At 37.8% G+C, this 136259-nt stretch overlaps 9 protein-coding genes across 15 annotated transcripts; 7 read left to right on the top strand and 2 right to left on the bottom strand.

The window, feature by feature from the left end:
• The first annotated feature begins 3078 nt into the window (after positions 1-3078).
• cldn7a (claudin 7a) lies at positions 3079-13590 on the top strand. The gene is made up of 4 exons (XM_084404186.1): positions 3079-3628; positions 9836-10000; positions 10728-10812; positions 12747-13590. The coding sequence occupies exons 1-4, from the start codon at positions 3406-3408 to the stop codon at positions 12913-12915; spliced, it is 642 nt and encodes a 213-aa protein (XP_084260312.1). The 5' UTR covers positions 3079-3405; the 3' UTR covers positions 12916-13590.
• Positions 13591-14522: 932 nt separating this feature from the next.
• On the bottom strand, positions 14523-18883 carry LOC311287376 (uncharacterized protein). Its single transcript, XM_084404187.1, has 3 exons — positions 18746-18883; positions 18178-18487; positions 14523-15242 (listed from the first exon to the last, which is right to left on the bottom strand). The coding sequence occupies exons 2-3, from the start codon at positions 18386-18388 to the stop codon at positions 15157-15159; spliced, it is 297 nt and encodes a 98-aa protein (XP_084260313.1). The 5' UTR covers positions 18389-18487; positions 18746-18883; the 3' UTR covers positions 14523-15156.
• A 12097-nt stretch (positions 18884-30980) lies between these two features.
• ponzr5 (plac8 onzin related protein 5) lies at positions 30981-36126 on the top strand. The gene is made up of 4 exons (XM_084406143.1): positions 30981-31187; positions 32950-33061; positions 34978-35135; positions 35220-36126. The coding sequence occupies exons 2-4, from the start codon at positions 32968-32970 to the stop codon at positions 35340-35342; spliced, it is 375 nt and encodes a 124-aa protein (XP_084262269.1). The 5' UTR covers positions 30981-31187; positions 32950-32967; the 3' UTR covers positions 35343-36126.
• A 4492-nt stretch (positions 36127-40618) lies between these two features.
• On the bottom strand, positions 40619-42404 carry ponzr3 (plac8 onzin related protein 3; the record flags this gene model as incomplete). The annotated part of the gene is made up of 3 exons (XM_084404304.1): positions 40619-40738; positions 42052-42206; positions 42302-42404. 3 exons carry the CDS (start codon positions 42402-42404, stop codon positions 40619-40621), a joined length of 378 nt encoding a protein of 125 aa, XP_084260430.1.
• Positions 42405-44791: 2387 nt separating this feature from the next.
• Positions 44792-47384, top strand: ponzr4 (plac8 onzin related protein 4). Its single transcript, XM_084406144.1, has 4 exons — positions 44792-45062; positions 45258-45387; positions 45714-45868; positions 46683-47384. The coding sequence occupies exons 2-4, from the start codon at positions 45285-45287 to the stop codon at positions 46803-46805; spliced, it is 381 nt and encodes a 126-aa protein (XP_084262270.1). The 5' UTR covers positions 44792-45062; positions 45258-45284; the 3' UTR covers positions 46806-47384.
• Positions 47385-51228: 3844 nt separating this feature from the next.
• On the top strand, positions 51229-58110 carry ugt5g1 (UDP glucuronosyltransferase 5 family, polypeptide G1). 3 transcript variants are annotated; one of them, XR_014626816.1, is made up of 3 exons: positions 54517-54940; positions 55666-57719; positions 57896-58110. XR_014626816.1 is itself a non-coding variant. In XM_084404936.1 (2 exons), exon 2 carries the CDS (start codon positions 55677-55679, stop codon positions 57261-57263), a length of 1587 nt encoding a protein of 528 aa, XP_084261062.1. In that variant the 5' UTR covers positions 51229-51328; positions 55666-55676; the 3' UTR covers positions 57264-58110. The 3 variants fall into 3 exon arrangements, 2 of the variants coding, with proteins under 2 accessions (XP_084261062.1, XP_084261061.1); XM_084404936.1 differs by lacking the exon at positions 54517-54940 and adding an exon at positions 51229-51328 and having other exon boundaries at positions 55666-58110; XM_084404935.1 differs by having other exon boundaries at positions 55666-58110.
• Positions 58111-59203: 1093 nt separating this feature from the next.
• LOC311288628 (putative G-protein coupled receptor 132) lies at positions 59204-71029 on the top strand. Of its 2 annotated transcripts, none has more exons than XM_084406138.1 (4): positions 59204-59266; positions 59412-59543; positions 60710-61292; positions 68406-71029. In XM_084406138.1, exons 2-4 carry the CDS (start codon positions 59534-59536, stop codon positions 68800-68802), a joined length of 990 nt encoding a protein of 329 aa, XP_084262264.1. In that variant the 5' UTR covers positions 59204-59266; positions 59412-59533; the 3' UTR covers positions 68803-71029. The 2 variants fall into 2 exon arrangements, with proteins under 2 accessions (XP_084262264.1, XP_084262265.1); XM_084406139.1 differs by having other exon boundaries at positions 59431-59543; positions 68406-70922.
• Positions 71030-73604: 2575 nt separating this feature from the next.
• Positions 73605-104624, top strand: fxr2 (FMR1 autosomal homolog 2). Of its 3 annotated transcripts, none has more exons than XM_084405777.1 (17): positions 73605-74197; positions 78179-78231; positions 79793-79886; positions 82064-82135; positions 84147-84295; positions 85364-85457; positions 85545-85661; positions 86343-86513; positions 88425-88503; positions 88597-88754; positions 88975-89061; positions 90094-90313; positions 91673-91852; positions 92998-93201; positions 98808-98912; positions 101645-101739; positions 102938-104624. In XM_084405777.1, exons 1-17 carry the CDS (start codon positions 74147-74149, stop codon positions 103046-103048), a joined length of 2040 nt encoding a protein of 679 aa, XP_084261903.1. In that variant the 5' UTR covers positions 73605-74146; the 3' UTR covers positions 103049-104624. The 3 variants fall into 3 exon arrangements, with proteins under 3 accessions (XP_084261903.1, XP_084261902.1, XP_084261904.1); XM_084405776.1 differs by having other exon boundaries at positions 98805-98912; XM_084405778.1 differs by having other exon boundaries at positions 73626-74197; positions 88597-88706; positions 98805-98912.
• A 4426-nt stretch (positions 104625-109050) lies between these two features.
• On the top strand, positions 109051-119665 carry ponzr6 (plac8 onzin related protein 6). Of its 2 annotated transcripts, none has more exons than XM_084404946.1 (4): positions 109051-109191; positions 115215-115346; positions 115537-115697; positions 119216-119665. In XM_084404946.1, exons 2-4 carry the CDS (start codon positions 115232-115234, stop codon positions 119414-119416), a joined length of 477 nt encoding a protein of 158 aa, XP_084261072.1. In that variant the 5' UTR covers positions 109051-109191; positions 115215-115231; the 3' UTR covers positions 119417-119665. The 2 variants fall into 2 exon arrangements, with proteins under 2 accessions (XP_084261072.1, XP_084261073.1); XM_084404947.1 differs by lacking the exon at positions 109051-109191 and adding an exon at positions 114293-114396.
• The last annotated feature ends 16594 nt before the right edge of the window (positions 119666-136259 follow it).

The following is a 136259-nucleotide window of genomic DNA, read 5'->3' as shown; positions in this document are numbered from 1 at the left end:
ATATATATATATGTATATGTTTCCATAATGTTTCCAATACCATACATGTATTTAGGTCATTATATTTAATATACCTTTAAGACTAACTGTTTTTTATATATATATATATTATTATTATTATTATTCATGGCGTAGTCTGAAAAACCTATTTCCTTTTCTTCTTTTTTTCTTGATCCAGTGTTCATAAAACAGAGAGAGCATGTAAATTGTCTTTTTTAGTTCATTGGTTTTTGTCATTTATTTGTTTGTTCAAGAATCCTAAAAAATGCATTACATTAAGCAGCACAGCTGTTTTCAACTGATAATAATCAGAAATGTTTCTTGAGCATCTGCATTTTAAAATGATTTCTGAAGATCATGTGACAGTGAGTAATGAAAATTCAGCTTTGACCACAGGAATAAATGACATTTTAAAATATATTCACATATAGAAAACTGCTGTTTTAAATTGTATTAATATTTCACTATTTTTACTGTATTTTTGATCAAATAAATGCAGCCTTGGTGAGCATAACATACTTCTTTCAAAAACATTCAAAATGGGCATTATACCTGTTTTGAAGCAGAAAAGAAACATGATTTACTATTAATTCATGCATCAAGGGTTAATCAGCCTTTGTGAAAGTAGTTTGTTATTTTCAGTTGCATTTATTTAAACACCATTGAATTCCTAGATTACATCAGTTTGGACTCTACATTCATGTAAAGGCACCTAGTTGCATGAGAAGTAAAAGAAAGAGGTAAGAAATAATGAAATGAGGAAAGCTCATTAGTGGAGTCACTGCTTCTGAGGAGAAACCCGAGGCCTGTGTGTTTTATTGCTAACGGTTCATTGGGCGTCTAAGGCGGCTTACACCAGTTTAATCTCGGCTGTTTTCACTGTCTATAATCTTCACACACACACACACACAAAAAGCCCTGGAGCCAGTCAGAAGAGGAGCCATGAAGGGGTTTCTGTTCTTCTTCGGGCTGATTTAGCACTGTCTGCTCCCCCTTTACTGAGTGTTTTCTGTTTACTGGAACTAGAACTTAGGAAAAGCGTTAAAGTTTCTTTTGTGTGTCAAGGCTATTTGGCCCAGTGCTCACGAACTGGCCAATAGGGTGACAGATAAATCACGTTTCCAGGGGTGACCGGGGGAGTGTGTGCTAATTTCAAGATGTTACTGAAGCAAATCCGATCCTTCTCCTATCTTCCAACTCTTATTCCCCTTCTCCTACACATCAGAATTATAACAAATTTCTGACTGTGCAACGATTAATTGCATCCAAAATAAAAGTTTTTTTACACATATGTGTGTGTACTGTGTATAATTATTTTGTTTGTATATATATATATATATACACACACACACATATGCATATATATATTTAAGATTTTTTTGCATGTAGGCTATATTATGTATAATATAAGTTATATATAATTGTTTTATATATAAATCACACATTTTTCTTATATATATATATATATATATATATATATATATATATATATATACATGTATACAGTACATGTGTGTGTATTTATATATACTAATTATACACCGTACACACACACATATATATATATATATTATGGAAACACAAACTTTTGTTTTGGATGTGATTAATCGTTGCATAGCCCTACTTAAGTCTTATAGTTACCTTTAGAAACCTTCACACAACCATCAAACGCATGTCAGGGTGTTACACCGACATTTTCTGGAGTGAAACTCATTTCCTCTTCCAACAGCATTAATGCTTCAGCCCTATTTTCTCTCTGGTTAAAGGTATTTCCTCTTTACCTTGGTGAGAATACTGTAACATTGACGCCAACTTTGTCCTGCACACAATAGTTGACAGTGTTCCAGGCCTTTCACTGGAAGTGCAGAGGTCACCTGATGAAGTGTTTAGACGTGACAAACGTGCCTCATGAAAGGGACTTACAGATCTAAGTTGGGGGTTCAGAGACTGATTAGGCAATAGCAAGTGCATATTAAAGTCCTCCTGTGGTGAAAATCCAGCTTTTATGTGTTGTTTATATGTCTATGTGGTGTTTTTAATATGCTTTAAGACAAATCATGTGTAAATTCATAAGTCGACACCATTGCTGAGTGTTTTCTCTTTAAAACTGCAGTGAACCAAAGACAGTCTCAAAAACACTGCTGGAAATCGCTGGTGTTTCTGACGTCACAAACTACCTTGCAACCAATCAGATCAACGTGTGATCGTCAACGAGTGGATCTCTGAGCTGAGTGAGTGGAGGCGGGGCTCATTTGCATATTCATAGAACGCGCTATACTAAGAGGCAAGGGTGTAGAGTTACTTCAAGCTATTTTAATGCATGAAGAATTATTTTTCAAGGGGAAAAAAAAAGTTTAAATAGGCTACGTAATAAAATTATTGACTACAGGGGGACTTTAAATATTAGACCTACACGTGAAGTTTTTTTATAGGCACCAATAAGTAAAAAGAAAAAAAAGAGAAAGGTTTCTGGAATCTATCAATGTAATTTAAAACATTAATAATATTAATACATGTATATTTTAGCTAAAATATCTATTGCTATAATAATAATAATGTTGTTGTTGTTTCAATGTTGTTGTTGTTTAATGTTGTTAAATGTCATTAATTACTCACCCTCATGTTGTTCCAAACCCGTGTTCATCTTCGGAACACAAATTAATATATTTTTGATGAAGAAAGGTCAATTTCCCTAAAAACTTGTTTCGGTAAACTATAATTGACTTTTTATCCCAGACAGCATCGTAGTGTCTGCCCAGATCCGGCCCACATCTACACATTGAATGTACCAGATGTGGCCCGGATCCGACCGACAGTATGTTGCTGTGTGGGATGCCATAACTTGGACTTTTTATTTCACGATTTTGATGCATTTTCTCACAACTTTTGCTTTTTATGTCATATGTGACTTTTTTATGTCATAATTATGACTTTCCTTATGACGGAAACGCGCTTATTAGAGACACTTCTCTTGATTGGAGAATATGTTACAGGGAAAACAAACCCGCAATCTTGTGCAGAAGAGTAACAAAGGTTTAAACCTTCAGTGATGCGAGTGATTCTGTGTGACGTGACGTCACGACAGGCACGGGCATCGCGCGCGCGCCCGTCACCCCCTCATTCCCCCTCGAGATTACACTTCGTCATCAGTATTTTACGCAACACTTAGTTGACATCTCTCTGTCGAGGTATAAACAAACACCGCTGAGTGAGTGAGTGAGTGAGTGAGTTAGTGACTGCTAGTTTTCGTCTTGGAGAGTTGAGTAGCCTTGTTTTTCCTCATCAGTTTGAGTTCACTCGGAGAGGTTCCTCAGAGAGTTACAGGTGCGGGACAGGAGACAGGATTATCCGAGTCAGTCGAGTGTGTTACTAACTGTTGCTCAGCTTGCCATTGAAGTGAAAACTATGGCAAACTCGGGCGTTCAGTTGCTGGGGTTTGGTCTGTCTCTGGTGGGCATCATTGGGCTGATCGTGGGCACCGTCCTCCCGCAGTGGAAGATGTCCGCGTATGTGGGGGACAGTATCATCACGGCAGTCGCCACTTACCAGGGGCTGTGGATGTCCTGCGCGTTTCAGAGCACCGGACAGCTTCAGTGCAAAATATACGACTCCGTTCTACAATTAGACAGTGAGTTAAACCATGTTTTTCTAGTTTTTTATTTTTTATTTGCATCTATCTATCTTTCTGTCCGTCCGCCCGTGTGTCGCGTGTCTCTCACACGCACTGTAAAAAACAAAACAAAAAAACAATTCCATCTGTTTCAACTTAAAATTTTAAGTTCAGTGGCTGCCATACATTTTTTATTATGCTCCATTTGACAGTACAACTCATTTACACTTAAAAATCGAGTTGAACTTGCTTAAATTATTTTGATAATTTAATTATCAGATCATTTCGAAGTTAATGTAAATCATAAGTTGCAAAAAAAAAAAAAAAAAAAAAAATTTGTTCTAAACCTTTATGAATTTCTTTTAGAATTTCTTAAGAAGATATTTAGAAGAATGTCTGTAACTAGATATTTGATGGACCCCATTGACTTCCATAGTATTTTCCCCCCGTATTATGGAAGTCAATGGTACCATCAACTGTTTGGTTACCATTTTATTCAAAATATCTTCTTTTGTGTTCAGCAGAAGAAAGAAACTCATACATGTTTGGAACAACTTGAAGGTTACCTATTTATAGAATATCTGTTTTGTATGTTACTTATAATGGGCTGTAGATCTACATGTAAATCAGCCAGGTGATTGAAAGTGAATAAATATCAATATAAGTGTAGATATTTCCAGTGATCAAAATATATCACACATGGTATTCATTATAGCCTGTATATAATGGTCCTTGATTAATGGAAAGGCGCTATATAAATAAATCTTATTATTATTATTATATACTGATCAAGAGGCCTGTCCTTTTATTTACTGTAAATCTATACAGTAGGTGTTTATTGGAATTCTCTGGCATATCAAGCCAGTCTCCAACTCTTCACACACACACTCAAATAAACACTGGTGTCATTCCCAGCCAGCGCTTGATTAATGGATGCTGGCCTCGTCAGTGGGAATCTACAGTATTCCTGTAATGTAACCAGGCAGGACAGGTAGCCATGGTGAAAGCAGCACTCTATAAAACACTGGGTTAAAAACAACCCAATTTGGGTTGTTTTCAACCTAAGGGCTGGGTAAATAATATTAATACTAATATTAATAATTTTAATAATATAATATGAATATAAAATAATGTTGGGTTAATTTTACCCAGAAAATTGGGTTGTTTATTTAACCCAGCATTGTTAATTAATTTTTACTATAATACTAGCTTTTTTGTTGTTGCTTTTTTTTTTACTTCATACGTGAATTAATGTCTACAGATTAACTTAAATTTCATTTTTAATACATATTACCAACATTTAAGCTTGTTTAACAAATATTAGACATTTTTTATTATTTTTAAATGCAACATTTATAAGTAATTCAAGTGTAATCGGGAACTTTTAACTTCCGCCCGTCGACCCCCGTTTCACAAGTTGCCGAAATATGCAGCGACTTACTCCATAACCGGTCCATAAACAATGTACAGATCTGAGAACATATTTTAACATCATACGTATTTATATTCTGTATCTTTTTGAATAAAATCATAAAAGTTTATGCAAGGCATCAGGCGTTTCCATCAAGAGTAAAAAAAGCGACGCGACACTCGTTTAGGTGACTCGCATCGCGCGCCTGTATGTTGCTTTGCATAAGATTAAACGATATACAGCACAATAACGAATTTATGTAATAAAATGTACACAAACCTGTATTTTACCGAAGACATGCACCATTTTGACGGAGCTGCACTGCTCTCTCCTGAAGAGGTCGCTAAAAGCCCGCGATAAATAACTCAATCATGGGTTGTTATGTCTGACCCGAGATCTGGGTAACACGAGAAAACTACCCAAACACTGGGTTGTTACGTCTGACCCAGGAGCTGGGTAACACAAAAACTACCCGAATACTGAAAAAATAACCCCAAAAAAATAACCCCAAAAGGCTCAACCCAGGAAAAAAATAACCCAAAAATATTTTTTAGAGTGAGTCTGTAACCCATTGTTCCTATAGCTGCCAAAGTATTTTTCTATTTCCACACCGAACTAGCAGTAATGAATTATGAGTTTATTCATTCACTTGAGTGTTTCAGTTTATGGGCTGTTCCAGAAACATTCTCCATTCCCTGGCTGCATGCATTCCCTGAGGACTGGGATGGGGAAACCACAACCTCACGTTCCAGTGTGCAGAAACACTCTACGGATTAACGTTAAACTGTTCAAAAAATGTGATTTAGCTCTTACGATTCGCTCCTTGAGTTGATGTATTTACTGAAGGGCTCTGTGCAGAACCTCAGGGGTCATTTCTGAGAAAACTGCGGGACGTTTCCAGTCGAAACCAGCCCAAACTGCACCTGACAGCAGGTTGAGTTAGGATGGAGGGAGGAGCAAGAGAGAAAACAGGGGGATGAAGAGTGACCCTCTGAATTCCACAGCTCACTGTGTTCTGCGCCTGGCAGGAGACGCCTTATTGTGTTTTAATGAATAAAGGAGAGGAATAATTCTTCCGCTTCACTACAGCTTGCACCCCTGCCTCTCACACACCTCCTCTCTCTCGGTTGGTTGTGTGTGCACATGTACAGGAATGCACTGGCACAGACTGGTTCTTGTTCACTCTTTCAGCTGAATTGCCCAAGTCAGGGGTTTTCAGTCTTTTAGATGTCACTGCACGAACCCCAAATATGATCATCCCTGTGTGAAGGACAGGACACCCCACTGAAAACTGATGAGTCAAGTCAAGTCAAGTCAAGTATATTTGTATAGCGCTTTTCACAATACAGATTGTATCAAAGCAGCTTCACAGTATTAAATTAAAATAATACAACAAGGTTTGTTTCTAGTGGAATTTATTGATAAAATCAAATTAGATCAAATTAGATATCCAGAATATCCCCAACTGAGCAAGCCAAAGGCAACAGTGGCAAGGAACCGAAAAACTCCATCAAGTGACCTAATAGTGTCCTAAAACTCCATCAGGTGACCCAATGGAGAAAAAAAACCTTGGGAGAACCCAGGCTCAGTCGGGGGCCAGTTCTCCTCTGGCGTTTATTAACTAGAGGCCGGATTGTAATTTGGACTGTAAGATTAAAAATATTATATGAATGCCTGGCTGAAGAGATGCGACTTTAATCTAGTTTTAAACTGGGAGAGCGAGTCTGAGCAACGAACAGTATCAGGAAGGCTATTCCAGAGTTTTGGAGCTAAATGTGAAAATGCTCTCCCTCCTTTGGTGGTTCTGGATATCCTAGGTATGACCAAAAGCCTTGAATTTAGTGATCTTAAAGAGCACGATGGATTATAGGGCGATAGAAGATCCGTTAAATAGACTGGAGCTAAGCCGTTTAGGGCTTTATAAGTCAGTAGCAATACCTTGTAATTAATACGGAACTTTATAGGTAACCAATGCAGTGATGATAAAATCGGTGTTATATGATCATATTTTCTTGATCTAGTAAGAACTCTAGCGGCGGCATTTTGGACTAACTGTAGCTTGTTAATTGAGGATGCAGGACAACCGGCTAATAAAGCATTACAGTAATCTAGTCTCGAGGTCATGAATGCATGAACTAACTTTTCTGCATCAGAAACTGATAGCATATTACGTAGCTTAGCAATGTTTCTAAGGTGGAAAAAGGCGGTTTTTGTAACATATGAAATATGATTTTTGAAAGACAGGCTGCAATCGAGTATAACACCCAGGTCTTTTACTGTAGAGGATAAAGTAACAGGACATCCTACTATATTAAAGTTGTATTGCGAGAGGTTTTGTGGGCGGTTTTTTGAACCGATAAGTAGTACCTCTGTTTTGTCTGGATTTAATAAAAGAAAATTACGCGTCATCCAATCTTTTATATCTTTAACACACTCTGTCAATTTGGATAATTTATCGTTTTCATCTGGCCGTGATGAAATATATATTTGAGTGTCATCAGCATAACAATGGAAACTAATTCCATGTTTCCTTATAATATTTCCAAGTGGCATCATATATACTGAGAATAACAGAGGGCCTAACACAGATCCCTGCGGCACTCCATAGTTTACTGGAGTTATGATCGATTTTTCTCCATTTAAATAGACAAAATGGTAGCGGTCAGATAAGTATGATCTAAACCAGCTTAATGCTTGTCCTTGAACACCAGTATAATTTTGTAGTCGATCTAAGAGTATTGTGTGATCTATAGTATCGAACGCAGCACTAAGATCAAGTAAAACTAGTATTGAGATACAGCCTTGGTCAGAAGCTAAAAGTAAATCATTTGTGATTTTAACGAGCGCAGTTTCAGTGCTATGGTGCGGCCTGAAACCAGACTGAAACTTCTCATAGATATCATTTTCTTGCAAGAAAGAACACAATTGAGCGGACACCACTTTTTCTAATATTTTAGACATAAATGGAAGATTTGAAATGGGTCTATAATTTGCTAGGTTATTATGATCTAATTGTGGTTTCTTAATGAGAGGTTTTATAACTGCCAGTTTAAATGTTCTTGGAACATGACCTAAAGATAAAGACGAGTTAATAATATTAAGGAGAGGCTCTTCCACTACAGGTAACACTTCTTTCAGTAGTTTAGTTGGTATCGGATCTAATAAACATGTTGTTGTTTTAGAGGAAGTGATAAGTTTATTTAACTCTATTTGTTCTATAGTTGTAAAGCACTGTAATTGTTCTTGCGGGGTGATAATTAAGGCTGAATTATAAGGCGCAACTGAAGATTGAACGTTTACAATTGTGGTTCTGATGTTTTCTATTTTCTCAGTGAAGAACTTCATAAAATCATTACTACTAAACTGTAATGGGATATTTTGTTCGGGTGATGTCTGTTTATTTGTTGAGGCATCATGAGGCATCTGTCTTTTAGAAACCACCAATTTATACACATTAAAAAGTAATATTATACATCTAAAATTAGTTTCAGTTGTAGTAATGTATTATATGTATTCTTTATTTTTTGTTTATTTAATTTTAAGCTAATTTAAATGTATTTATATTAATACATTTTTATTTAATTTATTTAAATTTAATAGATTTGTAACTAATATTTTTTTATTTTAATCACATTTTTATACCTAATTTATTGCTACACTCGTTTGTTTTAATCTAATTATCATTATTTTACAATTTTTACAGTTTTTCTCTAGACTTTTCCACTGACCCTCTGTCACTTTAGCAACTGCCTAGCAAGAATTTTAATTAATTTTGTTTTAATATAATACTATAAATAATATTAACTTATTAATTACATATAATTATATATAATATTAAAATATAGAAAACTTACATCTATTTCCTGTTGGTTTGTTATATTTAATATTATAAATAATAATTTAATATTAAGGATTTTATAATTTATTGTATAATATTAAGTTATTGTTGTCATTATTATTATTATTATTATTAAACAGAATTATGTCAAAGCTATTTCCTGGTGCTTTGGCCAATTTTTGATATATTTAATACTATAAATAATAATAATTAATATTAAGTAATTTGACAATTTATTGTTTAATATTAAGTTATTATTGTCATTAATTTTTATAATATTTATCAAATAATAATATACTATAAACTAGCATTTATTTAAGCTATTATTGTCATTAATATTATTATTAAACTGAATTATTTAGCAACTTTGTTTTGGTGGTTTGGGCAATTTTAATTATAAATAACAATAATGTAATATTATAAGTATTAAAATATTATATATAAGTACTTTTTTATAATTTATTGTATTAAACTACTTTATTATGGTCATTTATTATTTATAATATTTATTAAGTAATCATTTAGTAAAGTAAAATTTATTTAAGCAATTATTATTTATAATAAACTAGCTCTTATAGTGGTTTGGTCAATTTTTGTTATTTAATTTTATAAATTATATTAATAATTTAAAATTAAGGATTTTTATCATTTATTGTATAACATTACATCATTGTCATTATTGTTGTTATTTATAAAAGTAAAATATAAATGATTATTGTCATTATTATTTATATATTTATTTATTATAATATTAAACTTATTTATTTAATATCAATTGGTTGAGGTATTGTGAAGATGATCTCACAATTTGTGTACAGTTTAATTTATTTTTTGTTATATTTAATATTAATAATAATAAGAATGTAATATTAAACAGATGTATTTGTCAGGTATTTGCTGGTGGTTTGTCCATTTGCATGTCTGACAGTTGTTAAGTCTGGAGTGTAGTGTGTCACCGTGTGTGTGTCTCCTGCAGGCGATCTGCAAGCGACCCGCGCGCTGATGATTGTGGGCATCATCGTGTCCATCAGCGGTCTCGGCGTCGCCTGCATGGGCATGAAGTGCACCACTTGTGGAGCGGATGATGAAGTTCGCAAGTCTCGAACGGCCGTAACGGGAGGCATCATACTGCTAGTGGGAGGTGAGTGTGTGTGTGTGTGTGTGTGTGTGTGTGTGTGTGTGTGTGTGTGTGTGTGTGTGTGTGTGTGTGTGTGTGATGGGTAGGTTTAGGGGTCGGGTTAGTGTGTGAGTGAGTGTGTGTGATGGGTAGGTTTAGAGGCCGGGTTAGTGTGTGTGTGATGGGTAGGTTTAGGGGTCGGGTTAGTGTGTGAGTGAGTGAGTGTGTGTGTGTGTGTGTGATGGGTAGGTTTAGGGGTAGGGTAGGGTTAGTGTTTGTGTGTGTGTGTGTTGGGTAGGTTTAGGGGTCGGGTTAGTGTGTGAGTGAGTGTGTGTGTGTGATGGGAAGGTTTAGGGGTAGGGTTAGTGTGTGTGTGTGTGTGTGTGTTGGGTAGGTTTAGGGGTCGGGTTAGTGTGTGAGTGAGTGTGTGTGTGTGATGGGTAGGTTTAGGGGTAGGGTTAGTGTGTGTGTGTGTGTGTGTGTGTGTGTGTGCGAGAGAGAGAGAGAGAGAGAGAGAGAGAGAGAGAGAGAGAGAGAGAGAGAGAGAGAGAGAGAGTGAAAATACTGGGACAGACTGTTCACGCTAACTGAAGCAAGTTTACAGTAAAACATCTCTTATATAACATCAGTCTCGGTCTGTGGGTCAGTGAACATCAAAGAAAACAGGGCAGCGAATGCTTTGATGATATATGAAAGAATGAAAGATCTTCTGTCTCTTCTTTGAAACACTTTGTGTGTTTTGTTCCTCCAGCCCTCTGCGCAGTGGTCGCCTGCTCGTGGTTCGCCCACAATGTGATCCGAGCTTTCTACAACCCCTTCACTCCAGTCAACACCAAGTGAGCGCAAGGAATTTTACTTTGCACAATTTGTGGAGCAGAGTGTCCCAACTCTGTTCCTGGAGGACACCCAAAAACACACATTCTGAAGGTCTCCCTTATCCGACACACCCATTTCAGCTCTCGGAGCTCTTCTGCTAGTGCTTATGAGATGAATTTGGTGTATTGGATTAAGGAAACATCACAAATGTGCAGTGTCTGTCGGGGAGAATCCAGGAACAGGGATGAGAATGTAAATATATATGAGGTTTCATTTGTGCCAAAAATTAGTTGACAGCTTTATACTATAAATTTGTGTCATTGCCAACTTGTGCAGATAAATTAGTACGTTGATATGAATGTACTCTGTTTATGTCGTATTGTTCTGTCGTCTTTTGTAGTCTTCTTCTGTCGTCTTTACTGTCGTCGTCTTCTTGTTCTCTTATAAAAAGAACGGTGAAAGACCCCTTGTATCTCTGAAGGGAATCGACTGTCTTTGCTGTTTCGATTACTTATTACCGCAGTATAATGCCCATAAAAGTGTAAAAGTAGTGTTTTTATAGTTTGCTAACCCATTATATTTCTGCTGTTCCATAAGCGCCACCTACTGTCAGATAGTGAATTTACATTTTCATTCTTACCGTATGCCGTTTTTGTTTTGAGTCTGACAAATGTGAAAATTTGACTAAAGGTTATTTAATGCTTTCTAAAGATAGATAGATAGATAGATAGATAGATAGATAGATAGATAGATAGATAGATAGATAGATAGATAGATAGATAGATAGATAGATAGATAGATAGATCATTCGGAAGAATAGATAGATAGATAGATAGATAGATAGATAGATAGATAGATAGATAGATAGATAGATAGATAGATAGATAGATAGATAGATAGATAGATAGATAGATAGATAGATAGATCATTCGGAAGAATAGATAGATAGATAGATAGATAGATAGATAGATAGATAGATAGATAGATAGATAGATAGATAGATAGATAGATAGATAGATAGATAGATAGATAGATAGATAGATAGATAGATAGAAAGAAAGTTCGGAAGAAGAATAGATAGATAGATAGATAGATAGATAGATAGATAGATAGATAGATAGATAGATAGATAGATAGATAGATAGATAGATAGATAGAATATGACATACAGAAGTAGAATAGAGAAATAGAGTAAATCATCTTTTGAAAAGTAACAGTTACATCGTTACACCAGTAGGTGGCGATAAGTGACTGTTAAAAAATGTATTTGTATTTGAATCATTCATTCTAGAGATTTGTTCAAAAACACTGATTGCTAAAGCAAGTGATGTCTTTACGGGCGAGACTTTGAATCATTCATTCATTCAAACCGATTAAAAAAAATACTTCAAATGAATTAAATGCTTTTATAATTAGACTGCAGCAATTAACATTGCTGTAATATACAAAACCTCTAGTATATTACATGTTATTTTGATTAGTTGTTTATTCGGAATCGCTGAAGAATCGTGATCTCTATTTAAAGGGGAGGTATAATGCTCTTTTCACAAGATGTAAAATAAGTCTCTGATGAGTGTATGTGAAGTTTTAGCTCAAAATACCCCACAGATATTTTTATATAGCATGTTAAAATTGTCACTTTTTGAGGGTGAGCAAAAATGCAGTTTTTGTGTCTGTCCCTTTAAATGCAAATGAGCTGCTGCTCCCGGCACAGGGGGCGGAGCTTCAACATGTTGTGACTTTGCAGATGTTGTTTATGCTCAAACAGCAACATTACACACTAACTAAAGTTAGAAAAGTGAATTCATAATCAACCACCCCTTTAAAACGAAAGAATCGTGATTCTCAGCTCATCCAGAACATTCACAAACTATCATCTAGATCAGTTCTCCACATTTCAAATCATTTATCATTGTCATAATGCTTGCCTTTTCTCTTTCTCTTTTAACGTTAGGTTTGAGTTTGGCGCAGCCATTTTCATCGCTTGGGGCGGGTCGTTTCTCGATGTTCTCGGTGGAGCCATGTTAGCGGCCTCCTGCAGTCGGAGCAAACAAGTGTCCAAGTATCCCAAAAGTAACTGTGCACGCACTGCCAGCAGCAGCAGCAACAAAGAGTACGTGTGAGCAACACTGAGACACTTCTACAGCTCAAACTGAGAAACAAAGGCGTTTACAATAATGTCCCGTAATAAAAAAAGGCAATCAGTTGTCCAAAAGTTCAAATAAAAAAAATAGATAATATATTTGCAATCTCTCTGGGAGTTTTTGAAATGGAGGATTGAAGAAATCTAGTGCCAGTAAAAATACTCACAGCCTGCTTTGATTCCTCAGTCTTTCAATCAAGTGAACAACTAGGTTGTTTTCTCTGTGTGAAAGAAGAGGAAATGTCTCGGATGGTGGATCATAAATGTTGGCGTTTCCCAAGTGTCCACTAGGGAGCGCTATAGCCCACACAGTGAGCAGGTGTGAGTCGGGACATTCTCAAGATTTGCTTGTTTTTTTGGAGTATTTATCCTATAGCAGCTGAAATGCTAACATTATTAATCCTCATATGAGGCACTCTTATGTAATCGCAGTGTTTCATATGGTCGAGCACGATCTTCAACATCGCTTTGATGTTATTTGCTTAACACATTAACTCATCACTTGTGTTAATGCCACATCGTGTTGATTTTAACCACCCGTGAGTCCTTCTGAATATCTGTTACTTATAAATGTTTCATGATAATGTCAGTGTTAGTTAGATTTTATGTATTTGTTTTACATGCTTATTTTCAATAAAGTTTGCTTTATCAAATTCCCAGTGTGAATCTACATTACACACATATTTTTTTGAATACAATGTAAACCTGGAAATAAAAGATTTCACTCTTTTTGCAAATTTTAATCAAGAAAAGATCATGCAAGCCTGCAAAGTTCTGACATTTAAAGTCCCCCTGTGGTGAAAATCCAGCTTTTAATGTTGCTTATATGCATCTATGTGGTGTTTTTAATATGATTTAAGACAAATCATGTGTAAATTCATAAGTCGACACCATTGCTGAGTATTTTCTCTTTAAAACTGCAGTGAACCAAAGACAGTCTCAAAAACACGGTTTGAAATCGCTGGTGTTTCTGACGTCACAAACAACCTTGTAATTGATGAGTTTTAAAGGTCCCATTGCATGGATTATTTTATTATTTTATAATGTAGTAAGTTTTTAGAAATAAAAGGCGTATTTCCTAGCCTGGTTTTAGCCTCTGATTTGAACGCTCTGTTTGAAGGGGCGTGTCTGCTGTGAGACTTCAGTGTAAACGCCCACTGCTGTGATTGGCTGACATGCTTGCATATGAAATATCTAGCATTACATGTGGAACTCTCTCGAATACTTTTATTATTACAGCTATTATACATTTTTACTATTACAGCTATCGAGATTAACGAATCGTGAGAATTTTTTTAAAGTATTTAGATCTATTCCCATCACATAAAAGGTTGCAGTGATGATTGAGCAGATGACAGCCTGTTGATCACGTGAATGAAGATCTTATCATTGCAACGCAGTTTCTGCACTCTCACTAATGATACGTATATTAAGGTTAAAAAACCTCATAAAGTGACATTTTCATGCAATGGGACCTTTAAGGGATAAAATGATTGACTACAGGGTGACTTTAAGTTCATATTTCAATTGAAAAAACAAACCTTTTTCCGACTAGCCCCTAATAAAAAAAAACATTAACAATGGCAATAAAGTTACTCATGCATACTTTATTTATAACTCCTATTCCACCGCATTCCCCCAAAACAATTTACAAAAATCCATTAATTCCCATGCAAACATCTAGAAGTCTAAAGACGTTTTGACTAACGTATGAGATTGTTTGTCGCAGTCAGTATGCATTTAAGATTGTACTTGATTCAATTAAAAAAAACAAAAAATGAACAGGCACATAGAAACAGTGACTAAACAAAAACTCCTTACTATTAACTGATGTCATTTAGAGAAATATATCGAGGTAAGACCCCGTTTACCAAATGACGCGTTACACGTTAACAGAGTTTCACTGGAAAACGTCCTCTTTGGGAGATGAGTAATCCAACCTGATGAGGTTAGCTTTCATATTCTGCTGTAAAGTGCAAATGTAATAAATATAGCCCTGTTGCATTAGAGATCATCAAGATCTTCACCTCATGAATGAAGACACCAGACATCGGTTAAGTGACGAGCAAGCGTAAAGTGAACAGGAAGCAAAGTCCACGGTTCTCTCGTTTGACCTCGAAGAGGCGAAAGCTGTAAAAGCTTGTACAGTGAAGGTGACGACGAGTGAGAACGTGTGTGTGAGAGAGAGATTTGAGTTGGCTTTGGCACAGTCAGTCACGCATCAGGCAACGGGTGATACTCTCTGAGACGCCGGGAAGCTTCTGTTGTTGTTGATGATATCATCCAAGTCCTCGTCATCAATAACCACTGTAAAGGCAAAGGAAGAAATGTTTCATTTGACAACAGAGTGAATATGACAAGTTCAAGGCCTCCTGGGAAGTTTGTATTTAAGTGATGAATAAAGAATGCGCATCGGGGGTGTGTGTGTGTGTGTGTGTGTTTTGCTTTGTTTTTATTCAGTTTATGAAGATGCTGCCAACTGAGTCGTTAGACACTACCAGTCAAAAGTTTTGGATCGGTGAGATTTGTAATGTTTTTAAAAGAAGTCTCTTCTGCTCACCAATGCTGCATTTATACAAATTGTGAAATATTATTACAATTTAAAACAGCTGTCTTCTATGTGAATATATAGTGAAGTGTAATTTATTCCTGTGATTACTCCAGTCTTCAGAGTCACATGATCCTTCAGAAATCAGTCTAATATGATGATTTGCTACTCAAGAAACATGATTATTATCAATGTTGAAAACATTTATTTACATTTTTATTTCAGGATTCTTTGATGAATAGAAAGTTCAAAAGAACAGCTGAAATGGAAAGCTTTTGTAACACTTAATAACACTACTGATGAAAGGTTTGTGGTCAGTAAGAATTATTATGTAATTTTTGGGGGAAAAGAAATAAAAGAAATCAATACTTTTATTCATCAAGGATGAATAAATTGATCAAAAGTTACAATAAAGACATGTCTAATGTTACAAAATATTATGTTTCAAATAAATGCAGTTCTTTTGAACTTTCTATTCATAAAAAAATAACTGTTTTCAACATTGATAATAATAATGAATGTTTTTTGAGCAGCAAATCATCATGTTAGAATGATTTCTGAAGGATCATGTGACTCTGAAGACTGGAGTAATGATGCTGAAAATACAGCTTTGATCACAGGAATAAATTACAGCTTAAAATATATTAAAAGAGAAAACAGTCATTTTAAATTGTCATAATATTTAACAATATTACTGTTGTTTTTGTATTTGTAATCAAATAAATGCAGCCTTGGTGAGCAGAAGAGACTTCTTTAAAAAAAACGGCAGTGTATATTGTATCGTAACTGTACAATATAATTGTTTTATTGTAGTCTAAATAAAAAAGAATAATAATTTATTTTATTTTAACAAATTTACAGACGCTGTATCCATTGCGCCCAATATGTTTTCTCACCGACACACTCATCTCAGAAACATCTCGTTTTTATCTCGTGATTACGACTTTGTGGTGACTATCATGTGCGTTCAACAAAGTTCCCCACAAAGTTATTTTTAATAACTAGAAAAGGGAACATGTGAATTGCGAATGATCTAAGGATTCTCATTAACAACCTGTTACTTCAGAAAGTATGTATACACAACATTTACTTGTGTTTTCTTTTTTGTAACTATTATTATCCATTTATGTCATATGATTGTGGTTTCATGACTAAGAGATGACATAATGTCTAACGCCACAGGACGATGTTGTGAAGCAGTCATTTTCCATTGCTTTTACTCTGGTATAATTACATATGTTGGATTTGTACTGGTCAGATGAGCATTGAAACATGTGCAAGTGCAACTAAGATTATTCAATAAACTCTGCTCATTTTTGTATCATTATTATCACCTGTTTCTGCTCTTTTTACATTACATTAACATTGTGAGCTCTTCTTCCCTGGCTTTCTCACTCAACTTCTTGGCAGTTAATACAGTTTTGGGTGGAAGACAAGACACTGGTTTTGGGAACCAGACAAGACTTGCTGTTTACAGGTTTTGGATTCCAGACTAAAGAAAAACTGATATCTTCTGGCAGCATCCGGCATCAGATCATCTGACATTTTTTGACATGCTGGCATGATCTAACATTTTGCCGTAGACTGCAGGATGTCGGCACGATCTAACATTTGTTTGGAATCTTAAAATAGATTAAAAAAAAAGTTTGTACCAAATTCTGTATCTGGAGAGCTTTAGGAGATAAATATAACTTATAAAACTTTTCCTGCCGCCTCCCCCCAGCGCTGCAGATTTAGGATTTTTCCCTTATTTTGAAAGACCCAGTTGAGGAGTTCATTCAGCTGAATTACATATGGGAAACATCCGAGATGTGCAGTGCTGAGGCGGCTCTGTGGGTCATTATAAAGGGTTAGTTCGCCCAAAAATGTCAATTCTGTCGTTAATTCGTTCCAATCCAAACCCGTAAGAGTTTCGTTCATCTTCAGAACACAAATAAAGATATTTTTGATGAAATCTGGGAGATTTCTGTCCCTCCATTGACAGCTACGCAACTGACACTTTGACGCTTCAAAAAGTTCATAAAGAGATCGTAAAACTAATCCATATGAATTGAGCGGTTTAGTCAAAACTTTCTGAAGAGACTCGATCGCTTTATATAATGAACAGATTAAATTTAGGCTTTAATTCACATCTAAACATTGATCAGCGAACATAAACAGAAGCTCAACCGAACCTGCTTGATGCGCGAGAACCTCATTGGTTCTTGCAGAAGCTCAAACGTCTAGAATGAACCTCATTGGTTCTCACACGTCAAGTGAACATGTTTGAGCTTCCATTTAGGTACCACAAATTATGTTTGAGTTGATGAATGTTTATATGTGAATAAAAGCCTAAATTCAATCTTTTCATCATAAAGCGTTCGAGTCTCTTCAGAAAATTTGAACTAAACCATTCAATTCATATGAATTAGTTTTACAATCTCTTTATGAACTTTTTGAAGCACAGAGGGACAGAAATCTCTCAGATTTCATAAAAAAAAAAAAATCTTAATTTGTGTTCTGAAGATGAAGGAAAGTCTTACAGGTTTGGAAAGACATGAGGGTGAGTAATAATGACAGCAGAATTTTCATTTTTGGGTGAACTATCCCTTTAAAAACAAAACTTAATTTCGATATTTAGGTCTCGGGGTCAAGGATTTTGAAAGACAAAAAAAAAAACATAAAACATAAAACACAGGCTAATATCACACACACCTCTCGTAGAGCGGCCGATCTGCCCGAGTTTAGGGGCTCGCTGCCCTCTTCGCGGGGCGGACAGGAGGTCTGGTCGGGTTCGCCCTGCCTGTCCGAGCTCGTACGGGATCACCGGACTGGGTTGTAAAGCACCTGTCGGTGGTATGAGATCGGGCATCTCTGCCATGCCGTACATGACCTCCTGCTGTTGTACTTCGGTGGGTGTATTCATAAAAAACGACCACAAGTCGCTGGTTTGGCTGTGCACTTCCGCGACGGCGACAAATGTTTCTCAATCCACCTAAACGGATCCAGTGTTGACAACACCTGGCTGGGGAGAGGGAAAACGAGAAAAATAAAGCGATTAACCTATATGCCCTAAATAATGAAATCTATAACATTAGTATCAAGCAATCGGATTACAAATACACCTTGTAAACACACAAGTGACGAAGAAAGTGTTCTCGTGCACCGGATGAGCTTGAGTATGTTCACGCTTGTCAACAACAAAGCTTTCGCCTACATTACATTATGTTGTAGCCGAAACACGTAATATATACACATTTAAAACAACGAAACGTATCCTTACCTTGGATGTGTCCGGAGTGTGGATGCAGTTGACACGTATTTGGTTTCTGTGTCGATTTGTACGCCGTGTTCAACGCGAGTCGGTAGTTGCCGATAGTCTGTCGTAACTCTCACTTGGGGATTTCCTTGATCGTTTCTGTATGCGTCACTGCGAGGGAGGGAGGGCCTGAAAGCTTCAATACACACACACACACTGTGAGCCGTGTGTAGGTGCTTAATGACGGTTCGCCCACCGTGTGTGGGCTCGCCAACTCTTAACCTATATACGCGAGAACCCACACTGGACGTTAGAGAATGGTTCACGGTTTGTCTTAAAATGATTCAGATTACTTTATTAGCATGACGCACTTGTAGGCTACTTATTGTCAACACATTACAGGAAAGGGGAGAAAAAGAAACAAAAAGACAGATCATGAGAAATTTGTCAATTTTAACCGTTTCCTAAGCGCTGGTAAATTTCTGGCTATAGCTATCTGTGAAATAGCCTATATTAAAACCATGAAGTAATTGTGATTACACCTGTTTATTTAAAAAAAATAAAGTCCAAGCAGAAAAAAAACCCGCATTGCAAGTTGCTTTGTGTATCTTCATATGAGACTTGTTGTGTCATTGTTATTTATTAGGGGTGTAACGATACGATACCCACGTCACGATTCGTTACATTTCACGATACTGAGCTCACGATGTGATAGCATACTCCCAAGACATATTATGGTAAAAAGTTAGCAAAAAATGTACTGTACTGGCAAATTTGTTATTGTAGGTATAAATGAATAGGCTTGGGCTTGGTGCTGGTAACCCAATGCACAGGACAATAGTGACACCAGAATAAAAATATAAATGATTCTGAAGCTGAAAATACAGAATTATTTTAGACGAATATGCTTGCACTCTTTCACTGATTTTAAAATAATGTGGACCGAATGGTAACATAAGACATTTTACTTTATCCGGACCTACAAATATTCCCCCTTTGCATTATTATACATTAAATTCAACATTATATATAGTAGGCTAGTTTAATGTAGGCTATAGCACTGACACTAAATCTCTGAAAACGTGAATTTTTTTCCCACACTGTAATTTTTATTTTGTGTGAACTATACACAATTGTCACTACCCACGACATGTTGCGTTTTTGTATTGCAATGTATTGTTACACCCCTATTATTTATATAATAATCCTTGAATTTGATTCCAAGAGTGTTGATATAACAGTCTAACATCAGTAGAACTTTTCACTGTTTTTACCACTCTTTTCTATGTTTGTTCCAGACTAACTGAGACTAACTGTAACTCTATGCATAAGTAATAATTATTGTTCAGTGAGTCTTTCTGCTGGTTGCGTCTTACACCAGTAGTTGACAACAAGGGATTGTTATTTATGACTGTGTTGTTAAATAGTTCAATTAACAGATTATTTTACAAGATTAATTAATTTAACAATGAAACATGAACGAAACTGACGCTGCATCCCAATTAGCATTCTATCCGTCCTAAAAGGTATTCAAATTAGAATTAGTGTGTCCCAAATCGTAGCATGTTTAAATGAGTATCCAAAAGGTACCCGGATGGTTTACTATTTCCGGTGAAAATTCGAAGTTTAGATCCATGCACACTATGCTAATATTGCCCAATAACCCATTGCATGTTGGACTACATACACGAATAAAAAGTGTTAAAAAACTATGTTTAATCTGCAACAACATAGTAAATGTTATGTAAATGTAAAAAGATCTTTGGTCATTAAATTTGAAAAGCATCATTATGCAAACACATGAGGAGAGTTCTCCGCGTGAAAGACCTGCTAGTGTCAGATCAACATGCTTCTTCATTTCTTTCCAATAGGGTAGAAAATTAGATGAAACTAAATGTGGACGATGTTAACTGTGACAAGATCATTAACATGCAGTTTAAACAATGACAGAATGCACATAACTAGCAACAGAGCAGTCAATATAGAGGCTATAACAGTCAATGTCCCAAAGCTTGCCTATTCTGCTAAGTATATACTTTTTCATCACAAAAAGAATAAAGCATATTATAAGTAGGAGCGAGCTGAATCATTAGCCCCTTTCACGCAACAATCCCTGTAAATTACCGTAAAATTGCCAAAATGACTACCGGTAAAAACACAAATATGCTGTTCACACAAGCAACGGCGTTCTGGCTTTTTACCGTTAAGAGACCATTCACACATCATCTCCAAAATACCTGTAAATTATGTGATGTCAGTCATCGGAAGTGATCTTTAAACACTGTGCCATTGTCTTCATTCGCCCGCATTGGGGAGAATCGCTTTAGTTTCGCTATCAATTTGACAAAATTTTTTTGATGCCTGAGTGAAAAAGGGGATGATTAAACAGAACGTGTTTTAGCTCTTAAACATGAGACACACATAATAACCAACTGCAGAGCTGTAAAATGAAATTCCAGGACTTTTCAAACACTACTTTTTTGGTTTTCAGGGACTACAATCAGAGATCTCACTTATCAAACAATATCTTTATTATCTTTCAAATTCTAAAAAAGGTAAACACACATAAACAAAAATAAACTAATGAAACAAAATGGTACAAGTAAAGTGTAGCACAAGCAATGACTGTGGTAACTTTAACCATTGAAAGGATACTATGAAAAAGATATAGCTTTGCTTATTCAAACTGATTTTTTCTCCCATGAATATATGATTGACCTGAAGAATGAAAGATGCGTCATAATACTTGGATATTTATAAGAGCAAATCAAGCTCATAGCCATGCAAAATGGCTCTATATCTATATCTATATCAGACAGGTTGCAGCGTTGGTTTTGTGTGAAAAGATTATTTTATCAATAAAATTAAACAGTTTCCCATATATTGTCTTTCAATAATTCAAGCACTTTTCAATACCTTTTCATAAATATGGCTATTTTCAAGGGTTTTCCAGGACTTATATTTCAAAAGGTTAAATGCATGTACTTTACCTTGTACGAACCCTGCAAAGATGATCATCTTGCGCATGTTTAAATAGAAAAACTATTTAAAAGCTTACTGTAAACAGGGCGGCGTAATTAAGTCACCTCCATAAGAACTTTATTACGTCAGCATGCTCTGATGTTGTACGTGATCATACCGGTAATCTTCATAGTATGTTACAACTTCCCTTACTGGTAAATTGCCGGAACCAGTTTACCCGTATTTTTTGAAAAAGTCTTGTTCAACCATGATCTGTGACCGGTAATTTACCAGTAAAAACTGTATGTGTGAAAGGGGCTACTTTCAATCTTACAATCAATAGATGCTGATGCAATCAATTCGTTAAAAGAAAAAATATTCAGGATCCGTTATGAGTCACTGAATCGTTTACTCAACTGAAAAAGACTTTGGGAAAAAAACACTGGATCATTTGGAAACCAAAAACCAGTGTGTTGGTCATAGATGCGTTGTGCTACGGTTCTACTGTAGCTTTGTTCGTTTTTTTTTTTTTTTGCAACATTGTATTGTTTTAGTAGCCTATAGTAGTTGGGAATCTGTATCTTCTACCCAAGGGTACAGTTCATACTGTGGATACAAAAAGTGAGATTGATCACCCAAAATCTTCTGTACCTGATTAAGAATGCATTTCTCGGGTAAATCTTCTAGGTTAACATGTTCCACTTGCCCTACAATTTTCAATGTTGTCAACACCAGGTGCACCAATTTAGATTTAAGCTTATGTTCACTCTCAGAAAAAAAGGTGCAAAAGCTGTCACTGTGGTGGTACCTTTTCAAAAGGTACACCTTTGTACCTAAACAGTGCATATTAGTCCCTCAAAGGTACATATTGGTACCAAAAGTGTACATATTCGTACCTAAATTGTACATATTAGAACCCTTTTGAATGGTACTGTCACTGGGACAGTACCCTTCAAAAGGGTTCTAATATGTACAATTTAGTATTGTTAGGTATAGTATTACAGTATGGTTTGGGAACACTCTCAGAAAAAAAGGTACAAAAGCTGTCACTGGGACAGCTTTTGTTCCTTTTTTTCTGAGAGTGTTCCCAAACCATACTGTAATACTATACCTAACAATACTTTCCAAAACAGCTTGGTAAAATAACAGCATGAGCTTGTTGTTAACCCCATAAAGACGTAATATGCGTAAGAAGTACAGTCTCTGGTGTAGACGAGTTCAGTGTGTGTCTTCAGGTTATTGTAAGTAAATATTTACTCATCACTGTTTTACGAAATAACTAATATAACATGTGGTTTGTTTAGTAAGAAACACAGTCGAAGGCAAGTTTGGCAACTTTACAAAAATAAAATAGGTGCTATACATGTAAGAACAACAGTAAATCTTCGTCCAAGTTTTACTTGGCTACACATACATTTGAGTAACAAAATCTCAATGATTTTGAGTGGGTTTGTGGAGTTACATCAAGACACTGTCTGCTCTGTTTGCTGCATACAAGGGAGAAACTGTAAAATATGAACAACATATTGGTTAGTGCAATGTTTCATGGCTGATAAGAAGTATGTATGCATCGAAAATGTTTGCAATTCGTCCCTTATGTATGGCCAAAAAAAATATTTAGAATTATGGTGATAATGTCACAGTCTATGCCATATAGACCAAATACTGCATTATACTTCTGATTCACACTAGATGCTCTGACCTCTGAAGCAACTCTAGTGTTGATATATTAGATATTCAATCCCACACGACAGGATCAACTTTATCAGATTTAACATGTTTTCTCTTGATTATTGTCAGATTACAAGCAAACAAACAATATCTCCTTTCTTATTCAGGTAAAATTGTGGTATGCACGATGGACATGTCGAGACTTATTTGTGCTGTTAAACTAAAACCCCATGAATAGTTGAGAGTATAAAGGGGGTGAAGTGGGAAGGGGAGATAATCATTACACGAGAGGATAAAAGGAGAAAGTCCTTCACCAAGCTGGAGCAGCGCAAGCGTGAAGATGTCCAAACCAATCTGTCTGGTGTTTGCCTTGCTGATTCTGACCACAATTTTGTGCAACAACTCAGGTATACATTGCTTACACCACTAGTTTTCACATGAATATTAATCCCAAGGGAATTTTTTTTTAACATTACCTTCGAGTGAACGAGTTACGTCTCTAATATTCTGTAATGTACACGGTAAAAAAAAAAAAAAAAGTTGCATTTACGGTAAAAAACTGGCAGCTGAGGTAGCCACTTAAATTTACAGTAAAATTGTTTATTTTATTATCTGATATAATGTTGATTTACCAAACTATTAAAGTACTAATATCTGTTTTGTACCATTGTAATACAATGACAACCGCTAATCACAGTGGTGTAAATTATACGATGACTTGTTCTTTTTCACTTCCAAAAACGGTAAATTTAACAGCATTCTACAGTAAAATTACATTAAATGTACAGTTAGATCTATCATAGTTATTCACCTGTATGTACAGTAGAACAGAAACTTTCTGCTAGCCTTTTAACAGTTTTTCGCCGTAACATTTTTTACAGTATTTTACCGTTAAAAGGAAAAAATTGTTTTACAGTGTAGTCACAAAGCATATGATCTTGTGGTTTTTTAAATCATGGTTGTTTATCCTTTCGATGTGAGACTAATGTCACCACATGTCTCCACACAGTCTGTTCACAGAGGGGATCCTGGAAACAATCTGCTGTTTGTGGCTGCAGAAGTAAGAAATAAGTATTTTTGCCAAAGCATTGTGTGCTAAAAGTATTAATATGGACCACGAAAGTATTTCATTTTTTTCATGTAATATTCAAATCTCTCTTCTTAGTTAATCATCATAATAGTCTGCAGTGTACAAAGAAACACAGTCCTAAAAGCATTGAGAAGTACCACGAAATGGTCGGGTGTATTTGCAGGAACCGGCAGAAATGTAAGTTAAACATAATATAGTATAACAATTGCAGTTATGGGAAATCTAAAAGTCTGTTTTCTCTTTTACACAGATTTAAATGAAGCCTCAAAGAAATGGTTTCTGAACATGTGCAACTCAAATTCTCAAACTCCTTTGTGATCTCAGCTTTATAAAGTTTCTCGGGAGGATTTGCTTCATATCTATACCCAACATGTCCATTTAAAGTCTCTGTGATGAAATCACTTCAGTATAATCACTATAAACAATGCTATAAGTGTGATCATTTTGAGTGAATCTTAAAACAACACAATAAAAGTATGTAAACTGTTGAAACATGTTTTTCTGTTATCACTGTGTGTTTGTTATGATCACAATGAGATTGCGTTCTGTATCTCCACTGGTCATCTTTGTTTACAGCAGCCTTTATACCAATACAGGTTTCTTTGGCCAGATTTAGACTTTATTTGAAGAATCATGCATGTTTTAACAAGGCACTCGCCCCTCTCAGGTTCAACTTGGACCAAAAAGCACATTTTTACTTCTGTATCTGTAAAGCAAATCTCTTGAGGCCTAAGATCTTTCTAAAGATCACACTTGTGAGGCTTAAATCTGCTGCATTTTCAATCATCAGCATCACAGAATCTGATAATCTGATATCTGTTTTCATGACTACGAAGATTTCTTGGAATTATACTTGATTCCATGGAACCAAAAATGGCCGCATGTTACACAGATCTCCCCTATATGAGTGTGCATTTTTATAGTTTATTTAATACTTCGGTCCAACAGTCTTGTTTTTATTTGTCATTTATATTAATAGGCCTATTACATTACTGTTTTCAAAAGTGTATTTTGCAAGGAAATACTGTTATTATTTATACATTATCATGTTTTAACCTGCTGCTGGGTTAGAACAATAATCATTGAAATAGACACATTTGATTATCTAATTGCATTTAATACTCATTGTCTGTGCTTTTGTATTTTGAGCACCTAAAATATAGTGATATATTAAAACTGATGAATGAAAACATTATAGCGTTCAGTAAATTATGTTTATGTACAGTTTTGTTTCAACTTTTGGTCAAATTCTTGAGAACCAGAGCATATTTAAACATACTAAGGGAGTAACTTGTCTCACAGTCAACAGCTGAAGTTAATAGTTTACTGCACAAAGTAGAAGAAAAAGAAAGCAAACTATAAGATTTAAATAATTAGTCAATACGTCATCAATCCTTCTTCTGAAATGTGTTTTTGTCTTACCCTGATTCTATAGTAAGCCTATTATAAGTGTTTATAGGCTTATAGGCGGAGATGATGGTGCCTTTATTACTCATCAGGGGAGTTTACTGTTTTATTGAACAGATAAATTACCGTATCTCCAAAAGAGTTAATTATAAAGCATTATCTATTGTGAAGGCTCATTTCATGATTGTTGTATCGCTGCGCTGGAATTTATTTTCAAGGAAGTGCCGTGTAACGGGTAAAGATACAGCAATATCTTCAGCTAGTCGGCTTGAGATCCTTTCCATCTAAACTGGTTATATCTCTTAAGCCTATAGTGAATGTTTTATGATCAGTAATCATATTCATCCGCACAGTCACGCAGAGCCGAAGCACAACCAAAACAAAGTTCTTCCGCAAAATACATTCAGTTTTTGTTTTTATAGTGTAGGCTACATTTAATAATTGATTTCTCTGACGAATTCGATGGACTGTGGTTTGTGTACATAAAATATCAACAGGTGATCATTTTTCATCCAGGCTGCTGGTACTAATTCATGCTGTATATACTCTTTTCAGTGTCACAGCTGCTGGAATAAGGCATTTAATATCATTCGGCGTCTTGAAAGACCGATTTTTCTCTGGAATGTAAGATTTCAGAGTAGTAAAAAGGATATTGTTCAGTGCGAACAATTTAATACAATACATTTTTGTAACGGTATTGCGTATCAACATTAAAATGGCACAGGTAGCCTATTGCTTTCACTATGGAGAGATCAGAATCCCCCTGCTCCTGAGAGTGGTACGTCCCAACCTGACCCAGGGAGACGCGATGGCAAGTGGAGCTCTGGACTTAGTGAAGGGGGGGGGGGGGGGGGGGGGCGGGGTAAGGATGATATTGAGTGTGTATTCACTGTACTAATGGCCAGCCTGCTTAAAATTGTTTGTGTTTGAGTTGTCGTTATGTGTTTGCAGGTGCTTTATGGTGCTTGTCTTTATTTGTTTTTAAGGGCAACAGGAGGATCCCCATGTCTACCCTTATTGAACTGTGTGTGTCGAATGTGGAACAGCAGAACGAGAACGTCACGGCATTGAGGTGAAATGAAATCACTCGTGCAATGACGTAAAATGATATTAAACTACTTCTCCAGGAGTTCATATACTGTGACATGAAATAAAAACAGAATTCAGATTGTTCTCGTAGGCTATAGGGGTGAGCGGGGCACAAACTAGCGCGGGGCTGGTTGTAACACAAAGTTTAAAACTTTACACTCGTGCCAGCATGAGTGAATTTCCTAGTTGCCATATCAACACTATATAGAAAAAACACTGCGTCAAAATTCAGAAATATTTGGAAGATATCACTTAACGTTTATTTGACCATTGGAGATGGTACCGAAGTTCATTTTTCATCTCTGTTTTTTGTGTTTATTTAAAATGAGACACATCTGATATTATTTTAATCTTATATCTGTTATTTAACATTTGAGATTCTTTGAATGAGAGTCAATGTTCAGAAATTATTAATTATTATGTTTTGAACTGTTTTCCGGTGTGTTCAAACTCAAAAATTAGTTTATATTTAAGAATTAAAAATGCCATTATTTTATATGAAAAAGTTAATAGTTGTATTTTATTTACAAAATATTATAGTTTGTTTTGTCTTGTTACAATGTGTCCCACCTATGGGGCATGTTGTCACATTCACTTCCAGGGAAAAATCAAGAAAAAAGTATACACTGTATGTATCAATGAAACAAAACCACATAATTGTACTATATAGGCATGTGTGAAATTAATGTGGTAAAAAAAAAATAATTCTCTGAACCCCAAGTGAATTAAAAAAAGTCTTAGGTTGTGCCCCACTCTCCCCTTTATTAGTATGGTAGTGGCACGATTATATTGCACCAAATTTCTGTTTGGAAGCCTCTGTTACTCTCTCAGCATTATTCGAATTCAACGTGGGATTTACAATGGTTATGCAAGCATCAAAACACTTACACAAACAGGCACCCACACATGCACACACACACAAACATCCACGCACATGACCTGATGCCCACACACACACACTTACATTCCACCCTTATGACCCTCTTCCAAAACCAAGTGCGATAAGCATATTTTCTCAACACCAAACCCAACTGAAAGTTCTTCTGGAAACTAACTCCCACGACACAAACCAGTGCGCCGTGACTCTGCGAACTGTACATTAGACTACATGAGAAATCTGCTTTTTGCAGAAAGAAAGAGCTCGATCATATCAGACTGGACTCATAAAGTCATGATCTGATTTTTATTATTATTTTTCTGACAAACTGCAAGTATTGGATGATTTCTTACACTTAAATTGGATTTATTATTGAAATAATCTGGATGGAATTAGGATCTTTTCTCAGATGATCCGACAAAAGTGAGAGTCTAAGTACAATAACAAAGCCCTTCATTTTTTCATCTTGATATTAAAGACTCGCATCTTTTTTGCTTTAGAAGTAAATTCAGAGGTGCTGTATGTAATGTTGACAGCTAGTGGCTGAAATGGGCACTGCAGTCCAAATTCAAAAACATAGGAGAGAGTTGTTTCTCCCGCCTCCTCCTCCTCCTCAGACTCACCAAGGTTTGCCAGTTTGAGGACATGCAACAGGAACAAGCGCAATCGACAATTGAAGGCGACGAGGCTGATGTGGGAAACTGAAAGAGCACTAGTTGTTGAAAGAAGAGCTTAGCTTGTAATTCTATTACAAGTCTGACCTGCTTTGTTCAATTAAAAGAAATCACGCAAAGCACATTCTCATAATTGCCCTTTAAACGTTTCACATTGTCAATACTTTTATGATTGTATCACCAGGAAAGATTAAATGAATAATCAGACTAATCTGATCTAAAAAATGTATGAACCTAAAGCTATTTCCACTAAATTATTTTATAGTCTCATGGTTAATTATTGGTTAATTATTGAATTATTATTTATTTTTTTCAAATTAATATATTAAGATCAAAACAATTATTATGAATTTTACATAAAACTATAATAATCTAAACAAAGAGTAATAATAATTTTGTAATGATCTATTTCTTCTATATTCTGTGAATTCCATTAGAGTTCAGCTTGATGTTGGTGGTATTTTTTTGTGTTATTTTTCATTTTTTTATTCATTTTATTTTATTTTATTTTTCTTGATGTGTCTGTGAATAGTGTGTTCTTATAAGATTTGAGGGGCCGTTTGCACGACACTGCTTTCAACTTAAAACAGCGTTTCGGGGGCCTAAAAAGACACGTTTTAAAACGGGTTTCAAAGTGCAAGTTTTTGAAAACAACGCTGTTATCATAAGATGAACAAACAAAGACGAGACAATACCAGAGTGACAGAAACATGACATTAAAGGAGTAGGTCACTTCAGAATGAAAATTTCCTGATAATTTACTCACCCCGACGTCATCCAAGATATTCACGTCTTTCAAGTTTTCAGAGGAAACATTCCAGGATTTTTCTCCATATAGTGGACTTCAATGGGGTCCAACGGTTTGAGGGTCCAAATGTCAGTTTCAGTGCAGCTTCAAAGGCTCGACACGAGGAATAAGGGTCGTATCTACACAAACCATCGCTCATTTTCCCCCCCCAAATTTTTTTTTTTTTTTTTTTTTTTTTTTTTACCATCACGCATGCGGCGTGACATAGGCGGAATTACCAACCTAGAGTGTTTCTAAATAAATAAAAGGTAATAATGTCGGACAATTTTGAAGTTGAAGGAGAAAACAGATGAAGTTTTTCACCCTACCGCGCGCGGTACTCACGCGTGACCTTTCAACGTGATTACCTAATGTGTGTCGCATCACAGAGCTAGTGCACGACGAGCATTTGTGGTTAAAAAGTATTATATGTATATTTTGTTTTTAGAAAATGACCTATCATTTCTCTAGATAAGAGACCCTTATTCCTCGGCTGGGATCGCGTCGAGCCTTTGAAGCTGCACGGAAACTGACATTTGGACTGTTGTGGCAAACATTTCTGGAACATCATCATCACTGCGTAAGAGACAGTCTGAATCAAATAGTCTTTTAAAAGGTATTTATTCTTGCAAGAATAGGCCCAGTCAACCACACAGAAGCTATGTGGAGTGAGTGAGACCCAGACAGGAAGACGGGAGCAGTCTTTATACAAATTTCAAGGCCTTCTGCAGGCTTCAGATAACATAACTAATATCTTTTATTGCTTAGTCATTCTTTTGCTGACGACAAAAGTCAACCCTAAGGTCAAAGGCCCTGCCCCATATTTCCTGAAGTTTCACACCCAACAAAAATGCATACATCTTGTTCACAAATATATATGTTTTTCCCATTCATGTATTATAATGAAACTCACACTACTTTATATATCTACTAAAGATCAATGAAAATCACATTTTCCCATTACAGGACCCTCAACCGTCGGACCCCATTGAAGTCCACTATATTGAGAAAAATCCTGGAATGTTTTCCACTGAAACCTTCATTTCTTTTCGACTGAAGAAAGAAAGACATTTTATTTGATAGCCAAGAGGTTTCTGGCAATTCCTGTTCTATAAAGTCAAATGATTTATTATCAACCATAATTTGCATACTTTAAGTTTGGGACCTGACCTCTAAGATGGCACTGCCCCATGTAGATAAAATGTAGATAAGACCACTCCGGATGCCTTGTTAGACTTGCACGGGCTGTTTCACGGAAACTTAAACCTATAGAAATGCACGTTTGAGCTATTTCAACTGAAAGTGATCAGTGCCATTGTTTTGTCCCGAGATGAACATCAGTAATGTTTTGTGACACGTTTATAAAAGCTAAGGCCTTATCCTGACTTAATCTAAGCCCTGTCTGTGAAACCAGGCCTAAAAGTTCAATTTCTTGAGTGAAATTACAATTACAAAGCACTGTATCATGCCTGACACGTTTTGATGAACAATAGTCAGGCAGTGTTCGTTCATACCCAAAAACAGTCAAGGTATTATCTCAGAACAAACAAAAAACAGTAACAAGGATTCATAAAGACTTAAACACACTGTAACACAGTTAAATATCATTAACTTGTTTGCAACATTGATGCAACCAGCAAACCAAAGACATTTACTCAGTCATACACATGCAAACAGATAAACAATAGAGTCTTCATTCTCAGGTGAAACTATGCCCACGGTAAAGCCACATGCTGATAGATTTTCAGGTGGAAGGTCACGGGTGTGACGCATAACTAACCTGACCAGTGACTTTGAGGAAGCGCTTAAATTGAGATGCACACCTGCTCGTAACAGTGGATCTCCATCATTTTGCCTCTTGGAGTGTGAATGAACACAAGTCTGTCCTTCGTCTCTAGTCTCGCGCTCAGGTAAGAGCCGGTTTTGAGATTGTTCAATTTTAGGTAGATTACTTGGTACAAAGTGCATGTTGAAAATTGTAGTAGTAGTATAATCTATTACATGGCACATTTTTGGTAATATAATCGGACTACTTTTTGATTTCTTTTAACGTTACTTTTAGCCTTCACTAGTTTCCCATGCACTGACTAATTAATGAGGTTGATTTGTCACTGTTTTCCAGCTGTATTTACACTGTTTCATCATTGCTTTTGTTGTTAGGATTAGTAACTTGCCATTTTGTGACATTTGGAGTTCATTTTCCACTCAAAATAACACATTCAAACACAAAAACGATCCATCAAATGTTACCGTCATTGTGTATTGTCTAAGTATTGAGGTCTCTGCATTCACGTGACGTGTGATTCCCATTACGTAGAATATCTATTGTATTAATTAATAGATGTTTCTAAGTAAAGCATGTACTTTAAAAGTGTGGTTTAATTCATTGTTTTATTTTTTGAATGAAATCAAATGTATTGCAAAGGAAACTTCAACTAAATAGATATTACTCAACCTTTTACAAGCCAAGTTAAAATGACTTATTTCCTTTGTTACTTTCATTAACTTAGTTAAGTAGAGTTTACTTAATTCCATATGTGAAGTTTACTTTAAAAATACTCGTGAAAAAACTTGCCAAAGAAAAATTTAGTAAATTTAACTCATTGCTTTTTTCAGTGTATTTGAATAGGATAATCTTCTACTATAGTGATGTACAAATACAAAAAGAAAAAAACAGCAAATTTCCAATGTAAAGTGCATTAAATGTTATATTACATCAGGGTTTCCCAAACGGGGGTTTGTGAAGGAACCGCAGGGAGTTTGTTGATGAAAAAATAAGAATTATTTAAACCATAAAAATGTACGATTTTCAAATAATAACAATCAAAATAAAAACACGAAAAATATTAAATATTTAATTTGTTATCCAGTGTGGCCTCTGACTTGTGTAATTCCACAAAACTGGAAGACAATACTGAGAGTCAGTCAATTGTGAATAATTTACTGCCATTTTGTGAACATTACGTAATTGTGTAATCACTAAAAATGTAACTACAATCTGATTATGAGTATTTTAAAACGTAATATAATAACAAGTATGTCATTTTTTGGAATCTGATTACGTAATCCATTACACACTGTGTGTCACTATGCACTTATTTAAATATCTAGCTTAGTTTTTCAAGAATAACTTGTCTTTAAAACAACACTGGGTGATAAATCACCATTTGACATGTTTTTCAATGAGCACTTTTGTGCCGATGCTAATGAAAAATAGATGGTTCTTAATCAAACAAATAAAGGTTCTGGTTCAGAAACTTAAACATCCATGAAATCTTTTCATTCCACAAAGTGTTCTTTAAAGTGGAAAAGATTATTTAAAATGTACTTCATACTGAGAGAAAAAAAGGTTATTTTAAGAAATGTTCCCTGAAAGGTTCTTTTGGGGAACCCAAAAAAAAAAAAAAAAAAGGTTTTTATGGCATTGTTAAAAAAATGAGTAGTTTAAACTTAAAGTAGAAAGTATGTTTTACCCTACTGGAAGATATTTTTCTAGTTTTAAGCAAAAAGTCTCTTAATGTTGATCTGTTTTTAAGAAAACAAGACTTATATCTATATGTAAGAATGTTTTGATATAGAAAAAGTAGGAAAATTATTATTATTATTATTTTTATTTTTATTTTTTTGCAGTGTATGCACTCATATGTCTTTGTGTTCTTGTGTCTGTTGAAGGATTTGGTAATAAGCAGGATGACTTCGCAACAGCCAAAGGCCTTTGTCATGTCACACACTTCCAACCAGTGGAGCTCTGGAATCTGTGACTTCTGTCAGGATGTACCAGAGTGTGAGTCTCTCTCTCTCTCTCTCTCTCTCTCTCTCTCTCTCTCTCTCTCTCTCTCTCTCTCCCCCTCTCTCTCGGTTTTGTTGATTTTGGTGTGTCTAGAATGTCATTTTGTAACTATACAATAGTATTGCTAAATCTAGCTGGCACATCATCATTGTACATCATCACTGAAATATGTGTATAAAAGGTTCTCCGGAGGTGTGCCAAAATAAGGGATAATGTGTAATCAGTTTTTTTCTGTAATTACTGGTTGACTGTACATTAAGCCTGTCATTCTTTATAAACTGAGCAGGAAACTGACAAGTCTTCTTCCCCATGCATATCCGAGTGAAACTGCTTCTCAAACTAGAAAAACCGTAGGGCAGGACCTGATTGGATTGTTGGATCATTATCGTTTGCTATTTCTGTGACAGATTGTCCCGCGCTCACGCACGGATGAATCATTTATAATAAATATTCCAATAATTCCATAAAAAAAAGAAAAAAAGAATTGTCAATTTTGATTTCATGGTGAGGGCTGCACTATATATATGGTTTAAGCATTGATATTGCAATGTGCGCATCCAAGAATGGTTGTTGATCCGTACAGACCAGGCCACAAGCTTCGAAAAGCACATGATTCTCTGATTAATTGAAAGGTTTAACCATCATAGAGCGAAAGTTTATCATTTGTATGTGTTTTAGGTCTTGTCAGTTTAAACATTTAAGTTATTTTAAACCATTTGAGTGCAAGAAGACGTGAAAGAATTCAATTCGGAACCCAATTAAGTTCTTTTTCACGTCTATTTATGCTTGAATGGACACACACATGCCCGTTTATTCTTGTAAACACACTTATGGTTTACGTGAACATAAACTATTGAGACAAAAAACCGATGCGTATCATTCTATTGGATCCGTGCATTTGGTCTTAAAGTGACGTGAAAGAATTCAATTCGGAACTGAATTAAGTTCTTTTTCGGAACTCTGGAACTCGAGAATCAAAACTCTGGAACTCGAGAATCAAAATGATCCCCTAGCTGTTCCCAGCGGTAAATACGACTTGAGAGGGAGTTCATGTCCAAGTATTCCAGAGAGTCGTGTAATTTTTTATCGAAAAATTTTAAGTTTTTTATTTTTTTATCATTTTTTACTTCGTTGGAATGGTATGAAACTTGGGAAGGGTTTCGGCACTTGCTATGTGAACACACACACAAAAAATCATGGACATGATTCGAAAAGGTTAAATGGTCCTGTAAAAAACAGTCACACTATTTTCAAGGTAAAAAATTAGCAAATTGGAAATGAATGGGAAACTTTTGGTACTGCGGTCAAACAAAATCTTACTGAAAGTAAGGGTTTTTTTTTGCGATATCAAGCTCAAATTTTGAACACAACTTGTTTAGATTTATGGTTTGGATTTTCTTGCAGTTTTAGAGTAAAACATGATTTTGAAAATATATATTTCATATAAAAATTTAAAATTGTATTTTTGTGCATTTTTCATAATAATACATTATATATTTCTTTTATTTTTACTTTTTTCACTTCAGAAATAATTTGCCATGTGTCGTCTTTGAAAAGAGATCAAACTTAAGTCTGTGCTCTAAAGCATTCAAGATTTACGACAGTTTAAGTTGGAAAATAAATGTTTAGGTCTATGCTCAAAAAGTGAATAAATGGATTATAAATACAGCGTAAATACAATTTAGTATAAAATAAATCCCCTAAAAATACAAAATATTAAATAAGAAACGTTATCAACTAAACCTATAGTAGCCTAGGCCTACATTAATTTCATTGACAAAAAAAGCAAAAAAAAAAAAAAAAAAAACCGAAGAGCATCAGAGGGTTTAACAAATGTGAGATGTCAATGCTGCTTTCAACTCTTTCACATCGTGATTCCTCTCATCACTAACGGTCGTGTTCTTTTGCAGGTTGTTTTTCATTTTGGTGCTTCCCCTGCTTTGCCTGTTCGACGGCTCGCAAGCATGGCGAGTGTCTGTGTCTGCCTCTGCTCGACGGGTTCGGATCATGCGTTCCTCCAATAACTCTGGCCATGCGGGTCTCCGTGCGCAATCGCTATGGGATACAGGTTTGTTTCAAAGCCAGTTCTAGCTATCTTATATCTAATACTGTTTATAAATCTGGAGAACTTATCGTGTTTCTCTCTCTCTAGGATTCTATCTGTAAAGACTGTCTTTACTCCACCTTCTGTGGTGTCTGCTCCTGGTGTCAGATATCCCGAGAAATGAATGTTCGTGAGCAAAATGTCACATTCATCAACGGTCGAGCAAAATGAAGGCCCTGACTTGCAACCTACACATGTTTTTCTCAGTATTCTGCACTGTTACAAATGAAATGACTCTCATTCTTCTCTGTGACATTAGATCTGCACCGTTGTATTTGCTCCATTTACAGGCAAATCCAGTTTTTTAATTCACAATTTTGAGATTTTGTTTCCATAACAAGTCTTCTTTCAGACTAGTGGAAATAAAACATGCAAAATACACATTTAAGTGTTTATTTTATTTCCTTTCATCGATATGCATCTGTAGAATTCATTTGCAATACGTATCTTTAAAGGCTGTTTTATCAAAATGATTTTTTTTTTTTTACTTTCTTAGACCAAATTTTACAGTTTTGCCTCCTTTTTATATTCTAAAGGTTTTTACTGAAAGGTTTATTAATATTCAACTGAGTTATATAACATTTTAAAAATGGATGGTGGATTATTTTTTTATTTTTTTGTAGCTTGTTGACATTTTCTGATTTATGGAGTGATGAAAAGAGAAATCCAAAATCTCCTCTGTAAAAACCTTTAACTCTAATGTGTTAAGAAAAAAATTAAACAAGAATTTTGAACCTGGCTTTATCCAAGGTTCAGATTTCTGTTCTGGAATTGTATGCAAATGCATATTTATTTATATAATGCCTCATTTGCATATTTAAAGAAAAAAATCTGAAAACTTGTAATGCAAAACTATTGTTTTATTGTACTGTGATTAATCATCTGGTGGAAGTATGGTGATGTCTGTTAGTTTATTGTCTTAATCTATTGCCTTAATAAAAACGGTCTGATGGTCATCTGGTATGTCTATATTTTAGTATCCGTTAAAAAATCTTTTCTTAAAGGGATAGTTCACCCAAAAAAGAATATTCTGTCATTAATTTCTCACCCTCATGTCATTCCAAACCCGTAAGTCTTTCATTCATCTTCAGAACACAAATGAAGATATCTTGTCCCTCCATGTAAAGTGTATTCATCTAAAACTCGGTTCAGAATGTTCATAAAGAGATTGTAAAATGAATTGAGCAGTTTAATCACAGTCTTCTGAAGAGACCCAATCGCTTTATGTAGTGAACCGATATAATTTAGGCATTTTTTTATTTAGGCATATAGATTTTGATCATCGCACGTACATAGAGTACTCAAATATGGTAAATGTAAAGGTGCGTTCACGTCTTCATAAAGTTTGTAATTACCGGTACGTGTTACGCATCACGTTTGAGCTTCAGCAAGAACCAATGAGGTTCAGTCTCGTGTTACACATCACATTTGAGCTTCAGCAAGAACCAATGAGGTTCAGTCTCGTGTTACGCATCACATTTGAGCTTCAGCAAGAACCAATGAGTTAATTCTTGTGTTACGCATCACATTTGAGCTTCAGCAAGAACCAATGAGGTTCATTCTTGTGTTACGCATCACATTTGAGCTTTAGCAAGAACCAATGAGTTCATTCTCGTGTTACGCATCATGTTTGAGCTCCAGCAAGAACCAATGAGGTTCATTCTTGTGTTACGCATCACATTTGAGCTTTAGCAAGAACCAATGAGTTAATTCTCGTGTTACGCATCACATTTGAGCTTCAGCAAGAACCAATGAGTTAATTCTCGTGTTACGCATCACATTTGAGCTTCAGCAAGAACCAATGAGGTTCATTCTTGTGTTATGCATCACGTTTGAGCTCCAGCAAGAACCAATGAGGTTCATTCTTGTGTTACGCATCACATTTGAGCTTTAGCAAGAACCAATGAGTTAATTCTCGTGTTACGCATCACATTTGAGCTTCAGCAAGAACCAATGAGGTTCAGTCTCGTGTTACGCATCACATTTGAGCTTCAGCAAGAACCAATGAGGTTCATTCTTGTGTTATGCATCACGTTTGAGCTTCAGCAAGAACCAATGAGGTTCATTCTCGTGTTACGCATCACGTTTGAGCTTCAATCAGAACCAATGAGGTTCATTCTCGTGTTACGCATCACGTTTGAGCTTCAGCAAGAACCAATGAGGTTCATTCTTATGTTACGCATCACGTTTGAGCTTCATCAGTTTTATCAGTATCACTTATCAATATGTGAATAAAATGAAATCTGTTCAACAAATAACATGATTGTGTCTCTTCAGAAGATTTTGATTAAACCGCTTGATTCATTTATTTAACGATATCTTTATGAACATTTTGAACGATCAAACTTTCAATGGAGGGACAGAGATCTATCAGATTTCATTCCAAATATCTTCATTTGTGTTTCAGATATGAACGAATGACTTTTGGGTTTGAAAAGACATAAGAGTGCAATTGATGACAGAATTTTCATTTTTGGGTGAACTAACCATTTAAACTTACAGCTGCTTTGTGAAAATTACTATAGAAAAGCGTCAAACGATCCAAGTCTCCTGCCCTAAAATGTGAGTTTCACTTTAACGGATTGGTTTTAGAATCACTTCACTCCAAAGAGCACAGAATAACAAATATGCACACTGTGATCGCATCCTGACATATGGTGATCGATCGGCTGTGGAATAGGAGCAGGTGTGGGACACTGAGAACCATCTAAGACAATGGGATATTATACAAACCACAACTGTTACAACAGGAGCAACTTCATTTACATTAAGAGCGGAGTTTAGTATGTTAGGGGTTCAGTCTCACTCCAAGGTGCTAACTGCACTTTTTCACCGCTATTCTGCAATAAACGTCACCATTTTCATCTTAAAGATCTATGTCCATCCTGTGTGTTTTTCCCCCTTACATATTCTTTTGGCAATCATTAAAATCACTCTTGATATAATACTGCAGCTGGGTTCCCATTTAGATGAAATGGCAGTTAATTTGATGCTTTATACACTTCCAAACAAAGGTTCCAAAATTAATCTTTTTCACTGTGAAATTTAAAAATATGATTTTAAGCCAAAAGCAATAGCAAAGGTTAGAAAAAAAGAAAGAAAAGAGAAATCAGTTGTATAATTATTTAGTTCCACCAGTAGATGGCAGCAAACCACAAGTTTACAAGTAATCCATAAATGGAAGATTACCAAAAGCACCTGGCAACAATCTGTGCAGGAGTCGCCTATGTAATAATTGTATTAGTTAGGATACTTTGAATAAAAGTAGATATGCCAAATGACCTCCTGCTACCTTACGCCGATACTCTAAATGTGTGTCCTGCCACTTGGCAGTGCGCTGAATGTAGGAGACCAGAAAAAGTTTCTATAAATGCATACATTTATTTTTGAGGTAGCCGTAGCCCACATGAAGGAGATATAGAAGATTAGCCTAATCAAGATCTGTGTGATATGAAGATCGTGCAGTGTGATGGAATCTGACTGATGAGTTTTTTAACATTGTCCTAAAGATTAAGGTAATAAACAGGACAATGCAGACACGTAGATGATCATACATGCACTGATAGAGATGAAGAAAGGCAGTCTTAAAACGAGAGATGGGTCAAACATGATAGCAAGATGGCCAGTCAAGAACTCCAGTTTCGTTTATTTCCGGTAGGCCCAATTATAGCATTAAGCCTATTTGGCATCTGGGTTTAGTCGGACAAAAGTGGAATTAAGCCATTTATACATGTTATGTGGCAATTAAATATAAGCAAAGACACACACACACACACACACACACACACACACACACACACACACACACACACACATTACATCTTGCAGTTAGCCACTAGAGGGAGCCCAATAATCAAACATGTAAAAAATATTATAATTTTAATTTTACTGTAAAGCTGTTAATAGTAATGGTTAATAGTATGTTCCCTTACTATACTGGGAAATAGCTTTATATTTAGTTTAATTTACAGTAAAGTACTGTTAACCCGTTTTTGGACGCAAAAAAGATAAAAATAAAGCAAATCAACAGTGAAAAGCCAAAAAAGGACGTTAAAGGAAGCTTTTATGTTGTTAAATCAGTGTTTTATTGCATTATTTTTGTGTCGTGTGTGTTATCATGATGGTGTTTTTTATTTGTGTGCATGACGCTGTGCATCATATATATATATATATATATATATATATATATATATATATCAAATACAACTTTGCTCAGATCCATTAATAATATAGATACAACTTTTGATTGGTAAATGTTGAAATTAACAATTAAGATTTTTTATTTGCTTTAGAATTTTTAATTGTTAGATCATTGTCAACTATAATGCATTTAACTATATTGTCAGTAAATGGGTGATTTTTATTATTATTATTTAATATTTTTGAATATTATAAAATAAAATCTCTTCTGCTCAAGGCTGCATTTAAAATAGTCAACTGTAAAGCAGTAATATTATTACAATTTAAAATAACTGTTTTCTATGTGAATATATTGTAAGACATTTTCAGCATCATTACTCCAGTCTTCAGTGTCACACGATCCTTCAGAAATCATTCTAATATGATGATTTGCTGTTTTCTTATTATGATCTAATTACTATGCCTATTTCTTATTAAAACAGTTGTGATGTTTAATATTTTAGTGGAAACCTTGATGCATTTTTTTAGGGTTCTTTGATAAATAACTGAGAACATTTATTTGAAATAGAAATCATTATAAATGTCTTTACTGTCCCTTTTGCTCTATTTAATCGCTGCTCAATAAAAGTATTAATTTCTTTCTTTTAATCTTACTGATCCCAAACTTTTGTGCATTTAAATGGTTATTTTAATTAATAGCATATATTAGGGGACACATGAATGAAAACCTAACCTGTGTGTATTAAAACAAAAGAACATACAAAAACAGTGGTTTTTAATCACAATTATTTTTATTTTAACATGAACGATGACATAATACATTAAAAATATTTATAAAATTAAACTAAAAGCTACAGTTTAAAACAAAATTAACAAGGACCTTATGATTCCACGTGATGATCTCAGTTGATACAAACGTGTTCCATGAAGTCTAACGAAGCTTCAATACAGTTGTTACCCTAAACTCAAGTCAAGTGTCCTTACAACTCGTTTCAAAGGAGCTTTACAGAGATAACAGGACAATAATGCATTTCAGCTGTTGTTCATCTGAAGTCAGTTCAGTGTTGATTCAGTTCTGTTGTAAAGATCATCAGTGTCATCATCCAGACCAGTTCAGTTCTCATCCAACAGTGCCACTACAGTCAGATCAATAATATTGTTGAATATTAAGTGAAAGAATCATGTAGAGAAGAGTTTTCAGGCTTCATTCCTCAGCAGACTGCAGCTGAAATCCACACCTCGGGGTCAGAACTGAGTTCATTTTAGAGTTGAAGTTACAAATCAGTGACTGATGATGATGGAGTGTTTTATTTTCGGAAGCTTAAGAGGGAGACGGGGTGGTTGCGAGACTTCAGCTCACGTCTTATCTGACAATAAGAGCACGGCCCGCAGCAGAAGGACAACACGCAGTCGTTGCAAATAGAGTCCTGAGAGAGAGAGAGAGACATTTCACGTCTAACATCAAAGAATGAGGGATCAGTTGACTTAACTTAAAAAAAGCGAGGAAACCCGTTGCCTTAAGATTATTAAGTAAATAAACTTCATGTGTCATAATCATTTAGCAAACATGCATTCATTACTTCAATGAGTTCATTGATTCTGCATTAAATATTACATTGTTTAAAATAATATACCCTTTTTCACTAACTATGATTTTGTATAAGTTCATTTCTGAAATACATAACTTAGACAGTTTCCTCTGATAACAGATCACTCTAAATTGTAATGTGGACTCATGCATTTTCTGTAAAGCTGCTTTGAAATGATGTGTATTGTGAAAAGCACTATACAAATAAATGTGAATTGAATGTGTAATTGAAAAAATTAAGTTATGTGAACTTGACAATTCAACATAACTTAATTTTTTCAATTACGAATCTAGTTTATAACATTTAGCCTACTTAATAATTGTAATTATTGAATAATCCTCACTTTTTTAAGTTAAGGGGAGACACTACAGGCAAAAACACTGTTATTTCATGCATCTGTCAATTTTGAGATTTTGGGCTTTTTGGCTTTTCATAAAGTGTTTTTTTCAGGCTAGTGGACAGAAAACATGCAAAATACACTTTTAACTGTAGAGCACTTTATCTATTTGCATCCTTAGATTTCAATTACAGTATATAGGTCTATCTTAAAAAGACTTTAAAGTTTTTCCTCCTACATTGAGCCAGAAATCTCCACTTCAGTAACACACCAAACTTTACAGTTTCATTCTGATCTATATTATGGCGGTTTTTACAAAGGGGTTTGTTCATATATAATTTTCCTGATTTTATACAACATTTTATTCCTAAAAAAAATGGTGAAAATGTAATTATTTTTGGCTGTTGACAGTATTTTCTGATTTGTGGAGTGATAAATATCCAATATCCCCTCTGTAAAAACCTTTGGCTCTAATATATCAAATAAATGAAACAATAATTTTAAACCTGACTTCATCTAGTGTTCAGATTTTTGTTCTAGAAATGTATGCAAATTAGTGCATATTTAATTAGACTGCCTCATTTGCATATTTAAACATACAATTTCAGAAAACTTGTAATACAAGAAATGTTTGCTATTATTAATGTAATCAATCAACTGGTGAAGTATGGTGATATTTATTATTAGTTGTTTTTTTTACCCTCTTCACCTGGGGTGTCTCGCCTCCTTCAACTGTCTTAAATGAATGCAACTAGTTCAGAACTGATTAAGAGATGCATTTTTTTTGCCGTGAATTCCAGTAAACCTCCATTACCTCAATGCCATACGTGCGTCGGACAGACACTCTCATTGCCATAGTGATGGGTGGGATGAGGCCGAAACTGTCCAGCAGAGGCAAGCAGAGACACTCTCCGTGATCTCGGGCCGTGATGCAGGCGAAACATGGGGCGCACCAGAACGCAAAGCAACCTGCCCAACAAGATGGGGAAGATCAGTCACCGCACAAAGAAAAAGACAATCAAATGTCCGACTATCTGTAGGGATTTCAATGAAACTGCACTCACAGTCTGGGAGTATGTCGCATTCGCAGAGGCTGGTGGACCACTGGTCAGAACCCGGAGCCAAAACCAGGGGCTTCGGCTGCTGGATCACCATCTTAGTTGCCATGATGACTTGAGCTCTGGTTATGACTGATGGCGAAGATCAGGAATGAGTGTCGATGAGAATCGGAGTTTTCAGACTTTATAGAGACAGCAGTGAGCAAACACATGCGTAGAGACACGAGATTAGCATCACTTCACATCACGTCTCCACAGAGCGGGTTAGTCCGGTCCATGCTTTTCTTTTTTTTATCGATAGATTTCAGGTGATTACCAGTTCTGCTGACGTCACGTGAGAATGGCTCGTCTTAATGAGACTGATGCAAAACCTGATTCCCCACAGTCCGACATGATCCTGGAACAACATTCCAATCAACCAATCTGATTTGAGGGACAGGTTTACAGTTTTGTCAAGTTTAGGCTTATAACCAGGGTTAGGTGCTTCTACATCAGCGTTATTCACCAATCATTTCCCTCTGATTTTATGGATAACTCATTGGTACGGATATGGTTGAGATACAATTTTCGGGGAGGAATTTTGTTCCAGGCTTAACAAAATATGTTAACCCAGGGTTAGTGATGACAAAATAACTCTGATACTGATACTGAGAACTATCTGTGAGAAAGAATAGGAAGAATGCAAAAAAAGCACTCAAGCTCAATATTTCATCATTTAAATGTTTAAAGCAGTAAGAGGCAAACAAAGGGTCTTGATGTCAAACTTTTGACATACCAGCCTTTTAATTAAGGTCCTACTGCTGTTTAATCAGGATGCATTATGGGATGTTGAACTGATTTTTTTTACATTCATTTTATTATCTATTATTGTTCCCAGGTTTCTTTATATAACATCCTTGGGAGTTTTTCCTTGCTAACCACCTTTACAAGTTACATTTCATCATCTTCTTCCAATACTTTTTTTTTTTTTTTTGGTCAACAAACGATTTGGTGAAAATCCAGCTTTTAATGTTGTTTATATGTCTATGTGGTGTTTTTAATATCGTTAGCCTCATAGCATAATTGCTTAAGTCATTTTTTGGCCAAATTGTGGTATCTGCCTAACTTTACTATCCTACCACTGCTGCAAAACTTGTCTTGTTTTCCAAAAACATTGAAATATGACTTAGGCAATTATGCTATGAGGCTAAAGATATGCTTTAAGACAAATCATGTGTAAATTCATAAGTCGACACCATTGCTGAGTATTTTCTCCTTAAAACTGCAGTGAACCAAAGACGGTTTGAAATCGCTGGTGTTTCTGACGTCACAAACTACCTTGTAACCAATCAGATCAACGTGTGATCGTCAACGAGTGGATCTCTGAGCTGAGTGAGTGAGTGGAGGCGGGGCTCATTTGCATATTCATCGATCCGCGTATACTAAATGAGGAAAGGGTGTGGAGTTACATACATTCAGTCGTTCGTTGGTGATCAAAGATGAGTTTTAAGACATACAATTGTTGACTACAGGGGGACTGTAAATAAATGATTTCCTCATTGTGGTTTCAAACATGTCAAAAGAAAGAAAGAAAGAAAGAAAGAAAGAAAGAAAATTTTCCAGCTGCAGCCGACGTCGAACACACCTTTTGTTTGTGCTCCAGTTTCCCGTTTCCACGCCCCCCTTATTTAGTCCTTGTCTATTCCTTGTTTGCTTGATTGAGTTCACCTGATCCTCATGTGCTCTGATCCCTTTATATTGTGCTCCTTTCCCTTGTTTTTGCTGGTTTCTTGGATTCCTTACTTGTGTCTATGGGTCTTGTTAGCTCTCACTATGTTGAGGGTACGTTTACTTGACAAAGAAGTGCTAAAAACAGAAATGTTTTTGCGTATAGATGACAACGTAGTCAAAATTATCCTCATTCAAATGGATCTGCGAAGACGACTAAAAGCGATCATGCCAAGCCAGTAGTTGGCGATGTCACTTTGTTAAGAAACACTATGCGTCTATAGACTGAACACACATGCGTATGACATAACCGTTTTCACAAATGCACATTTTTTGTAGTTTACGGTGAGACGATAACGGGGTCGGGATCGTTTTCAAAAAGTTGCACTTTGAAACCTGGTTTTAAAAGTTTGTGTATTCAGGCCCCCAAAATGCAGTCCACAGCAGATTTGAGCTCTGGATTTGATTTTATCTGAGCAGAAAGCAGCGCACCTGAATCGCCTGTTATTAGTGATTTGCTATTTAGCAGATGCTTTTTATCCAAATGCACACTATCTTAGAGTACTCACCGAAAGACTGGGAAATCACAGAGACATGATGTACTCTGGCAGTCGATGTCTGGCCTATCTTTACGTAATCAGTAGGCTACTGTAAGAACGAAGACGATTTCATAAAACGTTCCTGATGATTAATCAATAATTGATTAGAGGATTCTGAGTTTCACTATATTAAAGCCCTGCATCCAAATAAAGATTGTGACATTTATCTCACCTCATTGCACCTGTTTAGGTACTTTCAAAGAATGAAGTGTAATACAAAGGATAACCACGTCATATTTCTTGTCCGTTTTTCTTGCATGCTTGTCATTTTTGTCATTATTACCATGCTCTGATCTGATGAAAGCACAACTAGAAAGTTGTTCTTTGATAAGCATCCTTTATGTGCGTATACGAGTGAGAATCTACGTGTCGACATCCCCGACATCCTCCCTCCCCCTAAATAAATGACAGCATCGCCCTCACAAGGTGTCAGTCTTCTGCTGAACTTTCCTCTGTCCCAGGTAAGACAAAATCTGCTGCTGGAGCAACTGTTGAGCCAAGTGTTATTGTTTTTAGAATTTGGAATTAAAAATTTCCTTTATGGAAGCAACAAAGTAACACATTTTAGTGTCTGACATTTGAAGTCACCTGTTTATTAATTGCTAAAATTCTGCTTTAGATTCTTTATAGTTCGTTCTTTCTTTCTGGGATTTCAGAGTTGTTGAATCTGATACTCATTCATCATGGCAAGCAAGATGGTGATTCAACAACCCAGGCCACTAGTGGTGTCTGCAGCATCAGACCAGTGGTCCACCAGCATCTGCGAATGCGACAATGTCAATGAATGTGAGTTTGTGTGTGTGTGTAGCAGGGGCGTAGAATTTAGTAGGGACGCTAGGGACGTGTCCCTACCAATATCCAGTGACACTGATATATCCTTAGCAATAATTTCGATCAAAACTTAAAATATATTTATATTGATGTCCCCGTCCCTACCAATTTCAAAATCAAACCTACGCCACTGGTGTGTAGGCTATAAAACAAATAGTGAATCAAGGCTTTTAAGAAAGGTGCAATCTCTGAGTGCTCTAGAAACTCTCTGGTGTGTTTAGCAGGTGCACAGTCGGATTGTTTAGGCAGAATAATGACTTGAATTGGTCGGTCTTCTGTAGGTTGCTTCTCTGTGTGGTGTTTCCCTTGCTTCGCCTGCATCACAGCCAGAGATCATGGAGAATGTCTCTGTCTCCCTCTCCTGGACAGCTGCGGGTGTATTCCTCCTGTTACTCTCTCCATGAGGGTGTCCACACGACGACGATACGGGATCACGGTAAAGACGAGAGAAACTTTATGATAATAACCAAAGCATAGATTAGAAAGAAACTGCATCATTTTGTGTTATTACAAGCAGAATCAATAGACCTTAATCAGGTAGCGCCATGTTTAATTTTTGACAGGAATGAAAATGAGGCTGTGAGGGAACGAACGAGTGCGATCAATACGTTGTTGAGCTGACGAAACTTTCAGTAGACAAAAACAGTTTTAAAAAGGTGTGAGTTTTACAGTGGGTGCATAATAGGCCTTCACAGAAGCGCCATCTTTGATTTTTACGGGAATGAAATTGAGTCTGTGAGGGATTCATCTCTTCAGTTGGTTGTACTAGTGTTATTTAATGTGTTTTTGGATTGTTCTGGTTATGAAACAAACACTGCAAAAACATAATTCCAAGAAATACAACATTTCCTAGACAACATGAGCTCTGGTTGAAAATATAAGTGATCTAGGAGCGTTAAATAGCCATTTACAGCAGATGCCATTGAAAACACAGTAAGTCTTTCCCTCACAGCCTCGCTTTCATACCTGTCACGGCGCTGCTCTGAATAAGGTCTATAAACTATTAAACACCATCACATTAGCTATATTGTAATGCATACTTCTTAGCCATAACTAACACTTCGTTAGGACGAATGAAGATATTTCTTAGCCATCTTATCATGCTACCTTGAGTGGAGCCCCTCTGTCTCGGTCATAAATTACTTTCTGTCACACATTACTTTTTGTCAAGTCACGTATACGTATTTCTTCCACAGTCAAGGATCTTATATTGTGGTTCTTTATGTTTAACCCCTGTTTTCTTCACGCAGGACTCGATCTGTAATGACTGTGTGTACTCTTACTTCTGCGGACCGTGCTCATGGTGCCAGATCAGACGGGAGATGAAGGCAAGACTAACACCTATCACTCTGTTCAACAACAGGCCAACCTAAAGAGCACCATCATCTTCCTCACCTCTATTATCATTTACACAATACATTCTCTAAAGCGTTCTGTCTTTATCGGATCACAGTCATGTCAGTCCAAAACACAAAGACATGCTGTTTTGCGGGTGTAATCAGAGTTTTTGATCTTCCTCCCACACACACTGACCTGAGATCAGCCCTTTGGCATTGCATTGTATGGGAATGAGTTTAAGATGTTGATGGTGTACAGCTTTAATCCAGGAAGTGGAGAATTCTGAACAATGGATTCCCTCAAGGAAAATGCCGATTTGGGATCCTTAGTGTTACAGCATGTTTAGTGTCACACCACATTCATTATTTTTATTATAGATTGTTGTAATTATTAAAGACATAGCATGTTCTTTTCTTTTTATCTCACACTCTATATCTTTATGAAAATATGTTTAATGAGATTTTCACTGTGGTTGGAAAGTTGTTATATTGAGCCATTGATACGTGACACTTGAGGTTTGACATTAGGAAAAGATGTTTTAGTGCGTGTCTGTGTTTGTGCAGATCTGTAAATGATGAAATTAATAGAATATAAAAATGTCAATAAAGCTGATTAAAAATATATGGGTTTGTGTTTCATGCTCTGTCAACAAAAAATAATTTTTAGAAATTCTCCTTAGGAACATCTACACACCCTTTGGCTGCCGTTTTCCACTTTTACATAAAATTGAATAAGAACTGGGGCTGACAAGCTCAAAGCGCCATTCAACTAACTGGTGCTAAACCGAAATGTCCATTAATATCCAGAGGTCCCAGGAAAAAAATATGATTTATTTTTTCATATGAATGTTTTATAGGTATTTCATTAACACAATTAAAGGTAGGGTAGGCTAAAGCTTTGAAAGCATAAGATCCCGCGCTCCCTTCAGAGCGTCTCCAAAGCCATGCCTCCTTCAAAACACATGAACACACACAGCCAGAGCAAAGTCTGCAAAGCGTCACGAGAGCCGTTAAATTACTTCGTGTCTCAAAGAACATAACATTACAATAATAATGAATGTGAACAACTTAGAGGGCTCTGACTTGTACCACATCTGTTGCAGGATCAATTTCGTAGTGTTAGCATTGAAACGCATAAATCCAAAACCAAAAATCCAAATCCAAAAACAGCTCTGGGTTGAAAGTCACGGGTATTAACTCATTGTTTTGGTTCACGGGGAACTGTAAAAGGTTTCTGATGTTTGTTTGCGGAACTCAGTGACTGACGTCTGTCTACAACTCTGCATAGCATTAAACACACTGACGACGTGTGATGTCTGCGCGAACAGGTGCGTGGAGGTATGCAAATGTATCGGTTGACTGGCAGGTAGAACCTACTATCATTGCATTCGGACGTATGAATGCAATGAATGCAATGAAATTTTTTGGACCTGAGACTTCCACAGAAGGTACATTTTTAAAATATTTAGACCACTTCTATTATTGGATGTGAAGAGAGTTTTAACCGGTATAACAAATATTGTTTATAAAAACCATTGCCTAAACTAAAATATTGGATTGGATTTCAAGAACCATCATAACTGCTATCTGATGATGGGTATCAGATATCAACTGCATATGGAACAGACTTGAAATGAATTGACACTGTGATGAAGGGGCTTACAATGACACAGGTAACTCATAATAACTTTGCGCCTGTGAATATTAATATTAATCTACATTTCGGCCTAGCATCCTTTTTTTTTTTTTTAGCTTGTCAGCCCCAGTTACTGACATCAATAATTTACAGGTCTGGACAAACACTAAATGCTAAATCGTCCATTTTTTTTTTTTGCCATATAAATGTGGGAAGTTGAAAAAATGAAATGTTTGCATAATAACAGCATTAGTCATCTAGGGTCATCTTTACATTGCAATGTCCATAGTTTATTGAAAATGAAATCGAATGAGGCCTGTGGCTGTCAAGCTCCTGAACTACAAATCAGCTACTTTAAATTACAATATGACCTTTTCCTGAAGCATAATTACCTTTCAGGTCCTGAGGGGAACCCATGTGCAAAAATACATGGGTAACAAGGAAACTTTCTTCATTCTTGTATTCAAATAAGCCATGATTTCTTTCAGTTGAATTGTTAAGCCATAACACAGAAGACATTTCTGCCTGTGAGGAGAGCTAGGTGAGTTCATCTGAAAGCTGAATCAATAATAAATCAGTTCTTAGCTTATTTTATTCTGTTCTTATCTTCTCAGTTCACTCTGCAGTGGCTACCATATAGCAACAAACATGATATTTCAACAGCCTCAGCTGTGATAACAGTGAGCTCGAATCAGTGGAGCACTGGAATCTGTGGATGCTGATGACTGCCATGTCTGTGAGTTTGAAGTGCTCATCATCATTTCGAGTGATTCATTCAGTAATTTATCTATTTTTGTATTTCCTACTCTCCAGGCTGCTTCACCACAGGGTGCCACACCTGCTTTACTTGTTCCACAGCATCAGATTTTGGGGAGATTTGCTGTCTGCCCCTGTTTGACCTTTGTGCCTGCGTCATCTGTGAGAACTTGATTCAACATACAAGTAGCCTATGTGTTGCATAATAAACTGACAAAAAGTACCAAAAAGGTCCATGTCTCTATAACATGAGTATTTGGACACATGCCATACAAATAACATTGCTATTTGGACATGTCGTTAAGGATTCTTTGAATATAATATGGCATGTGAATATGGTAACCCAGTATATTCAACCCAGCTGAATATAAGTGCACAAAACTTGCTACATTTCTAAACATACAGTAATACTTGCAGTTCAATTTGGTTTCAGAAACATTTGGGATTCTGTGAGTTCATTCAGTGAAAGATTCGTCAAGGTAACTGTGACTCGTAAGTTCATGAATATTTGCCGGTGATTCTTATCTCGTGAGAATCTTTTGTTTTCTTTAGTTTTTGCATGTCGTTCACAAGGACAACTCAATACAAAGACGCGTTTTCTATAGTCGTTATTTTGTTGAATGTGCTCTATTTCATCATATTCAGTTCAGACGTAAAATCGCGTTTGCAACTCGGGGTAAAATAGGCTAGTATAAAAATTCCTTTAGTCGAGACGTTGGAGATTCACGCTGAGTGTGAAAAAAAAACAGTGAAATGCAAACTCAGAATATTATACAAACCTGCAAGAATTAAATGTTAAATTACACAAATATACTTTATGTATTTAATCTCACTTTATTAACCAATATCTTTGCTGCTGACCTTCGATGATCCAATTCACCCATACTAATAAGCAACAATGACTTTAAATTTGTTTTATTTGCGCCCTCTACTGTACAGGCATGCACTTGCATTTTCTTCAGCCTAAGGCTTATTAATTTCAGCTTTGGTGTGAAAGGGCCTTTACATTTGCCAAAAATACAACTTTTTTTTGTTGTCATTAAAAGACAAACAAGAAAAAGTAACGCAAAAATAACATGACGCATTACTTTCAATAAAAAGTAATGCAATTAGTTACTTCTAATGCAATATTGTAACGCATTACTTTGAAAAGTAACTTTCCCCAACACTGGTCAAGACAATGGATTACTTTAATTTTTCAAATCTTATAAACTTGAATTCAAAATCCAATACAGTTCATTGAGTTGAAGCGAAGAAATAAGTTCAAATAGCACAACGGGGCAATCATGTTTTTACCTTTTTGAACAACTCAATATGGTTTCCCAGACAGCAACATAGTGTCGGCCCAGATCCGGCCCGCATCCGGGCTGTGTGGAATCCACGTGTACCAGATGTGGGCCGACACTATGTTGCTGTCTGGGTTACTTCTCTACAGGGGGGTTTGGCATCGACTGTTTGTATGTGACCTTTTTCATACTGTTTCCCAATACCATCAGTTGCTTAAATACATAGTCAGATCTATGCACAATCGCACACACATACTCACTGTATTCATTTTTAAGCAAATTTTCTATTTGGTCAGGACAAGGCAGCACTCTTTGGAGCTTGCAAAATATGAGAAATCATTAAGGTACAATATTCTCAGTCAGCTCCAAATATAACATTAGTATTCCCAGAGGCAGAATGTTTTGTACCAGGTAATTTGAACTATAGAAAGTAACAGAGGAAAGAGGAAGCTGTGGTTTTGTGATAAAGTCCATGAAGTGAGTCATAGCCTGGAGTCATAGTCAGCAATTACACCTGCCTTTGTTGCCTTTGGCAGCTCGCCTCCTCTTTCAAACCGAATGTTTGAGATCTTTATCAAGATAAGTCATCTACAAGTTGTTTGCGTTGATGATTTTGTAGCTTGTTGGACTTTAAGACTTCTTCGTGTGTCGAAAATAGTTGTTGATGTCTCACTCAGTTCTAAAAATAAGTTTAAAGATGAAATGTTATGGTTAGCCATTATTACATGTTGCACCCAATTCTTAAAACATTAAATAAAATATTAGTTCTGTTCACCACTTTGAGGGTCACATTAACACTGAACATTTGAACTTTGCACAGATGGACCAGATTTCTGCTCAACCAGCTTAACCCTGCAAGCCTCGTCTGTTGGCAGAAACAAGTAAGAGTTTCACAAAAATATTCGAACATTCTGTGTTTTAAAGCTTATATGCACATTCACAAGCTATTAAGTTTCATATTTTGCACAGATTTTGTTAGTTAATTGTGCTTTTTGCTGTGCCAGTATGTGAATCTGCCAAACAAATGCATATAATAGCTAACACACAAGTAACAATGTTAAACCTCTTGCTGCTTGGTGAATACAAGCCTGTTGTCATTTCTGTTTGTTGTGTTCATTATGGGAGAAGCCTGCTTATAATGCACAGCACAACATTCTAGGGAAAATGTATTTTCATTATTTTTAGCTTGATGTATTGTGTAAAAAAAAAAAAAAAAAACCTGTTTCAATATAAAATGGATAGTAACTGTAGAAAATAATTCTTAATCGATACTTTTGCTTTCCCTTCAAAATATCTACAAACCCATAGAAGAAGCTGTGCAAGACAAGACTTGTTTCAGCGAGAGGATATTTAATCTGGTATAATCTCTTTCTGCAAAGTTTCTGAATTGACAAACATATTTAAAGGCTTGCATTTTTTCAAAGTACTTAATTAAAACGTTTTTTGGGACCGAGAACTGCAAAATTTGACTGGTACCAACTACTAAAACTTTGGTTCTGTGGCAACCCTGCTTTAAAACAAGATAAAACTATTAGACAATGGGGTAAAGAAAATAATTCAAGATATATTCTTAGAATGTGCACAAATTTGTTTATCAGGTTTATCTCGTTTTTAGGATGTTTAGGTATTTTTGTTGGAAAACGACAAATGCACTATTTTAGAAAATGTGTTTTTTTTTTTTTTTGCAGTATGCTGCAACGTATTCATTTTAGCAATTCAGGTTGACCTTATAGTTCGGGGAACTTCCTGGAATTTCCCAAAACAACATCAGGAATTTGGTGGCTTGTAGTCTGGATGAGGCAAGACTTCTGTTGACTGTCTCAGCAAGTTCATTTTAAGCTGTATTTTCTCTATGCAAGTTTCTTTACACTGAATAAAATGATTTTTTCAATTAGTTATCACAACTTAAATTTAGCATTTTTGTTGTTGTGATGACTCAAAAATCCAAGTTGATTAAGCTTAAAATTTTAAGGGATCATGAACACTTTTTTAAAGTTGAAACTACATATATTAGTTGTTCTAATATTGTAATGTACAAGCAGATCTTGATAAAACCTTCCCAGACAGCAACATGGTGTCAGACTCGTGTGGAATCCACATATACCAGATGTGGGCCGGATTTGGGCCGATACTATGTTGCTGGCTGGGTTTTTAGCAGTAGCTGATCCAGATCTCCAAACCAGTCCTGCAAGACTGATTATGACTGTATTGCTCTCAAATATTCAAGAAAATGTTCATTTTGCTATTTTGCATTACAATTTATTATTTTGAAATAGTATGATAAAAAGGATAGTGCAATTGGTTGCAGTTATAATCACGTTATAATTGTAATGGTGTAAAACAAATTGACCATTCTAAATATAAAGTGTTTAATGGAAAATACATTATGATTAGTGCTGGGCAACGATTAATTGCGATTAATCGCATCCAAAATAAAAGTTTGTTTTTACATAATATATGTGTGTGTATTGTGTATAATTATTTTGTATATAAATACACACACATGCATGTATATATTTAAGAAATATTTGCATTTATATACTTATATTTATATTATATATAAATATAAATATTTTATATATAAGTAACACATTTTTCTTAAATATATACAGTGCTATGCATACGTTTAGACACCCATGCTAGAGTTGACTAAAAAGAGGAATAAAAAATCATCTTTTGGAAATTGAACTTAATGCCTTAATTAAAAAAAATAGGAAAAATCCAACCTTTAAGGACACCAATTTTCTTTGTGAATGAATAATGTATCGTAAATAAATAAATGTTCTTCCTTAAAATACAGGGTGCATAAGTCTGGACACCCCTATGTTAAATTCCCATAGAGGCAGGCAGAGTTTTATTTTTAAAGGCCAGTTACTTCATGGATCCAGGATACTATGCATCCTGATAAAGTTCACCATACCTAGAGATTGGCATGGAGTACTTTCCATAAGATCATCTCTCAATGCAAATCAAACCAGCTATTAGGCTAACTGAAATAAAACCATGCCAATCTCTAGGTATGGTGAAGGCTATGTGATGATGTGGGGCTATTTTAATTCCAGAGGCCAAGGGAACTTTATCAGGATGCATAGTATCCTGGATCCATGAAGTAAATAAAAATCTGCCTGCCTCTATGGGAATTTAACATAGGGGTGTCCAGACTTATGCACCCTGTATTTTAAGGAAGAACATTTATTTATTTACGATACATTATTCATTCACAAAGAAAATTGGTGTCCTTAAAGGTTGGATTTTTCCTATTTTTTTTAATTAAGGCATTAAGTTCAATTTCCAAAAGATGATTTTTTATTCCTCTTTTTAGTCAACTTTAGCATGGGTGTCTAAACTTATGCATAGCACTGTACATGCATGTGTGTGTATTTATATATACAAAATAATTATACACAGTACACACACATATATTATGTAAACACAAACTTTTAATCGCTTAATCGTTGCCCAGCAATAATTACAATTTGTACAATTTGTACATGTATTACATTATTATAAAGTACAAACTCAGTGTGCTGGATTTTGCTTTGCACAGAACAGATTAGTGATCTTTAGAACTTAAATGAATGTTTAAATGCATTTCACTCCAAGAATGACTGATCCAAGCTGTTTTTTGGCAAACAAAACTATGTGTGAGCCGAGTGCTAATAGCCCTTTTGCAGCGCCCCAGTTTTGCCTTGTTATTCAGTCCAGAACCTAAAGTTGAACATTGATGCACACAAAGGCTAACAGGGAATCAGTGAGGACATTTTGCTCTCTCTGACTGGAAGTTAATCCAAAACTGTGACCAGAGGCCACTTTAGATCTCATGTGACAGAGCATGAGAAGGAGGTTTAATAAAGAAACACACAGTCTTTTGCCTGTTTTGGCCTGTCTTATACAGTGTGGTTGGAAGTGATCACATCTTTAATGTGTGTGTATACATTTTGGAAATCCAAAGCTTGTTTTGGCAGCGTTTGCACAAGACAACCAGAGCGTCGGTAGGAGTGGCTGAGTCATACAAAAGGTAAAGTAAACCTCCCTGAAAGTTTTTGTTCGGCAAGTATACGGGTAATGCCTCAAACAAAGATCAACACTAATGTGCTAAAAAGCCGATATTTTCATAATGTGTTAGGTGATATTAAAATCCTCGATCTGTGGGCACATGGCTCGATATATCCTGTTAAAAGGCCTCTTGATGGTATGGATTAATAGAGTGTTTGAGGTTTGTTGTTGAGCTGAATGCACATATTTGAGCTACACTGTGCAGATAAGTTGGAAGAGAAAGTCAGTGGGAGGAGCTGGAGGGGATGTGGGATTTAGGAGAGGAAGAGAAAGAGAGAAGTTCCTAACAGTAAGGACTCGGCCATCAAGGATGAGACAAGTATCTTGTACTGAACAGCTGCAGAGTTTTTGTTTCTGCTTTTGCTCAAGATCTGGAGATTATTACGATGCAATTTGTTCCAGCTAACAAATGGAGTATTATCTGAAAACAGGAACAGGTAATTCCAGTATAGTGCTGTAGATGCAGGACAGATCAAACATAAACAGAAGTGCTCTCGTTCTGACTGTTTTCTTTTAATGCGCTCTCATTTATCATTCCTGATGCTTGTTGGTAAATATTATGAAATTCTGAAAAGTTGTATGGTCAGGGCCAAACTTGTTGCACTTTAAAGTGGTTTCAGACATGAAACATTTCTTATGCGTTAAGTTAATGTTGGTCTGGATTGTATAAAAGTGCTCAAATTGTGCCCCAAAATGTATATAGCCTTAATTTATTTTATGTATAGCTTATATGATAATGTATTATTCACTGACCGGCAGTTTGGCAACAGTTCTTCTAATCCCAGACTCGAAGGAAGGAAGGAAGGAAGGAAGGAAGGAAGGAAGGAGCCATTTAGGAAGATCGTGGCCATATTCCAGGATGATTGCAACAATTTTGGGGCCAGGCAGTGTGTAATACAATATTATATAAGCTATGCATAAAATAAATTAAGGTTATATACATTTTGGGGCACATTTTGAGCATTTTTATACAATTCAGACCAACCTGTGCCTTCCACAAGTGTTTATATTTCCATTTTTCAATCACGACCTTGTCTATTGTATATGCAAAATGTCTAACTATTTATTTTAGGAGAAAATACTCTGGCTGTAAAATTGTAAACATCTTGCTCTCTCTCTCTCTCTCTCTCTCTCTCTCTCTCTCTCTTTGTGTATTTTTTAGCTTTCTAAAAGATGGATTTGAGGTCGACACAACTCTCTGCACTGACTTGTCTGCTCTTTGTGTCGTCCTGCTGTCATGGTGGAAATATCCTGGTGTTGCCTGAGGATGGCAGTCACTGGGTGAACATGCAAGTCATTATGAGAAATCTCCACACCCGCGGCCATAGCCTCACAGTGGTGCGTTCGTCTAAAAGTTGGTACATCCAAGAGAATTCCTCCCTCTACAACATCGTCACCGTCAGCCCAATGGAGACCGAAGACGTCGGCCCTGACTACTTTAAGATGTTGATAGAGAGGTCGCTAGCACTACAAAGGATGTCGCCCTTCGTTCGTTTCTTTGAACAACAGAAAGATATCACCAACATACTAAAGGTGTTTCACAACGCAGCGCTTCAAATGATTTCCACCATTTTGGATGATGCAGCGCTTGTCGAACGCTTGCGAGAGGCCAGGTTTGACTTGCTTCTAACAGACCCGGCGTTCCCAACCGGAGTCCTTTTAGCCAATTTCCTCCACCTTCCCTTGGTTTACAATGTACGCTGGCTAAATACTGGGGATGCTCACATGCAAATCGCTCCATCACCTCCATCCTACATCCCAACCTATAATTCATTGCTCCACGACCAAATGAGCTTCATGCAACGGACGGAAAACTTCCTACGGCATCTGTTCAGCCTCCTTCAGGAGCGATACATAATTGTGCCAATTTACAACAAACTGCTTGAGCGCCACTTCCTGCCTGGCACTGATCTTCTCTCAATGCAACAATCTGCTGACATTTGGTTGATGAGAGTGGACTTTGTTTTTGAGTTTCCACGACCCACCATGCCTAACGTGGTCTACATCGGTGGCTTTCAATGTCAGCCGCCTAAAGCCCTTCCCGAGGACCTGGAAGAGTTTATGCAGAGCTCTGGAGAGCATGGAGTAGTTATCATGTCTTTGGGAGCTATGGTCGGTGCCCTCCCTAAAACGATCACAGAAGCCATTGCTACAGCCTTTGCTGAGATCCCTCAGAAAGTCGTGTGGAGGTACCATGGGGAACGACCCTCGACCTTGGGAAACAACACTTTACTCCTAGAGTGGTTTCCTCAGAATGATCTCCTGGGCCATCCGAAGACTCGCATGTTTGTATCTCACGGCGGCACCAATGGCATCTATGAAGCTATTTACCATGGAGTCCCCGTCCTAGCTGTTCCGATCCTCTTTGACCAGTTTGACAACGTTCTGCGGCTGCAGGTTCGAAGTGCGGCTCGAGTGCTTCAAGTCGCAACGCTCACGTCGCAAGAATTCCTCGAAGCCCTCAAAGACGTCCTGGAGAACCCGACGTACCAAAGCAACATCCGCAAACTGTCAGAGTTGCATCGCGATCGGCCCTTGTCTCCTCTTGATAGTGCCACTTTTTGGATTGAGTTTGTCATGAGACACAAAGGAGCAGCTCATCTTCGCTCTGAGGCTAATAATTTGCCTTGGTACTCGTACCACAACCTAGATGTGTTGGCATTTCTACTGGCGCTCACTGCGATTGCTCTTTTGACCTCAGTATATGTCTGCAAGCTTTTGTGTTGCAGGAAGTCAGTCAAAAAGAGGAAGGTGGACTGAACTGAGCTTTTGATATGCTCATGGATGGACTTATTGCAAAACTGGGTGAAACTAAATTAAGTGTCCTATCCAACAATGGTCCATGTAGGGTTTTCACACGAAATCTGATTTCCCAAGTTATGAAATGGCGAAACATCTGCTGATAAATGCATTCTGGCCAAGGTCATGGGTTTGATTCCCAGAGAATGCATGCTCTGATTGTCTCATGCATGGTGAACATACGCTTGTGTCATTACTGTGGCAACCAACTGTAGGCCACATGTAAGTTGTACATGCAATGACTGAATAATGTGTAGCAATATTTTAGTGTGTATGTTTTTACAGTATTAGATGATGTGTTAACAAGTATAGTTCTGATTTAATGGTTGTGACTGCTAAAAAAAAACCTAATGCAAATGGAATAATAAAGCATATATACTTTGTACTTTAAACTACACTCTCAGAAAAAAAAAAAAAGTGCACAATTGTACCTTTAGGGGTACAACAGCTTGTCACTGGGGCAGGACCCTTAAAAGGGCATCTTTGTAAATTATTTCCTCCCTTAAAAGGTGCATATTAGTAGCAAAATGCACCTTAAGGTACTACTATGAATAAAAAAATAAGGTACAAAGATGTCCCAAGTACTGCCCCAGTGACAAACTGTTGTACCCCTGAAGGTAAAACTGTTGAAATTTCTTTCTAAGAGTGTATGCTATTCTAACTGTGGTGTCTTCACCAGATCCTCAACACATAATCTAGTGCCTATTAAGAAGCCAACAAGATGTATCCCCAGTTCAGCCTTGATATTGTTCCCTATCCCACTGTGAATGTGTTTTTAATCATCATTAAAGGTTCAATAGGCAACGTCTTTGCTTGTTTCAGTTCTTATCCACTTCCTGGTATTTCTTATCTCAGGTCATCAATTCTTTCCTGCTCTCATTCATTTACCACATGTTCACATAAAAGCATTCATAGCACACTACACAAACAGCCATGTTTAAAAATTAGTCATATTTAAATTAATACAATTTAAGCATCATTTTATATACACTCGCCAGCCACTTTCTTGTACACGGTTAGTACATTAGTTTCTAGTTCTTAGTTTCACGGTTAGTTTCATGTTGTTTACGCCAAATTCTGACCCTACAATCTGAATGTCGCAGCAGAAATAGAGAATCATCAGACTTTTCCAATCTTCTATTGTCCAGTTTTGGTGTCCCGTGTGAATCGTAGCCTCAGTTTCTCAGCGGACAGGAGTGTCACCGGTGTGTCTTCTGCTGATGTAGTCCCTCTGCTTCAAGGTTTGACGTGTTGTGTGTTCAGAGACGCTCTTCTGTGTTCAGAGATGCTCTTCTTCAGGTCTCGGTTGTAACGAGTGCTTATTTGAGTTACTGTTGCCTTTCTGTCAGCTTGAACCAATTGTTCTCCTCTGACCTCTTGCATCAACAAGGCTGAACTGTCACTCAATGAATATCTCCTTTTTTTCGGCCCATTCTCTGTAAAACCCTAGAGATGATTGTGCATAAAAATCCCAGTTAATCCTCAGTTTCTGAAATACTCGGACATGCCCAAAATTGGCACCCCCAGGATTACTTTGTTCTCAAATGTGCACTGGCTGGTAAAACATCTATTGTTCGCTTTTTACATTGTGTCGATACACCAATCAAAACAGTGTCCAGTAAACGTGGGGTAGAGGGGTGTCACAGGGGACATGGAAACGAATGTAAGGGTGTTACAGCTTGTCTCTCAGTGGCCCTTCCGTCTGAAAGAACAGCCTGGACTCTCTCATATCTCTGCCTCACATAATGGCCTGTAGGCAGGAGGGTGTTTTTGTTCTGAAGGAGAAAGGCTTCAGGATGTTGCTGCTCAAAAGCAGTAGAAGTGGCTTCCTGCTGGGGGAAATGATCAAAAAGCCAGACAAGCCCCTGGTTGGACACTTTTCCACTCGAATTCATACACACACATATACAGGTTCATGCACATGGAGCTGGACATGCAGAAGACGCTCTCCAGACCTAATCGAGGTGAGGATATTTCTCCTTTTTTAACAAATAGATGCATTGGTTCTGGAACTGTAGTTTGTTGATTGTTGTATATTTGAAATGTTTTATCTGATGGGAAACATTATTTATATAGTGGAACCATGTCATGTGACGTTTCTGTGCTAAGGTTGCTTAATCGTTGTCAGAGGTGACTGGAAAAACTAAGAGGAGTGGAGAGGTTTGGTTCAACATGTTTAATGAAGAGTTTGAAGATTCAAATGTCATGGATAAGTCACAACCATAGAAACCATGATTCTGAGTAAGTTATCATTCGTCTGCATAACATAAACACACACACACACACACACACACACACACACACACACACACACACACACACACACACACACACACACACACACACACACACACAAAAAACAACTAGAGATGCACATTATTAAAATTCTGGCCAATACAGACTGATACATTTTTAATGTTATGAATGTTTGACGTTAAAATTTGGTTTGAATAAATTAAAGTTAAGTTAAATTAAGCATCGCACCATACCGATCAAAATCTTGGGGTTGGTAAGATGTTTTTTTTATTAAATCTCATTTATAGCATTTATTTGCTGTATTTATTTGATAAAAATACAGTAAAATACTTAAAATTGTTAAATATTATTACAATTTAAAATAACTGTTTTCTATTTTATTATATTTTAACATGTGATTTATTCCTGTGATCAAAGCTGAATTTTCAGCATCATTACTCCAGTCTTCAGTGTCACATGATCCTTCAGAAATCAGTCTAATATGCTGATTTGCTGCTCAAGAAACATTTATTATTATCATTATTATCAATGTTGAAAACAGTTGCGCTGCTCTGCTTCATAGTTTTGTGGAAACGGTGATGCATTTTTTTTTTCAGGACTCTAGAAAGTTCATTTATTTGGAATAGAAACCTTTTGTAACAAAGTAAAAGTCTTTACTCTCAAATCTGATCAACTGAACGTGCCCTTGCTGGATAAAAGTATTAATTCGTTTAAAAAACAAAAACAAGCTTTTGAATGGTATAGTAATTTACTAAGCAGTTGTTCGTTTTTTTTTTCTTCAAAGGTTGAATGTAAGATCATGACAAAGTTCATTTTAATGTAAAAATAGCATGCACAATTAAATATCCAATATCAAATAATACTGATTCATATGAATGTCAAAAATGTCTAATATCTTTGGATTACCAATATGGTGCCGATATATTGTGCATTCCTACACTCTATAAAATGCAGGGTTGTTTTAACCCAAATATGGACAAACCCAGCTGTTGGGTTACATTTTTAAATTATATTTTTAACCCAACGGTTGGTTTGTCCATATTTAACCCAAATTTGGGTTAAAACAACCCTGCATTTTTTTTAGAGTGTATTGTTAATTTGAGCTATATACACTTCACATTTGAGCAATTCTTTCCCCTAATTTTCCACAGACCTGACCAATGGGAGCTGCCAAATCCCTCTGGCAAATGACCAATTGGGTCTGACCTACATCTACAGCTTTGCCTTCTCTATCGGACTCCCAGTCAACCTGTTGTCCCTGTGGGGCCTGTACCAGCTCGGCCGGTCTGGTGGAGGCGGATGCCAACTGGTTTATATCCTCAACTTACTGATTTCAGATCTTCTCCAGCTCCTCACCTTGCCTCTGTGGATCCTTTACCTGCAGGGAGACCACCGCTGGCCTTACGGGTCTGTGACGTGCCAGCTAGTGGGCTACGTTTTCTACGTTAACCTCTATGCCAGCGTCGTTTTCCTTTGCCTCATCGCCCTGGACCGCTGTCTAGCGATCGTGTATCCTCTTAGCAGCCGTGGCGTACGGAAAGTGCGTGTGGCAGCCTTTTCCGGTGTAATAGTGTGGACGTTGATATTTCTGTTCTGCCTGACTGGCCTGTACCCATCTGTGTTCGAGCCCCAGAGAGAGCTGTGTCTGGAGCAGTACCCTGTAAGCACCAGATACGCTTACTTCAAAATTGCCACAGTTGTGTTAGGGTTCCTGATGCCCTGCTCTATACTAGGGTAAGTGAAAGGCACATGTTTTGGAGTTTCAGTACAGCTGGGTCAATGAAAAAATTCTCTTATTGGATCCAGATCGAATAATTTATTTAAAAACACATTAAGGGCCGGATTTACTAACAGCTTGCGCCAGCGCAAGCCCTCTTTTGATGTTAAAAAACTACTGTCAGGTTTTACTAAAGAAACTCAGTGAAAAAACAGTGGTGAAACTGAAAAGGCGTGGACAGGGTTATTTTTGCGGCTGACCATTTCAGACGCAAACTTAATGGGAGGAGAGTATTTAAATGCATCCTGCAAGGTGATTTACGTAAACAATATATTTTTATGCTAATATATTTAAGCCAAAAAAATATGTATCATGGCAACTTCCATGTAGTAAAATCACTAAATGCCTTCCTCCCGTCCTGACCAGCAACAGAAGTTACAATATTTTGCCTTTAGATGGCGGCAAAATACTTTATGAGTGAGTCAGTCAGTAAAGAAGACTTTTATATTGAAAGGACTGAAACTTGTGAACACGGAGACGGAGAAGCAAAACGATGCGTGTCAGGGCACGGGAAAGCCCCTTGTTAAAAGGACACGATATCGCTGCGAACATTCAAACAGATTTTTTATTACTAATATACGACTGAGCTGAAGGAAAATGCTATATCTACTGTAAGGCCGCGTGTCCACCAAAGCGTTTTTAGCCAGCTGAAAACGCTAGGCGCTCTGCTAAAAACGCTCAGCTGTGTGCGCTTGAGAGCGTTTTGGCAGCGCAGCGTTTTTTCAGTTGAGACGGTTGAGACCGAGACACTTTGCTTGTTATGATACGGAATATCCGCGAAAGTCTTACTAGTATCTCATTTCACACATATTTTGTTTCTGTGTTGATTCTATATTAAAATGTCAATACAATGTAATGTATTTTATCTGGCTCTTGATTTTGTTCCGTTATTATGCTTGTTGTTGTCATCTGTTGACGTTGTACAAGCAGAATCATGTGGCGGGCGGACGCGGTTGGTCGGTGTGGTTTTAGTCCCGCCCCTCCTCCACTGTGATTGGACGGTTGGGTAAAAAGTGACAGTGATGAGCGCTGCGTTTTACCAAAAGTTGAACATTCTTCAACTCTCGGCGACCAGTAAAAAACGCCGAACGCTCAGCGCTTCAGCGTGAAAAAGACGCTCAGCGCCTCGTTACGCTCGTGGCGTTTTAAAAACGCGGCGCACGCCTTAGGCCGTGTGTCCACCAAAGCGTTTTTACTCGCGGCTGGCGTGTTTTTTCAATTGTTTTCAATGGGAGCGCCGCGTTTTTAAAACAGCATGAGCGTAACGAGGCGCTGAGCGTTTTTTTCACGCTGAAGCGCTGTGAGCGTTAAGCCTGTTTTATGCTTCTGCGTCGAACTGCCGCCGTAGCTACGTCGTAGGCTGTGTGTAGCGCGCGTACCCTACGGCGTACCCTGACGCGCACCTCTCCAAAAATGTAACAACGCGTCAATTCTACGCGGACACAAGCGCTGTGATTGGTCTGCCAGAACCCCTCCCTCGGGGTTTCACACGCTCCCTAGGTACGCCTCAACGCGGACAACGACACAGAAGTATAAATTAAAACCAACACGTTGCCTACGGCGTATAGGCTCCGGCGTAGGTCCGACGCAGAAGTATAATGAGGCCTTTAGGCCGTGTGTCCACCAAAGCGTTTTTACTCGCGGCTGGCGTGTTTTTTCAATTGTTTTCAATGGGAGCGCCGCGTTTTTAAAACGCCATGAGCGTAACGAGGCGCTGAGCGTCTTTTTCACGCTGAAGCGCTGAGCGTTCGGCGTTTTTTACTGGTCGCCGAGAGTTGAAGAATGTTCAACTTTTGGTAAAACGCAGCGCTCATCACTGTCACTTTTTACCCAACCGTCCAATCACAGTGGAGGAGGGGCGGGACTAATACCACACCGACCAACCGCGTCCGCCCGCCACATGATTCTGCTTGTACAACGTCAACAGATGACAACAACAAGCATAATAACGGAACAAAATCAAGAGCCAGATAAAATACATTACATTGTATTGACATTTTAATATAGAATCAACACAGAAACAAAATATGTGTGAAATGAGATACTAGTAAGACTTTCGCGGATATTCCGTATCATAACAAGCAAAGTGTCTCGGTCTCAACCGTCTTAACTGAAAAAACGCTGCGCTGCCAAAACGCTCTCAAGCGCCCACAGCTGAGCGTTTTTAGCAGAGCGCCTAGCGTTTTCAGCTGGCTAAAAACGCTTTGGTGGACACACGGCCTTAGGCGTTTTTTACAGGTCGCCAAGAGTTGAAGAATGTTCAACTTTGGGTAAAACGCAGCACTCATCACTGTCACTTTTTACCCAACAGTCCAATCACAGTGGAAGAGGGGCGGGACTAATACCTCACCGACCAACCGCCACATTCTGCTTGTACAACATCAACAGATGACAACAACTAGCATAATATGTTACATTGTATCAACATTTTAATATATAATCAACACAGAAACAAAATATGTGTGAAATGAGATACTATTAACACTTTCGCGGATATTCCGTACCATAACAAGCAAAGTGTCTCAACTGAAAAAAATGCTGCGCTGCCAAAACGCTCTCAAGCGCCCATAGCTAGGCGTTTTCAGCTGGCTAAAAACACTTTGGTGGACACACGGCCTTAAATGCAGGTACACTGGCTTACTCGATCTCTCACAATACTCTACTCTAAAACCTTCAAAGAACAACATCAATGAGAACATGTTTACGTTGCTAAGAGTGGTTGCTAGGGGTGTTGTGTGTAGTGATACATAGAACCGTAAGGTGAAGCGGTCATAGCCGTGTTTTACCGTGAATAAAACACAGCTATAATTGACCAATCAGAATCAAGAACTGTAACTAACCGTTTTATAAGGTGCGCTATCATTTACTGGCATGTGTGCCATTATTTAACAGATGCTAATTTGTTCTTGGTAGATTAGTTCTTGGTAGATTGCTTTGGTCAGGCTGTGTCTCTGTTCTTTAATTTGTGTGTCATTAGTAGATCATCCACAGAACTTTCCATTCCCATCTGCGCTTTTATGGGATTGCGCTCTCATGCCTCTAATTTGCCCTGTTAAGTTAATATGGCCCTAAAAATGCAACTTGCACATGCAGTACAGTCATGCCCAAAAGTTTTGGCAGTGACATACATTTTGTCTTTCGCAAAGTTTGCTACTTCAGTCGCTGTGGTGTTGATTTCTAGATTATTGTGCAGAGTGATCAGATGCATTTTAAAATAATTTCAAAAAGCTTCAATTTTTATTTACTAACAAATATTTACTTTATCACAAAACCCCAAATTTCACTGTTTTTGGCCCTGGCCCAAAATGACCAGCTAACATAATTTCACTAATCAAATCATCAGCACATGGGAAAGTGTGAACGAGTACTTGTCAGGTGAAATTGGATTATAAGAGGAGACTGATTGCTGTAAAGGGAGAGAAGAAGTGCTTCCAATCATTGTGTTGTTGTGTTAGCAATGGCTACCTCCAAAGAAAAACATGCATTGCTTTGACTCAAAATGGCCTCACAAATAACCATTTACCGGATCATCAAAAACTTCAACTGCAGTGAAGAAGGCTTCAGGACGTCCCAGACTGTCCAGCAAGCACCAGGAGCTGCTCAATATTAGCAGGAGGTGGTGTGAGTGCATCTGCACAGGGAGGGAAAGACTTTTGGATAACGGCCTGGTGTCAAGGCCAGCAAATAAGCCTCTTCTCTCCAAGAAAAACACCAAGGACAGACTGAAATTCTCCAAAAAGTACAAGAATTTGACAGCAGAAGACTGTGAAGTTATTTTCCCTGATGAAACCCCCTTCTGACTGTTTGGGACATCTGGGAAATCGATTGACTCCGGAGAAGAAAAGGTGAACGCTGCCACGAGTCCTGAGAGACCGTCCTTGTGTGGGATTGCTTTTCATCCAAGAGAGTGGGTTCTCTCACAGTTCTGCCCAACACCACTGCCAGGAATAAAGAATGGTGTCAAAAATTCCACAAAAGCAACTTCTCCCGGCGATCCAGGAGCAATTTGGTGAAGATCCGTCCATTTTCTAGCATGATGTCACAAACCAAGGATGAAAATGAAGTGGCTCGGAGATCATTACATTGAAATTTTGGATCTGTGGTCAGGCAACTCCCTGGATTTAATCCCAAAGAGAACTTGTGGACAAGCAGAAGTCCTCAAATTGTGATCTACTCACAATAAGGCACGAATGGATGATGATCACCATCAGACAGGATTTGGCCTAGAAGCTGCCAGAGTGAATTAAGAGGTTGTGAAGAAGAAGGGTCAACACTGTAAATATTGACTCTGATATTGAACGTTTTTGCCAATAAAAGCCTTTCAAACTTTCAAAAAAATGCTTATTACTGTTTTCCAGTATATCATAAAATAATAATAAAATAAAACATAAATATTAGTTGAAAACCATAAACTAAACGAACATTTGAAATGTTGCCTAGGCAACAAACTGAAATAAGTTTTAGTTGAAATGGAAAAAAATATTATTATTATTATAGTTGAAGTGCTAAAACAAATATTTTAAAAATAAATGACAAAAGCACACAACAAAATTACTAAAAATGCAACTAAAATTAACATAAAACTAAAAATATGAAAAATTAAAGAAACTATTATATATATATATAAACTATATAAACCAAAATATTAATACAACTATAATACAACTAATACACTAACACTGCCTCTTCTAATATGAGCATGTTTTTTATTTAATTTGTAAAATATATTTAATATTTACATCAAGAAGAAAAAGAAAAGAAAAAACATCATAAAGAGAAAAAGATCACAATTAAAAGAATGACATTTCTTGATTTTTGTTATTATTATGTCTTAGGAATGCATGGTGCAATCAAACACACATATTATATAAACACAAACTTTTATGTTAGATGCGATTAATCAGCTTGACAGCCCTAATATATTTTAAATCTATAGTTTAGATTTTTACTATGAGGTTTCACTACATAACTTTTTAAGCATACTTAATTTAAAATGTTTGACAAAAATGGTATAAACATTTGTCATACAAAATGAAACCAACATGAAGTACATGAGTACAACGTGAGTACATTTCTAAGAACTTGGCACGTGTTTTAAACTAGATTTCGGGGGGTGAGAACCAGAGGGGCGTGGAGATAGGCTATATATCAACTGAAAGCTCTTTATGAGCTCTTTCAAAGGACACAATTCAGTGCTCAATCATTTTGGAGTTATTCATTATAAGCCAAAAGACATAACTCTAAACATATAATAAGCCAGTTGGTGGCTTTTATTGGTGCTAAAAGGGCGTAACTGCACTTACGCTCTTTTGACATTGAGAAATTGATTGTGGGTAAAGCCTCTGTCAAAATGGTTGACACCACATGTAAGCCAGACAGCCTGAAGATGTATTATTAAGCTAATTTCTTGGAATGATGATGGGGAAAATGAAAACATCCAAAACCATGACCCACCAAAACAGAAAGACACATGCCCGAGAACACGATGAGACGTGCACAAGAACAGTCCTCGTTCAGAGCAGTCACTTTTGATCTCGAACAAGTGCTGACTACTCCATGGAGTAACGTGAGCGAGTCTATATTACTCAAGGAAGTTGAGCACCTACAACCTGACAGTCTATGAATGAAGCAGCAAATGAGCAAACTGCTACATGTGGCATGAAAGTGAAGAAGATCGTATCTGTCCTCTCTAGTGCCCTGTGCCTCCGTGCAGTAAAACAAAAAATCCATTACTGACCACAAATTCATGGAAATCTGGACATGCAACTATTGAGACAGCCAGAGAGAATGGGCCTGAGTACAGTTCAGATGGGTATTACACTCTTGTAAACATGGCGAGGAAGACCGTGGTGCTTGAACTTAGTCACAGTGACTTTCTGGATCCTTCTCATCACACTTGGTCTGAAACAAAACCAAAGATGCAGAGGGAGAAACAGAAAATCAAGTGGCTGCGTTACACAAAAGAGGATCCAAAAGGTATTCAGTTCAAATATGAACTGTCTGGCCAAGCATTCAAAATGCTTGAAGTTGGAAAACAGGAGACCAGAGGTTATCATGGACTGGAACCTAAAAAGTTATACAGATGTCCTCCTGGGATCACTGCTGTGGAAAAGAAAGACTTACGTACTTCCACTGAGCACAAAGATCGCAGTGTCCTGCAGTCTTATGTGGACTTCTACCAGACTTGACAAGTCAGCCAGTCAGAGATAGTGATCTATCTCATGAACAGAACCACATGAAACGTTCGTTATGACGCACATTGTTTTCGTTATGCTTTCATGACCTCAATATTTAGTAACCTGCAGTTCTGGAGCCTACTTTAAGTTGGTTAAATGGCTAAATGTTATTAATTAGTTGTTCATAATAATTAGTTGTAATGCAATTCATTACTTCAGTATCATTCGGTTAATGCACTGTAAAAAAAGAAGAAGCTGCCTTCGATTTTAAGTACAGTCAACTTGGATGTTTAAGTAATTTCAACTTAAATTATATTAAACTGACTTTTAAAAAAAAGTGTTGAATCTTGTAAAACGTATAAAAAAAAGTTGAAAATTGCTTAACTAATTTTGATGCATTAAAGCAATGTGAAAACATATGTTGACATAACTTAATGATCATATACGTTTTTTTTCTAATTTTTTCATATAATCATTTTTTAAATAAAAAATACATTCAGAATTAATGTTAAAATAGTGTTCAATAAGTATACTGTCATCCATGTGTGTTCACATTTTTCATGATAAAAGATTGAAATCAGTAAACAAAGTCAGATCAAACAATGGATATATATTTTGTTTTGGCCCTCCTGTAAAGTTGGTGAAATGTCACTGACTGGTTCCCAGCATATCACAGACGCTGTTATTTGTCACTGCCCATGCAAGCTTTTTAGAGACATTAGAAACATGTTGTCTCAGCACACACAGCCCCAGGAATGAATCAGCATACCGGCAAAATGCCATTGCAAAGATGACAAACACAGATACAAGGTCGGTCTCTTTCAAGGAATGTAAACACAATCATAACCTATCATCTTAACCTTTTGGCCTTTCTTTCCTCTTATTCACATTCAGGTACACCTCGGCCCGAATCGGGTTGACTCTACGAAACTCCCCGTCTGTGCCGGATCACGAACGCCGCAGGATCGTCGCCACCCTGGTTGTCATCACTGTCATCTTCATTATCATTTTTGCACCTTATCATCTGGTGGTCGGCTACAGATTTGTCACCCTGCTTCTTACGGAGAGTGAAAAAGACCAGTGTTCAGTGGAAGTTTCCCTCTACCTGTACTATCGAATCTGCTACGGGCTCACAAGCCTCAACACGCTCCTAGACCCTCTTTTCTACTTCTTTCTTTGCAACGACGCTCGCCAAGAGCTTCGCAGATCTCTCTTCTGCCCCTGCCGGGGTCAAAGGGCGCACCAGGGATCGCGAGTACAGACTTTTCCCAAGGGCCATGCAGATGTTTAGCTGTCGTCTTGTGCAGATGCTAATCAGGGTTGGTGTCTTTGTAAAGCATGCGCTGAAACCAATTTTTCTTTCACACATGACGTGAAAATGTCTTATCAGACTGAGATTTGACTAATTACCTGTAGTAGTGATGTCATTAAGGTATGACCGGTATGAGACATTTGCACGTTCTCTGGATCGCTGTCACTGGGAAATACACACCTTCAGCATTTTCAGTCAAGTGTTTAGACTCCTAGACAGCCTGAGGAGACTCGAATACACAACTGTCTCTGTATTGCTGAAAATACTTTATTACGTCTCTACTGAGTTCAGGTGTAACCATTCAAAGGTTTGGGGTTTTTATTGTTTTTATGGTCTTATCTTTTATTGTTTTATTGTCTTATCCTCACCAAGGCTGCATAGGCTATATTTGATCAAAAATTTAACAAAAAATATGGTTTCAAATGTAGGCTAATTTATTCCTGTGATGCATAGCTGAATTTTCAGCATCATTACTCCAGTCTTCAGTGTCACATGATCCTTCAGAAATCAGTCTAATATGCTGATTTGCTGCTCAAGAAACATTTATTAATTATTATCAGTGTTGAAAACAGTTGTGCTTCTTCGTATTTGGGAGGAAACCGTGATATTTTGTGCGCCCTTGCTGAAGAAAATAATTAAATGTTTAAAAAAAACCTGACCCCAAACTTTTGAATGGTAGCCTAGTGTATTTTGTCCAACATCTGTCAAATCTGTGCTATGCTCTGTTAGTTTTCTTAACATAAACACAATCGCGTTGACAGTGATAAAAGTGAGAAATAAGCATATAGAAGTGGCTCGAGGATTATAGAAAAAAAAGCTGCATAAAAACCAAAGATCCTGGACCAGAGCGACTCAGAAACCAGAGCAAAGGTCGAGCTCTTTTTAAATGTTTTTAAGGATTTCCAAATCATGTCTGACACCTCCTGGAAGATATATGCAAAGGCAGGCACACATGTGCTGTGTTGAGCAGTGCACTGAGAATATAGATTGCATGTGCTTGCTTTGGATGCATTTACACTATGGGTTGAAATGTATACTATTTTCCAGCATACCGCAACTATCAATATGTTCACTTCGGCGAGAAACTGGCTAATATCCACCTTTTTCCTACTACGTTTTAGATTATGGGAGGCACTTCCGGTTTGGAAAGGTTCCACTCAAAAAGACCGAAACAAATCATTTCAAACAATAAGGTTGCACTACAAATATTAATTATCCATCAGGTTGATTGAATGAGCTATCAAATTTCCTTAATGTTTTATTTTTAGACGTCAGGATAATAACCCAACGCTTGGTATTTTAAAGTGATGGTATTACCAATAACAGTCTATGGCGAGGGGTCTTTTCAGTCGCTGCATTCATTTATTCCTGATTATTTTCTCTTTCCCCCCTTTGTGTTCCGCTGTAATAGTAGCTGGAAAGGGACAACATATACTGCGCATTTATGGTCTGCTCTCCCGATTTAATTTACGATATATATCCCATAAGTCATTCACTGGAATAGTCTAGTCTACTCTTGAATCTCCATTTTTCTCCTCAAATCCTCGTCTCTTTCCATGTTTGTTTACACGGATGCTTTAAAATGTAAAGTCTCCCCTTTTCAATCCCTATTAGCAGTGTTTACTGTTTCTAAAGCATGTAGCCTAGATAAAATATTAATAATAAATCACTTTGAAATGACATTACTGTTTCAGCTAATGAACATTTGTGATTAAAGCAACAGCCTCGCTGCGAAAATAATCAGGCTTGTTTTGGGGTTAGGCTATTCATGGACTGTTGTAATTTGTTAATGCTTTTACACTTTTACATTTCTTTGTAATGTTTGATGGTTGAAGGGAGAGTAGAATAATGTCATCTCGACTCACTGTATCCAGTTTAAAAAAAAAAAAAAATCCATTCATAGAACGAACCTTTCCCTGATTGTTTACAGTTTAACGAAAGTCACTCCCACAATCCGCGCAAAGCGTCACGGGGCGTAAAAAAGGTGGATATTCAGAAATAATGATGTACAGCTTTTACTGTGCAGTTTATGCCGACTACTGTTTTTAAATAGAATGTGAAATAGTATGAGTATGCATCAATAAACACTTATAAACAGTAATCTGCTGCGTTGTTTTCATATGGCCTTACCAAGTAGCCTACAGTTCGTTTGTTATCTTTTTGAAGTCTGGTCAAATAATTAATAAAGCAAATAGTGGTTGAAACTACTTCTGGTTCAATTGTCACACTGTAAATAAACGTTCATTTCATAACTGCACAAGAGCAGTTCCTAATTGGTTTAGAGGGCTGCCAAAAATGTGAAGTTGACTTATTAAAAGGCTTGAGACTATCAGATAATCTGTGTTGGCATGATGTTATTTATTTTCCGTGATTATTCCCATGCAGTGTTAGGAGGAATGCATTACAAGTAACGCGAGTTATGTAATCAGATTACTTTTTCAAGTTATTAGTAATGCATTACATTTCAATTTTACAACAACATATTTGAGTTACTTTTTTTTTTTTTTTTTTTTTTTTAAATAAGGCAAGTTACTTTGTTTTCCCATGTATTGACTGACAGCTCTGCTGTCCCCATGTTGAGAGGATCATTTTACTTTTGGTGTGAAAGGGACTTCACATTTGTTAAAAATAAACATTTTTTTATTGTTATGTTTTTGTTATTAAAAAAAGAAGCCCAGCCTAGGTGTAAAAAGTAACGCAATTTAATAACGTAATGGATTACTTCCCACAAAAGTAACTAAGTAACGCAATTAGTTACTTTTTTAACTAGCAACTCAGTATGCATTACTTTTGAAATAACTTCTGGTCCTAAGCCATTTAAAGCCCAAATAAGTGGCTCAGAACAAAAACCTGGAACATAAAGAGACAATGGCAGTTTTCAAACCAATGTCTGCCTTTAATAAGCACTAAAAAATTTTTTAAATAAAAGCTACAAATAGATAAATACTAAAAATCAAATTGAGTACCTTAAAAACATTTTATAATTGAAAAAAATATACATAATTTAATTGAATAATTTTTTTTATTGCAAATTTAATTTTGTCGCAACCTAAACATTTTTTGGAACCACAAGTTTTGAATACAGTGTATAAACATCAATTCTCATTTCAGTAGTTTTTGTGTATGTTACGCTGCATGACTGATGTATGATTCTGCATAATAATATGTTAAAATGTTACGACTATGAAGTCAGAAATCACACTGATGTTTGTAAAATATAATTATTTCTTAAGATTAAGATATTTTCTCTATAGGCTCAACAATCTCCATTCAAAACCTTGTGAGAACAGATATGGACATTGTGGCTCTACATTATCCTCTGTCTAATGTCACTACATATGCATGTGTTTAGAGTCCTTTCATAAAAAGGGGGGCTTTGTGTTGTCACATCACAGCTTATTTTCCTTGATTAGTTTTCCTCGCACCTGTTCAACAAGCTGAGTGCGGCGTCATGCGAAATGACAAATCTGCGCCTCAGTGAGAAGAATCTGCAAATCAGCATATTAGAATGATTTCTGAAGGATCATGTGACACCGAAGAAAGGTCAGTAACTTTCAAATCCACTTTATATCCCTTTGCAGTATCTTGGATCTGTTCAGATTTCCTCTAATGTGCGACACATGTCCTCCAACATCTGCTGTCTTCAGCTGTTACACCGTCAACCCCCTCCTGAGTTCCTCACCCTCTCATTTGGTCAAACTGTTTGACGTGTCATTCCTCACACATCAATTAGTCAACCAACATCCTGGAACAGTTCACACCTTCCATGTGTGTTAAGTAGCCTATCCCAGATAATTTGATGTACTTTTTAGTTAACCTTAATGGCACTTTTGTTTCCCTTTGTATCAGATATCAGTCCACAACAGTCATGAAGCTTTAAGATTTCACTATCCAACATCAGTTAAAAAAAGTATTGTAAGAATATAGTTCAGTGGTTATGCATGGCATTTGATTACATATTCCATGGTATTTTAATGTTGCCATAAAGTATTTCAAACAGGGAATTGCACTGGTTTTAAAAAGCAGCAGTTTCAATAACATTTTAAATGAGTCCTGATTCAAAAAGAAATACACTGGACATTTAAATGTTTGACATACAAAATAAATCGGTTGTGCCTAATGCACCAAAAGCTTCAAAGTGTGTTTTAGATTTAGTACATTTCATGATTATTTATCATGCGGTTGCATAGGGTGTTATAACAGGCCCCAAAGCATCTGGCATCGCCTCATCATGTTCAACAAAAATTATCATATTTTCAAGTATAACATTTTAAATGAGTCCTGATTCAAAAAGGAATACACTGGATATTTTAAATGTTTGACATAGAAAATAAATCGGTTGTGCCTAATGCACCAAAGCCTTCAAATTGTGTTTTAAAATGAGTAGCATTACATTTCATGGTTATTTATCATGTGCATGTGGTTGCATAGGGTGTTATAAAAGGCCCCAAAGCATCTGGCATTGCCTCATCATGTTTAACAAACATTATCATATTTTCCCTGAGGTAGGCTTACAACTGGGTCTTTACATGACCCGTATCTACATATCAGTTTTTGTGAATCAGTCAAAAACCTGAGCCACCCAAATATAGCAACTAACTACACATTACTGGCGCTAATAAGACAAACCCGGCGAACGAGGATCCGCGAGCACTGGGTCCGCGTCGACCGGCCCCCGACAACTCCACCAATCACGGCGCACGGCTGTGCGTGAGTGGCAGCTCAGCAGACCAATCACGACCACAAACTCTACAGTGGGCGTGGTTAGAGTGGAGAGGGGTGGGGATTTCGGGGTCATTCACAGACAGTCTTGCTGCTCCACTCTGACGGCGTGTGTTGGAGGGGAAGGGTGAAGCAGCACAGCAGCACTACAGTCTTTAAACAACAAACGTCCCAATCAACAGCGTTTTCAGACGTAGTAGAAAGGATTCTCACGAAAATCATATGCAAGGAACCGTGAGTTCAAGTGCCAGAAGGCGTCGGTGACCGTTGATCAACGGCTGCGCTAGCTGTTGTGCTAACGCTCGGCATCAGACAACATCAGTCCAATCCGTTTCTAACTGTAATACCGCGAGCTTTTCTCGCGCTTTAGCCAGCAGTCATTGAGTTGATTTGCCCCGCTGGAAAGGGTGTTGGAGCTGAACCCCTTCCTGTGGCTCCTGTGCTCCCCCGTCACCTTTGCCCCCCTCTTTCACCCGAAACACTGGACACACACAAGCGGCCGGAGAACGGCGAGAGGCCCGTGAAGCTGGGGGTGGTACCGGACTCGCTCGCTTTAGGAGCGCCTAAAGAAAGGCTCAGTCGTGGGGACTCGCCGACCAACATGGACGGGTTGGCTGTGGAGGTGCGCGGCTCCAACGGGGCCTTCTACAAGGTAACCTCATTTTAAACAACAATAATATGAAACCATAACGGTCAAGTGTACGCATTCACGAGCGAGTCGGGACAGCTCAGGTGGGATGCAGTGATGTGTGTATCACTTTCAAAGAGGCCCGAGATGTGCTGTGATGTTTTGGACCTGCTCGCTCGCTAGTCATCGGCCTGATTTGGATTGATTGTTTGTTGTATTTCTTAGCTGGTAAACAGGGGAACCATGGAGTCCTGTTAGCAGGTTAGCTAATGAGTCTGTTGATGAGAAGCCAATGATAGTGTCTCAACATCTAGTGAGCTGCCCTACCTAGACAGCACTTTCATAAGAGGATGGGTGGCTCACTTTGTTTTGAGACACATGGGCCTGGTTTCACAGACAAGGCTTTGATTAAGTTCAATTAGGACATTTGATAAACATTACTGGTGTGAATCTTGAGAAACAACCATGGCATATTTTAAGATATGTCAGTGCATGTTGCTTTCAGTTGAAACAGCTCAAACATGCATTTTAGTCTAAGCCTTGTCTGTGAAACCAGGGGATGATGGGACGCTCCATCAGTGCTCGAAGGGATAGGTGGCCCAAAAATGAAATTTGTCATCATTTATCATCCTCATGTTGTACCAAAACCCTTTCTTTTCTTCTATGGGCCACGAACGGAGATGTTCGAGTATGACAGCGTTATTCGCTGTCACTGCATCTTTTTTTTCCAGGCAATAAAAGTGAATAATTCTGATGTCGTCATTCTTCCAAAATGAAGATGAAGATGATTACATTTCAGATGAACTATGCCATTAAGACTAAGGCCATGTGGTTGTTGTTGTTTTTTTAATACATATAGGCCTGGTTTCACAGACGGCTTAGATTAAGCCTTAGTTCAATTTGGACATCTAAGTAGCTTTTATAAACATGCCTTAGAAAAAAGCATTACTGCTGTGGATCTTGAGACAATTGACACATTTTTTTTAAGATATCAGTTTAATTTCCTTTCAGTTAAAACGGCTAGTCTGGGACCCGTCTTAAACCTTGTCTGTGAAACCGGGGGATCAAGTGCCGGCCTTATATTGTGTGTTTTATATGCATATTGGTGCCATTGGTTGTGTTTTTCACAAGCCTGTCCTCTTTGTTTGATCCGCTTGAGTTCAGGTTAGGCTGTGGGAAACCACTCAGCTCAGCTTTTGTGACGGAAAAAGTGTTGCGTCAACCGAATGGGCCGGTTTGGACCAAAGACTCGTTCCAGAACTGCTGTTGCCTATGAGTTCATTCAGGTTGAGTTGAGATAAGTCCCAGATGGTGAACGGCTCCTCTGACCAATCGCGAGGTATTCTTTTAGGTATTGTGACCCTCCAGTTTGATCAAACGGCAGCTGCGAAGTCACACAAATGTTTCAGTGATTTCATCCATCTCTGTGGAAGTGTGAACCGAGAATTCAACAGAGCCTGTATTGATGGGTGTATTATTCCATAGGTAATATATATAAGGATATACTGTTTAGTGGTAAGGTGACAGTGACGGCTGTTTCAAGCTGTAAAACTCTGAGGGGCCGAAGCAGGTGCGAGAGGAACAGGTGATCTCTCTCTGCTGACACCCAACACTCTACAACCCCCCACCACTATTACTAACACACTCCTATCTGGTCTTATCCTTTGCTCTTTATGCCCGGTACACATTGTATGATTTTGGGTCGTCCCAAATCAAATATGACCAATCGTGGCGATTGATCTCTGTGGTCGTGGATCCTAAACGCTGGATCTACGTCATCCAGTGAGAGAGACTCAAAGACGGCTGTTGTCACTGAGTTTTCATTTTCGGATGAACTATGCCATTAAGACTAAGGCCATGTGGATGTTTTTATTTTTTTTCTGTCTGTGAAACCAGGCCCATGTGTCTCAAAACAAAGCCACCCATCCTTGCGACCAAAGATAGCCTGCGATAATTTCCTGACGATTTATCACGATCATCTCTCAGTGTGTTTGCTGCTACGACCCTCGTCTACTGACTAGCCAATATACGTGCAACATGAAATGGCGTATTGATCAACGCGACATGCGCTAAAACTTCAAACTTCTTCCATTTGCAAGATTGGCGTGGCGTTTTCCCAATCCATGACCACGTCCATATTCTCCTCTTTCGCTTCCTCCTCTTCTTTTCAGTGCACATATAAACACAATTACCATAGTGTGATTGATCTTGCTCTGTTTGTTCACCACTAGCTCATGCTGATGACGTTTTATTCTTCCATATTAACTTGCGTCGTAGCCTACCATTCAACAGGTGTCATCATCATACAGTCTACATGCATGTCGTATCCGAGATTATTAGATCCGTGTCGTACAGTGTGATCTGTATTGATCTTATAGGATTGCCAAAATCACAGTCTTTAGCAGGCGTTACTTTTCCCTTCCGTGACCCGTCATGTTGTTATGTAAAAGATGAGTTCTTGCCAATTTAGTCCCGCCTCTGTTTTGTTTATAAACATATTCTGCATTTTTGCTGTTAGCACTGTTTAACATGTAATCACAAAAAACAAGAGTCGCCACTTTCTCTTCTGTTCTGGGATTTAAGATGCCCTTATAAGATGCCTTTTGGGGAAAGTCTGGCCTAATATTCAGAGTAGTGATCAATGCAACTGATATGTGCAGATTATAACTTTTGCATGTCTTGAAATATGTATTTTCAGTTTTGTTGTCAAGCAGGGTTTTGTTTTCCCCAAAGTAAACAGTCTTTTTATAAGACCTGTTCATAAAATATGAAAGTGATTTCTTCTAGACTTGCAGTTTAACTTCAAGGTTTCTACGAGGTTCCCCCCATGTGTGAATGAATGGAGGTCTCCGTCATAGATCAGTCATCCGCCAGGTTGGGTCCTTGCAGTCTGTAGTGTCACATTCCCAGAACGACCACCCTAACGTAAGCCTCGGTGCCTCTCAAGCGGTCAGCAGACATGGGGATATGCAACTTCACAATCTAGTATGTTGGAATGGCTTCAACACGGGACAGTCTATATTAAAAGCCTGCCCTGTTGCTTTTCAGATTCTGCTGACTTGTAAGCAGGGATTTAATAGCTCATAAATAGAGCTGGTTATTGTACATGACTTTAGATTCACAGTTTTTCACAGTGGTTCAGTGTCGCCTTGCCCTATAGACTGACATACAGAAAGAAACACTGTATGTCTCTCTCAGTTGGATGATGTGGATTTGGCAGCCGTGAGAGTGCAGATTCATCCGTTCATGTGTCTCGTGACTCTAAATAGGCCTGCATATGCACTTGAGCTAGTTTTTCTGAAACCAGCCAGTCTCTTCCAAGCAGGTTACACACTGTCTCCCCGTCCCATATTAGGCATTGTCTGTGTGTTAGCTAAGCTGTGATGGGGGTGGCGACTGGAGTAAATCGTTTCATGGCAGCTCGGGTAGATTTGTGGAGGTAGGAGGAGTGATGGATGAGGAACAGATTTTGAGGAGGGGACTCTGGGTGCCTCCCTCTAACTCCCCTATTACGTCTCGCATTCACAAGCTCTCACATGCTACACCTGTGACGTGCTTGTGGCCACGTTTGTGGCTTTATCAACTTAAAGAATTAGTTCACTTCAAAATGAAAATTCTGTCACCCTCAAGTTGTTTCAAACCTGTATTTATTTCTTCTGTTGAACACAAAGGAAGATATTTAGAAGAATGTCAGAAACCAGACAGTTGATTGGACCCCATTGACTTCCATAGTAGGAAAAAAAATATTATGAAAGTCAATGGTTACCGACATTCTTCAAAACATCCTGAAGAAATTCATACAGGTTTGAAACATCTTGAGGGTGAGCAATTTTCATTCTGAAGTGATCTAATCCATTCATGTGTAATAGCACACGGTTTTGCATCATGTTTGTGTCTCCCGCAGGTTTTGTCAGCAAATGTAACTCCCTAAACAACAGGTACTAACTTAGTACCATGGAGGACAGTTGTGCTGATCATATTTTCACTTGTTTTTTTTTTTTTTAGGGTTTCATCAAAGATGTACACGAAGACTCCCTCACAATAGTCTTTGAAAACAAGTAAGTTGGCCGAGCTTTTCCATGCTCTTTCCCGAAGCCTTTGACGAGGATTTGCTTGTTGAGTGTTCACTCTCTGCCACCTACACAACCAACACAAATATAAAGTTAGCCGAGAAGAGCTTGACCCTGTTTAAATGCGGTGTGTGTATCTCTGGGGTCTTTAAAAGTGGCTTAGCAATGGTACTGCAGGCTGGCCTGTTAACGGTTATCTTGAAATATTTATATAAAATATATAAACGCACACTACCGTTCAAAAGTTTGGGGTCGTTACGATTAAAAAAAAAAAATTTTATTCAGTAAGGATGTGTTAAATTGATCAAAAAGTGACAGTAAAAAAACATTTGTAATGTTATAAAAGATCTCGATTTTAAATAAGTGCTGTTCATTTTAACTTTATTAAGCAGAACAACTGTTTTCAACATTGATATAACAAGAAATGTTATGTCATCATATCATGATTTCTGAAGGGCGATTGAGACTGGAGTAATGATGCTGAAAATCAGCTTTGATTTACATTTTAAAATACACTTAGAAACATTTCAAATTGTAATCATATTTCACAATATTACTGTTTTACTGTATTTTTGATCCAATAAATGCAACCTTGCTGAGCATAAGAGGCTCCTTTCAAAAGCATTTAAAAATGCATCTTAAACAATTATATGGTTGTATCCATTATTTTATTGATTAAATTCATTCTAGTATGAACGAACAAGGATATCAATCTATTTAAATGCATGTGAGATAAGGTCTTATCTGATTTGGCACATCTCACTCTCAGCTTGTTTTCTTAAACGCTTAACTGATAGATCACTTCCACTTTTCCTTCAGCCATGTGCTCTCAGCACCTGTGCTACCTCTCTCGGGCATCTGTCAGACAGCTCTTTATAGTTCTCCTCTCCCCCTCTTTCACCCCCCATGTCACCCTACTCCTCCCGTCTTTATCTGTCTTTTTTCTTCTCCTCTCACTCCCCCGTTTCGGGCGGACTGAGATCCGTAAATAGCCCGGTGAGGTATGCAGGCAGGGGGGAGTGTGGGACGGTAGCCCTGCCATTCTTGGGATGGTTCTGCTGACCCATGGACGACCAGGAGCGCTATCATCTCTCTAATATCACGTGCTTTTATGAGATTTGTGTGTAATGGTGTCTGACTAACCTGAGTTTAGCTGTTATGGTCAAACAGATTAAGCTAACTGAGTAAACTGCTAGTTTTCATGACACTTTTGCTTTAATTTAAGAGTGACTTATTCAAAGTTGTGAACTTTACATAGCATATGTTTTGCTAATTTCATTAGAGCCATAATAAACCCTTAAATGTTGGTGTCGACACCCCTCCTCCTCACATTTACTCCTCCACTAGAGTGATCCTAAATTGACACTGACATCTGCCAATGTATTACATTAAACTGTGCTGTTTCTCTCTGCGTTGGGTTCGTGAGCGCAGGGTTTTTGGAGGTGGGGTGTCAAAGAAGTGAAACTCGAGTTGTACCTGTCGTTAGAAAGCTGACTGACAGCTCCCTCTGTGTGTGTGTGTGTGTGTGTGTGTGGCTTCTTTCCACAAGTTGGCAACCGGAGAGACAGCTGCCGTTCAGTGACGTGAGGTTGCCGCCCCCAACCGATTACCACAAGGACATTTGTGAGGGAGATGAGGTGGAGGTAGGGATACGTTCTCTTCTGAAACCCCAGGAGCACTTCTCAAATCATCACCCTGAAAAAAAAGCCCCCACATATGAATCATCACTGGAGAAATAGCCCTTTGAAATGCTCTGCTTACAAAACATGTATCAGACTCTCATCTTACATTTACTTTCCTTTGCCCTAAACACAGGTCATTCTTTAAAGACGTCATGAAATGCCTTTACAACACATTTAACTTTAGTAATATGACGTACTTCGGAGTGAAACGCAGGCAATTATGTGTAAAGGGGCTTTATTTATAATGAGATTTTATCCATGGGATTTGATTGGATGCCCATGCAGCCTTTATGTGAGCAGAAAAGTAATTTCAGTGATGACACTTTATATTTTGACTACAAGATATTTTGACTATAATAATCAATAATTTTTTTCTTTAGGATGGTGTGTGTGTGCTAAATAATACATTTACCAGTTTGGATTTCATGTTGTCTTTAAGAGTGTTAACGTTGTTCAGTTTGATTTATACCTCTCCGGTCTTTTCATCACTATATACAAAATATTTTCACTGCAACACCTGTATAACTTAAAGGGGTCATGACATAATCAAATTTGCTTTTGACATGAAAGAGGTCTTTGAACCATTAAAACTTCATGCAAGTTTCATGGCTTATAACGTCCTCCTCATTATAAACAAAGCATTTATTCAGTCAAGCTCTATCGTCACACGGGCAAATACTCTTTTAATGTTAACAAAATATTTTCAAACCACTTTGGCGTTTATACTGTTTCCTATGGAATGACGTCAGCCAATCATAACCGTGGTCGTTCACTAACAAGCCTTAAAGGAGCCGCCCCTTAAAAACGGATCGTGCCGACAGGATCAGAATGAATGTTGAAAGTAATCGTTTTTCTGCATATATGTTTGTTTTTGTGTGTGTGCAAAAACCTTTAATAACATTGTAAGTGAACCTCAAGGAAAATGTTAAAATAATAAATAATAAAAATAAAATGAATAATAAAGATCCATGTCATGACCTCTTTAAATTGCAAAACATGATCGACCCTTTGATAATACCCATTTTATATTTGTTGGCTGAAATTAGTGTTTGTGATGCCTTGTAGCATTTACATTTTTATTAAATTTCAATATCTACTATTTCTGTTATTAGTCATAAGAAAATGAAAATTATTACTTTGAAATTGACTGAATAACAGATCCAACATCTACCAACAACATTCTCAATGAATAATGCATTTTTTGTTTTCAAGCACTAAGTTATTTGGTAAATATTGTGTAAAATAAGTGTTTCTTCAAATGTATGTACATCTTAAAGGGAGGGTGAAACACTCAGTTTCAGTCAATCTCATGTTAATCTTGAGTACCTATAGAGTAGTATTGCATCCTTCATATCTCCAAAAAGTCTTTAGTTTTATTATATTTATAAAAGAAAGATAGGCTGTACCGAGTCTTTCCGGAAAAAAACGAGCGGCTGCAGGCGTGCCGTGTGGGCGGTGCTTACGCGCCGATAGCTAACAACACACAGACATTTGAAGCAGTTTTACTCACCGCCTGCGCTTCCAACGCACGACCGTGAACCTTTATCGTTGGGACTGCTAAATCCGGCGTCGAACTGGGCCTTGTTTATAAAACAATCATCGTCGAAATGCAGGCAACAAACAAAGTCCTGTGACTGCAGCGAGCACAGCGCTTTGCTGGGCGTACTGCTTTCGCTCTCTCGCTCTGGTCTATGGGTGCGCGCGCGCCCTTCCGGGAGAAGTGCCCTTAGGACCCGTATAAGGAAATTCCACCCCATCTGACGTCACACAGGCCCATACTCGAAAAAAACTTTCCGAAACTTGTGACAAACCGGAAGGAGTATTTTTGGCACAGAAATACTCCATCAAACGTACAACTTAATTTTTGAAACTTTGTCCATGTTTAGCATGGGAATCCAACTCTTTAACAGTGTAAAAAACTCTGCATGCATGAAATAGCATTTCACCCCCCCTTTAATTGCTATCATTAAATTATATTATAATGTAGATTGGGCATCCTAATCTAGGTATTGGTGTCTTCCGTTAAGAAATCGGCTTTTCTACCCCTCTCTATCACAGTCTATTCACACACGCTCACAATGTCCATTTTTTTCAGTGCTTTCCTTACACACTCACCTGAGCTGGTCTTTCTCCTGCAGGTTTACTCCAGAGCCAACGAGCAGGAGCCCTGCGGCTGGTGGATGGCGAGGGTGAGGATGATGAAGGGAGAGGTAAGTCGGGCCCAGGTGAGCATGTGTTTGATCAGATGTGGGTTACTGGGTCTGCATTTCAAGGGTTCTGTCCAAAGTGAATGTATGAATATTGATGAAGGGTGTTTCGGGCCTTTTTGGGACTTGCTGCTCCACTAGGCCTTTAACACGCACATCTGCAGCACTGACCCAGTTACCCACAACCACTAGAGTGATCTCATTTATTGAGTCAGACTGAAGCCCCTGGTGATCTAATAGCAGATCGCCTTAAGCTCTAGAATATGTGTTCAGTTTGCATGAGCAAGATAAACAGCCGCAAAATGTAGGTCCATTTAAAGACATCTAGAATCTTCTGTATGGATCCCACTTAAGGCATCGGATTAAAGGAATGTTCTGGGTTGATCAATTACAGATTATTTACCTATTATGCCCTTTTACAAAGTACAAAGGTTTTCGTTCTTAAATGCACATTATTTTTCACACATTCTCCATCTCGTCTCTTCCCAGTCTGTCAGTGACGCTCTGTTTAGGGCCTGTCTCTATGAAGCCCCTCCTTCTGAAAAGCACAGTGTGCTCTGATTGGCCGGCTGTACCAGTGTGTTGTTGTGATTGGTCAAGCTCTTCGGGCGTGTTTGGGAAATGTCCCGCCTCTTACCATAATCGCGAGTTTCAACACACTACTAACAAACTCAACCAGGCCTCATCCCTTTATTCTGCGTATGCCTTCGGCAGGAATTATTTAAATGAGGAATATTGTGACGTTCGTCACTGAAAGAAAACTCAAGACTACAGTGGAGGCGTTTCAGGGAGTTCAGAAACAGTGGCACTGATATAGAGAATAACTCCCGCTGGAGGGACTTTGCAGACCTTTTTCATGCTCAAAAAGCAACATTACACACTAAAAAAAGTTGAAAAATCATAATGAGTCCTCTTTAATGCTAATACACTCTACTAACACTGCTTAAACTCCTCAGAGCTTGTGTCTGCCGCTGTTTATTGTCACATGTTCCTGTTCAAACCTGCCTCTGGACACACATTTTGGCTAATTAGGTTAAGGCAGCACATGGGTGACTTTCTCATAGTGAAGCACTGGGACCCTGTCTTCTCCCTCCTGCACACTTTACTCTTGATACTGGGGCAGTCGAATAATAGGACGAATTTAGACTTGACTTTTGACTGCGTTCTAGGTCATCGAGTGTTACGCTGATATGAAATGTGGCTGCTTATTATAGGGTTTGTTTTTGGGCAGGAAGGACTGTTCCCCGATTATCTTCAAATCGATTTTCTAGATAATCGTAGATAAGTAGTTTGAGTTTTAGTTTGTTGAGGTTGGTTTGTAAAGAAGGACTACACGCCTGCGCTCATATATATTCAAACGTGCAATATTAAGTTGCGCAATAAAATGTAGCTGGACAATAACTTTATTCTAGAACCAATACAATCTCTGTTACTGTAATTTCCTATTATCACTGTAAAGCTGCTTTGAAACAATCTATATTGTTAAAAGCGCTATATAAATGAAGGTGACTTGACTTGCTAACGTGTCTCATCAGAGTGACTTATTACTGTCAGTTTGAGCTAGTGGTCTAGCACAACAAACCCGTCTTTGAGCAGCTTCAGTCTGTTTGCTGTGTCTTTAAAGTGGCGAGGCTGTGAAAGAGGCCATTGTGACTTGTGTGATAAACAGTCAGCTGGTCATTACTGAAAAATAAAGATGACTACCTTTATCTCGCTTATTGCATGGATAATTGCCAAATGAGTAAATAAGAGGGCGTTTAAAACTGTTTTTGAGTTAAAATGATGTTATTAAATGGACAAATATGCATCCTAACAGTATTTATACAAAAATATTTGGTTCTAGAATGCCGTGTTTAAACCAATCAAAATTAGTCCACAGAGCAACAATTGGTAGAATAATACAATTTAACTACCCTAAATGAGTAACAAGCAAAGGTTAGCATGCAGACATTATCGTGTGTGTGTGTGTGGTGGGCATTGTGATATCTGTTTTTATTATTTCATCCCGATTCAGTTCTATGTGATCGAGTATGCAGCCTGCGACGCCACATACAACGAAATCGTCACATCGGAAAGAATCCGGCCAGTCAATCCCAACAGCCCCTCCTCTGAAAACTCCTTCTACAAAATCCCTATTGCTGTACCCGAGGATCTCAGAGAAATGTGAGTCACGTGTTCTGATGGTCCACTTTTTAATGTTTACAACTCATTATTGCAGTGGTTCTGTGGGGTCGCAGGTCTATTCTGATGGGGTGGCACACAGCTAAGGTTGGGTAACGTTCATATTGTAGCGATTTGGATTCTGCTTATCGATTCCCAGTTTCGATTCCAATATGGTAAAAAAAAAAGAAAAAAGTGTGCTTTTTTACAAAACGTTCTGTGATATTCGATTCCCAACTCTTCCTACTGCAGGGGGAATATGCTAAATGCAACTAATTATACAATCATGCATAGTTAGGGTGGAAAAATAAATGGTCTTTTTTATAACTTTTGAAATATTTATATTACACTACAGTCCAAAAAAGAAAAGAAAGTAATACTTTTATTCAGCAAGGATGCATTCAAATTATCATTTATATAATTGTGTATGACCATCTATTATTAACATTTGTGTAAGATTTCTGTTTCAAATAAATTAGATTCTTTTGAACTTTCCATTCATCAAAGAGCCCTGAAAAATATCTGGCTATTTCCATAAAAATATTAATATGAAGAATATGAATCATTTCAACATTGATGATAATCGGAATTGTTTCTTGAGCAGCAAATCATCATATGAGAATGATTTCTGGAGGATCATGTGACACTGAAGACTGGAGTAATGATGCTGAAAATTCAGCTTTGATCACAGGGATATTTTAAATTGTACTATTGAACAGTTTTACTGTATTTATCATCAAACGCTGCCTTAGTGAACAGAAGAGACTTACGACCTCAAACCTTTTGAGTAGTAGTGTATATCTGCACATTTTCTGTTCTCTCCACATCTATCTTGCTTCCTCTAAGCAGTATTATGGTTTAAATTTGTCTGTCAATTTAGCTCAGGCTACCCAAATTAAGCCAATGTGAACAGATGGTGCGACCATGCTTAAAAGCCATGAAAAAGAGAACTAAAATATGACCCAGGTTATATTAACTATATCAAGACACACCAGCAGAACCACTGCTTTATTGATTTTGTAGTTTGGAATTTTGGAAGAATTGTTCATTTATTTATTTTGAATGTTGCAGCTGTTTAACTGAGAACATCCACAAAGACTTCAGGAAAGCAATCGGAGCCAACTGCATCTTCTACAACACCTCTACACACCAACTAATTGTCCTGGTCGGTGTTTAATGCTCATGTATTCTCGTTTCATGAGACTGAAATGTGCTCTGTCGTGTCTGAAGGTGTTTGTCTGTTTCTCCACAGTCCACAAACGAGTCCACGGTGAAACGAGCATCTCTACTGAGTGACATGCACTTCCGGAGTATTCGCACCAAACTCATGCTCATGTCCCGTAATGAGGAGGCCACCAAACACTTAGAGGTTAGCAAATATGTGCTGCTTTTTTTACTACCATTTGTTACTCGTTTTGCATTTAAATAGGTTAGCCTGTCCTGAACAACACAATGAACATGAAGAAGATATAATAGCTGGTTGAGATTATTACATTGATTGTTAATAATATCAACTTGAGCGATTAACAGAAATAGTAGCTCCCCCTTGTGTCAAATGCAGGCTTGATAATGGAATTTGTCAAATAGGTTTCATTCAATTGAGTAAATATTGTAGAAAATATTTGTATACATCTCTTGCTGTCATTAAATTGTATCATGTATTGCTATTATTTTTGGCAGCTTGGTCTGTGGATATCAGTATAGGCATAAACCCATGCAAGTTGAGCAATAGTTAACTTGATTTAGTTCTTGTACAACAATGTTTTACCACAAATACCAATTCATTAAGTAAACAAACACTGAAGAGCTGCTTGTGCTTTTTTTTTATTCGGGTAGAGCAGATTTTTTGCCCCCTGAAGCGACACAATTTGTGGAAAGAATTCCTCTGCAGTTCAAACTTTATTCCCCTGTTGATTGTTAGTGCAGTTTTTCTTTTTGGTCATTAAATGCATGTTCCTGTAAAAGTGATCCTGGTCATGCTAGAATCCCCATGTGGATTAATTAAACAGACATCCAGCTCAACATGTGTGTGTTCTTGTGTGTGCCGCAGACGAGTAAACAGCTGGCGTCTGCGTATCAAGAGGAAGTGCGGGTGCGAGAGGATCTGATGGGTTTGGCCATCGGCTCTCACGGCGCCAACATCCAGCAGGCCCGCAAAGTTCCCGGCGTCACAGCCATTGAGCTGGAAGAAGAGAGCTGCACATTCAGGATCTACGGAGAGGTCTTCATACCTTTTTTTTTGTTTGTTTTTTAGAGCTTTTTTTAGGGGTGTAACTATACATGCATTCGTACCAAAAAAGTATTTCTGTTCGGTATGCATGTGTACTAAACGAATACAGTGTTGTTTTGACCCCTGCACGTTAGTTGAACGACATTTGTGATTTAATGTAGAGTCTGATGACATCATTAATGAACAAATAAGCCTGGACCTCGAGCTGAGACTCGAACGCGGGTTTTCTTGTGCACAGCTATGGCATTGACACAGCGCTCCTACATGACGGCTTCTTTAGTTCTTGCGTCTTTGGGTCGTTATGTTTCTCACAGATTTCCGCTCGCTCTAAATCAGATACAGATACAGTAGCAGAGTTGAGATTACATTTATATGAATGCATTAGTGAGAGAGCGATTGCGTGTAAATTAATTCTACCTGGCAGCTTCTCTCTACTAATAGTGAAGCTGTGGGTTTTAGTTACTAAGAAATATATGCTAGAACTATTCAGTTTCTAAGCTATTTTATTGATGAATCACAGAACAGAGTTGACAATACATTTCGACGCTACTGAATGTTTCTGTGTGCGCGCGATCTGCACATGATGTGCAAGCTACTGCACGTATGTTGTAACTTTTTAAAACACTCATTCACCTGATCAAGTTTTTAGTATCCAGATGGTATAATGAAACCCATCTTGTGAAGCGCTCTCGGAGAATGCATTTCTCATTTTGACTGTTGGAAACGGAGCGTGAGGGGCCGTTCACGCATCGCGTCTTTTGCACGCTCAAGATCGTTATTTCATAATGGAAGCCATGCGGTGCGGCACCCTCTTTTTCCAGGCACGCCTCTGCCGCAAGCGCACCGCAGGTCATGTGACAAACCAACCGATCAGCTTTGACCTTTCCGTAACATCGAAAGCTCGGCCGAACAGCTGATCATAGCTGTACGGGGCGGCTTTTTATTTCTCATCTCCATAAATATATCTAGTAGTAAAGCTAATGCAAGGGCTAGAAATCAATTAATCCTTTGCTGATGCTTCCTCGTCATCATGGAGAGCGCAGTTCATGGTTGCATAGCAACGACAGACGCCACGGGGGCGCAAGTGCTTGTGGAAAGGAGGAGAATGTTTTTAAACGTGATATGTGAACGGCCCCTAAAAGTGGACTTCAAAGATTTATTATCCTGTTGCGCCCTCTATAGGCCATGATCAGCGACTAGTCGATGTTGTCTTGGAAAAAAGTCTTCCCTTTCTTGCAAATGAAGCTCAGGAGGAAGTTAAAATAAGACTTTATTGAGCAAAGCAACAAAGTCGAGATGAGTCACCACATCTGAATTTGTCTCTGGCCAGGGCACTATTATACATTTTTCTAATGTGCTGTTTGGCAATGACCATGCAGCTTAATTTTTTGTAAGATTCACCTCACCCGTTTCCCATAATTAAATCTCACTCCTCTCGTCTTTCTCTTTAATTGCGGAATCCTGAAGTTTATATCTTTTCTTATTTTATTTTTTATTCTTAAATGTGACGTGTTTTATATTAAGCGCTTGAAACATTAAACCTACATGGCTTGAACTAGAGTCAGATGCATGTTGTTTAATGCGATGCGTCGTCCTCAGAGCACAACTTACACCTTACGTTGTACATTTCGCGTAAGGGATTATCCTGACAGCAAACAAGTCTACGTTTAACTTTGCAGACTTCAGTGCACGAGTGGCAGCGTCTACGGATGAGCGTCAAATAGACGGAGCGGATTAGAATGGGAGCGCAATAATTCTAACCTTATTCTGAAGTAGTTTGCTAGCATATTTTGCATCAAAAACCTTCACTTTTGTGTACCGTTTAAACCCCTAGTTCATCTTGTGCGGATTTATAAAGATGCATGTAAGTGTTTTTGACGGGTTTTCTCTTTCTGACTCAAGACCCCAGAGGCAGTAAAGCAGGCCAGAACTTTTCTGGAGTTTAAAGAGGATTCCTTCCCGGTTCCCAGGAATCTCGTAGGTGAGTTGGTTTTCGGCTTCTCAGACACATTTCATTTGTGGACCGACACAAATTCTGAAAATGTTCTAACCCAATGATTCTCTTTTACAACAGGCAAGGTTATTGGCAAAAACGGCAAAATTATCCAGGAAATAGTAGACAAATCAGGTGTGGTTCGGGTCCGGATCGAAGGGGACAATGATAAAAAGCTGCCCAGGGAGGAGGTAGGCAGGCAGGGGGCTGGCAGAGACAACACTGTCAGCAGCCAAGAGGTGAATGAGCCGCCCACCTGATACAACAAATACAGCTAAATAAAACCTCAGTGAGGAAAACAACACATTATTAGTAACAAGCTGTTTATTTTCATGAAAGGGGACACACATTGTGACATTGTTTTTTAACCTTAAACATCTGAAATTGCTTCTGATTTTACTAACACCACAACTGCTTTTGAAAGGATCAGATTCCATAAACACTTCTTTTGTTTTTCAGGGAATGGTTCCCTTTATCTTTGTTGGAACCAAAGAGAACATCAGTAACGCCCAGGCTTTGCTCGAATACCACGTGGCCTACCTTCAGGTTAGTCACCAGTCATAAAAACTGAGGTTTGTCCTTTTTCGCGCATGCATTTCACCTTAAGGGTGTTCAGCTTCTGAACTGATTGCAGTTGCTTAAGGCTGTCTGGAACTCCCATGCGTTTGTTCTGTTATTGTTTATATCGATTCATTATTTGCAACACAAAATTGCACAGATTCATTGTACCACTAAAGATGTTTTAAATAAACTTTGTATCTTGACTGGTCAGCTGATCTCCCCTTCCATGGAAAGCTGTTGGTCACCCTTAAACACGAACTGACGCTAAAAATACCCCCACTGGGGTAGATATGGTTGGGGAGGGGGCAAAGTGTGGATTACATGCCATCTACTCCTCTCAAAATAGACATTTCCCCTCTCCGTCCCGTCCCAGCTCTACCAGCGCTCAGCTGCTGTTTCAAACCGCCAGCTGTCACATTCTGATTTGACACCCGCACACGTTTACAGACATGTTGCATCTAGTGAAACCCACTGCGATAAATGCTGTCTGTGCAGAAAATCCTGCTAGCCGGATCACACGAAGAACCGGCAATCATTTCATCAGCCTCTGGATTATATTATCATATATTATATTGCCAGCAATATAAATAGCATATTTAATATTTTCCCCCATTTGCTTTAAAAAAAATGAAAACCAGTATAATATATATATATATATATATATATATATATATATATATATATATATATATATATATATATATATATATATATATATATATATATATATATATATATATATATATATATATATATTATAAATATTATAATTAGGGCTGTCAAGTGATTAATTGATCTAATTACATGATGTGGTATTTTTGTTATATTATAAATGGCAATATATTATATTGTCTTATATTGCATATTTTATTATATTATCATATATTGTCAGCATATTAATAGCTTGTATAATTTTTCCCCTTTTGCTATTAAACAATGACGCCCAGTCAGATTTGTGTGTGTGTTCTCTAGCTCTGCATATGTAGATGAACGCCTCTGTTTCTCTGTGACTGACAGGAGGTGGAGCAGTTGCGTCTGGAGCGTCTACAGATCGATGAGCAGCTCCGCCAGATTGGGGTGGGATATCGCGCAGCCCCCAGCCGCTCGGGGTCAGGGGTCGCCGGTGAGCGTGAGCGGGGATACCTCACGGACGAGAGCACTAACTCTGTGCAAACCACACGCACCTACGGAGGAAGAGGACGTGGACGCAAACCTAACAATGCGTACTCTGGCTATGGTGAGACTACAACTCCCATGATGCTCCTCTGTCTTGAACAGTCTATCCGATCCTTAAGTCCGACGTCAAGCGTCACTGTTTCCGGGTCTAAACGCTCTGTACTAATACACACTCGCTTTAAAACTACAGAAGAATCATGATCTTAACCTTAATCTCCATACTGAAATCCCAGATGTCCAGACAGTGATTCATCTTTAATGAATCATTAATAATATTGGTGTCCGGGACTGTAGTGTATATACATCAGCAGTTTATAAAAGTTTACCCTAAATGTCTAACATGATTAAATGGTGCTCAAAAACGACTGTCGTTCTCACTTGAAACAAGTGGAGGCTTTTACCCGGAAACACTATCCTTACAACACGACTACAAGCGGAAACATGTCAATCATATCTGTACCATGTATAATAAGATGTACAACAGGGTTAAGGCACTCCTGTGTAAAAGGCATATTTGCTTTTAATTTCCTCTAAACCACTAGATGGCACAAAAACCCTCCACACCTGCCTTTCACCCTTCTCCTGGACGTTTGTCTGATTCTTGACACGATCGCTAGCAACAACACAGTGTAGATTCTGTGGCAAGTTGATCTAATGTTATTTATTTAATTTATTTTTTATGTTATGAAGAGGTTATTTTGAACAAGCGTTCTCTCGGATATTACTTCAGGTGGCCTTTTACTTCATGCCAATGGGCTTTAAATGAGGACTTTTGACTTGCACTATTTATAGGGTTTTTTAAACAAATCAAACCACTTATAATAATTTTTCACAGCAAAATTTGTTGCTTCATTAATGTCCTATGAAAAACGTTATTTTCTACAGTCGTACACAGAGAATTTCATTTCAAAAGCTGACGTCTGCTTTGTGAAGATCGCTTGTGCACGCGATTCCTTAACATACAATTGTTTGATTTAAATTATTATAATTTATAATTACATAATAAAAAAAAGATAAAAAAATGTTCAGGTCAGTAAACTAATAAAAAAAATAAAAATAAATGGAGATCAAGAATCATTTTGGAATCGGATCGTGAGGCGCCTAAAGATTCCCACCCCTACTATTAATATAATGTATATTGTAATTAATGAATACTCAAAATCAAATGCCAACTTAGTATCTATCCTACAATATTATTGTGAAAAGCGCTACAAAAAAAATAAATCCATCGATAACCGTGACCCTTTGACCCTGAATGGCTTCAAATACAACAACCTGCTTTTCACACAGTTGTCAGAAGCAAATGTAATAGCTGGGTGTTTATCAGCTAAATGCGTGTAACGTTTAATTTGAATCTGTTCAAAATCTCTCTGTGGCAGCCAGCTGCTCAACACTTATATTTCTTTATTCATCCTCGCAGGAACAAACTCTGAGCTGTCGAATGCGTCAGAGACCGAAGAGATGGGGGAGCGGGAGCTCAGGCCCAAGGGGGTCGGATCCGATGATCGGGGCTCCAAGCGTGGAGGTCGAGGCCGTGGCTCCAGCGCTGGCAGGGGCCGAGGAGGACCGGGGCCCCGAAACACGAACACCATCAGCTCTGGTACATCACGCTTGCAATTAATGCAGAATTAAATAAAGTCTTGGAGCCTTTTATAGCGCATATTCTTTTTTTGAGTTGCTCAGTTGTGACTCGTGAGTGAAATCTCTCTTTCTATTAGTAATAATAATAAGTTGTCATCTAGTAAAACAACTGAAAGTATCATGAAAATTAAATTAGCAAAAGTTGTGGGAACTATAGTTTCTAGAGAAATCAATACAATTGATATTGTTCTCAAGTAAAATTGTTGATTTTTGGCGGAAAACTTAATCGTTTAGATTAATCGATACAAAAATAGTCGTTAGTGGCAGTCTTAGATAATATATAATAAAAATAAGTATTCACAATATTTAACTCTTTCCCTGCCAGTATTTTTGACCACTTTTTTGGCCCCCCAGAATTTTCTGTTGTATAAATATGTGAACATGCAATATATCAAAGGAAAGAACAGACCCTCTGCTTTTAAACAACACAAAGGCATTTTATTCTAGTTCTATGCATTCATTTTTATCAACACTTGAATGTTGGTAAGTTTCATAAAGCAACATTTTGAACAAAAAAACCTTAGAAAATCGCTTTTTTTGTCCGTCTACATTCAGATGGGATTCAGAACGATGATCAAAACACAGAGTAGATCGAGTCCATCAACACCCCTAAAGCTTCACAGCCCTAGAGCTCGTCCTGACACGACATTTCATTCAGTAACATTAGGCAGTTTTGATTTGTATGCTGTTTAATGTTGTGGATTGTTATTTTACATGTGCATAAGCAGTGCTTCTATCATGTGTTTCTCCTCCTTCTGTTTTGATGTGGAGATTCTGTACTATTTCAGAAGATGCGTAATAGCGCCCCCTACCGTATAACAGTGAAAACCAGTGTTTTTCCAACATGCACTTACATCACACTGACAACATGTGCTGGATTAGACACTACTCTGAAGTAGGAGCTAATTTAGTCCCCCCTCAAAAAGGTGTTCCTATAACTAAAATCGTTCCCGGTTCCTGCGGTGCAAACACGCCAATAAGCGACGACTACTGCCAGTAATTGTAGGAACTATGAAAACGTTCCTCCGGTGCGAAAGCCCCTCATGCAAACTCCTGCCTATCATTTGTTATTTTGTGCCCTGCTGATCTTCTGTGTGTTTCCAGTGCTCCGAGATCCAGACAGCAACCCGTTCTCTCTGCTGGAGGGAGACGGCGAACTGGGCGGCGATACCGACGCCAGTGAGAGCATGGGCGGCATCGACCGCAGGAGACGCTCACGCCGCCGCCGCAATGACCAGGAACCCAGCCTTATGGATGCAGCCGCTAACGAATCAGACAATCAGGCAGCCACCAGTGAGAACGGACTGGGTATGACACAATTCCAGGTTATTTTGATGCGCACAGGTTGAGTTAAGGCGAGACACTACAGGTGAATAGGGTAAAATTTTTAAATAATAGATCTCACCATGAAACTTCCTCAGTTGATTACTTACACAAGTATATAAAAAAAATGTATTACAAGTTTTAGAAATTTGTATGTTTAATTATGCAAATTAGGCATTATCTCATTAAATATGCACGATTTTCCATATATTTTCGGTAGATAGATCTGAACATATGATAAAGTCAGGTGCAAAATTCTTTTTTCATTTTGTTTACACACAAGATGAAAAAAAAATTCAGAGGGATTTCAGGATATTCTTTCATTGCCTAGGAAATCAAAATATACGGTCCATAGCCTTAAATCGATTTTCGCCATATTTTTTTTATTAAAATGTCACATAATTCAGGCCAGGAATGATTTATTAACAAATCCCTCTGAAAATATCTTCCGAATACTGCTAAGCTTTACAGAGCTTTACAACGATACCGGTCATGACTGACTTCAGTGAACAGACGGATCTCGGCGTGTCGTGCTGGAATGCTAACTTCTTGGTAAATTTGGGAGAAACTTCCTGCCGCGAGTAAACAAAATGTAATAAAATAAACATCTTAATGTATATTTTCAATGTTTTCTTTATAGCAGCTTGAAAGAACACATATTGAAGGAGTAAACTAGCTCAAAATCTCAAAACTGACCACTGCATGAAAAATCTATGTTTTTGCCTGCCGTGTCTCGCCGTAAGAAGAACATTTGAGCTCACATAATCTGCCCCTGTGTTTGCATAGCAGTATTGGTTTCCCCTTTCCCATCTTTAGTCTAATGATGTCAGTTATGGTGTGACGATACACTTAGCTCACGAGACGATACGGTTCTAATGTTGCGGTTTCATGGATTCTCGTCCATTGAACGTGCCACGTCCGTTCTACATGATACACTGATCATCTTGTAATGAATGCCACTTCGGTTCCACTTTCTGAGTATGATTTATCATATGCAGTAAAAGACAGAACAATATAATGGCAGCATTGTGAGAGGTTTTGCCAAACTCAACTCAGTCATGCTGATATCGTGCACGTTTAAATCTCTGTGTATCTCGTGGCACGTCGCCACACTCCTAAAGTGAGTGATTTGCAGCAGCAAAACAGTGTTTTCTCACTTTATTTGTTCTCTTGTGGTTATTCACCATCACCTCGCTAGTTTTCTTCTCATCTGTGTTTTTATTTTAGAGTTGTTTTTTTTGAAGCCTGTGGTGAGGTGATGTGTAGCTAATGTGGTCAACTGACCTACTTCCTCTTTGCCTATGCAGTTATAGATGTTGTTTATCAGGCTTTAAATGCGTTAAACCAAGCAATCAAAATCCAACTGATTCAACTTCTCTGGTAGATCTCTTTTCTGATTATAATAATGTAAATGTTGAAGTAAGCGCAAATCCATAACGTCTCACCTAATTCCCCAAATATCCTCCTATTTTCAGGTCAAAATAAAGCTCTACACTCATAACCGTTCACTCTTGCTGCAAAAAAAAAAAACTGTGCCCTCAGACGTCACACACAAGCCCTCACAAACACACACACTGCAACATAGTCTTACACACTGGTGCAATAAATTCAAAACAACATTTCCAAAACTGGTAAGTTATGTTTCTTGTGGTTCCCCCCCTCACAGACCTTTCACATGATGAACATCTACTGTACCTGTTTTTCTCCATGAAGGTTCTTATGATCGAGGCGACGGTGAAGCGACTCAAGTTTGTCTGAACTCGTTGCCCAGACTCTTATAGTCATAGCATGGACAAAGACATGGGCAACTAGAGTGGCACTGCTTGTCTCTTTGGCCTTGCCCTTCCCCTTCACCTTCCTCATCCTCTTCCTTCACCTCTTCCTCCACTCCCTACTGCTCATCCTCTTCCCTCACCTCTTCCTCCACTCTCTACTCTTCATCCTCTTCCTTCACCTCTTCCTCCACTCTCTACTGCTCTTCCTCTTCCCTCACCTCTTCCTCCACTCCCTACTGCTCATCCTCTTCCCTCACCTCTTCCTCCACTCTCTACTGCTCATCCTCTTCCTCCACTCCCTACTGCTCATCCTCTTCCCTCACCTCTTCCTCCACTCTCTACTCTTCATCCTCTTCCTTCACCTCTTCCTCCACTCTCTACTGCTCTTCCTCTTCCTTCACCTCTTCCTCCACTCTCTACTCTTCATCCTCTTCCTTCACCTCCTCCACTCCCTACTTCTCTTCCTCTTCCTTCACCTCTTCCTCCACTCCCTACTGCTCTTCCTCTTCCTTCACCTCTTCCTCCACTCCCTACTGCTCTTCCTCTTCCTTCACCTCTTCCTCCACTCCCTACTGCTCTTCCTCTTCCTTCACCTCTTCCTCCTCCTCCTCCACTCCAGTGTCCTCATCCTCTTCCTTCACCTCTTCCTCCACTCTCTACTGCTCTTCCTCTTCCTTCACCTCTTCCTCCTCCTCCTCCACTCCAGTGTCCTCATCCTCTTCCTTCACCTCTTCCTCCACTCCCTACTGCTCTTCCTCTTCCTTCACCTCTTCTTCCTCCTCCTCCACTCCAGTGTCCTCATCCTCTTCCTTCACCTCTTCCTCCACTCCCTACTGCTCTTCCTCTTCCTTCACCTCTTCTTCCTCCTCCTCCTCCACTCCAGTGTCCTCATCCTCTTCCTTCACCCCTTCCTCCACTCTCTACTGCTCTTCCTCTTCCTTCACCTCTTCCTCCTCCTCCTCCACTCCAGTGTCCTCATCCTCTTCCTTCACCTCTTCCCCCACTCCCTACTGCTCTTCCTCTTCCTTCACCTCTTCCTCCACTCCCTACTGCTCTTCCTCTTCCTTCACCTCTTCCTCCTCCTCCTCCTCCTCCACTCCAGTGTCCTCATCCTCTTCCTTCACCTCTTCCTCCACTCCCTACTGCTCTTCCTCTTCCTTCACCTCTTCCTCCTCCTCCTCCACTCCAGTGTCCTCATCCTCTTCCTTCACCTCTTCCTCCACTCCCTACTGCTCTTCCTCTTCCTTCACCTCTTCCTCCACTCCCTACTGCTCTTCCTCTTCCTTCACCTCTTCCTCCTCCTCCTCCACTCCAGTGTCCTCATCCTCTTCCTTCACCTCTTCCTCCACTCTCTACTGCTCTTCCTCTTCCTTCACCTCTTCCTCCACTCCCTACTGCTCTTCCTCTTCCTTCACCTCTTCCTCCTCCTCCTCCACTCCAGTGTCCTCATCCTCTTCCTTCACCTCTTCCCCCACTCCCTACTGCTCTTCCTCTTCCTTCACCTCTTCCTCCACTCCCTACTGCTCTTCCTCTTCCTTCACCTCTTCCTCCTCCTCCTCCACTCCAGTGTCCTCATCCTCTTCCTTCACCTCTTCCTCCACTCCCTACTGCTCATCCTCTTCCTTCACCTCCTCCTCCACTCCCTACTGCTCTTTCTCTTCCCTCACCTCTTCCTCCTACTCCTCCACTCCAGTATCCTCTTCCTTCACCTCTTCCTCCACTCCCTAGTGCTCTTCCTTTTCCCTCACCTCTTCCTCCTACTCCTCCACTCCAGTGTCCTCATCCTCTTTCTTAATGTTTTTCTGGATCCATTGTTCCAAAACCCAATGAACTGACTCTGGCCCTTTTATCTATCTATTGAAGCAGGGGTTTTCAAAGTCTAAGACAGTGGGCCTCCCTTTTGACACAACTTACCCAATGGCGAAAACACACACACACACACACACACACAGCAATGTCAGACTCTTAACTCCTCACTTTTATCATTGTTTGTGTTAACATGAAGTGCTGAAAAGTGCAGTTAGGCCTCGTTTACACTCTCAGTGAAATGTGACCCAATTCCGATTTTTTTGCTCATATGTGACACATTGGATGTGTTCTATGAACGTGTAAACAGGAAAACGCATGCATTCGGATGTTTCGAGATCGGTTTCAGGCCTCATTCATATGTGGAAATAAATCAGATATAAATCAGATATAAATCAGAAATGTGCCAATGCGACTGTCATGTAAACAGGCAGATCTGATTTTCTGAGGCATTATGCAACGTCTCCGCGGTTTAATGACGAGAGAAACCCTGACGTGCTTCTGCAAAGGGACGTCGTAGGAGAGGAATGTGGACAAATGTTGACAACTTATCAAAGGTTGGCTTGCTCATACTAAAATTTCGGACCCACTGCTCCTTGTTAAAGCCAATATTTAAGCAGAATATGCTCCCACCAGTCCTGAGATCTGTCTCACACAATAACTGAAGCATATGCACAGGCTGCAATGATGGCACTTTTCGTCGTCCTCCGCCTCAAAATCATGGTGATGTTTGGCGAACTTTGCATATATCGCAGAGCTAGCATCAAGCATATTTCGCGTTCGTCCAGCTGTGCTAGAGAAGTTAACCCTTCAAGCATGCGCGATGCTTCAGATAGTATGGCAAGTGTAAACGCATGAATCGGATACAGTTGAAAGAACGTGTAAACGGATGGTCAAAAAAATCGGATAAAGGTAACAAATCAGAATTGGGTATCAAGACTGCAGTCTAAACGTGGCCTTATTTTCAAAATATTAACAATTTAACTTTTTTAATTTATTAATTTAAACTAATTATTAGGCTGTAATTTTTACCACTCTCCGCGCCTCCCCTGGCATGCTCTGGCGCCCCCTGGAGAGGTGCGCCCCACACTTTGAAAACCCCTGTATTGAAGGTTCTCATTGGTGTGTGATCAATTTTGACTCTTAGTGTTTCCACTTGGGTAATTGTGTCTAACTGAGCTGAAGCCGTGCTGACTTGAGTGAACAATATTGAATGCTAGTGCTTTCTAAATGACAGCATGGTGTAGGCAATGAGAAACGAAGGGATTTGTGTGTAGAGTTTTGCAGTGACAGTTCAACAAATCTGACTCATGTATCAAAACAGGGGAATAGTGTTTATAGTTTAGGGAAATGGGTGTGCTTTTGTTTAGAAATGTTAGTTCTGGTTATAGTGTTTAAGCAATCAAGAAACTGTAAGATAAGTAAATGTTTTAGTGGTATTTTTCATTCTTAGTTCATGTAGTTGACTTTTGATAAACAATACACTAAAAACGGTAATATTGTGAAATATTATTACATTGTAATATAACTATTTTAGTTATAAAATCTCTCCAGTCTTCAGTGTCACATGATCCTTCAGAAATCATTCTCATATGATGATTTGCTGCTTTATTATTGAATTAGAACTTTAAAAATGTTGGCCCATTTATTTATTTTCTCGTCGTTGTATTGCAGGAGTTCCCTACTCATTTAGTCGTGCATTTAAACCCTGTTGTCAATCCAGAAACTTTGTGTTGTACTTGGCATGATAAACTAAACTTGTGTTCAGATTGTGAATTAGTAATAAACAAGTGGCAAGAGAAGGGCCTCCCTTTATAATCAGTAAGGCTGTCAAACTCTAAAGCGCAAACTCTCTGAATTCTGCACTCTCGAAAAAACTGTTATATAAAAAAAAGAAATCCACATTAGGAAAGCCTTTGGGAAATTTGCTTGATTTAATTTCGCAGAACTGTCTCAGAAGATTGGCCCCCTTGCGTCTCATGCTCTCGGTCTTCTCATTTCTCCCAGAAGAGGAAGGCCGGCCCCAGCGCCGCAACAGGAGCCGCCGGCGCCGTAACCGTGGCAACCGTCCCGAGGGAGGATCCACCAGCCGGGACAGACAGCCGGGTGACACAGGTGAGGGAGTGGGAAGGAGTCAAGGTTATTAAATGCTTCTGATGTTTGGAAAGATATTTGATGCGTGTTTTCAAATTCGCGATGAAAAAGCCAACTCGATTTAAGTGCGATTACATGTAAATTGCGATTAATCGTGCCCTTCAACCAGACCGCCCCAGACCGACGTAGATCATCTTACATTTCATAAAGTTGACTGGTGTCGAACATGAGGCAAAGCAACAACTCGCTGTGTGATGAAGCAGAAGAAGTTAAAATCAATATCACATTTGCACTCGTGCAAACTTTAGTTTTATTAATAAAAGATTCAAATAAAAAAAAATAAACGTTTCAATCTAAATAATTGCACGATGTAATTAAACACACATGCTAATTAATCGCACAACAAATTTGGCTGAGAAATTACCCCCAAAAGATCATTTAAAGTCATTCATTGTGTTAAATGAGAAAAGCATCAAATATATATTAAAGTAGTTTTTTTTTATTCAACATAGAATTTAACATAAACGTTTAGTCTTCAACAGCCATGGATGACAATTTTCATTTTTGGATGAGCATCAGAGTTGTTTTGTTTTTTGTTTTTATGAAATGATCCTCTAAATAAGAAACGAAAACTGCGAGTAGGTGGTGGTCAGTGTCTAAATGAGTCACTCAGGAATGACGTAAATGGCTCTCTGTTAATAAACCATTGAATCATTGGTTCACTGGATTGAGTCACTATATATATATAGATAGATAGATAGACAGATAAATATGCATACATGCATACACTCACCTAAAGGATTATTAGGAACACCATACTAATACTGTGTTTGACCCCCTTTCGCCTTCAGAACTGCCTTAATTATACGTGGCATTGATTCAACAAGGTGCTGAAAGCATTCTTTAGAAATGTTGGCCCATATTGATAGGATAGCATCTTGCAGTTGATGGAGATTTGTGGGATGCACATCCAGGGCACGAAGCTCCCGTTCCACCACATCCCAAAGATGCTCTATTGGGTTGAGATCTGGTGACTGTGGGGGCCATTTTAGTACAGTGAACTCATTGTCATGTTCAAGAAACCAATTTGAAATGATTCGAGCTTTGTGACATGGTGCATTATCCTGTTGGAAGTAGCCATCAGAGGATGGGTACATGGTGGTCATAAAGGGATGGACATGGTCAGAAACAATGCTGAGGTAGGCCGTGGCATTTAAACGATGCCCAATTGGCACTAAGGGGCCTAAAGTGTGCCAAGAAAACATCCCCCACACCATTACACCACCACCACCAGCCTGCACAGTGGTAACAAGGCATGATGGATCCATGTTCTCATTCTGTTAACGCCAAATTCTGACTCTACCATCTGAATGTCTCAACAGAAATCGAGACTCATCAGACCAGGCAACATTTTTCCAGTCTTCAACTGTCCAATTTTGGTGAGCTCGTGCAAATTGTAGCCTCTTTTCCTATTTGTAGTGGAGATGAGTGGTACCCGGTGGGGTCTTCTGCTGTTGTAGCCCATCCGCCTCAAGGTTGTGCGTGTTGTGGCTTCACAAATGCTTTGCTGCATACCTCGGTTGTAACGAGTGGTTATTTCAGTCAAAGTTGCTCTTCTATCAGCTTGAATCAGTCGGCCCATTCTCCTCTGACCTCTAGCATCAACAAGATATTTTCGCCCACAGGACTGCCGCATACTGGATGTTTTTCCCTTTTCACACCATTCTTTGTAAACCCTAGAAATGGTTGTGCATGAAAATCCCAGTAACTGAGCAGATTGTGAAATACTCAGACCGGCCCGTCTGGCACCAACAACCATGCCACGCTCAAAATTGCTTAAATCACCTTTCTTTCCCATTCTGACATTCATTTTGGAGTTCAGGAGATTGTCTTGACCAGGACCACACCCCTAAATGCATTGAAGCAACTGCCATGTGATTGGTTGATTAGATAATTGCATTAATGAGAAATTGAACAGGTGTTCCTAATAATCCTTTAGGTGAGTGTGCATGTGTGTGTATGTGTATATATATTCTTTATGAATTCTAGATCCTTCTTATGCCTCGTATGTTACATGATGTTTCCTGAACATGTCATTGATTTCTGTGGGTGTATTTTCCATTAGAGTTGATTACGCGATACGTACGCAAAATACGTTTCCTTGAGATGTTGCAAGATCTGTGATTATTCTCTTAAAGGTGTTGAAACCACAATTAAGTTGTTTCCGAGAGCACCAAATGAGCCTGAACTAATCAGACCTGCTAGAGGATATGTTGTCTTGAGTGCGTCATTAAATGCTTTCAAGAGAAATTTACTTCCCCCAGTCCCTCCCTGCTTTTCTCTGCTAGCATCTTCTTTGGGGCCTTTCTTTCTCTGCACTCTGATCTTCACAAACTTTCATTTGTTACATGCGCTACTTTAGATTTATTTTTTATGTTATCTTGAAACATATTTGCCATTACAATTTTAATATTTATTCAATTCATTTGTTTGTCTCTATAATTTTACGTTTTAATCAAACGTATTCCTTATTAAAATTTGCTCTGTGCCCTAATCCCTGCCCGCCTGCCTGGGTCTCGCCACATCACTGTGTTCATCTTTACATTGTAGATTGTGGATTTTGCTGATGTTCATTTCACAGTCATGGTCAACATGTAAGATCTGTTTTCATGCTGTAGGTTATGGGTTTGCTCCACTTGTTTGATCTCTTGCTGTTTCCCCCCCCCCCCATCTATTTCTCTCTGCTGATATAGTTTCTGTTGCTGACTTCATCTCTCGTGCCGATTCCCAGAGCAGACAGAATCTCCCAGGGAAGGAGGCGGCCACGCAGCTCGTGTCCCATCCCAAGGTCTGGCAAAACTACAACACTAAACACACCCCTCAGCATATTGTTGCTATTAATATCATCATCATTATTATCATTATCTAAAGAAAAAAGTTCCAGGTATATCTTGTAGGGCTGCACAATTTAGCAATGATGATAATTATTATGGTTATTATCGGGGTTAACTAAAACTAAAAATCTTAAAAACATTACTGTTAATTAAGCTGAAATAAAGTAAAATGTAAACATAAGTTGAAAAACATGAACTATATGAAAATAAGAAATGTTGTGATGGCAATAAACTGAAATAAGTTTAAGTTGAAGCACTTTTTTTTTTCTGAAAATCAAATCTATTAATTGTTATATTAATAGATAATATTATAGATAATGTAATATTATATATTTTAGAGATTTTAATATATAATTTATTGTAATATTTATAGATTTTAATAGTGATTAATCACATTTAACATAAGTTTGTGTATATATACATATTTATATATTTTTATATACACACGTTTTTGTTTGATGTGGTTAATCTCAATTAATTGATTTGACGGCACTAATAAAAACTGAAGTAAATAAAGAAATAAAAATAAATTTGACCTAAAATTTTATACGCTTATTCTAAATATATTTATATTCTAAATATTTAATAAGTTTATTCTAAATATTAATAGAACTATAATAAAAGAAAAGTAAATAAAAAAAAAAAAAAAAAATTAAAAAATGTAAAATTACTGTTGTAGTATTTAAGAAAAAATATAATAACTTTATTTTAAAGTACCACTTCACTCTGAAGCGCCTATTTCCATAAATGCCTGTGTGTGTGTGTACTCGTACAGCTATCTTTGTGAGGACCAGTTTGAGTTTTAGACCATTGGAGTGAGGACATTTTGGCCGGTCCTCACCTTCTGAGACCCCTTTAAAGGCCTGTTTGAGGGTCAACACTTGGTTTTAGGGATAAGGTTATAATGAGGTTAAGGGTAGGTTTAGGGTCAGGGTTCGGGTTAGGCACTTAGTTGTGATGGGTAACGTTAGGATAAGCGGCTATTGCATTGTGTCAATGAATGTCCTCATAAAGATAGATGTACAAGAGTGTGTGTGTGTAGAGCAGCTGTACCACCATTATGAAATGTTATGTAAACGTCCGTAAAAGGACAATTTCATGAGGATTATGCACAGAACAGTCTTCAACTGCATCTCGTTGTCTCTCCATCAGGAAAACGGGACTAGCGCGAGCAAGGAAGAGCTGACTCCCTCCAAGCGCTCCCCCAGTAACGGCGTGGCATCGGCCGGGGGGGCCGTGGCCCTGGTGAACGGCGTCTCGTAAAACTCATCTCGCCCACGTCTAAAGCAAGACACCACGGCAAACTCTGTTCCTGCTTGCATTCACGTAAACCTTTAAACTGACGAATGAAAATCGACTAAAATCCTTGAATTCATACAAGTCTATGAGAAGAAAATGATACAAAAAAAAATGACGAACGCATCTACTTAAAACCACACATAACGGTGTATGTTTATCCTATCTATCAGTACTTAGTGCATATTTAAGACAAGCTTGCCAAAAATGAGCTGATGGATATGACTTAAATTTCTGACATAACACAGAAAACAGGACGTGACTATTTGGGTTTTATTTTAGATTTTTTTTTTTCTTTTCTTTTTTTTTCTTTTCTTTTTTTTTCTGTTGTCGTTGCTGTCATTATTTGTTTTTGTTTTGTTTGTACTCACTGGTGTGGGACTGTGAAAACACTCCCGAACAGACGCATCTCTGAAAACAGTGTTAGCTAAACGAGGGCGGAGCTAGCGGAGAGGCGACGGGTTGAAGGCGGAGCCTCTCGCGAGTGATTGACAGCTGAGTCTGTGGTACTCTGAGTTTAAGGGCAAGACGGAGAGACATTGTGCCTTGAATTAGAAAAAAAAAAAAGAAAAAAAAAACTTGTATTTTCTGTTTTTCCTTAATATTTGCGTTGTCCATGAGATGAGGTAGATGGTTCCTGTTTGTTTGGTGTTTTATTTTGTGTGAGGAAATGATAGGATTATGCAGAATAAGAAAGATTAATGCCAAACATGAAATTAGGATGTTTGTCCAAGGTCAAGGCGTTATTTGAAAGCCGTCTAATGTGTGTTTGTGTGTACGAGTGTGTCCCCCGATTGTACGTTATGAGCATATAAATTGAGAGGAGCGTTACATGATCTGAGAGACAACCCATGAGAATCCCGAATGGATTCGGTGTCTTCAGTTGAAATGGAGGGAAAGTGGCACAAGTGTCCAAACACTGAACTACAGAGAGACACGTAAATGACCTAGCTGGCAGGTTCACAGTGTTGATTCATTTCTAGGTTTTCAACATGTGTTTCCCCAGCGAAGCTTCTGGTGGAAGGAAGGCAGGATGTGTGTGAGCGTGGAAAAAACACACACACACACACACACACACACACACACACACACACACACACACACACACACACACACACACACACACACACACACACACACACACACACTCTTGACAGCTTCCGGTCTGGTGTGGATGGTCTAGAAGGCTCTCTGAGAAGATGAAGCCTGTAACACTGAGACTGATGCTTTAGTACACACACACACACACACACACGCATCTGAGAGCATTGTAATGTAATGCACTCCAGTTTGGTGGTATGAAGTTTGGGCCTCTTCTGTCGCTGCTGGGGTGGCAGAGAAGCCGAACAAACGTTAGTCATGGGGAAAGGAAATGGGAAGGGACCGTTGCTTCGCTTTATTTGGTCATCTCAGTTCCTGTTCTCAAAGGTTTTTTGTCCTTTTCTTTTCTTTTTTTTTCTTTTTTTTTTGGTTGTACTTTCCACATCGTTGAAAAACAAAAAAGATTAAAATGGAAGTGAAATAAATTATTTCTGGAATGACACCTGTGTGCAGTTTTTCTTGTCTCTTCTCTGCAGTCTGGTTTGTTATGGGCTCTTTCCAAAAAAAGTAGGTACAAAACACCTGTGCAACGCTTAAAGAAGCTATATATCTTCTTTTTTTTTTTGTAAAAAGTAAATGATCGTCAGACCAAATACAATATTAACTGCTGTTTTGTGAACCGGCCTAAATAAATCAAACCCCTCAATTTGAGTGTTTGTTTTTTTGCAATAAACTAAACTAAAATCCAAAAAAAACCACAACTGTGATACCAAATGTTGATATGCATAGATGTGTTGCTAACACTTTACAATAAGGTTCATTGGTTAGTTCATGTAAACTAATGTAGTTAAGAACCATAAACACCCATAAAAATACTAAATATAAAAAAAAAACAATCGGAATATAAAGTAGTACAATCATTTCATTGAAATAAAACAAATTCAATCTTTGCTGAAAAACATTGTTGAATACATATATTTGTATTATGTAATACGTATTATGTAATATTCTGAGTTTCAATTGTACGGTTTTTATTGATTTTGAGGAACACCGTTTTCCCCAGTTTTGTGCAAGTGAGATGGAGTAAATTCTCACATTTACAGTAAACCCTCATGTTCACGTGCAACGTCTCGGCATTTACTCTCAATCATTTAAGTCAGTCCATGGGAAAACAGTAGCTTGCATTGCTTATTTGAAACAGTATCTCATTTAGTTTGTTGTAATTTAAAAAGTAATGCATTACTTCACTAGTTACATGGAAAAAGTAATCTGATTACATAACTCAAGTTACTTGCAATACATTACCCCCAACTATATATATATATATATATATATATATATATATATATATATATATATATATATCAATGTGGTTGAGTGGTTTAGCTTTGATTGACAGTTGATTAATTGTCTTTTCACTTAAAAAAACAAAAAACCATTTATTAGGAGGGAAATCGTTCATTTACAAGGTTATGACCAAAATGCTGGGCATAGTTAAATAATGCTTTTGGTCATGTTTAAAACTACCTATAGTCTTTATGCTAGATTAATTGAATGTTAGGTAATGCATTGACCAAGACAAACCATGAAGTCCATGTGGGAGCGCCTCGTACATTCAAACACAAACTAAGCTCTCAAATCATGTTTGGCCTACTTTTTAAATAGCTTGACTTCATTAAGAGGAATTATAATAGGGATTGTGTTTGCGTGTATAAATGCTGAAACTCATCATAGAGGTTCAGACGTCACATGCGATTGACAGTGTGTTTTGTTACCGGAGCTGATCGACTCCGTCTGTGTGTTTACTGATTCATCATCAGTGTGTGTACACTTTGCGTTACGCATTTGTTTTAGCAATCCTTTATTCTGCTCAGTGCCTGCAAACCGGTTCTGTTCCAGGATATGTGGGGGGTTACTATGCAAATAATACCTTTTACAAAAACTTTTCATATTATTGTTATTATTATAACCTCTATTTTACCAGGAAAAGAAGCACATTGAGATTAAGAATCTCTTTTACAAGAGCGTTCTGGCCAAGACTGACAGACACAGCTCGTTTGAGTTTAACAGATAGCCTAACATCCATCAATACATGCGCATATTCACACACAAGCAAATCCAATCAAATTTCAATATCAATACATAACTAGTTAAAACATCTATGCCCAATGTTTCATCCTCCAAATCGTTTAAAACTGTCCAATGAAACCAGCTCACTAAGTTTCAACTTCATAATATTGGAAGGAGCAGCAAATTGAAATGCCTTTTCCCCCCAGTTCAGTACACAGAGGTGGACAAAGTACACAACTTCCTTACTTGAGTGAAAGTACAGATACTACTGGTCAAATATTACTCCGTTACAAGTAAAAGTTGTAAAGACCGATTTTTACTTGAGTAAAAGTACAGAAGTACTCGTTTTTAAAAGTACTTAAGTATCAAAAGTAAATGTCAATGCATTGTTTTATTATTGTTGCATTGTTGTGTGTAATACTTACAGTACCTTATGCCTCTGAATCTATGCCTGCAAACCCTCATATCAATATCAGATGTATTTCTAGAGCACAGTTCCAGTCGTGGGATTGAATGTGAGATTGAATAAGTCACTCAATAACGTCCACAATGGTTTCGGACACCCAAATGGCTGTTTCGTCAAATAGTGCCCTATTTAAATGTTTTTGGGCTTTCAGTATGAATATGTTAGCCTTACTGTCATCTATAAGCTAACGTTAGCGTGCTCCAAAACAATGACAAAATTCGCATTTAGAAGACCAAACCCAACGTTGAAAATGTTTATTACGTTAAACCGACGTCGGGTTCTGACGTCAAACCGACTTTCATTTCCAACCGAAATCATCCCCTGACTGACGTTACTACTTTATAAAACGGATAGTTCCGGTCCTTGATTCTGATTGGTTGAGCCGCGTTAGAAGCCGTTACTCAACAAACACCATAGACAGTAAAAGAAATGGACACAGCGACCCCATTGGATTCAACGGAGAAAAGTGAAGTCAATTAGAAGCACTCACTTCCTGATGGTCGAGCGTACTGCGCAGACTCAAACTGAGCTTGATGACGTAGATGTGTCTGTCTTCTAGTAGCTGTGCCAGGAGAAATCTGAATCATTCCCCTCCGAATCTTGCAGAGACAGTTTTTTACAAAAACTGCTTCTACGGGGCCATAATGTAAGATACAAGGTAATGGAGCCTTTTATACATTTTGGTGTTTCTTTAGAAATAAATAATGGACAAAAGTCTTTAAATGCCTCAGATGTAGTTATTCGCTGTCAAAGTGACGCCAAAATGAATGGGAGTCAATGGAATGCTAACAGCAGGTGATGGTCCGCTAATCAATGGCGGCGCCCGGGGAAGCTTCAGTGTTTTCCGAAACATTGGCCCCCTGACAAACACACACCTGTGATTACATTACATTAGTGTTACTGCGCAACTGCGTTTGCGATTCTTTGTTGCTGCATGTGTTGCTTAGCAACCTCTTTGGAACTACATTGCTTGGCGGAGGAATACATGTGCTATGTAAGGGATAATGTAGAGCGAGGCGGTTGTTTCGCGTCGGGGTCTTGTATCAGCCTGAAGGGGTTGTATTTGCTATAACAACCGCCTCGCTCTACATTATCCCGCTTATTACATGGCAACCTACCAAATAAATCAATAATTTGACACAAAATATTGATTTAAAAAGGAGTTTATTGATTTAAAAACGATTGTATTGCTTCCGCTAAAGAAAATTGTCCGTTCCGTCTCTACGGTTAGAATCCTGCGTCCATAGCAACGGTGTGTTAAACTTAGCAGCGTTCTGTTATCAAGAAATAACAGGCCGCATTCTACATTAGAATTCAACCAAGCCATGTAATAACATGATAATAAACTCCTTTTTAATTCAATATTTTGTGTCAAATTATTGATTTATTTGGTAGGTAGCCATGTAATAAGCGGGATAATGTAGAGCGAGGCGGTTGTTATAGCGACTACAACCCTTTCAGGCTGATTCAAGTCCTGATCAGCCTGTCGGGGTTCGCTATAACAGCCGCCTCGCTCTGCATTATCCCTTACATATTTTTTGTTGCTGGTGTTTATTTTATGAATAAAATAAATATTAAAATGAATATTTTTATGGAGTAACCGTTTTATAAAAGCAATAAGCCCCTTGTAAAAGCCGTGTTTTACAGTGAAGAAATAATAAAAATACACAAAAAATACACACAAAAAAATAAATAATTCCTTTCAATATTTATTTTATTTAAATATTTTATTTATAAAACACGGCTTTGCGGGGCTTATTGCTTTATTCTACCCAAGGACCATGACAGAATTGTAGTTGAGTAAAAAGTACAATATTTGTCTTTCAAATGTACTGAAGTGAAGTTAAAGTAAAAAGTTTCCAGAAAAAAAATAATACTCAAGTAAAGTACAGATACTCAAAAAGTGTAGTTAAGTACAGTACTGGAGTAAATGTCCTTTGGTACTGTCCACCTCTGCCAGTACGTACCACTGGAACAGACAGTAAGAATAATTCCTGGGACCGTATAGGCTACAGCTACAAACATACTGTTTACAGATGTATATAAAGATATGACGGAAGTAGACCCAGGATAGATTTATAAATAAAAACATGCCAGTGTTTTTTGTCTACGGATGGACAAAGCAAACCATCCAACCCGAGCATATACAACACACAATGATGAGTGAGGGTTTTAAGATTTATAATGAACCTCAGTGCACCATGATAAACAGTGTCTAAAGCATGTAAACACTGTGAATATGCATGCATATATATATATAGCATTACATGATCATAATATCAACTTTTCTAAATGTCATTGTTAACTGGTTTGTATTCAGGATGAATAACAATGTCTAATGACTGTCAGCAGAAATGCACCTGTTTTTCTACTATTGCTCTGCACTGATGATGGTGAAGGAAGGGTGTGTGTGTGACGTGCTCACCTGTGGTCACGATGGCTTTTTAGTTTCCTCCCCCCTGTGAACAGCAGAGCATCGACACAAACGTCTCTCACATACACACACACACTCCCTCTGAAGACCAGGCTTTGGGCAAGTACACCGTTTTCTACACTTCTGCAAATATTTGCATCACTTGTTTTATGTGGTATTGCATTTCTGAACTGTTCCTGTATCTCATGACTTTTTGTAAGAGTATTTTTTTTTTTTTTTTTATGTTTTAGGACTTTTTTGCTTTTAAATGAGCTTTTACACATCAGCAAAGTTGTCTAGAAGTGTAATGTTTCTCATTTAGTATGCGTGTTCAGGCACTGCGGCTTTAATTGTAAATGACAGTAGCACTTCTTAATACTTAAAAAAATTCAAATAATCACATCCTCGAGGGTTTCTATAGCACTTGTTTTTACAGCCGTGTCTAATGCTTTATGATGAACGCTTTGCATCCTGGAGAACCTGGAGGGTATTTACAAGTAAAATAAGGAGGGAAATATATGAAAAACCAGTTTCCCTGACCTCACTTACGTCCTTTCATTTCATGTTGTTCTGTGGACATTGGCAGCCATTCTGCTCCATGATCTTCCATCACTTTTTCCTTCCTCGTATTATGCTCTGATGCTCTTTACCAGAATAAAGGGTGTGGGAATTTGCATTGTGTTCGCCTGTGTCCCGGGGCGAGGAAGTGACCGTCCCTACGGGTGGAGAAGGGATTTTTCTCTTTCGGTCCGGCTCGAGTTTCACCGTGATCTCTGACTGTAGTGGATATAATACATCGTGGCCGTATCCATTTAATGTGATGCAATTTAAATCCTCTCTGTTCACAAACCTGTCTAGACTTGCTATACAACTGCCTAAAAATTTGCTCAGTAAATAGGCTACTTCATTTTAGATCATGTGAGCTATGCAAAAATGGGACAGGTTTCGGTAGATGCACAGATAACTGTTTTTACTCCCGGCTTTTGAGTTTTTTTGTGATGCTATAACCTTTAAAACAATATCCAGTGTGATTTTAATGTTATTATGCTCTTTCAACACAGTTTAGCTCTGCTATTCATTCATTTTGTTTAGTCTTATAAAGTGGGGCAGTGATTTTAAGCTCATAGTCCAACTAGAATGTAAAAATTATGTAAAACAACTCTAGATGGGTTAGAAAGTCTATGTAACCTAATGTCTGCTAGCAACAAGTATATTTATAGTAGAAATCAGTGGGGATTTCTTTAAGACTGCAAGGGAAGCTCTGCTTCCCCTATAATGTCAAAAAAATGATTGGTCAAATATGAACTATTGTGTTAACATTTTATTGACTAAAAATGCGTTAGAAAACGTTCATCTCAAAGACGAGTTCGTTCAGAATCAGTTACACATAGCAGGTCGGCTGACTCGATTTCCTTATCATACATTCCCGTTGCGTCACAGTGCATTTCCCTGTTGAAGCCCAGCGTCCACTGACTTCAATGAGGCTGCTTTGAACAGTTTTTTTCAGTGCTTCGAAACTAGACGGTGATTGGATAAATGCTGCGATTATGTCCCGCCCACGGACGCTAGCGTCTCTGAGGAGTGGGCTGGCCTGGACTCCGGGCTTCTGCGTGATGATTGGAGGGTCTGTCGAAAGGCTGCATCTCCTTTTGATTGACAGCGATTTCATACAATAAAAAGTCGCTGATGCTGAAGCTGTTCGAGCTCAGTCCCATCGCGGATTTTGCAAGTGTTGTCAAAAGACAAACTGCTGCAACCTATTTCTTGGTATTTGCTTGTCGAAATTGCTAGCCAATTTTCATAATACATTTCACACAATTCTACATTTATACCTCATCTCACGGGAAAACGTACAAATTCTACGAGGTGGCTATTTCGTACGAATTCATACGACCTCACTTGTACGAATTTTTGCAAAATCGTACATATTTTACGAGTTGCCCAATTCGTATGAATTCATACGAATGACCTACCCCTGACCCCGCCCCTAAACCTACCCATCACGTGGGTTTAGACAAATCGTACAAATTCGTACGAGTGAGGTCGTATGAATTAGCCAACTTTTTATCATTCGTACGAATTGGTCGTGAGATAGTGTTGTACATTTATATCTTTATTATATTATTACTTATTATATATTTTTTATATTATTATTAGTAATAATTATTAAAATAATTAAAAAAATATCATTAGTAGTAGTATTATTATACTTTATTAAATTATTATTTATACCTTTATTATATTGTTACATTTATACTATTATACCTAACTCTGCAGGCCATTGAGAGGACACTGGTAAAGTCACTGGAAAAGACGCCTAGTTGGTATGACAGGGTCACAGAGCATTTTCTTGAAAAGGAACGTAGGGCAGAATTCACGTATAAAAAGTGTCCCATTTTATGTGACATGTTCAGGTTAAATTGAAACTGGAAAACCCTTGCGAATAATAATTAAATGTAATCTCACTAAAGTATAATAATAATAATTATAAAACGGATAGTTTTCAGATATAGACATTGAATAACCAAATGTAAAATAACTGGATAGTCTTTCACTGTGCAAATTAAACGGATTAATCCTTATTAAAGTTAAAGCTACAAAAGTGATTCAGTTTTTCTTTGTCCTTTTTTGTTTGATTAACATTAAAATCATAGCCTGGGAAAACCCTGACGAACTTCCGGCAAATTTGAGATTTGCTCTGCAAGTCTACGTCTGGCCAGGAGCCCATTCAAGCCCATTTCCAATCTTTCCAAATCGAGGCACCGATCACAATCGTTGAGGCGGGCTTTTACACGATGACGATAGCGCAGCGACGTTGAAGCAGATTTTGTACATACTACATAACAAAGATGGCTGCCGCCGTGGAACATCCGCAATATCACTCGTTCGAATCAGCTATCGCGTCTGTTTTAAGCGATTTGAACGCTTCCTTTTTGTTAAAAACCGAGGAAAGAACAACACTCGAAGCCTTCATATCTAAAAAAAGATGTTGTTGCGGTCTTGCCGACTGGATTCGGCAAAAGTCTGATATACCAGCTTGCCCCGTTGGTGGCTAAACGAATGGGTCTTAGCGAGAGCCCCCTGGTAATGGTTATATCAGGTCAAGGAAGCGACCAAGCTGGGACTCTCAACTCTACAAATTGGCACAGACAACGAAGAATTAATTTGAAGCGGTCGCCAGCAGCTCTGCATACGTCATCTCCTTCATCGCTCTGATTGGTTTTAGGTCTATCCAATGCGCCCAGAGGCATTTGAGCGACGTCCGTTGGTGACGCCCCCTTTGGAAATGGGCTGTGAATGAACCTTACCCAGACCCACTCTCAGTTACAACTGAGATGGGTCTGGTGTCAACCAGGGTATTAAAATCACAGACAGCAGGTGAAATAGGCCGCTGTCTCTTTAAGAGCTAATACACATGTATAATACAGCTCTTGCTCTTGCATTGATCAAGACAAGCGCATGTGGGAGCGCCTCATACATTCAAACACGAACTAAGCTCTCAAATCATGTTTACTGTTTAAATAGCTTAGAGGAAGACTACATGGTTTATTTTACCGGATGAAACAGGACAACACAAAATAATAATAGTAATTATAATTATAGCTGCTGTCTCTTTAAGACCTGATGCACGGATCCAATACACTGATACTGATACACATGTTGTCTTTCTCTACTGTTTAGTTCACTTGAGCCATAACCGACTGTTTACTACTCTGAGACGGGCATTTTTTGACAGAATTTTACCATTGCATTGTTAGCATTCATAAAAATGTTACAGACCAACTGGCAATTGACAATTGATGAGTTTAGGCCCTCTGCAAACTGTCAGAACTGTTCTATGTATTATGCATTTTAGCAAACGTAACTGTTTATTAATTTAAGTCATTTAACTTTATTTAAGTCATTCACCTTTCATTTTGAGGCCACACCCTTCTCCCCATCAAATAAATGCTGAATTCAGAACCACATACTCTTACAATTTCTGCCATAGAAAGTAAAAATAGAGTAGTATTTGTTACTAATTCAGCAAAACGGGGCTCGGGAAGATGTCGTAGATTTGGGGTGCTACGAGATATTTGTTTATACGAGAACACTCGTATAAACTGCATGGCCGACACATTGGGACTTTTGACGGCACATCACATTTTTTAGATATATTGATAATGCTTACAATCATAATCATGGGCCGTGCTGGGGAGGGGCTAGCAGGTGCTTCAGCACCCCAAGAAAGACCAAAGCACCCCGATAGCACCCCCAAAAATCATTTCTGGAAGCAGTTATATTCAGGCTGCATTCCATGGAAGCTCTGAACCGCATGGTGAAGAAAAAAAAAAGAAAACTTATCTTGTTATTCCAAGATATTAAGTCGTTATTTCAACATAATATGTCGTTATTTCAACATAATATCTGTTATTTCGACATAATATCTCCTTATTTCAACATAATAACTCATTATTTCGACATAATAAGGGGACATTCTAATCTGCGTTAAGCCACATTGAGCGTTCTTATAATGGTTTTCTATGGGAGGAAAATGCTTAACGTGTAGGCTATAATTAAACACGTTGCGGTCATATTCTGGGCTCATCTGATTTTTTGTACATAGGCTATAGCCTATACGTTTTCATCAGAGCCACAAATGCACCTTTTTTTTTATGGGTTAGAGTTTTGTGGTTGAAATTTAAAAAGAGTAACAAATCCTTCCTTCGCGGGTCAATCTGACCCCATTAGGAATGAATGGAATTCTTCAGTACACATAGAATAACCTAAAAATGCAAAAACATTACCAAAAAAATATTTTATAATGTCTACATGTGTATCTGAATGCATACTGAAGAGAAACTGGCTTTAATAGGACCCGGCGAAACAGCTCATTTCCTCCAAATAGTGATATAAGGCACATTGGTCTCTAAAGACACCCAATGTAAGATATATTTGGAGCTGAATTAAAAGGGTTATGCATGAAATTGTGAGTTATTTTGAATTTAAGTTGAAAGAATGTGAGGAATGTGCTTACATTACTATTTATTTATTATTTATTGATCAAATCTAGTAATTTAAACGTTACAAAAAACCCACAAAAATAAACAAATAAATCTCAAAAAAGAATTGCATTAAAAAAATAGAAATAAATATTATCAAACTGAAATTAAACAAGCTTTCTGGACACATTTTATATGGGTTTTCAACTTCCTGCGCCTTTACTTCAATCAAAACTCTTCTCAATCTCATGCGGTTGATGCATGTGCGCGCGTGTGTGAAAGGAAGCCCACGGTTTCTGAAGTGCAGAGGGAATATAATTTCAAAGTTTTCTGTTTCAGCCAGGTATGGTAACTTACTGCTACTGTATGTTCATCGAGTAATACTGGTTAATGCCGCTTCTTAGACGAACTCTCGAAGTCTATACAGTGAACAGGTCTGATTTAAACTAATTTACCAGATTTTAATCAGCCTGCCCTGAAGGGGTTGTATTCGCTATAACAACCGCCTTGCTCTACATTATCCCGCTTATTACATGGCTACCTACCAAATAAATCAATAATTTGACACAAAATTTAGACGGTTATAATCCTGCGTCCATAGCAACGCTCTGTTTTTCATTGCAGGATTCTAACCGTCGAGACGGAACGGACTATTTTCTTTAGCGGAAGCAATACAATCGTTTTTAAATAAATAAACTCCTTTTTAAATCAATATTTTGTGTCAAATTATTGATTTATTTGGTAGGTAGCCATGTAATAAGCGGGATAATGTAACGTTAGAGCGAGGCGGTTGTTATATATATATATTTTTTTCTTCTTTTTTTCCCGGTTTAAATATTTATGTTATGTGGTAACAGTTAACTGTTTTATAAAAGCAATAAGGGTACGAGAGACCGTGCTGAATTGTGTATTTACAAGTCAATTTAACTAGCAAGTCTCGCCCTTCAGCCTTTTATTCACATAACGTTACAGCACCGCTGTTCGTACCTTAATTATTTCTTACTGCTCCTACACCTACAAATGACTACTAATTATTAGTAGTAGTAGTATTCAAATGAAAAATATAAATCTACATGTGCTTAAAAACATGCCTCTATAAATAAATACATCTATTGACAAGCATTCTCACTTGTCTGTGGATTTTTCCATGTGTTTTCCCAGATCACTGAGTGATAATCATGGCGCAATCATCAACTGTAACTGTCCAGTCACCCATGATTCTGGCCCCTGATAACTTCAAGCAAAACATGTGGAGCACAGGAGTGTGTGACTGCTGCGAAGACATGGGCATCTGTAAGTGTTTGGTGGAGAGAGAGAAAGAGGAATAGTATAGGCTAACTGTAGAGTTAACCACAGTGAGGAATGTGTAAAATAAACATCAATTTGCGTCATGTTGCTGTCTGGGGTTTGAGGATGTGAGATTTCGGATGAACTGAAAGCGTAACTAATTCAATGCGTGTTGACATCTGTGTTCCTGTGACAGGTTGCTGTGGTTTATGGTGCAGCTACTGCCTCATGTGTAAGACCAGCGAGGACTTTGGAGAGTGTCTCTGTCTCCCCATGCTGGAGATTTGCTTCGGAGGCATTTTGCATCCTATTACATTCGCCATGAGGAGCAGTATGAGAGAGAGATACCACATTAGGGTAATTACTATGTTGTAATACAATTATTACCGTTTAATATAAATACATTTTCAGCATCAATACTCCCAGCCGATCACATGATCCTTCAGAAATCATTCTAACATGATGATTTGCTGCTCAAGATTCAACATTTCTGATTATTATCAATGTTGTGGCAAATTCAAAGTTCTTTTTGGTTCATGTCTCAAAGTAGTTATTAAGTTATAGCAAATTCGAAGTCCTTGGTTCAGGTCACAAAGAGGTTTCTCAGAGTCGAGGTTCCAGGTCAGAAGAATTAACTTTATTGACAAGCAACAAAGTGAGAAGCCAGCTGGCCGTCCGGACATCTGAGGTTACAATGGCCAGTGTTCATGTCTTTTACTTGTTCTTATCGCTAGGTGATAAGAAAACCCTCATATCTATCTCCTCTTCTTTGCCCCTCCTTGTGGCCTTGCCACCATTAGATACATCTCTCCCTAAACCTTCTTCTATTGGTGGAACATCTCAAAAAACATGTTTTTCTGCCAGCGCATCCCAGCACCTGCATTTACAGACTTTTGGGTACTTTTCCATTCTCTTATCCTTGTGACCTATTTTCTGCTGGGCATTACAGCATTCAGACTTTTATATGCAGGGTTTCCGCGGGGTTCTGAACTTTAAATTTAAGGCCTTAAAAAGTCTTAAACACGGCCAGATTTTCATCCTAGGTCTTAAATTTCATTTAGTCAGGTCTAAAAAAGGGTTTACCCTCGTTCATTTCCAGAAACGCTGGCCGCAGAAAGTTATTACAAAGTAGCAAAAAAGTATTGAGTTGTAGCCTACAAAGCGGAGCCCTAGAGCAGGGGTCTCCAACACGTCGCTCGCGTGCTACCAATAGCTCGTGGCTTGATATGAGCTAGCTCGCCAGAGGCCGTTCACATATCGCGTCTGTTGCGCGCTCAAGTTTGTTCAAATGTTTGCTCATAATTGAAGCGTAATTGAAGCTAATTTTTTTACCAGGCGCAACGAGATGAAAAAAATCGAAACTTTTCAGAATGCCGCAAACGCGCCGCAGGTCATGTGACAGGAACCAACCAATCACCCCTTTCCATAACAACATTGAAAGCTCAGTCAACATGAAGGATGGGGGTGCACCCAAACACTACTAATAAATATGAGCTAATGTGTAAATGTCAGTAATTTATCTTTTTTGACTCATTCTTTTTATAAAAAATTATTTAAAGGCTGAAATATGAGGTTTATCTTTGTATAAAACCTTTTTTGTCAAAACTTTATTTGAACTTGTACATATTAGTAGATAACATGTTGCAAGACACTCTTTTAAAATCTGGCGATTCAATGGTATTTTAATGTTTACGTACACAAAAAGTGCATATTGATGCTAATCAATTTGTTATTTGCTGTTTTTCGACATAAAACTTGTTGAATTGACTTCATTCTGTAGTATTAGTACTTTTTGAACAGGATTCTGTGATAACCGTGATAATTTTGGTCACTCTAGTTATGATCAACTGAAATCAACAATAATTGTGTTTTTACAGTATAATATGCAAAAGTAAAATTTTCTATTAAAAAAAGATCTACCTCTCCCTCCCTCTCTCTCACACACACATCAGATAATCCTAGATAGATAGAAAGATAGATAGATAGATACTCTAATGATCCCGAGGTAACTATCTATCTAACTTGGATAATGCGTTGTGTAGGTCTTAAATTTCAATCTTTATGGCCTTAAAATGTCTTAAATTTGACTTACTGACACCTGCAGAAACCCTGTATATGAGACAAGGGAAATTCTTCAACAAAAACAGTTGTGCTGCTTAATGGAAACCGTGATACATTTTTCAGGATTCTATGATGAATAAAACTACCAAAATGAAGTGAGTTTATGTTTACGAATCAGAAAAACATTGTAGTGCTTATATAACAACTTGTTAGAAACGTGATTTTTTTTAAAAACACTGTAGCTTTAAAATGTACATTTGAGGTTTGACTGAATAGTTGAAAACACATTCGACCGGATTGCTTTCGTAGTGTAAACGCTCATGTGATCCAATGTGTTCAAACAGCCACAAAAGACCATCTTCTCTCCGTCTACTGACCTCATGCGTAACATTATGGGAAGCGGCTAGCCAGACGGGATTTAAAGCTGCAGTCGGCAAGTCTGGCAGATTGGGTCGACTTAGCTAAAATTTTGAATGTTTACAACTCTCGTGCCCCTCCCCCACTACCAGCGAGCACCCTCCCATCGAGTTCGTGCTCGTCAGTGCGTGTGCACCATGTTTTCTGTGAACGCGTCCGTCTCTTCAGCATCGATTAACACCATGGACTCGGAGGTAGGCTGCCCAGGCTAATCTACCCATAGATAGCAATAACCGAGGAATTGGAAGCTTGCTAGTAGATTTTCTCTCCGCCATCACGCTTCGTACAATCCAACACACCTGCGAACTTCAGGCGTGTGCATGTGATATTGTAACGTGCGCGACTCAGCGCGATGGGTGGGTGAGTGGGATCTGTGGCGTGTGCACGACCTGTGATTGACAGTCAGATCTCACACCCCCCAGCGCTGATTGGACCCAATGATCCGGGAGCGGTGGATTTTTGCAAAACAAATAACACGCTCCAGGCACTGGCGGAGCTAGGGGGTGGCCAGGTTTTAGGGGGTGGCAAAGCGTTTTAAAAAACACAATTTTTGTCAATAAAAAAAAGAGACAGAAACAGCAGTTGTGAGAGGGGTGGCCAAAGGGGTGGCCAAGCTTAGACCAAGGGTGGCCACGGCCACCCCTCTCACAACTGCTGTTTCTGTCTCTTTTTTTTATTGACAAAAATTGTGTTTTTTAAAACGCTGAACCGTCTCTTTAAGACCACAAAAAACGTGAGACTTTTCAGACGCACACTCCAACTTCACCTCAGAATGAGCTTCAGCAGAACATCAGACAGTGATATGCACATAGTAAATATACAGGGTGGGCCATTTATATGGATACACCGTAATAACATGGGAATGGTTGGTGATATTAAAGTCCTGTTTGTGGCACATTAGTATATGTGAGGGGGCAAACTCCTCAAGATGGGTGGTGACCATGGTGGCCATTTAGAAGTCGGCCATCTTGGATACAACTTTTGTATGCATTCCCATGTTATTACGGTGTATCCATATAATACCCCACCCTGTAGAGTCAATCTTTCTCAACTGGTTGGTTGCAAGACCGTTTTGAGTAAGTCGAATAGTGTGCAGTCAACAACAAACGTAGTTCTCTTTTTTTCTGATGCTACTTTTATTTTAGAAGATGTGTGTGAAAGCTTGTGACACTTATGTCAGATGCTGAGAAAAGGGCATTGTCCTTATTCAGGCCATCCTTAAAAATATATTGGTTTGCAGTAACAGCAAAAAAGAAAGAAAAAAAGGGTCGGTAGGACGGATTAAAACACCAGTAAACTGGAATGTGTCTCTCTCGTCTACTTGTGATCCGATCTTAATACCAAGAGTAAACAAGGCCATACATTTACATACATTTATTGTGTTTTCTCTCATGAAGGGCTCGATTCAGGACGACTGCTGTGCGGTGACCTGCTGCACGGTGTGTGTGTGGTGTCAGATGGCCAGAGAGCTGAAGGCTCGCAGACACAATCTAGTGGTCATCAACCCCACCGTACACACAGTTCACCAGCAGCCGCAAGCCTTCAACCAGCCGACTCAAGCCAGCAACGTGGGCTACCAGCCTCCCGGATACCAGTAACCTTTGACCTCTGACCTCAAGCTCCCCGGAGAGCAAGACCTGCTGTTCTGTTGAAGTTACGTAGTTATCAGGAAATCTGTTGAGATGTTATTTCTATATTCATACCTATAGCCTACTCGTTTAACAAGGCCAATATTTTTTTTCTGAACAAAATATTTTATGATGACTGTTCTATTTTTTTATTTTCTCTATAGATAAATTGCCAAATGTAGGTTTATATATATATATATTAAACTGACCAAAACTGTTTGATTCTTGTATGTGAATTTTTTTTCATAAATATCATAATATAACATGCTAAACAGACGTGCGTATCAGATCCATTAACAGTATTAACTTGACAAACTCAATCACAACAATCGCTGTGTTTTTTTCCTTCCAGTCTGTGATTGGGCGGCTGTAGCTTGTCCAAAGAGAGTCAGCACAACAGAACTCGTGTTTAATGAGACGCTGAAGTTAGTCACCAGGGAGTCTGGAAGGGACGACTGATATACAGAAACACAAGTGATTTGTAGCCAACGAAGCATGTAACTGCAGCAAAGAACACAGGGTGGCCGCGGGTCCTTAAATAAAGTTTTCCTAATAAAAGGCCTTAAAAAGTATTAAAATGCCTTAAATTCAGATTCAATAGGTCTTAAATATTTCTGGTCACGTTACCGCTAAAATTTCTCCAGTCTGACGGACCTAATGTACGTCAAATAACCAGTGAAGCATCGAATCGCGAGAATGATTCAGATTTTTGATAATGATAATGTAGGCTTTTTTTGGTAACGCTGTTGAGGCTCGCACTGCTTGTCTCTGTGATAGATTGTATAGGAAGAAATCAAAACAAATGAGCATAACGGCAAACACACACAAAAAAAAAAAACTCCCAGAAGAAACATACTGAGGTAAAAATTCAAAATGTTGAGCTTTTTATTTATAATATGTGATATAGTTAAGTAACATAACATGACGGGAGCAATTTTGCTGAATATTCTCACGATTGCAAATGGTACATTGATTTTAGTTCAATAAACAAGTAGTGAATATTAAATTATTTCAATTACTTAGGTTAAATATTACATACGCATATGTAATATAATGTGTATTTCCATCACAGGCTTGGTCTTAAATTTCATTCAAAGTGGCATTAAAAAGGTCTTAAAAAGTCTTAAATTTAACTTGTTTATATCTGTAGACACACTGAGAACAAACCCCTGTGACGCACAGTGTTAAAGAATAGTGACACTCCCACTGATTTCTAAACTCTACAAACAGAAACGTGGCTTTTATCTAGCTATTATCACTGTGTACTCGTACGGTAAGCCTGTTGGCAAAGAAAGGAAGGAAAATTTCAGTTTGATGAAAGTTTATTAAGTCATACATAGAAGTTTTGGATCAACATAAAGGCGAGTGAATCATAAAAGAAATGTCATTTTTGGGTGAACTGTCCCTTTAAGGAAATATTTCATATTGTCCACTAGGGAACCTGATCGCCCACATAATTTTAAATTAAAATATGAAATCAAAAATAGCTGTTCTACTTAACTTTTTTTTTAAATAAAATAAAAATAAAATAATATGAAATGCACTTTTTTTCTGTAGTTATGCTAAATTATTGACCTGACCAGGATTTTGAGGTTGAGATTTAAATGATCTAATTCTATTCAAATTTAACCTTATGGATTTCACAGCAATTATATTCCACAGATCCCTCCTAATCCATAATTTGTATTTTATTATTTTACGTATTTATGGTCAGCTGATGCAATTTCTTACATTTTATTTTAAAGCAACACCAAGTATCTTTTGCTCTCGGGGTCCCCCTACAGTTGGGAAACAGTATTGTCTTCTACTACTGTCGTAAAATCTGTCATGGTAACACCAGGGGATACACGTGCATTTGTTGACAAGCCGATACTCCCTAACTCTGCAGGAGTTCTCACGTCTTGGGCAGATTGCCTGCGTTGCGTGTGAAATGTCTTCATCCCAGGTACAGTGGCATATATTTCAGCATGTCATATGAATATAATTTCATGGGTTTTATTTTTTTCAAATGCCAAAAGATCGCGTAGCTCACGTTTACAAGCCAGCGTCATTATAGTAGCCTATTGGCTACTGTTTTACAGAATGCTAATTCAATTCAATGTTTGTGTGGTAGGTAATAGCCATATATCGTAAATATTATAATATCAAGCTACCATAGATGAATCTGCAAAGTTGAAAAATCGCTTTGCATTATTATAGCCTGAGGCAAGACACTTTCACCAGAAAAATAAATAAACAAACATGACTATCAGCATGCAGTCATTAGGCTACTTAGCCTAAAAGATGATTTTGTCCGTCTAATCATGTACCAAACTTGTACACGCCGTTTAGACATAGGCTTACCTCTGACTTTTTTTTTGTCCATTGCTGCTTTGGCCATGACAAAAATATGCACGAAAGCCGGAAAACAAACGCTGGTTGACCTCTCACGTCCAAATTTGAGGAAGTGGTGGGGGAAGTGACGTATGCCGTAAAGCAGTCGAATTTTGTAGTTCTTTTTGTGCTCGGGTTACTACCCGAACCCCGAAGTTCCATAGTGCCAGTAAAAGCGATGCAGACCCCGTCAGGCTATGGCAGACGTGTCATTCAACCTATTGTAAGTCGATGTACCATCACAAGTGTCTTGGAAATATATTATGAAGGTCGAAAAGCTACATAGTGTTGCTTTAAGTTGTAAGAATGTAAAAGCCAGTGGGTAATATAATATGTACGAGGTCAACACAAGGCTTATTTCTCTTCGTTCTATATTTTAATGTCCCAATACTCAGGAATCATTCTTTAACCCTTGTGCGTCTGTATGGAAATGTTCATCTTTTTCAGTTTAGGTTATAGTTTTCTTGCCTGTGTTTATGCCCACTGCACACGTTTTGAGACAAATGTGTATTTTTATTTCACCCCTTTTCCTTTAATAAATCTATGTTGCACTAAGTACACAAAACAGTTCCACTCAAGACCTTAAGGACAAAAATGTGCCCCAGTTTGTAATACCGGGGCCATTTAACTATAAAATTATGCAATCTTTGTTAATAGGCTTTCATTCTGTTGGCAAGGCTTCAAAAATTTACATTTTTACTATTTTTTACCAGATGGTGCCATTTTCTCAGGTTTGGCCGGATAAATTATGCAGCTATAATTGTGTGGGTGTGAAAAACCACAAAACGTTTTTTTTACTGGCATCTAATGGGGACATCAAGCTCAAACTTGGAACACAACTTGTTTAGATATATTACTTTGATTTTCTAGCAGTTTTAAGTTAACATTTTATTATATATACAGTACAGGTCAAAAGTTTGGAAACATTACATTTTTTTTATATTTTTGAAAGAAGTCTCTAATGCTTATCAAGGCTGCGTTTATTTGATCAAAAATACAGAAGAAAAAAAAAATCTGTAATATTGTGAAATATTATTACAACTTAAAATAATAGTTTTCTATTTGAATATACTTTAAAAAATAATTTATTCCTGTGATGCAAAGCTGAATTTTCAGCATCATTACTCCAGTCTTCAGTGTCACATGTGACATCCAGTCTATCACATGATCCTTTAGAAATCATTCTAATATTCTGATTTATTATGAGTGTTGGAAACAGTTCTGCTGCCTAATATATCTGATGAATAAAGGGTTAAAAAGAACTGCATTTATTCAAAATAAAAAAATATATTCTAATAATATAAATCTTCTTTATTATCACTTTTTTATCAATTTAACACATCCTTGCTGAATAAAAGTATTGATTTATTTCAAAAAAAGAAAAGAAAAAAAAATTACTGACCCCAAATGACTGACTAGTAGTGTATATTGTTGTTACAAAAGATTTCTATTTTTAAAACATTTGCTTCTTTTTTTTTATGTTAATTTTTTTACTTTTTATTCATCAAAGTATCCTAAAAAAGTATCACAGGTTATGAAAAAACATTAAGCAGCAGAACTGTTTCCAACTTTGATAATGAATCATCATATTAGAATGATTTCTAAAGGATCATGTGATAGACTGCAGTAATGATCCTGAAAATTCAGCTTTGCATCACATAAATGAATGATAATATAAAGTATAATAAATTGAAAACCAATTATTTTAAATTGTAATAATATATCACAATATAAAAATAAAAAAAAATCTGTATTTTTTATCAAATAAATGCAGGCTTGATGAGCAGAAGAAACTTCTTTCAAAAACATTAAAAATAGTAATGTGTCCAAACTTTTGGCCGTACTCTATATATATATATATATATATTTTTTTTTTATGTAAAATGATATATATATATATTTTCACTTTTGTTTTTTACTTCGGCCAAGGGTCTTCTTTAAAATGAGACCAAATTTTTATGACAGTTTTTTGCCATTTTTGTCCTCTAAGGACCTTCGCCACTGCCGTGACACTCAGAGCTTTTTCCGTCTTCTTTTCGACGGCGCTTTGACCTGAATGTCACTAGCTGGATTCACCACACAGCTCTTCCTGTAATAGTGATCCAGGAGCCTGTCCCAAAGTTTACAGCATCTCAACAGCTCACTATTACCTAAGAGATAACAAAAATGGGAATATTACATGAGCAGGAGGCTATGTTTGAGCATATATAAAGATACAGACTGTACAGTGACCACTTGTGCACACAGGCCACAAATACATGTGGACACTTCAGCCACTTAAAAAAACAATAATACCAAAAACCAGCTGGCATTTGCTTTAAACGAAGCAAAATATACACAAAAGGAAGTCTGTTTAAACCGATAAAACAATTTGGTTACTTTATTTTACAGTGTCATTGTTACATGTACTTACCATAGTATTAACAGTAAATTATGCATAATTACATGCAACTAACCCTAACTCTAAACCAAACCCTAATCCTACCCTATGCTGTTAATTAATATTACTCTGTACTTACAATATACACTACTAATCAAAAGTTTTGGATCTGTTTTTAAAACAAGTCTCTTCTGCTCACCAAAGCTGCATTTATTTGGTTAAAAATACAACAACAAAAATTATGACAATTTAAAATAGCCTAACTATTTTTGTGAATATGTAGTGAAATGTAATTTATTCCTGTGATCAAAGCTGTATTTTCAGCATCATTACTCCAGTCTTCAGAGTCACATGATCCTTCAGAAATCAGTCTAATATGATGATTTGATGCTCAAGAAACATGATTATTATCAATGTTGAAAACATTAATTTACATTTTTATTTCAGGATTCTTTGATGAATAGAAAGTTCAAAAGAACAGCATTTATTTGAAATATAATATGTTGTAACATTAGACATGTCTTTACTGTAACTTTTGATCAATTTCACTCATCCTTGATGAATAAAAGTATTGATTTCTTTTATTTCTTTCACCAAAAAAAATTAAATAAAACTTCTTACCGACCCCAAACTTTAGAACGGAAGTGTTTAGTGTTGCAAAAGCTTTCTATTACAGATAAATGACTGTTTTCAACATTGATGATAATCAGAAATGTTTTTTGAGCATCAAATCATCATATTAGACTGATTTCTGAAGGATCATGTGACTCTGAAGACTGGAGTAATGATGCTGAAAATACAGCTTTGATCACAGGAATAAATTACACTTTACTGCATATTCACATTGTAATAATATTTCACAATATTACAGTTTTTGTTTGTACTTTTAATCAAATAAATGCAGCCTTGGTGAGCAGAAGAGACTTCTTTTAAAAACATTAAAAATCTTACCGATCCAAAACTTTTGACTGGTAGTGTATAATTACACTGATGTAACACCTTAAAATCAAGAGTAACCCACAATTTTTCAAAACAAAACTTGTCATCGCTTCATGAGCATTCTTCACTGCTTACCCAGAATGCACAGTCCATCCTGTGCACGAGTTATGGCAACATTGACCTGGTTTAGATCAGTGATGAATCCGAGTCTTTTTCCCAGCCAGGCATTACTTGGTGTGTGGCTTTCTATGTCGGACACGGAGCAGGAACGAACAGTGGAGACGATCACATACGGCCACTCGCTTCCTGCACACAGCGATGTACACTTTTAATGCCACTCGTTAATCACAGAAACAAAGGGGAAAAACAACGAGTCTTGTTCCACATTATCCCCCTGAATAATAATAATAATTTAATTAATTAAATAACTTTATTTAGGCGCTTACACAGAGAAAAGGAAAACAATTAAAACAAAAATAAACATGCATGATAAGATAATAAAATCAAAGCTATCGATGATTCAAATCAATGAAGAGACTGAGCATTCAAGCAGAATTGAATTTAAAACTCTAGATTGATGCAATCAGAATAACACACCTTGGCTTTTCATAATTGTGCAAACGGTGACATTTGTAATATCTCTCTCCTGCATTGTCTTCTTGATCTCTGACATCTGTGCGTTGTAAGGGGTCAGAATTGCAATATTCTGAGGTGGTACGTGTGATTTAATCAACAGATGTGCCACATTAACCTGGAAAAAACAAATAAATCACATGCAAGAGAATATTATGAGAATGATGTGATTTATCGTTACAGAACCGATGAACTGCCTTCAAGTTCTCCTAAGAAGTTCCTGCCTATGGTATGAGGTGTGTTGAAGTGATTCTGCTCAGAATAATAATATAATAATGTTTTTCTAATTTCATATTTTCACACACTGAGTTTGCACTTAGAAGGAATGCTCACAATACTTAAAGGTAGAGTAGGCAATATTTGTAGAGGCTAGCAATAGCGAGTTAGCTTTAAAAGCATGAGATCCCACCCCCGTCTCCAAAGCCACGCCTCCTTCAAAACACATGAACACACACAGCCAGAGCAGAGTCGGCAAAGTGAATACACATAACATTACAGTAATACTGAACGTTAACAGCTCTTACTTGTACCACATGACTGTTGCAGATTCATTTTGGTGTCCGTAGTGTTGCCATTGAAACGCATACGTTTAAGTCACGAACCGCTCCGAGTGTTATGTCACGGGTTTACATTTCTTCCAAATTACAGTAGTTATGGCGTGAAATCGGCATAAGCTTGTAGTTTAGGTTCAAGAGGAACTGTAAAAGGTGGCTGCGGCACTCAGTGACTGACACCTGTCTAACTCTTCATAGCGTGAAAATGTGGAAATGGAAATACATATGCCGACAGGCAGGTGGGACATTGTATTTGGTCCGAATGCAATAATTGGACAATAATAATAATACGTTTTATTTATAAAGCGCCTTTCCAGGGCTCAAGGATGCTTATCAATGAACAAGCAACAATAATGGCAATGGACAATGATAACAAACAAAACTACAGTAGGAAGATGATAGTAAAAATCAAGCGTAGTTAGTTCTGGCAGGTCACGTTAGTCAAGCTCGCATCAGCTGACCCTCATCTACCTATAGGAATACGACGCCTATCACCGTATACATATATAAGCTCCTTCAGCATTATCAGTAGCTATCGCGTTTCTCAGGAGCTAATTACCCTCCTCCATCCCCAGCTCTTCCTCTCGCCCAGTCAGGATTTGGCATTCTGATTCCCCTTGAATCAGAATAATTATCGAATATGTTGTACTTTTAAAATCTTGAATTAAATATATTTGCAAATTTTCATGTTGGTTCTGTTCTGTTTACCCCAAGGGGGATTATTGCTGCTCTTATCCATGCTAGTCTCGCCCAGAACAGAACCATACCGCCAATCCAAACTGTATGCTAATTGTCAATCGTATTTGACGGTAGTGGTCCTGACAGAAGTACAGTAAAGGAGAATTATGTAGATGGGGCAGCATACAGCACAATCAGACACAACGAAATGATACAACTTAAGAATGGTAACATTCAGAGAATAAGTGAGTTTGGAGCATATAGTTTTAAATTCAGAAATAGTATTAACGCAACAGAGTGATCAGGGGAGAGAGCTCAACAACACTGAATGATCTGGACGAACACTTTATAGTCCTACTCCTTCCACAGATGAGATGCATATCAATACAATACATTTATAAAACGGTTAGATCCAGAGTAGGAGCTTTATGAAATTCCTATTGGAAAATTCTGACATAGCTGTGGTTTTCTTATGCGCTTGTGAACTGAAGGCAGTATTGGACTTACAGCCTGCTCTGCCTCCTCTGTGTTGGCCATTGAGTTCTCGTTGCCCTTTTCTGTAGATACCACTAAACTGACTTCTTCTCCTTGGACGTGGCCAAACAAGATCGGCGTTGGCAGTCCGTTCTTGTTAAGAAGGAAGGGGGGTCCTCGTTCAGCTCCTGTTTTCAGTTTGCCGTCATAAAACTCTTCTGAAGGAAACCTGCAAATTTCTTCATGCTAACATGCGTGTGCATTTGTTAAACATCAAAGCAAAATGAGAAAGTTTTGTTCAGATTCTGTTGATTGTTTCTTACCATTCTGTACTGAGTTTTCAACATTATGGCCAGATCCATGTAGCGCTCAAACAGAGACCGCTGCATGCCCATCTTTTTCACTAGGGCACACTGCACTATCGGCCGGATCTGTTTGTGGTCACCCAGCAAAACAATCTGTCAAGGAAACCAGTGAGATTTTCATTCGATGTGAAGATGCATATGATTGTCTTCCACTCCTAACGTGGCTGTATACGCGGAGAATTACTAAAAAGTGCATAGTATATAATAGAGGTGTAACGATACCCTCATGTCACGATTCCATACATATCATGATACTGAACTCACAACACGATATTATTACGATACTAAAAATGTATTGTTGATTCAAATGCTAAATTTGATATTATTGTGTGTGTAAATGAATAGGATTGGTGCTGTTAACCCAATGCACAGGACAATGGTGACGCCAGAATAAAAATATTCATGATTCTGAAGCTGAAAATAGCCTACAGAATTATTTTAGAGAATATTCTTGCACTCTGTCACTGACTAGATATATTTAAAATAATGTAGCTCACTTTTTACTGAAGACATTTGGCATTATCAGGACCCACAAATATTCCCCCATTGCATTATTATACATTATATTCAACATTATATATAGTAGTTTAATGTAGTACTGACACTAAAACTCTGTAAACTTGAATTTTTTCTCACACATTAATTTTTATTTTGGGTGAACTATCCACGATACATATTGTTGCATTTTTGTATCGCAATATTTTGTGACACGATATTGCTACACCCCTAGTATATAATGTTTACTGCCAACTAGTTTAAAAAATATTGTGTAAAAAAGCATTATGCACGGATAAATATTACAATTTATTCTGGATTGTTGTCAGATAACCTCATTATATGCATTTTTAACTTTTGAATCTCGGAAATAAAAACAGTTATTTTTCATTTACAATCCAATTTTGTCCGAGTCAAGAAAGACATGTTAAAATTTGTGAATGATATTTCAGACAGGAAACTATAAATCAAAATGCATTGTGCATAATATTAATAATTAGAAAAATATATAGGGATTAGGGAATGAAATCTTTAGCAAAAAAATTTCTTTAACACACTTTTTTTAGGGAACGTGGCAATTTTTGACAGACTTGGAGACAACATGTTTTCTCCTCCTGCCAGAATCTGTTGTGTCTTTTGTTTTGTTTAAAACAGAAACCGATGATGATGATGATGATGTTGATGTCATCCCCGAGCTCACCTGCTGTGGATTGTAGGAAACTAAAGGGATAAAGGCCTCTGGCTCTGTTGCCATGGCACATTCATCAATGAGTATCTGCCGGAAATCCATGACCTCCCGGATCTCGGGTTTCAACGCTGAAGCGCAGGTGCACAGAACTATATCACACTTCCTGATCTCATGCTGATGAGCTTCCTTCAAAACTTTCCTGTAGCTGCAAAGACGCATTTTGTAAGTCATACATATTTGTATACAACAAACGGATTAGTTTGGTCCAAATTCAAAAAAAAAAAAAAAATCTAAAGAAATCATTAAATTACCAAAGCAAAGTTTCTTAATTCCACTACACAACACATTTTCCCTTATTAGACACATCTGGTTCTATCTCATTAGGCTTATTATTATATCTTCATGCTTCATGCCTGAACTCAACAACTCAACTCTGCACTGATGGACCAGGATTGAGAAACACTGGACTATAAAGATATTGTTGACATACACTTGCCGTTCAAACCTGCACCAAAAAGTTAAGAAAACCTTTACTTAACATGAAAGTTTATCGTAGTTGAGATCTCAGAAAGCATTTCTAGAAACGGAAGCTTCTGAAAAGATAACATAACACTAAACACAACACCACATATAACATAACAGTTTCTGTTCTGAATGTTAAACAGTTTTCTAACCATATTTTATTGCATACAGTAGCAACACCGATATGTCTGTGACTGTATTTTCTAGTGACTTTATATCTTCTATCTTTTCCCCCTGAACATTGTTCCTGACACAGCTTTTCATCACATAATATCTTACTAGTTACCTCTGTTTCACATTTGAGTAATCATGACTTGCCATCCTACAGATTAATTAATTAATTAATATTACTAGATTTTTATTTCATTGGAGTATTTTTGTAAATAGCCTCATGGTGGCAGTAAATACAAGAACAGTCTACTACACTTCCACCCTCTGAAAGCATACTCTACCAACATCACACAGGCATTTATGTAAACTTTAATCTTACTCACTCATCTATTTCATCCTCTGTTAAACTCCCATCCAAGGTTGTTATTTTTTCTGAAAAAGGATTTTCAGGTTCACGGACGAGGTACATCAGAGTAATATCCCTGCAACAGAAATAGAAGTTTAATGGGTTTATTCACACACCATCTGTTGTAATTAATAATAATAATTCATTACATTTATATAGCGCTTTTCTCAGCACTCAAAGCGCTTTTACATAGAAAGGGGGGGATCTCCTCAACCACCACCAATGTTGTAAAGTGCACCACCTACACATGTGATGTAATGAGGTCATGTGACAACACTACATTATACTACTATTATCATTGGCTAGAGACTGAGACTCCTCTCATCAGAGTTACAAATGATTTGCATTTATCATCTGATCATGATTGTATCTCCATATTAGTGTTACTTGATCTTAGCGCAGCATTTGATATTAATAGACCACAACATTCTTTAAAAAAACTTGAAAATTACATTGGCATTAGTGGAACTGCATTGGCATGGTTCAAATTGTACATATCTGAACATTACCAATTTGTAGTAATAATGAATTGTGTGTCATACTGATCACAAGTTCAGTATGGAGTGCCTCAAGGCTCAGTACTAGGACCGTTGCTTTTCACCCTGTACATGCTGGCATTGTCTTGCTTTTTCACTCCCATTTTTGTCCAACTTTTACGCTTCATTTACAGGAAGCTCTTACCTGAGCTCCTCCTTTGGTTTTTCATCACGGAGGGATCTGCGGCAAAGCTTCAGGTTACTGCCCGGATATGGAAATTCACGCATTTCCATCTGATCACAGTAGATTCTCCGAGGCTTTAGGACTCCCCTGAGTTTTAGCAACTGCTCTGGGACACAAGATCAACAGGTAATGTGAATAAACTGTTTAACACGTAAAACAGAGCCTGAAACATACTCTACACATGCATGGAAATGCAAATGCTTCTCACAAGTTTGATTTTATAAATCTCTTTTCATGCTCAGTTTTCTTTTTTAGTAAATACAGCACACATTCAACAATTGTCCACATGTTTATGTATGTTTGCACACTGTATGTTTCTGGCTCCCTAGCTATATTTGTATGCATAATCAGACTGCTAGGGTGTGCTATCTATAAAAAATAAATAAAAAACACTATACACAATTCACCTGCAACAATGTCCACAGACTTGTTCGAAGGTCCACAGTACAGGATGGCAGGCTTTTTGGGGGGTTTCTGATCAGGGTTTGATTTGGAAGATTCAGAAGTGGCCAGAAAGTCTTTGTTCTTCATGAAAAACTGGTAAACAATGTGAATACCAACCACTGTTTTCCCTGTACCTGTGGATGAAAAATGCTATGGTGTATGGCACATGAGGACACAAAACACACCACCTTTGTCAACACAGTCCATTAGATATTAGAGTTGTAGTTGACTATGCTGCCAAGACATTGGATTTACTGATTCATTCATTAATGTCCATATAAAACACTAAGACAAATACAATTACTAACCCTCAAATATGAGCAATAATGTTAGTGTTAACACAATTCACATCACTCAGGAACAAAATGAGTCTGCAATGGTGAAATCAAATATCGATTCAGGAAACTTGTGACAAGATAGATGCTGAATTTTTCCCCCCAACAAACTAAAAAAATGTATCCTATAATATTGTGCAGGGGGAAGTTCGGGGTATTGCTGTTCCTATGAGATTTATATTTAAAAATAAATAAATAAGCACCAAAATGTTGAATTTACACCTGAGATAAGCATCTTTAATTTTCTTGATTGGCTAATTCCAATGTGCTTCCATACACGTTTTTAACCATTGAAGTTCTTTTCAACTTCACTCGGCATTATAAAATGCAGAGCTCCTGTTTGAAGGGTAAAAACAGTGAACGGGGTGCAGTTGTCAAAAACATTCATTAAGACTGTGTTTACAAAATACTTTAATACTTTTTTTTAAAGTGCAGCACACACAAAAACACTTTAAGAGTGAATGCACCTTATTCACATGACACAGCAGTTGAAGTTTCTCAAATAAAAGCATATTTTTACTTCAAGTGATTGCAGATACATATCCACTTTATTCAGCACTGTATTGATTACTGGTACTGACTGAGAAACCGAAACAACTTCCAAATGATTCAATGAACTGCAAACCCCTTTGGCGAATTCATAGCCATCACTAGTTTCAAACATACGACAGAAATACTGGAGGACACACATTGTAGGCTACAGTATTTTAATACCTGGTGGGCCTTGAATCACAGTAAAAGGTTTCTTCATAGCTTCCTCAACAGCTTTCTGCTGGCTCTCATTCAGAAGTGGCAGGTTCAGGCTCTCGTCCACATTGTACAAGTTGACATTTTCTACATCGGCATCTAATTCAACACAAGAAGGTTTTGACCACGTTAACACATACATGAGATATTCATAGACAAGGCATGGAAATTTTTTATTCAAGGTGTCCCCATTACAAATGTACAGAAAATCTTCAACATCTGGCATCAGGACAGATGAAAGTCTCAAAAGCACCAAGTGCATGTATTGTATGCTTTTTCTTCTTTTCAAACTCATCCTTTTTTTTCCAATTAATTGTAGTTTTTGTATCAGAAATTGACATGTAGGCAGAATATTGCAATGGCATTTATATTTGTCTACAAAACAAATCTCATGTGCAGGGCTGTACAGAGTCCCTAAAGGAACAAGGTGAAGAAAAAATATATAAGATGGAGGAAAAAATATTAGGCAAGGGTATTCTCTGGCTGTTGAGCGTATCGGTTGTACACTCGTTATTGCGGTGCATTATGGGAGAGTGTACTTAATAACATCCACTACGGTTTCGGACACCACTAAAAATGGCTGTCCCCTCAAATAGTGCCATTTTTAAGGATATAGGGGGCGATTCGGACACAGCCTAGGCTTTACGGATCTGTACTGTCCTGTCACTCATCGTTTAGCACTCGCATCAGTTTGTCGTTAGAAAATCAACCCGAGTAAATTGCATAACATTTCTTTCTACCGCATCTCAATTCTATCAGCTGCTCAGATAATGCATTCAAGACATGAGCCAGAGAAAGAACAAACAGGGCAATGTCTTACTATTTAGTAAAGAGAGTTAGTTTAGGATTAGTTGGAAAAGTGCTTGAGATTCTAGGGTAGTCTAATCTATGGAAAAATCATCGGATTGCTGCTTATTTAATGTATCGGTAAAACACTGCAAGAAGGTTGTGTATACATTACACAACAGTGAACATGAACTCGGACCAACAATACATGAACAAAACTTTTAAAGTAGGCTATATGTATTTTTACGTATACTAATTCATTTGTAGTATTAAAAACAGTGATGTAGCATCATTGAGAACTAGCACAATCTAATATAAATTAACCAAAATGAAAAAGATAGAGAGCCAAATGTATCCCATAAAAGCCCTGATGGGAGTGGAATATTCTGCGGATGATCCACGCAAATTAAAGAACACAGACGCAGCCAGATCATTTCCATAATGACCAGCACAATCTACCAAGAACAGTGCAAATTCAAAATAACGTCTTGGCAAATGATACGTTCGGATAACGACTTCCTCTAGCATTCCTGAGCAAACATTTTTGAGCGTTAAACCTCAGTAAATCACTTTCATGTTGCATGATTTATTTAAATGCTGGATGGATGGATGGATGCACACAACTTGTGGACACTGGAGCCCCAGGCCTGAAATCTAGTGCTGTGGCCTTGCATTGATCGTGAAATTGATTGATTTATAAATTATGCGTATAATATATTTTAATAGACATGTTTGAAATTCATCACCAGACGCCAGACTTTGGACACCGGTACTTCAAAGTGTAGGCCTACATTAAAATGTGCTCTTACCTAATTTCATTCACCATTATAACATTAGAAAATACGACTATAACAGTGACTTAAGAAGACCCAGCAACTTTTTACTAGCTAGAACCTTTTATTAATCCTGCAAAATAATTCTATTTAAACTGTTTTCCTCAGGCATGCATTTGTTCGGCTGCACGAAGTCATGTGTTAATGTTCTGACTATTAATTTTTGAACTTCAATTCAAGGCTAATTGCAAATCACTTTGTACTACACAGATGGATATAATTTGCATTAAACCATCTGCCCATCTGCTTTGAATATAGTTGCCATTTTGCTTCACTCACCATCATTCAGTGCTTCAAGTTGTTGTCTAGTGGCGACATTTTTCACCAGGTTATTAGCCAGTTTTAGGTTTGCAATCGCTTGTTCCCTGAGCCTGCAAAAATATTGCATTAGGTACAAACTATGTATATATTTGTGAATAATCTGTAATATAACAGCTGGATGAATGATCACTCACACAAATGGAATTTTTTTGGGAATGACCTCAATGGTGAATTTGGTTCCCTCTGCATTAACCTCGGGTGGGATGTAACTCATAGATCTTTGTGTGATCTGAAACTGAATCCGGTCTTCATTGTCTTTATCCTTCTGTTTCTTTGGTTTGCTGGTTACTGCGTGAGCAACCCATGTGAAAGGTAGTGAACCCTGCAGATCTGAAACTGCAGAACCATGCAAATGTTTTGCATCATTCTCATCGTTCACTGGTTTCTGATGTCTTAGTCTGATGCACAAGAAGCAGTTCCTAAGGTCAAACTCCAGAGACCATTCCTTTTTTTGAGTCTTGGTTATATAAAAAAACCCTTGGAGATTTGTTTCATCCCCGCTCCATTTTATCGACACATCCTCTAAGATGACATTATTATTTTCTTCCAAAGCATTGTAAGCGGTGTCTATCTGACATAGTTGTCTCCAGATGTTCTGGTACTCCTTGTAGCTCTTATAGAAAGTCTTAGATGCATTGCATTCTGCTTTTGAGAAGCACACAGTGGGGTTTCTCGTGTGCTCCAAACAGATCTCAAAGCATTCATTAATGCTGAGCAGTTGAACTACATGAACTGGTAAGCCATCTTTAAGTTCGGGCCCAAGTTGCACCTGAACAACCGTGCCTAACTCCAGCTCCATAGTTGGTTCCTTATAGTGGTGTTGATCCACTGAACAAACCTTACTTTTCAGTCTTTTATTTTCTTCATTCTCATTCTCCCCTCTTTTCATGTCTCGGAGGCATTGCTCAGTCTTAACCCAATCCTGCTGTTTTACGGCAGATACCAGTCTTTTCCACAGTATACTTGACACTGGAGTCACATTCTTCATGGGCTTTGAAGGGTCTGAAATCTTGAATGATTTGCTGAACGAATACACTCTCCTCTTCCAGTGAAGAGTCACGGAGTTCTCGTCCTCATTGTATCTTGGCTGATCCACAACTTTGAGATGCTTGTACATGATAGTAATCGCCTCTAACATAGGATGCAGAGGGAACGATATTGTGAATTCATGCCCCTGCGGAGTGATCTGGTCCACTACTGCGAGCTTCACCACATCTTTGGGTTCAAACTGAACCTTTCTTAGTCTCAACAGCTGGGCATCCTTCTCTTCTACATCCAATGCAGACTGGCAAAACTTGCTGATTTCAACTTGCGTGTAGTCAGCTTGCCTAAGGAATTTCTTAGAGAGCACAGTGTGCAGAAGTCTCTGCAAGATAATGTCCAGATAACGCCTCATAGGAGATGACGCCCAGGTGTATGCGTTAAGCTGTAAATCATAGTGACCCAACCTGGAATCTGTCGAGGAGCACGAGCGTAATATGAAGGCTTTCTTCTGAATGTCACGAAACTCCCGCACCATGGGGATAAATGTCGGATGGATTTCATCTGAAAAAATTAACTGCATCAGATTATAAGAGTCTTTTCTCTGTGCAAACTCTTCGATCTTGTGAAATACGGAGGTGAAAATGTTCAGTGATTTGCCTGCATGCTCCATGTTGTCATATTCTGCATTGGACCAAACATCCTCTTCACTATTTTCAGTATCTACTTCGCAGATGTTTGAAAAGTAAAGTGACATGGGAATTAGGTTAATGTATTTCTCTCTAAACTGCTTCAGTTGTTCTGGGTCCGGCTCGCGGTGGCACCTCAGTGGTGTGAGATCTTTTGTGATGTCTGTAGATATGAGTTCTTCAGCGGCGGCACTATTGTAGAGATTCATTAGTTCCTCCACCATGGCGTGAGAGTAACTTTGCCCTGCCTGCCTCCCATACGGCCATTCGCTTTCCAGTCTGCATTTTCGGTGCACCTCGGAGAAACGGTAAGCAACGGCTACACAATCCTCCACACAT

The sequence above is a fragment of the Rutilus rutilus genome, assembly GCF_951802725.1.
Source record: "Rutilus rutilus genome assembly, chromosome: 3".
Lineage (NCBI taxonomy): Eukaryota > Metazoa > Chordata > Actinopteri > Cypriniformes > Leuciscidae > Rutilus > Rutilus rutilus.
Note: the sequence above shows the minus strand (reverse complement) of the source record. Positions and strands in the feature narration are given on the sequence as shown.

Excerpts from the sequence above, each read along its gene's own strand:
- cldn7a (XM_084404186.1), top strand. The coding sequence starts at position 3,406 with ATGGCAAACTCGGGCGTTCAGTTGCTGGGGTTTGGTCTGTCTCTGGTG. Across the intron at positions 10,001-10,727 it reads CATCATACTGCTAGTGGGAG|CCCTCTGCGCAGTGGTCGCC; the intron begins GTGAGTGTGTGT and ends TTGTTCCTCCAG. Across the intron at positions 10,813-12,746 it reads TTCACTCCAGTCAACACCAA|GTTTGAGTTTGGCGCAGCCA; the intron begins GTGAGCGCAAGG and ends TTTTAACGTTAG.
- LOC311287376 (XM_084404187.1), bottom strand. The coding sequence starts at position 18,388 with ATGAATACACCCACCGAAGTACAACAGCAGGAGGTCATGTACGGCATG. Across the intron at positions 15,243-18,177 it reads GATCGGCCGCTCTACGAGAG|TGGTTATTGATGACGAGGAC; the intron begins GTGTGTGTGATA and ends TTGCCTTTACAG.
- ponzr5 (XM_084406143.1), top strand. The coding sequence starts at position 32,968 with ATGACTTCGCAACAGCCAAAGGCCTTTGTCATGTCACACACTTCCAAC. Across the intron at positions 33,062-34,977 it reads CTGTCAGGATGTACCAGAGT|GTTGTTTTTCATTTTGGTGC; the intron begins GTGAGTCTCTCT and ends GTTCTTTTGCAG. Across the intron at positions 35,136-35,219 it reads GCAATCGCTATGGGATACAG|GATTCTATCTGTAAAGACTG; the intron begins GTTTGTTTCAAA and ends CTCTCTCTCTAG.
- ponzr4 (XM_084406144.1), top strand. The coding sequence starts at position 45,285 with ATGGCAAGCAAGATGGTGATTCAACAACCCAGGCCACTAGTGGTGTCT. Across the intron at positions 45,388-45,713 it reads ATGCGACAATGTCAATGAAT|GTTGCTTCTCTGTGTGGTGT; the intron begins GTGAGTTTGTGT and ends GGTCTTCTGTAG. Across the intron at positions 45,869-46,682 it reads GACGACGATACGGGATCACG|GACTCGATCTGTAATGACTG; the intron begins GTAAAGACGAGA and ends TTCTTCACGCAG.
- ugt5g1 (XM_084404936.1), top strand. The coding sequence starts at position 55,677 with ATGGATTTGAGGTCGACACAACTCTCTGCACTGACTTGTCTGCTCTTT.
- LOC311288628 (XM_084406138.1), top strand. Across the intron at positions 61,293-68,405 it reads ATGCCCTGCTCTATACTAGG|GTACACCTCGGCCCGAATCG; the intron begins GTAAGTGAAAGG and ends ATTCACATTCAG.
- fxr2 (XM_084405776.1), top strand. The coding sequence starts at position 74,147 with ATGGACGGGTTGGCTGTGGAGGTGCGCGGCTCCAACGGGGCCTTCTAC. Across the intron at positions 78,232-79,792 it reads ACAATAGTCTTTGAAAACAA|TTGGCAACCGGAGAGACAGC; the intron begins GTAAGTTGGCCG and ends TCTTTCCACAAG. Across the intron at positions 90,314-91,672 it reads CAATGCGTACTCTGGCTATG|GAACAAACTCTGAGCTGTCG; the intron begins GTGAGACTACAA and ends TCATCCTCGCAG.
- ponzr6 (XM_084404946.1), top strand. The coding sequence starts at position 115,232 with ATGGCGCAATCATCAACTGTAACTGTCCAGTCACCCATGATTCTGGCC. Across the intron at positions 115,347-115,536 it reads CTGCGAAGACATGGGCATCT|GTTGCTGTGGTTTATGGTGC; the intron begins GTAAGTGTTTGG and ends TTCCTGTGACAG. Across the intron at positions 115,698-119,215 it reads GAGAGAGATACCACATTAGG|GGCTCGATTCAGGACGACTG; the intron begins GTAATTACTATG and ends TCTCTCATGAAG.